At 38.3% G+C, this 144,179-nt stretch overlaps 3 protein-coding genes across 4 annotated transcripts; all 3 read left to right on the top strand.

The window, feature by feature from the left end:
- Positions 1–48,230: 48,230 nt before the first annotated feature.
- Positions 48,231–77,628, top strand: RGS17 (regulator of G protein signaling 17). The gene is made up of 5 exons (XM_041423890.1): positions 48,231–48,284; positions 50,962–51,107; positions 72,154–72,243; positions 74,103–74,337; positions 77,440–77,628. The coding sequence occupies exons 1-5, from the start codon at positions 48,267–48,269 to the stop codon at positions 77,626–77,628; spliced, it is 678 nt and encodes a 225-aa protein (XP_041279824.1). The 5' UTR covers positions 48,231–48,266.
- A 7,821-nt stretch (positions 77,629–85,449) lies between these two features.
- On the top strand, positions 85,450–95,032 carry MTRF1L (mitochondrial translation release factor 1 like). Of its 2 annotated transcripts, none has more exons than XM_041423970.1 (6): positions 85,450–85,543; positions 86,711–86,894; positions 90,413–90,576; positions 91,489–91,606; positions 93,404–93,540; positions 94,140–95,032. In XM_041423970.1, exons 2-6 carry the CDS (start codon positions 86,762–86,764, stop codon positions 94,353–94,355), a joined length of 768 nt encoding a protein of 255 aa, XP_041279904.1. In that variant the 5' UTR covers positions 85,450–85,543; positions 86,711–86,761; the 3' UTR covers positions 94,356–95,032. The 2 variants fall into 2 exon arrangements, with proteins under 2 accessions (XP_041279904.1, XP_041279905.1); XM_041423971.1 differs by having other exon boundaries at positions 85,476–85,543; positions 86,736–86,894.
- A 3,613-nt stretch (positions 95,033–98,645) lies between these two features.
- On the top strand, positions 98,646–102,653 carry FBXO5 (F-box protein 5). Its single transcript, XM_041423901.1, has 4 exons — positions 98,646–99,376; positions 99,659–99,749; positions 100,926–101,087; positions 102,142–102,653. Exons 1-4 carry the CDS (start codon positions 98,655–98,657, stop codon positions 102,391–102,393), a joined length of 1,227 nt encoding a protein of 408 aa, XP_041279835.1. The 5' UTR covers positions 98,646–98,654; the 3' UTR covers positions 102,394–102,653.
- The last annotated feature ends 41,526 nt before the right edge of the window (positions 102,654–144,179 follow it).

The following is a 144,179-nucleotide window of genomic DNA, read 5'->3' as shown; positions in this document are numbered from 1 at the left end:
GGTGGTTAGGAATTCTTTGTAGTATTCCTTAGTTCAATTACATTTCCAGGTGCTTTCCCTCCTCTATAGCTCTGATTATATCTTGGGAACAGTCCTTTTCGATTAGAGAGTGCCAGTTTCAAACATTCATTTTTCAAGCATAATTTGCTGTTCAGGTTCTGGTCTGTTGTCTTCTGGGCTGTGACAAAAATAGCTCTCCAAACAAAAAATCCCAAAAAGACTCTCTTTTCTCTCATCTCTTGTGTCTAAAGTATTTTATTGGGCAATATCAGCCACATGTAAGAGAGACATACCAAAAAAAGGATTGATCTTAAAAAACTTGATTTTAATACTTGCAAACAGTGACGCTATCCACAGCATGTTTATAGTTTTATCTTCTTAATTTTCAGACAAACTAGAGTTGAAAAGATATTGGTTTTCATTGTGGGGAAGAATAAACTTCTTTGATCACATGCAAATTTCCCAGAGTTTATCAATTATCTTTTATTGTAGAAAATATAGTGAAACATAATTTACCACACTATCATTCTGGATTGTGTTAAATTAAACAGTTTCTAAAGATTTACAGTAATATACCCTAGATTATATTCTACAATTTCAAAAGGGAGAGAAGGTTTTGGGTCGTTTTATTTTAGAATCTTGCAGTGATTTTTCCTGAAAAAAAAAAATAGTGTGAGTTCACATTCCTCTGTACAACGTTATTGTATCATGTTTATAGATTAGGTTCATCAAACTGCACAATATTAAACAACTGACACAATAGCAAGCTCTTTTATAAAGTGTTGTAGGCATATGTGTTAGAAAATAAAGATGGAGTCTTGCTTAAGAGAAATGACATGTGATTTCAAAACAAGGGTGACAGAAGAAGAAATAAATACAGGAAATTTTTGAGGGAGAGAGGCTAAAAATGAAATAATGAGATGATGTGGCTGTCTGGTTCTAACTTCAGAATTATTTTATCATTTTTAAATAAATAAAGACTCGTCTAAAAGTCTTTAAATAAACAAAGACTGATCCAGGGGTCTACTTAGGGAAGTGAGTTTTGACAGATCATAACAACGATATTTGAGAAACAAGCAGATATGAGAGTAACCTTATGAAACCTGTTGATTTCCAGTTTGGTGCTCAGCTCATTAAAACACAATGACAAATTTGGGTGACAAATTTACAAGTCTTCTTATAATTTGGATTGATGTTGTAATATTCAAATAGAAATGCTTTCAGTTCTGCAAGTAAGGCAAATACCTTTCTCCTTTACCCTCTAAATGAACAATAAGTTTAGGACACAAAATATTACTTTAAAAATTATGAATTAAGTCTTCAGGACTTTGTATCATTAAAAATGATACATAGCTGAAATAAAGGACTACTTATTTTTCTTGTTAGTGAGAGTGCAGTTTCCACTCTTCTATAAAGCTAGAGGTCCATAATATTGCAAGAGTAACAACGAAAACAAAAATCCAAACAAGTCCAAATGGAGCCATAAAAAAACCACTTTGCACAACCCAGCATATTTTCAAATTAATTCTTTACAAATCACTGGATTTACACCTATTCCCCATTTTTCATCTGCAAATTTCCAAAAGCATTAGGGATGATGTTGGTCCAAACCTGATGCAGTTTGCAACAGTGATACTGGGCAAGGAAAGCTTGGTAAAAGTCACTACTTATCAGCTTGGGATTGCCACAAAAAGCGACTCTGGGAAAAGAAGAAATGCAACACATCCTACATACCCTAACACCTGCAATTGAGAGAAGAAACTAAATTGGGAAAAGCAAGCTATATAAAAGCATTCAGAATTTATGCTAATTTTGGGCTGAGTGCAGCAAAACTGCACAGGCGCTGGGGATGTTTCAAAAAATTTTAAATGGTCTTTAATAGGAAAGTTTGAGAAGCACAATTCTCTGAACAGCTGCATATGTCACTTGCAGGTCAACACTATTCCATTGTTCTATGAGAAGGAAGTTGAGGTAAAAAATGTCCTGATCTCTCAGCCTTTGGATAAAGCCATTTCTTTGCAGACTAAACAGTAAATTTATTATGGAAGAAAATGCATCAGGGAGCTGTCTCTTGATTTTCAACAGAGTATTTCAGAAGTCAGGAAATTGCCACTAAGTTTACACTATCCTGCAGAAGACTTAAATTGTAAGAAAAAAAAAAAAGTTATTTTAGCAGGGATTTGACAAAAACTTCTTTGTATTGGCTCTACCACCAGTTATTCTCAGTTATTCTCAGTCAAAGCAAAAAGAAGAAAAAAGTGGGTGATGAGGAACAAAAACCAAATAAATACAGGTCAATTTTGGCCTGATAACTGCAATGAAAGCCACAGTGCTTTCACATGGTATTTCTATTCTGTGAGGGGGATTAAACTTACTGAAACTATTCTTGCTCAAGTAGGTGGAAAGCATATTTCTCTTCTACCTGTGACCTTTCACCATGTCAAATCCATGCCCATCTACAAAGTCTGTTCTTGGCTAGCTAACCTGTGGGCTGTATCTTAAGGTCAATGAAGTAATTGATTTTTAAGGACTGATGGAGTTTGCTTTCATAACTTTTATTAGAAAATTATTTTCAAATCAAAAGTATTCGCTTTTTTGTTATGCAAACTCAAAGTTGTCTGGCTAGGTCTGTAGCAAATTCATGGTTCTTGCATCATACACAAATTTTGACATGACAGTGTTTTTCAAATATTCAGACAAGTGATCAGAGACAGCCAAAAGCAATTAGTCAAGAAAATGACACAAGAAGAGCTTCAAATTTTCTTGTGGTGGTCAGACTAAATAAGCCCTTGCAGGACATTTTGAGGCTTGTTCTGATTTTATAAAAATGTTCCAATCACTTTTGTCAGTCTTTATGACAAGTTCTTAAAATGCACTACATTATCAGAAAGTATTTGTGTAAGTGCTTACAAGACAGAGGATTAAGTTAATATTTGCATTTATTATCGGCTTGAAGAGGAGATACCCCAAAAGGGTATGTTACAGAATACATGAGGCATCCTCCACAAGGACAATTTAAGGATATTTGCCTATTCTCTTTGCTACATATGCTAACATTACTTACCTAAGCCACCCTGTGGGGACTCTGTGGCTGTGTACCATGTTACTTCAGAAAAGTTTCACCTTATACAGCACAAAGATGAAAAAGCCAACACTAACCAGAGAGAGGTATCTACATGATTGTTTGTGTGCAAATTAAAACACCGTTAGAAAGATCTGACATCCTCTGAAGAGGAGGGTTAGAAGTAATCTGCTGTGTTGAATCATATAATTAGATGATTTTCCCCCACATGAAGGGCTCTGAGAGCTCAGGTAGAGCACCGTGGCCAGGCCCCCGAGAGGGAGAGCTCTGCCTCCATCTCTTGGTGATCGAGAGGAAGGGCAGCCAGAGGAGACTTTTTCATCTGGATTCTTCATTGACCCCAAAGCCAGATGAACAGATGCTTGGAGGGAGAGCACAGCTGTGCTGTGACACACAGGGAAGTACGAGTAGAAGATCATTCATGTAAACTTGTCTCCCAGGGTCTTCCCACCACTGCTGGGGGACCCACCATAAGCGCAACCAGAGGCTGTGGTGTTGATCCAAGGAAGTAGGAAGAAGGTACCTACTTTGCAGTAAGGAATCTTTTAAAATTACTATCAGATCCATTAAAACCCATATGAATTTGGCAAGATTCTCTTTGATACGCAGTCACAAAGAGGGAATCAAGAACAAAGAACTGCCTTTGCAATGGGATATGGCATTTACTGCCGAAGCCAACAAGGCTGGTAACAGAAGGACCAAATCTGAATCCTGGTTGCAGTGCTGAGGGATGCAGCTGCAGATGATAAGCACAGGAGATTTCCCACCTGCCTGGAACTGAGGCTGCCCCATGTGACTGGAGATGGTGGGAGCACACAAACCCCTGGCACCCGCCTGCGGCTGGCACCAGAGCCAGGTGGGAAAGTTGCCTCTCTGATGCCTCTCACTGGCTCTGGGCTGAGTTAAAAAACTCCTGTCAAACCTAGTGGGGATGACTGAGAGAGTGACATGCCACCCATAACACAGGAAGCTGCTCACCCTGCTCCTTTGAGTGTATAATAAAACTTCTGAGGTTGAGAGCTGTAAAACCTGCCTTACAGAGTGCTGAGGAAAGTCTCAGCCACAGATCAGACCCTCATGGCCTCACCACCAGCTGCATAGCATAGGCAGAAATATACAGGAATAAAACCACAAAAATTTCAAAATCTTCATGTTAAACAACTTTTAAAGATATACCATGACCTTTTATTTCCATAACATAAATCATTGCTATGGCATATCATGTTTTTTCTCCTTGAAAAAAAGTTCTTGGTTGTCTCAGAAACTCCAGGTGGTCACCTATATGTGCTCCCAATCCCAAGTCTTGCTGCTACCAACTTTGGAAAAGGAATTAAATGCATTTCAAAATTTAAAATTAAAATAAATGGGCTCAATGAATGGGCATAAAATTAATTTCTTCACACACTGAGCACATTGCCTGTGCTTAGAGAAGAGACACCACCCAAACTCACAAAAGATAACCAATTTTATTGCAACACATCTACCTTGTTCTATATTTAGTTACAATTCTCCACCTGAAATATTTGCCTCTTTTAAAAGGTGGGCTTATATTCACCCATACTCAGTGGTTTCAAATGCTCAGAGGTTTTAAGTCAAATTATACCATATTGAATTTCAGCAGTATAAGCTTCTATAGGCACTCTTGTGCTATGAGGGGCAGGGGATTTGGGACTTTTTAACTACTGTGATTCACATTTTGTTCTTTAGCTTTAGCTTAACTAAGATTTTCATAGAAATATGAAGTAGACCGATCAAGTAAAAAAAATTATAAAGCACAAGTCCTTGTGATTTCATTTTACTTTTAGACAAATATGTGACATTATAAACTAAGTAAAACACAAAAAAAATTACAAACTTCTACTTGAGAAAGCAATAAATGTGTTATTTTTACAAAACTTCATAAGTATGGAATTACCACTAAATCTCTATATAAGTATCATTTACTGAGAACAAGCACGTGCTCAAAGGCTTTCTTGACTCAGGATCAATTTTTAAAGCAATTATTTATTGATAAAAACCAAAGTTTTAGGGACATCACATTACAATAAACCCATGACTTATAAGGGTAGGGATGATACCATGGATGTCAACATTAAAAAGAAACATTAAAGAGTTTGTGGGTCAGCAAGCTAAATAAAAACTAGCATGTCATTGTTTAATATTGATAATTTATTGTGAATTTGTCAAGATTCATAACCTTGGGATTATCAATCACTAGAAACAGACATGTTCCAAATACTTGATGCTAAATGCCATTTCTTGAGAGATACAAGTGGAGTTTATGACTCCTAGTCTTAAAATCTTACTATTGGTCCTTTCTGTTCAGTGTTGCTTAAAGAAATGTTTTGCTGCAGAGTGCAAAGAGCAGCTGGTTACTGAAGCAAATCTCCATCTCCTGCTTCTGTGCAATGAAACATTTTAAAACTATTCACTCTAGCTGTTAAAGAAGAGGAATGAAATACATTTAGCTCTAGGAATGGCGTTAGGAATCTTTGCCTAGCTTGCAAAGAAAGAATATATTTGGTGAAATGATAAAATGGTACCACTTCACTACTGAGCTGTGATGAAGAGACCACCAGGGCAGCCCAAGCCCATATGAAGCCATCTCAAGCAGTAGAGCTATAGCTCAGTTTGGTTTAGTAGCAGTGACATTTTTCTTCTGAGTCAACAGACTTTTGTTTTTGGTGGCTTTTGGCACATAATACCAGCCTTTGAAACACTGATTGCTCAGCCAAAGTTAACAGAAACAGCTGCAAAACAAGATGCCATTATCTCTGGGTCTTGCTCTGAGTAAGCTACAAGAGCACTGCCATCTGTAAAGAGCAGTTCTTTAATAAGGGGACTTCTGAAGCTTTTGTTTCTGCATACAAACAAGCCAAATTATAAATGTCACTTGGGGAAATCTGAAAGTGGACTGTCAGAGACAGACTCTGTGTTTGCTCAATTTGCTGCTACTGAAAATAAGTATCTCCCTACTACTGGGATGCTGTAGCTCTAATCACATTTACAAGGGAGCTTTCCACCCAAAGAACCAACTGAAGATGATAATTTCTTCAACTCATTTGCTTTGGGACAAAGAAGAGTTAGGGTGGTAGTTGGTGGTTGTTTGGTTTTTTTTCTTTTTTGTGGTTTTATGTACAGCAGCATAGAAAGGTCTATTTAATTCTTTAAATGCATCTTAATAGTGTCAAGTAGCTTTAGACAGTCTGATAGTTACAAAAAAAACTCCACAGCTGAAAAAGGACCATGGTATTGCACAGACATAACTAATAAGGATTCAAGATTCACTTTTTTGCATGAAGTAGACCATAAATACACATAAATACATCTCTGTAACTCCAGGACATTTTTTCTGACCCATTTCCCAGCTGATACTACAAATATAAGTCTTATACAAATATAAGTGTTTAAGCTGCTACAGTACTGCTGCTTACAGAGAAAAAGATATGTATATGATCTGTGCTTCAAGCACATTTTAAATATTTCATTTTGTATCACACTGAAGTCATGCTGGGACCACAAAAAAAGATCATGGCTTTATGATCAATGTTAGGCATTCAAATATTGAGTTGTTTTAATATTAGCCTTTGATTTCTTTTATGTTGAAGATATGCAGATACTATTAACTGACAGTCATCTTGAAGAGTTCACAACCATGAGAAGTTTTAAATGCCTGGATTTCTACAGGTAAAATATGAAGTTGACTGAAATGATATAGTCAACTAACAATAGTGTAGATTTAATGCTGGAAAATAAGGAACCTAGCTTTGTGCCCATTAAATTCAATAGGAATTTTACAGACATTTAACCTCACAATGTTGAAGTAAAATGATTTAATTAGATTTATTTGGACTCTTTGTTCCAGAAGATTTTCTCAAGTACATGTTATAGATTTTCACATGTTCTTTTATAATACATTTCTCCATTTATTTCCCTTTTCTCAAAAGACAGTGAAAATTCTTTGGAAAAACAATATTAAATGGTAATAAGGAAACCATTTGGATTAAGAAATGCAAAGAAGCATGGAACAAAACCCATAAACCAGGGAGCGAGGATTGAAAGGCCTGGAAGAAAAAGTCATTGAGAGCAATTGCAGGACTCTAAAATAGGCACAAGGATTAGGCAGTGGCCAGAACAGAGCAGCTAAAGCTTTTGAAAGGAAGTGGGTTTATAAACAGGAGTTCAAGCAACAACAAGGAATGGCTTCAGTGCAGGAAACTACAGTAAATAGGAATGGCTGGGCTTGTTCAGAGCTGTGGGAAACATTAAGAGAGTAATAAAAAGCAGAAGTCTTTCATTCATCTAAACATTTTAAGCATAGCATTTTCAAACTTGTAGAATTTTATATTTTTCTGATCTATGGATAAAATTATTTTCCTTCAATCCTACCCATTACTCCATTTCTCATTACTGCCTCCCTTTTAAGTTGAACATTTCAGTCTAGATGCTAAATCTGTAGGAGAAGACACTTGCTTTGATTGGTTTCATAGTTTTTTTCAGAGTGGAGATGTCTTCCTAATATTAAGCAGGTATGAAGACTCACATTCTTTACTGTGAAGCTTCAATATATGAGTTTAAAGTTAAACAGCTCTTTAGATTATTTCCTAAATATGGAGGTTTTTCCTGATTGAGGCCTTAGAATAGCAGTGGTGGTCTTTAAAGCTGTGGAAAGATAGTCAAGAAAGACTGTAACCATTGCAGTTAACTAATAAAAACACTGTTAATGCTTCAGAGATACATTTTATCCTTTACAATACTCTTTTGAGTGCTGTTTCTAGTGATAGAGAATATAACTTAGATTTCTATAAAGACTACCAAATTGCCATGCCACTAACCTTCGGTAATCAGACTGAGTCGTGGCTTCAAGTTGAAGGACTTTTTCTCCACAAGGATCAAGATCAGAAGAAAAGAGAAGTCATGGTTTTATGGGGAGAGACTTTCAGGGAGATTAACACTGACTTTAGTCCTTTTGAGATTCAGAATCTGAAGCTTCTATCCCAGAAGACAAAAAGTAAGCCAGACAACCATGGCTGCTACTGTCATTTTTTTAAATTAGTTGTGTTTTGAGTAAAGATTCCCGAGAGCCAAGCTTGTTCTGATGTGCCTATGCTCTTACAGCTTTCATGGAAGCTAGCCCTTCTGGGCTGCTTTCAATCCTTTTCATTTCAGCCCTACTAACATAAGTGTGATTTTGGCTTCAGATTTTGTAGCACTCCGCTTTGGGCTCTAGATGAGATACAAAGGTGTGTTGACGGCTTTTGCAAAGAGAATTGGTACACATGGATGGCAAGCCACAGAACCACCTTAATGCAGCCTTGTGCCTTTTGTACCACCTTGCCAGATTGTTTTAGTGAAGTGGTAAATGTAGTAATGCATCCTCTCATGAGTTATTAACATTCTTGTATTCACGGCATGGTTTGACAGGATCCAGATGCCAGGTATGTATTTTTCCAGTGCTGTTACCTGGAGGCGTAAAAAAAAATCTGGAGAAATCTGAAATCTAGAAAATCTAGAAATCTGGAGGCTCCAGATTTTTAAGGTGCAGAAGGAGAGCTAAACAACATTCTCTATTGAGCCAAAATTTGGAAACTGGAGTTTGGAAAGATGGGACAAACTAACTGGCAAAACCTGTCAGGATTCAGGATTCACTATTCACAGTCAGATTTTCAGAGCATCCTGATCTTGATTCTCATGATTGACACCGACAGATCCATGCAGATCCACTCTGGTTCTTTATTCAGAATCTGTGCTTCAGGTGCCCACCATCAAAAAGTTACTTGGCCACTAAATCCCCGCCTCTCCCTTAGCTTCAGAGGAGAATGAAGTGTCAGAGAGTGGTTTACGGACTTTTAAATCTATTTCGACACACCGATGTGGGGGCCGAAGTGAAAACAAAACCGCAGCCCAGCACTCCAGCGCTGCACTGCTGAGCACGGCGGCGTGGCCACACGCTGCCAGCCCACGAGCGGGGATGCTGCCTGCGGACTGCCCCCGTCCCTGCCTGCCGGGGAAGCGTCCCTGCGACCTGCGGTGGCGCCCGGCCGAGCAGCCCGGGGCGGGCGAGCCCTCTCTCCCTCCCTCTCTCTCTCCCTCTCTCTCGCTCTCTCTCGCTGCCCCCCTCCCTCCCTTCCTCTCTCCCTGCCTGCCCGCCTGCCTGCCGCCGCCTCCCTCCCTCTCTCTCCCCGCCGGCTGGGTGCTGAAGTTGGGCGGATGGCAGCTAACCAGCTGCGCTAGGGGACGAGCAGCACCAGCCCTTCCCGGGATCGCTCAGCGCCAACTGCACGCAGCCGGGCGGGGGTGGGTAAGGCGCTCCGCGCTTATTTCAGCCTGAACCGTGACAAACGGCACCAAAATGTCTGCTTTATAGTGATGCGAAGGGTGTGTGTGTGGGGAAAACCACACCGACCAAAGGGAGGGATGCTGGGGGGAAGAGGAAAAGGAAGGAGGGAGACCAGAGAGAGGATGGATGGATGGATGGATGGATGGATGGATGGATGGATGGATGGCGGGCGGTAGAGTGCAGCAGAAAATGTATTCACCGGGGTGACAGGGTGTGTGTAAGCGTGCCTCTGTGTGTGTGTGTAACAACGGGCGGCTTCACTTTGGCGCCGAGGTTGCAAGGTGGAGTGTGTGTGTGTGTGTGTGTGTGTGTGTGTCCTGCCCGCGATGCACAAAGGGGTGGGGAGAGGTGTCGCCGGGCTCTACTCGCGCCCCCCATCTCCGCGACCCCCCGGTTTGTGTTGGGGATGCCGCGGGGCACTCGCCGGGCGATGCTGCCCAGCCCGGGCAGGGGAGGGATTGGGCCGCCCCCGGGGAAGCCGGGGACACGGGCTGGCGGTGTGACAGCTGCCAGATCGGAGGCGAGGCAGCGCTCCTCCTGTCTTTCCTCTTGACCTTCCCCTGCCTGTAACGTGGGTCTGCTTCGCGCTAGGAGAGGTGGTGTAATTTGTATCATATTATTGTTGTTGTTGTTATTTCAATCCGAGGAGCCCGCGGAAGGTGAGGGTGAACAAGCGAGACGTTGCTCTAGGATCAGGAGTTGCTTTCCCATCCCTCTCTCCCTCTGCCCCCTTTCTCGGCTGCCCCCCCTGGCCGGGCCGGACCGGGGCCGGGGAACCCCCGCGGGCAGCACCCAGCCTCCGGGCGGCACCCAGCCTCCCCCGCCCGCCGTACCCTGCGGCACCGCCATCCCTCTGCCCCGGCCTCCTTCCCGCCCCTCCCCGGGAAATGTCGGCGGGAGGCGGGCGGTGGGAGCAGGTGGCGGGGCGCGGCCGGCGGGCAGGGATGCTCCCGGTGCGCCGTGCCCGGCTCCGAGCAGCGCGGGACGGCGGCGCGGGAGCGGGGCTTCCCTGCGCCGCCGCCGGGGAAACACCCCGCGCTCGGTGCGGCGGGGATGCGGTGCCGCTGCCCGACACCCGCCGTGTCTGCTCCTGCGGGGCTGCGCCTCTCCTCGGGATGAAACCGCCCGCAATTGAGGATGCCGAGATTGCCTCGCTTGCTCGGCTGCCAGCCCAACATTCATCTCTATCTCTTCTTGTTGATGTAGAAGGAAACCTTACTGGTGCTGTCAGGCTTAGAAACAGCAGGGGTGAAATTTATGGTTTTCGGTATTCGGTTTCTTCGTTTCTGTATGTGGATTTTCACCGTGTGTCATAGGTTTGCAGCCAGATGCAAAATGGATGAAATCTGAAATACACTTCTAGGTAAATATAAGTAAGTTACCTATTGGCTGGCAATACTATTATGGGTAATAGGTGAAAAATAGCTTCCTACAAATGTAATATACATGCATTACAAATGTTGTGAGTTCTATAAAGGAAGTTGATTCTTTTTCACATCAGTTGATGCTGGTGTCATCATCCTTACAGAAATCACTGGGAGATTTACCTGTGGCACAAGCCATTTAGGCAAACAAACTATTTAACATTTATAGAAAAACAGTGCTGCACACTGTTATCACTGTTATCAAATACATATTTTTATTCTAGCTCATACCCAGAAAAAGCAAAGTCCTATTACAAAATGAGCCCCACCCCATTAAGTTTATGGCCTGAAACGCAAATGCTATGATACACTCAAGTGCTTGCCTCCCTGAAATAACGTGAGCATTAAAGCATTTAAATGCCTTTCTCCATCAAGGCCTTAGATCCTTTTAAGTAGCCAAAATAAGAACATAATTTAATTAAAAGAATACGATCAATTAAATTGCTATAGTGAGTTGAACTTCTAGTCCAATATCCTGGCTCTGACTACAGTCATTAGCAGATGCTGAAGGAGAAAAACGTAAGAAACAGGACTGGCATACAGGGATCTTTTCCTGACATATCCTTTCAAGTTTCAGCAACACACAGAACATGGATTTCTTAAACTGGAGTTTGCTCTCAGACCATCATATATAATAAACTTTGAGTTTTCCTACTCCTTTTTAAAAAATCTGTTTATGCTTTATTCTGAACCCCGTTCTGTGGCAAGCAGCATCACAATTTAATTATGATTTGTGTGAAAAAGTACTTCCTTTTGTTTGCTATGAACCTGCTGCCTGGTATTTTCACTCAGTGCTTCTTAACTTTCCTATGTGACAAGGAGCACATGTTGTGTCTGTAAGGTGCCAGGAGTGTCCTCTGAAACCAGAGCAGGTACAGCACTGGCAGGTCAGGTCCCTTCATTTTACCTATCACCAAGGTGAGAGGCCTGCCCAGGAGTGGAAAGCTGTGTCAGCCCTCGATCTTTATCTTGAAATCTACAGATAATAATAGTTATTCTTCTTCTTGTTATGCAACGTGGACACTTATGCACAAAGAATTGCCCTGAACCCTTGAACTTGTTTCAAGAAGGCTACTGAAAAGCTGTCTGTTCAAAAACACTCCCTGCACTATTGATTTGAATTGAAATGTGACTGACAGCTTTGTGAAAAATTCCCTAACCTGATGCAGTTTTCTACTTACTCTGAAAAGAAGATGAAATATTTTATTCTTAACTGCAATCCTTATTTTTTTAACAACTATATTAAATACAAATTGCAAGCTATATGTCAAGGCACATATACATTTATATATATATATATATATATATATATACACATTAACTCTGTACATTTGAAGTAGCATAATTTTCTGATTGTTCTGTGTAATGTTCATTGTAAGGATGTGCGTGTATCAACATGCACAGTTTCAAAAGGAAAGTCTAAATGTGCCATAAAATGTAGCTGATTTGTAAGGAGCTATAACACAAATTCTTCTTCAGACGAATACTCCTGAGTTCAGTCCTGCTTGAGGAGGTATTGATCAGATCAACATTGCAGAATACTTCCCTGATCTCAGTGGTAGCCCCTCTTTGATTTTGTTATAAGAATAATAAAGGAATAAGCAACCAGAGAACTACAAAAGCACAACCCAGACTCAAAGACACAGAAGTTCTCACAGTTTTAATTTGGCAGCAGACACAGCTTGCAGCAACACAATCCACAGCAGAACGTGATGAAGTAGAGGAGGGTAGAAACCCATAAGGTGTGAAACTCTTCACAAAAAATGAAATGCTAGCAACCTCAGATGTGTTAATCCCCATCTCCCAAAAGGCTAAAAGAAGGAGAGGGTGAGTGGTATTGTTATGAGGACAGGATAGGAGGAATGTCAGCCAGTCTCAGACATGATTTTTCACTTACAAGTGGTGTGTATGTGTCTGTGTGTGTATATGTAGTAAAACATATATTATAGATATATTTGTAGATCTATATAGATATAAATATAGATATATGGTATATACACTTTTGTTCCCTAAAAATACATTATCCTAAATAAATGTTACAGTGCTAGTACTTTTAAATAGCACTGGCTTACTTGTATGCTTCACATGCACGCCTTTAAGTGTGAGCACATGGAGATTCTCAGGAATACACCAGAAGTGCACAAAGTGAAACAGTATTAGCTCTTACAGAGATGTTTATCACTGTTCCATTAGCTCCCTCCTGATCATGGCTTCATGATGTCAGGGATTTATTTTGCACTCGTACCAAGATTTCAGCTTTTACAGTGAAAAAAAATATATCCCTACCATACTAGTAGTGCTTATTCTGTGAATACAGGATGAGTTTTCTAAGAACATAATATTCATGTGCTAATTGGCTTGAGCTAAAATTCATTAAAAACGAAATCCTTCACAAAACTTAGCTTTTCTGTTGACATACCCTTTTGCTCTAAGTAGTTTTTGTAATGAAATAATGCAATCAAACTTTCCATACCATTAATTAATTAAAAGCTTGTGCATAGGGTATAAAAACAATATATTAAGTCGTAATTAAGTTTATCTCTTCGTGGTTATAGCTATTGGCTATGGCTGTAAGTAGAGTTGTGTGAATAGCTTTGCTGCTGATTCCTCCAAAAAAGCCCAGCACTTCAGCTTGGCACTTCTGCAGGTCTTGGCTGCAGAGGGTCTGAGGAAGTGAGCTGCATGCGTCTCTCTCTGATTCTCTGGAAAGTTAACCATTTCAGAGTGGTCTCTTCTAGAGATTTTGTGTCTCTACTTGAAGTCGAGTGTTTGGTCTCAAAAGGTTTTCCTTGGCATGGCTGCTGTCTCTAGCATGCACAGAGGAAGCAGCCAAGCAGTGTGACTGTGGCAGGGCCACTGGGAAATGCTTAAAGCACACAAACAGATGAACTGGGGGTCTGCTCTGCTCCTCCTACCCAGCCACCACCTAATCTGTGCCTCGACCAAACCAACATAAGGGCTCGATTCCCTAGTGTGCTTTCTCTGATTTGCACTGCTTCAGTGATACAAAATAGATGTAAAGTCAATTTAAATTACTTGTGTGCTTTGAAAAATTTGTGTTGTTCTGGTATATTAATGAATCTGGACTTAAATAAGAGGATTTTAATCAATATAAAGTTGATTCTATCATAGCATCATAAAAATTTTGAATCATAGCTTTGTCTACATTCTTTGCTTATAAAATATAAATGAAATGCATCTTAACTTCCATACAATAGAAATTTTCATGCATTATTTACTTTGTAAGCAAATAGCAGCAAGTTCTTAGAAATCAGTAAATGTCTAACTAGAATGTATGTGGGAAATTACAGGTAGGAAGATAGAGCAGAAATAAAATTTAATAAAATCTTAAATCCAGCAGCCAAGCATTAAAAACATGCACACACCTTAAACACTGCTTCTTTGCTGCACAATCTTTCTCCAAACAAAACCAAGATACATCTAGCCTAGGTTCTTCAGTGAGAAAGGGGTAGATTGTACAATGAGCCATTAACACTGCTACCAAAGCAGCTTCATTTAAAGTAGTTTGGCTGCTCTCTCCAGTGATGCAAGCTCTATGCTTGCTGAAATATGAGACCACAAGCTGAACCACTGTATGTAGCCCATCTCTGTACATACAGACTAGCAGAGAGAATGTCACAGTAGCACTGCCTTTAAAGGACACAGCCACTCTGTGTCAGATCCCTAATTAATTGATTATGCCACCTTGCTAAGCAAGACTCCAGGTTTTTTTTTTTTTTTTTTTTTTTTTTTTTTAAGGAGGCTGAATATGGTTTGGGCAGTTTTGCTGTATTATGTTTTGCTGTTCTATGGTATGTTGTAACAATGTCTTCATTTATCAGCAGCTCATGTAAGTTAAAGTAAAATAATCCTGTGAGAGAAAGCAATTAAATCCCAGGAAGCATGGATGAAGGGTGTCATGGCATCCTTAGCACAGCACTTTTATACCTGCTTCCAAGACCAAGTTGGACACGGCTTTGAGCAACCTGGCAGGGGGGGTGGAACTAGGTGATATTTAAGGTCTGTTCCAACCCAAACCACTCAGTGATTCTGTGGTTCTCTGATAGTGTAGTTCAGACAGCTTTCAAGAGAGAGACTTCAGAACACTGAGCACCCTTAGAGGCAGCGTGTCCTAGGCACATCACAGCTGTGGCAAGGAGCTGCAGGAAGCCCTGACATTTCTCACAGTGCCACTGCCTGATTAGCATCACTGTATATATGCTGCTCTCATAGAAGCTTCAATTAGAGGGAAGTCACAGAATGTCTGGGCTGGAAGGGCCCCTACATATATTTTAGTTGCAATTCCCCTTGTCATGTACTGGGATACCTTCCACTAGACTGAGTTGTTCAAAAGCCCATCCAGCCTGACCTTGAACACTTGCAAGGATGGGGCATCCCCAGATTCTTGGGGCAACTTGTTCCCGTGCCTCACTGGCCTCATAGTGAAGAAATTAGTAAATTTTTAATACTGTTGTTACTGTTTATGGTTTTCTTAACGGGCACAACCTTCTGAAGTAAAGAATTTCTTATCCAGTCTGCCTTATTTTGACAATACTGCAGACAGCACATGCTCTCTGATATTCACATTGCACCAGACCTTTGGGTAGTGTAGATTCTGCTCTCAATGATTTGCATCATATGAAAATTGAGAACAGTGAATAATAACTTCCTGTACAAGAGCTTCACAAGTAGCCTTGATTTAATAAATGTAGGTGGGAAGTGTCATCCTAATTACTCAGTGTCCAAAAGGTACTTTTATTTCCAAGTCTTATTATCTTCCGAAATTACTAAGTCCTAAAATATTAATCAGATGCTTCATAGCTTTCAAGATGGATTTGGGAAGAGTGAGATGTAAAAGTTATTTTTTTATCATTCATGTAGAATGGTTTAAAAATATATCTACTGTATTGTAATGCAGTTGTCTTATAATGGTCTGATACCCTAATGGACACAGTTTGATATATCTGATAACCTGGTAACTGGAATCCCATGTGTAGAATTTTTTTCACTGTTATATCTATTACATTTGTCCAAGTATTTTTATAAACACTTACTGACCCTCACAATTAAAAAACCCCAGATGATAATAAACAGAATCTCACAGTATGGTAAGCATTGTGCCGACCATAATAGACAAGGCTGCTTTCAAATTTTTGGTTATTTGATATGTAAAATTAGGTCACAGAGCAACAACAAAAGAAATAAGTACTCGTGTGGTGAGAATCTTGAAAGGATAGAGGGAATACCTATAAGCAGAAAATGCAGCTACTTCATAAACTATGAAGTTATGAAGGCAGCAGCTTTGAGCTGATAGCTGATGTAGGACTGGGCACTGGTCAGTGATTCAGAACGCAGAAATCTGACTGTTTATTGGATTTGTCCTCAGCTCTCTCTGCAGAAGGACCATCATATCCAGCACCTGTGTCAAAGCCTATGCCTACACTGCTAATTGCAGTCTAGGATAGAGATAGCTGACAAAGTTCAGACCCTTGAAAAATCTAGTTAAAGCAGAACTAACAAGAAAGTTACCTTATTTTACCTCTATTATCTGTACGTCATCTTGCATCCTGCAGTACAGGCTACTCAGAAACTGAGAAATATACTCCTAATTTTTTTCCATTTTTAACCTAAATGCCTCCTGAAGACATTTACCACCAAATATATTCCATATTCCTTCAACCATTGTTTTAGCTCTTCTTAACCTGCTTCTTGGATCAGTTGATCCAAGAAAATCACAGCTGTTTCAATAGCAGCCAGTGCTAAAATACAGCAGTAACACATTCATGTGGCTGTCCAGTATTCTGGCTTTATGTAGCCAAGGCAGCACAAATCCTGTGGGTGCAGGATTGCACTGAGCACTTCTTTTAGTTGCCAAGACTCTCAGCTTTTATTAAGAGTCCCAGATTTTTTCTCTGCAAACTAAGAGAAGCCTGAGCTTTTGTACCAGAACTTGATTGTCTATGTACTGAGTTGTTAGGATGGTCCCAGACCTGACTGGAGAGTTTCCAAATTCCAGGGATCATTCCCAATAAAATGCTAATATGAGACTGTCCTGTTATGCAGAGCAGGTCACCCTAATTGTACGAATGAAAGTAAATTGGCCATTTAGCCTCAGGGCCAGAGAACAAGCCCAGGAACTGCTTCTTTACAGCACAGGCCCATCACATCTCTTCAGGAAGGCCTCTGCCTCTGGCCTGCATTCTTCTCAGGAATATGGTATTAACCAAAGGAACTGGTGTTTGCTGGGATTTTTGAGCTTATGTTGGTCCCTTGATATTCACCTACCACAAACAAGAACACTGCAGATTTTTATAGTTCCTTCTCTTTTGTTCACAACAGAGGGGTACGTTGTCAGGTTGTATAACTGATCACATGCTTGAAGGATCCAGTTAGTTACACACCTGCTTAATAGTTATTCCCCATGTTTAATTTCAGATCGAGATTTATCAGCTTTTAATACTTTTAATGTTTATCATGTTGACTTTTACCACGTTTATTCTAGAATCACAATTTTGTGTTCACTAACAGAAGTCAATATATTTATATTGACAATACCAACAATTTGGAAATCTGATATATAAAATATGAATAGAACCATCTCATACCCATCTCAAATGTATGTGGTTTTAAAAATTGCATTTAACATAACTCATATTGAATGGCTTTAACTATACTGAGTTCACTCAAATCCTCCATGTGTTTATTGCTATTAATATTCTATCAAACCTGTGGGAAAAGGAGGTTATGATTTATGTTCAATATTAATTTTTTCACACATAACAGGAGAGAGAATTGTTTGAACATATTTTTAAAGAAAGTGTAAAATTTAGGAGAGGTGAGTTGCTCATATCTGTATATGCATGAGGTAGTAGGAAAGTTATATATCTTGTATGACCTTATTTCTGCTGAATATTTTTCTTGGTCAAACATATAATGCTGTGGCAAATACAGGGTCCTGGTTTCATACAATGTGACATTTCAGGAACTTTTAAGAAAATAGTTTTAAGAAAGATGAAAATAATAAAAGAGGAGGTGACTACTCATCATCATCTTATTCTGAGAATCTAGCAATTTAGCAAGCACTAAGAATAAATAGAATAAATAAAAATTAGGAAAAGACTATTCCTGTCCTTCCAGATTTTGGCAATTTAGACCTAATAAGTGCTTTTTAATCATTCCATCATGCTGTCTTTTCTACAAGCTCACCTTTCAAACAACCACTAAATTACCTTTGCATGCTAAGACAGCAGCACTGCTTTTCACAGAATAGAAATGCAGATACATATCAATTAAGAAATTAGAGGATCACACAGTAAAATGGTGGCAGATGCAGAAATTAAACATACAGGGCAAAATTCTTGTTGATTTCAAGAGTTAAAATCTAACTTCAGTTAAAATCTAACTTCCAGCTTCCTTATTAGCCAAGTAATGCTCATATAAAAACATCAGAGAGAGCTTAAGATCCAGAAAATCTTCAAATCCAGAGAGTTTCCAGGAAAAAATTGGGAATTTGCAGCTGAAGGAGAAGTTAGTCTTTCTGATCAATTATTCTTACTCATTTGAAGATGACCAGGGTAAAACTTCTCCAATTTGATCCTTTGAATATGTAATCTGAATATCAACAAAAAAAAATACTAATTAGGGCCATGTTAGAAAAAGAAATGCTCAGTAAGCAAAGCACTGTGAAAGCATGAAGACTTTGGATGGTTGAGCAATGTAAACCTGCATTTAAAAAATGAAAAATAGAGAATGGAACCATATGACAAGTAGCATGGGATACCTTCTGCATATAAGTATCCCATAACTTTCAGGTCATCAGTTCTTTAAAAAGATATGGGATTTTGGGGATCCATTATCTGCTACCTCTAGATCTGTCATCCACATAAAATGACTTAACTCCAGTGTAGTCAACTCAGTCATGCTCATAACAGGTAACACCTGTCCTAGCTTTTCCAAATTATGCATTTTAAAAAAATTATGCACATTTCCTTCAGCTTGATTGTTTTCATGACATTAGTTCGTGTAATATCACAGCTATAGCACAATAAAATATTTTTACAGGTAACAAAAGGGAGTGGACTAATTAGCAATGCATACCTAATTCTAATAATGAAGGCAGCATACGATTTCTAAGCCCAAATTACTCTGAATTTTAACAACATTTCAATCTTGGACACAATCACAACTAGGGGAGATTATTTACTCAGTCCATATCAAAATATACTTTATGTATGCTTGTGTATATTCATTTGTAATTTAGCCTCAGAAACTTTTAATTTTTTAATTAATTGCCTTCTGGTTATCACTGTGAGAGGACACACCCATGGGCTGTGGCATGACCTACCACCAATCAGCTTCTCCAGTAAATTTCCCGTGAAGTAAGCTGATGGCCCAAGTAAATGAAATTTAGTTTATTTTTTAAAGAAAATAAGTAAGTTACTGTATGTCCCTTGAAAGATGGGGGAGAGGTCTCCTTGAATTCAAGAAAGTATGGTCTGAAAGAGCTTTAATGTAAGACTAAATTTATCAGAAAGTGTAATTTATTGCAGATCCAGGTACAGAGGGGAGACAGTTCTTAGGAATTTTAAGACTCCAAATAATTGAATTGCTATTAATGTTCAAGACATTTTTCCATTAAATTGAGTGGACCTCTATGGCAGAAACTATTCTTACACGTAATGCTAATCATCATTCACATTTTAAACATAGGATTGTAAGGCTCTGCTTAGGCTCTTAAGTAAAATTTTTCTGATGGGCAGTGAGATCATACACAAGGGGTCTGAATGCTAGAGACACCTTGATTTTGACTGCTTAATATTTGGTGAGGTACTAGCTGGAATAACCTAAAGACAGTATTTTATGTTTTAAAACTAAGCTGGGTACTATTCATAAAGCAGACTGGCTTTTCTTTTCTTTTCTTTTTTTTTTTTTTTTTTTTTTTTTTTTTTTTTTTTTTTTTTTTTTTTTTTTTTTTTGTTGGCTTGTTTCTACATCAAACCCTGAGCTATTTAGGTGAGATATTGTTTAAAATTGTGCTACCATCCTGTCCTCTGAGGTAGAGAGTGTGTCCAGCAGGGTGCCAAGGAAATCAGCTTCTGTTGGACCAGGCAGGCAGTGCCTGGGTTAGCACTCTGGGTTAGGCTGCTGTTCAGTAGCATGGCTGATTCCAGCAGGTGCCATAGTAGCAACTTTAGGAACCCTGGAAAATAGGAAAGTATGCTGAGGGAAAAACCCTAGCTAATTTAATCCCAAGCTCTGTCTGTTTACATCAACCAGTTCTTTTTCTTTTCTTCTCCTGACCAAGTTGATATTAAGAGCAGGAAGTGTTTTTTGTTTTGTTTTGTTGTTGGTTTGGGTTTGTGGGGTTTTTTTGGGGGGAGGAGAGGAGAGAAGGTTTTTTGGGTTTTCTTATTTCCTTTGGTTTGGTGGGTGTTTTTTGTTTCATTGGGTTTTTTTCTTACATCTATTCTTACCCAGAGGCTGTTCCAGATCTCCTGTTGAAACCTTTTTCTCATTTCCAGCCACATTCACTCAAAGACTGCTTATTCTTCATTTGCTCTTGTGCAATGATCCATATTGAATTTTTTTTCCTCCCTTCCATTTGTTCACCTGACACATTCATATCCCTCCCCTTTAAACATTTGTCCCAGAAACTCTCTTTAGATCCAACGGACATGAAAAACTGAAGGGAACACTCAGAATGCAGAATCCATATCTTGTGAAACAAGGGGGCTCAAATGTCCTGGCCACAGCTCTCCTCCCAGTCACAAAACCCCTCTTCCAGCCTTTTCCCTTCATAATTCATCTGTGGAGCTCCCTGGAGTAGGAAGACAATAAAGCCTGTGTGACTGCTCCGTGAGCATTCTCTCCTAATTATGTGAAGGGGATCCCTTGATAAGGAATATTCAAGGTGCAGCTCACACCTGAAGAAATCTTAGAAGTGTGCTGCTTGAATTTCAGTGCTGTGTGACCCAGTATGATCCTCACTGTGGATAGTGGCAGCAAAACACATAAGGTGGTGTGTATAAGAAGAGATTCGCCTACATACCTGCATAAACTGTAGGGAAACCTAAAGGGTCTTTTTTTTTTTTTTTTTTTTTTTAAATACAAAATAGCTTCTATATTAACATAATTTCTCTTCTCAGACAAAGTGACTTCTTCAGGAAACTCTTCTGTATTTTACTTTAAAGTGCTTCTCAATCTTGGTATCCTATGGAACTAGATAAAGATGTAAAATTTTAGTGTAGACATGTACTAGTCTAGAAGAGAAGGGTTCCAGCAATAGCAACTGTGTTGCAAAAGGTTCACTTACTTGAGATTGCACAGGACAAACAAAAATGTCACCATTTTGATTTGTTGTGCATGACTCACCTTCTAAAGAAAAGTTAGATCACAAGAGAAAATTAAGCATTTGTCAAGGAAATGAAGAATCCGGGCCACTTAGATGAATTGGTGATTGTGGATGATTGTTCTCAGGCTTCAGTTCTGTTATGTTGATCCACTTGCGGACTTGAATGGAAACTGATCATTCTTCTTTATAAGGGTTTCAGAGTCATATCTAAAAAGTTATTTTTAGAGCCAAGGAGAGGTTGAAATGACAATAACCACACACTGTGGTTATTTATTCCACTTGTTAACATCCTACCTGTTACTATGCACTAACACTATCTCAGGACAGGCACTTAACTAGAAAAAAAAATTGGCTGCACCCAAGCCTTTGGTGGCTGAATAAGGATCAAACATTTAATGTGATCAGCAGGCAGCTGTGCCTCCCACACTGTCCCACAATTATAAAGTTCAGTTTACTTTTTCTATTTAAAAAATAATTTCAATGTTCAAACAAAACTTAAACCATTCAGCAAAATGTCTATATTTGGCTTTCAGACTCAGATTTTGAATGCCTGGTCACTGCTTCCGAGTGATGTATAATGGAAATGCTGTTAGGTATAATGCTGAAATGTATAATGGTCAGTGCTGTTAGCACATTGAAAACATTTCCATCCACATCTCTTTCTTGAGATGTTGCATGGATGAAATACCAGCAGGCAATGAGTGTCACATATATTATCTGTGTGTTCCCTGACCAGAAGGACCAGCTACTCCAAGGTTGTAGGTATGCATATGCTATTTATTAAAGGCAATATGAAGCTCAGAGACTCCAAACAAGCATGTTGGGACAACACTGAGATGGCCTGGCTGCCAAAAATGAGCCCTTATCTTTTGGTGTCCAGTGGATGGTCCTCCATCAGGCACTGCACATCCCACCCAAGTTCTTGAGCCTCCCTGGTCCTGCTGCTGTTGTGATGTCGCACACAGGCACGAGTAATCTTGTCATCTTGTTCCCCAGAGAGCAAAGGGTTCCTCAGCACATGCTTATTCTTGCTAGGACTCTAATCTGCAACTCCCCAAAAAGAAAATTTCACAATACTGTTGGCAAGGATATCTAACCTGTCATAGCAGGTATGTCGTACCGTCATCCAGAAGTCATGGGTCATAGCACAGTTATGGCAATAAGGCTGTAACTTAAAGTGAAGCCAGAGAAAGGAACTTCCAGGAGTTTTGAGACATTTAGATTGACTCTGAGAAACACTTAAAAATGTTCTCCATTAAAGTATCAGAATACTTGCCTACAGGTCTGGCAAGTATCAGCGAAGAAACATGTTAGTCCAAATCAGTAATTGTAGGGCAAAATTCCTTCCTATATTTCCCCCCAATGAAACAATGAACACAGGCATTCACCCCAGCAGAAAAATCTATAAAGTCTTACTTTGTGACCAGACATGCAGGTGGTTCAATTTAATTCTCACTAATTCTTTCCACAAAGCTCAAAAAAATTCCCTGAAGGAAGAAGTGCTTGAGTCAGCTCCACAGAGAACAGAAGTTTATCCTATTCACTAACTGGAATGAATCTTCTATTGAGATGCTAAGTGGTGTTTCATTGCTTTCCATACAGCCTTTCCATAAGATCTAAAGAACTTTTTATGTCACATTTATATTCATTGTGAGATTTTTGCCCCTGGCTCTCCAGCTGTTTCCTTGCTTACATCCTGAGGCAAGAAGTGCTGAACTTGGGGAGCAGGAAGACTGAATTATTGACAGGGACAGACAATTTCAGAGTGTGTAGACCTCAGAATTGGTTATCCAGATGTTCTTGGTGAAGGGACGAATCTCAAGAGCGGAAGTAATAACCAGCACGAACTGAGAGCATACAGAGAAGTTGAAAAGAACCTTTAAAATCTGAAGGGGCAAGAAACAGGCATAACAGACAGTGAGACTGAAATCTCAGTAGAAAGCAGTGGAGGGTACTGAATATAACATGGATCTGGATGCTAGTTAGTGAGGAAAGAAGGAAATTAGTAAAGAACAGGTGAATTAAAAGGCTACAGTGATGAAGTCTGGAAGTATGGAATAGCTGAAAAATAAATGTATTTGAGTCACTTTTTAAAATATAAGCCAATTTCTAATAGCTTTTGATTATTAGACAATGTTTGTAGCATTTGAGGAATTCAGTCTTATAAGAATTTTGTTCAGCAGGACTATTAAGAAAGACATTACAGAAGTCCTGCCTTAAAAAATAGTGTTAAAAATTAAAATAATTCCTTTATATGCAATAAATAATGGCATATGGGCAACAACAACAAAAAACCCACACTAAACCCAGGGGGTTTTTTTCCTATTTGCACCTAGAATTTGCTCCTGAAACACTCAAAACTGTGTGCTGTTCAACTAAATTTCCTTGATCTAGAGACAACAGGAGATAAGAGCTAACAATTAGATGATGCTTCTATTCCTGCTCCTTGTTTCTGATCCTACACCATGGTTTAGCTTCTGGCTAAACAAGAGCAGATGATCTTGAAAAGAAAAGAGATCAGCTTTCCCAACGCTGTGTGTTCATTGGATCTGGAGATCTGCACGTGAGGAGGAAAGAAGGCAGACAATTTTTGATGGCAAGGAAAGGTCACACTATTTGCTGCATGTGGCAAATCTACTGGAGGCCTTTCTTACCTGCAGCACATTTTGAAATACAAGACTATGGTCCTAATGAGGAAGGTACTAATCCTTGTGGTCAACCACAAGTCTCCAAAATATTTTACTGCTGTTACAGATAATTTGAAATTTCATTGTATCCTGATCAGTACCCTCAGCATTAAAAAATTTTGTCTTTTTTAAAAAAAGAGGCAATTTTCTACTATCCCAAGTTTCCCTAAAATTATTTTCAGCAATTCTGTTTATGGAAGATGCATAAATATTAGAGTAGCGTACTTATTGGTACAACTGGTGTCCTCTGGTAAACAGAAAGTGACCATTTCAGTAATACCATAAATATACATTCAGGGATCAAATCTAAGAACTCCATAATGCAGAAGATACAGGCATTTCTAATAACCATCTTCTTGAGGAAAACGCTGGGCTTAGATGAGAATTTAAAAATGACGTTAACATTTTTTCTTAATTTAAACATTTTCTATAGCTCCTTCTTCCATGCAGCCTTCCAGGGTGAGGTATTTGTGCACAGGTGGAACTGGCCTAGCGTAGACATGGACAAGGAGGAATTTATCTTCTTTACTGGGATAACAGTAGCTGCTGTATGCACCTCCACCCCAAAGTGCTATATATACTAGGCACCCAAACCAGGACTTAGTTGGCTTTCAGTCCTCTAAGAGGACTCTGAGTTGTTAAGAACACACAATGTCCCATTCCCCTCCCACCCTTAGGTACCCAAATTTCCCCAGTTAAGTGCATTGAGTGCCTATTACTCATGCTTGAAACTACATCCTGCTAACTAGGTCACAACCAGCTCTCAGCAGGACGTGCTGTCTGCCAGAGATCTCAGAGGAGCTTGGTCCAGAAGGCACACTGAGTGTGCTTCTTATTTTCTAAAAGAGCTGAACTCATCACAAAACATTAGACACAAATGAACTGTCAGTCCAAAACACAGCCAGAAAAGGAGGCTGGTCAGACGTAAGGTTTGGGGTTATTTCATCCTTGCTGCCCTCACCAAAACTCTTGCCATTTTATTAATTTTTCTTTCATAAAATAAAGAGGGTCAGGTTCAGCCAGGATGTGCTACACCTGGATTTATCCAATGTGAAGCTGAGGGAATTCAAACCTTCCCCTCTCCACCACAAAAAAGTCTGCCCTAATTGCCAGTTTTGAAAATATTCAAAGGCAGAAACAGTCTCCACTGTTACCACTGACACTGTGCTGCTTTGCAAAAGAACCTACCCACAAGCCCATCAAACAATTATAGAGAAATTAGCCAAGGAGACAGCAGAGCATCCACCACTACAGTGTTCACTGAGGAGCAGGAACACCTTGATTTCTGCCTAAGTGCTAAAGAGTGTGGGTGCCACATTATTTAATCTTTGCAATATTGAATAAAAGCAAGAAAGCACATCCACCATCTCATTTTCCAAAGCATGTTTCTAGTCCATTTTGGTTTTTTCAAGGAATGACTCAGGGTGCTCAATCTAGGTGAGCGCCATGCTGCAAATCTCAGTCATTCTGCAGTCCAGGCTGGGTTTCTCCATCCTGGGAAGGGACAAGGGCAAAGCACTCTCTTGCTCACCAATCCTTCACTCCTAGTTGTGCAGCATTTTATGCCAGTCTAAGCCAGACCTGCTGTCCCTCTCTCCCTTCCACATACAAGTGACTGCAGTGGATCAATTCAGACAGTTAATCCTCCTGACAGCTAATGATTGCTTCTAGAGTTAGTTTTCTGCCACAAAACCTACTTGATTTGCGTTACCACGTGGTAGAAACACATCAACCAGAAAGCAGGAGTTGAAGGACTGATGTCTTGAACTGAATTTGACCAAAGTTGCCAAGGAGCTTCATGCTTGGGATGCTGCTTTTCAGAATTCATTCTGAGGTGTCTCATGATGTCGAGGTATTGCAGATGTCCAGGTACTTTACACAAGGCTGTTCTCTTTACGAGAGGGAAAAAAATGCAAATCCAACAAAAGACCTAGGGAAATATACACACACACATGCACACACACCCCTCCAAACCCCACAAAACCCACTCTAAAAGCAAATGGCTCATAGCCTCTCTGGACCCAGAGCTGTCTGGTCTGAGTGGGAACAGCTTTAGGGAACCCAGAACTCTGCACAGTGCACACTAGAAGCAGAAGGAGCATTACACTGTCTTTCTTATTTCCTCTTCTTGGAAAAAGTTTGCATGTAAACTGATTTTTTTTTCTTCTATTTATTGGGTTCCAGTTATAACTTTCATGATTATGCTTGTGTTTAATATTTTTTATCTTACAAAAAATATGATCATATGCAATAGGACTAACTTGCAATAAATAACTGAATCAAAAGCTAAAAAAAAGTGTTCAACTTACCAAATAAATAGAAAAATATAATTAGGGCGCACACTAAAACCAGCACAGGTGTCTACATGCGACAAAGACTAAACCTACAGTAAATGTTGTTTAGAACAGACAGCCTGCCAAGTTCTCTTCAAAGAACTGGACATTCTAAAAGGTGTTTATCCTTGCATAGGAGTTTGGCAGCTCTGTGATTATCCTACACCTGTTATCCCATAGCTTCTTTCTCTTTTCTGTTTATTTGTTATGCTATAATCAAGTCGCCTTAAACTTTACCTAGGTGAAAACACTCACCAAACCTGGATGCTGGGTGAACTGGAGGCAGACCTTTTCTAAGCATTTCATCTAACACAGCTTTTGGTCAGGGCAAAGAAGAACTCTTCTGGGAGTTGTGTCAGACAATTTTGAAATTGTTTCTTTCTGTGAAAAAATACCTTTTTTTTTATAATCTTTCAAGTGCCATGAGAACATGAAAGAAAACTGTAAGGAAATCACTTCCTAGGGTCAAGACCCCTGTTGATGCAAGTAGTGTGTGGATGGATTTAGAAAACTCCATTTAGCATTTCTGAATTATCTGTCAGTCCTTGGTTCCAGAGACCCATGAAAGAGAAAAGAGAATTTTCCCCTACTCCATAAAGTTATCAATATGACAGGTGTCATATGTGGGAGATAAAAGCTTTTGTTTAAAAGTTATTGTAGGACTGAAACAAATAATGAACATAAGTTTTGGTAATTCCAGACAGGGCTCCCTTAATACAGACAGGTACCTCCCACACAGTGGCTTAGAGAAATGCTAACAGTAAATTTATACAAGCTAAAGTTTTTCTCTTGCCATTTACATTTATTTTGTATCTGTCATTATCAGCTTGTCCAAGTGCCTCAGAATCTTAAAGGTCTTCTGCTTGAGTCCAAGCTCAAATTTTTGACTATCTAATCAAAAAGAAAATCTCCTTTCTCTTCATCATCAGTCACTGATTCTTCCATCTTTAGAAAGCAAGGTTCATGATGAGCAGAAAAGATACTTACACCTGCATCTCTTGCATCCCCCGTTAGCTTTGTACCTGCTAACAGCTACGTCCCCTTTGATGCAACCTACACACAAGGGAGAAGTCTAGAGCCACTCCCTTCAAACCTGGAAATTTTTTTAAATAATATACAAGTTTCCTGAAAAGGAAAAATTAAATTTTGTGAGAAAACCAACTCCTATTGAAAGAAGTAGCTTACCAAAAGACAATAAGCAGCAATTTAGTCAGGTTTCCTAAATTCTAGGATAGTCCTCAGCTACTGGATCATCTTTCCTCTCCAGTTTGTTGACTATCTCTGGTCAATGTGCTGTGGGCACAAGTGTTACTTCCTTTGTTAGCTGTCTATTAAAGTTGTGAATGGCCAGCTGTTCTAGAAAGTTTGATACTTATGTTCTTTAGGGGAATCTGAACACTTGCTCTTAAAATGCCTCTGGCTTATCGACTGAGGCACTGCCAGATGTGAAGGGTTGCACAGTCTGAGAAAGTGTTCGCATCTCCATAAACAGATTTTCTAGTTAGTTAATACAAACATACTCAATGCTGTTCAATAATTTTCTTCCTTGAAGTATTGTCATGCTTATACACTGAAAAATTTTAGGATATGAGAGAGCAGCGAAGAGGAACACTGAAAGACAAATCAAATAAAGAATGGCGTGGTCTGTTACGGGAATGTAACAGCAGAGAACACTGATAAAACCAAAGTGCAATAAGTGAGTTTTTATGCTAAATTAAACTTTAATTAGAAGGATTGTACCAGGAGCTCAGAACTTTTTTCTTCAGTTAAAAAGCATACAAGCATCTTTGTGTGAGTCTAAGAAGCAGACTGACCAATTTTTTGAAGGTTCTCATGAAAGTGACACAAATGGACAGAAATGTGAATAAATAAATAAATGGGGAAGCAATATTTCTATCCATTGCTACAATAACTTAGATGGAAAAGAACACACCATTAAAAGAGAAAGTGTGATAAAAGCATATCACTAGACCACTAAGTTTGCCTTGCACTTTGTTGTAAAAGCTAGGGATCATCAGTCTGAGTGTTCTGAAAGCTTCTCCATTCATCAGGACTCAAAAAAAGCAGTTCCTACATTTTGTTATGAGTCAAACCAGCAAAATGTTTTTAATGGGCTTTCAGGCTTGATTTTGGAATTGTCATAGTGTCACTTATGGTAAAACTAGAAGAAATAATAGCATCTGTCTTGCATATAGCCATCTCAACCCCATTACACCATAGCAATGCCATTAGAAGCAAACTGGTTTTCCTGTCTTCTCTGCCTATTAAATTATCTTCCAAAGTGATAGCATTCTTGCCGGGAAAATTTGCTAAGCATGTCTAAAGAATGATTAACTCTTTATATATTACTTCAATTTCTCCATCTATTGCAGTTTCTGATTTCCTTTCATTTATGACTTGAACATCACATCTAAAAAGTAATTTGTTGCCCCCATTTGATAAAAAAATACCCTCTGTATCTGAAGGAAACTAGTGTTCAGCTTGCATCTAGGTTAGTATAAGATAGTTGGGAGATTATGGATTAGCAACTCCAAATTTAAAGAAATTTTCAAGAAACTGTGGTATGTGAAGTATGTTGTTGGACTTGGGGTTGGGGTTTTGGTGTTAGGATTTATTTTAAGCACCATCCTTCAACCTTTCCCAAAGGAAACATACTGAAGTAACCCATGTAAACTGCAAGTGTGCCCACAGGGTAACTAATGTCAGCTGTCACTGAAGAAAATGTTCAAGTGTGCAATGGTGTAGACCATTTAGCATGAGATGGAAAACTCTGAATCTCATCCATATCATTTTGGGGACCAAATATGACATGGTGCTGAAGAAAAAGTATTGTTCCCTTGAATTAAGTATTGCTCTCTGCAGCTCATCCTTCATAAACTCACTTGAGCTGGTGGACTTTGATAGCTAAACGACCAGAAAGGCACAGCTTCAGCAGGACACCAGACTGAGATTGTTCCTGAAATCTGAGGTCAGTCTGTTGTAAGTACATGGCTGCTGAACCTCACGGGCTCAAATCAGTTTCCTGACATGGTAAAGCATAAACCATCTTTCCTTTTTTTTTTTTTTTTTCTTTTTTTTTTTTTTTTTTTTTTTTTCCAAATGGCTGTGAGCTGTTCACTAGAGCCTCACTGTAGATATCTCTGTGACTGAAGCATAAGCACTCACTGGATAACAAGGAAGGATAGAGAACAGAGAAAGTGACCTGAAAAAACTGATTCAGCTGGCAGAACTGCTTTTGTGAAGGACAACAAGGGCAGCACCTGCAAACCCCTGCATCATGGCATATTTCATTCTCTTGAGCAAGAGTGGGGAGTAAAATGTCCTCTGCACTTGACTGCAGTAAGTAAAAAATCTGAGTTCTATACCATTCCCTCATTCTTCATAGGAGTAAAAGAATCCATTCTGGTTTAGGAACTTTGTCCCTCATTCCTCTGATCATAAAAAAGAGAAGAAAAGAGGGAAAAAAACACCCTAACTAAAAAAATTTTAGTTGTATCCACTATGAAATATATTCAATTCTATCTGGGAAACTTTGGGTCATTCAAGAAAACCTTGTGTTCTGAATACATACTTGGTGATTTACTGCATACCTCTGCAAAACATCCAACTAAAACCTTATGCACTTGCTTTCATGTTTAGATGGACTGTTACAGAAAACTAAAACTCCCCTTCCTTTTAGGGTTAGTTGGGAACCTGGTGTGTGTCTTGTGTGTTTGGAATCTGATGGAGATTCTATGCAAATGCATAAAGCTGTTTTCTTACCAAAGTGTGTCTTTGCAATAGCTAAGATGGAGTTAATTCAGAAATACATCTGGGCAGCTTTATTGGGTCACTGGTTTAAATTATTATTCTTTGATCTACCCTACAGCTGCTCTTTAAATTATGCTTCTTCTCTAGCAGCTCGTGTAAAGCTTTTGCTCACTGTTCACTTTCTTGTTTTAAAATAGCAGTTTCTATAGCTTTTCCAGTTTATGAGTAAAGGGATGGTAAATGGTGCCTAATAATTTCTAGATGTATTTATGATTCAGCAACAGTAGAAAACAGCTATGCAAATAACAAATACCTGCTTTGTGAAAGAAATACCAGCGTGATTTCATAATCTTTGAACCAGAACTTTTCAGACACCAGTCACTTTTAATCATTCAGTTTTGCATCCCTGATCCATTCAGTTGCCCAGCGACAAAACTTTTCACCCAGTTTAAGTGCTGAGGTGCAGTCAGGACTTGAAAATATCTTGTCATAACATGCAGTAAATGTGATTGTAGTCATTCTATTGCTTTGTGCATGAAGAGGAGTAATTTTTGTTATCACATATAAGATTTCTTTTTGCTCAGGTTTACCACAAACATCAGATATTATAATTATTAGAATATATCAGTATTACTATATTTCTCTGCATACTTCTTGGCTATTTGACACTACCTGACCGTGTGAAACGCTAGCTTTTCCTATCCATTATGCCCAAAGTGTCCCATCCCTCTGGATCAATCATCTGCTTGTCTACAAGTGCACTCAAAAGGAATTGAGCTAATTAGCAGAGGTAGCCTAGATGTCTGTAACAGAAGAGATTGCATTGTCAAAAAAGTTCTAAATACTGTCCTTTATTTTTTTCTCATTGTGAGATACTCAGAATAACCAATTAACTTCTAGCTGCCATTATTTGCCTTTGTACATACTACTGCCGTTCAAGTATAATTGTTTTATTAAGTGGAAAAGCTTTGGTAATCTAAAACCTTTCACTAGTATTCATTCTAAGCTAAATACTAAGCTTGCTATAGGGGAACACTTTTCTCCTGTAAAATAACCAGGTATACCCAACTGAATCAGTAGCAATCAGTTGATTAGAGACAAAATTAAAGGCATTTATTTACATAATAAAAAGCAAGCAAATATGGTTTGAATACAAGAAGAGTTCTTGATGTATTCACTAAGTATTGGTTTGGCTTTTTTTTTGTTAGTCAAGAATTTATGAGTTCTATAGCTTGAACTCTGTTTTCTCCTCTGAATTGTTCACCCATTTTCAGCTATACTGCAGCCATTTTTACCATTCACGTGGAAGCACTCAGGATGTTTTCAGCACAACTGCTTGAAAACAATAAATTGGATTCCAGGGGAGAGTGAAACTTTTGAATATAGAAAATTAGTGGTTTATAGGCAAGTAGGAAGTGGATATTATCATAAACATTTTGTATTCTACTTTCACTTGCTGGCATCTCTAAGAATGTGTTGACACAGAGTCCTGAACAATTTCAGTTTAGAGCCAGAAAGATTTAGTGTGTCACATGAGCATATTAATATTTTCAAAACTGTTTCTGCCCTGAATAGTGAAAAAAAGTCTTAAACATAAACATTCTTCATGCATGGATTTAGTTGGACTTATTAAAATAAGGTTTTGTTATTCCTTTACTTCAATTCACAATATAAATGGATTAATTTTGAACCAAAAAATTCTTTAAATTAAAAACTGCTCTGTCGCCCTGATTTTGTAAGACTTTGTTAAGCCTTCTGATGTTTGCATTCTTTCAACAAACTTTCTCACACACAGTTCTGTAAATAACCTATGTTTTGCATTCTTTCATGGAGGTGGAGAGAATTGATGGACCCTTGGTCTGTCCAGTGGCATTGGAGAGGTGGCACTATCCACTGTCACCTTTGGAAAACTATAAATGTTGGAGTCAGAAAATAAAGATTCTTCTTTTTTGTTCCCCTCGAGAACAGCAGTGTCTGTGTCATCATTTCGTGCCTTATCACAACACTGCTCTTTATTGATACAAAACAAAACTAACTAAACCATTTCAATTAGATATTTTGGCAACTTCCAAACTTGCTATAAAAGATTTTTTTAAGACAACACCTGTAAAAATCAATTCCTTCAGCAGTCAGATTTGATTTTGACAATTGTAGTTTTTTCCAATAAATATTTAATTGAAAAATTCCTGACCATACCTCTGCTAGATTGATATGGGGGTTGGCTAGAAGTTGGCACTGTGCAAAACAAATATGATAGTTGTGTAACTCAAGGAAGAGAAAGAAACTGGGAATTGAGGACATAAAAATTAAGGTGATGTCATCTCAGGCAACTTCTTTCCCAGAAAAATCTCATAGTGAACAGAAAGCATTACTGATTTTATTCACTGTGACTGCAAGGGGAAGTAGCATGGCCGAACTGGGATTGTTTAATGCCCTGGCTGCTTCCCTGCCCTGGAAAGCATCTGCACACCTCTGCATGACATAGTATATCATGCACAGTGACATATATAACATGCACCTCTACATGACATATATAATATGCACAGTGCCAGTAGTTCAAAGTTGAAATTTCACAGGAAACTGTTGTCATCAGTATCTATTTTTGATGAAAAAAAATATTGGAATCTAGATTTTCCTTTACTCCGTGGCATAGCCTTTGTGACAGTGATGCCCAACAAAAAAAGTTTATGTTCTGCTAATTGCAGAGCTACAGAAAACTCTGTACATGAACAGAGCTGCAGAGCTTCCTGCTCTTGAAACACCTTAATATAATAATTACCTTGGCAATTACAAAATAGCCCTGCTTATAAAGGACAACACACCCCCCACACCCCCCCCCATTTTTAGGCTGAATTTTCAAGGAAAAAAATGGGTTGTTCTTGGCTGCTGTTGCACCTCCCACCAGATTTATCACTGCTGCCTGAGCAGAGGCGGTGCTAAGGGGCCCTGCCACAGACAGCAGTGGCACTTGCAGCAGCAGTTGTACCTGTGGAGGTGGGAAAAGTGCAATCATAAGAACAGTATCAAAAGAGTTGGGTACATGTAGGATGAGTTGGAATTCCTAGGAAGAGGAAATGAGATGCTGGAGAGATTTCAAAACTTTTTATTCTTCCAAATCAAATCCTCCTTTTTTCTTCTTCTTCTTTGTTCTTCTAGAGTACAGCAGGAGAATAGTGATTACAGTCTCCCTGTGCAATTCCATCTTTCTAGCCACAGACATTTGGGGAGCAGATATAATTAATCTTTTTCTTGTGCACTTAAGAATGCCTTGGGATATTCTCCAAGTCTCATCTTCAGCAGACACCTTTGTTCCTCAGGGGGAATTTATTCACTGCCACAAATCACTCACTTCGAACATCCTAATCGATATGTTTCAAGAGAGTTTGAATAAATTATGCTGGGAATCTCTGGTGAATAATTCTTCATCTAAAAGAAAACAAACTCTCCTTGAGAAGGTGTGCATCACGTGTAATTCCAGAGGAGAACTGAAAAAAATGACAGAGATACCCGCATACCTGGTTCACTACAGCAGCTACTCTTCAGTGTAAATTTTAGGCAACAATAAAACAAAAATATAGAAGATACTCAGGGTTTTAGTATAATGGCAGAGGTTGTTCTTTCAACCATAACATCAAAAGTAGTCTCATTTGCATAGGCCTTGCTGACTTTACAGCCCTGGATGTACCAAGAGTATAACAGATCACTTTCTCAGCCTCAATAGGTAATGAAACAAAGTCTGCAGTCTTGAGCTGCTGAGTGAGAAGTAGGTGGAGACAGAGACAGAATCATTAGAAGTGCCAAAGTGGCATTCCTGATTAGTGCAAGAACACCCAGGCTCAGCACACCTCTGCAAAGGACTCCTACAATAGACTCAACAGAGTAGTTGCATTTACCACTAAAAAAGAAGATCAGAATTTGGTCTTTTGTTACTAAAATGTCAATTCATTAATACAAATAATAGTTTCAATACAGGCAATTAAAATAATGAGTGATGAGAATAGGAAAGGACCCACTCCAGAAGAAAATATTCTTCTGGATTAATTTGAATTTGAAAAGAACACTAAGCTGATAGAAGTGACAATGGACTTTTTGAGCATGTTTTCTGGCTCTATAACATAAATTAACTTGCACAAAAACTAGAATTTCAATCCAACAGTAATCTGCCTTACTTAAATATTTGTGTTCATTTCAGATGATTGAAATAACTCTGCAGAGCTTCTGACCTTTAATTGTAACAACTCCAAAGTATTTCAGGCATTACTTGCAGAATAGCACCTTTCCATTGCACCAAGATCTTCTCTATCTGCTGTTTCCTACAAGGCACTTCCAGTAATGGGAGTTCAGTGATACATTGTGGGGTTTAGGCAGTGAGGGAAAAGTAGAACATCAGTGGAGATAAATCTAGCAAATGCTCCCAGCATTTGGGAAATTGATAAATCATGGCATCAGTGGCAGAAGCAGTCTAATGTTGAACTGAACAACAGTGGGGGAGAATTCCCCCTTTCAGAAACTTAGAACATTACCAGCAAAATCCTTCCAACTCTACCACACCACCATAAACTTTTAGTGTTGCAAAAATTCTGTTTTCCAGCAGTCATAGGGAAACTTTGATTTGTCCTTGGCAGAACAATATTAGATGTTGTAATTTTCAGCAAGACACAACTGTTGGCTTCTGCAGAATCTTTTGTATTTTTTTAACTACATAACTGAAATACCTCTCAAAAAATTTGCCTAATATCTGCTAGGAGCAGCAACACTTAATTTGAGTCTTTTTTTTTTCTGGGAAAAATGTGCAGTCATAGTTGTGAATATTATTGAGTAATTGACAAGTGTTTCAGGAGAGAGTGGGTTATTTTGTAGTTTTGTTTATGGATAAATAGATCACAAGTAAGATACCTCGTGAGTTCACAAGAATCTGAGCAAGAGTGTCCAGCAACAGCATCTGAATAATTTTTCATAAGCCACTTTTTGGTTCAGCTATTTAGCTTTCCTGTCAGAGCACATGCCACTGATGGAGTACACAACTTCCAGGTTCTCATCATTTTCATTAACTAGATTCAGATTATCTGTAATGATTAGTCAACTTGAAAAGAACTGCCTGCAACCTGGTTTTAACACTTCCTGCTTGTGACTGAAAGTTTGACATGGAAGGGGAAGATGGCAGATGCATTTACATAAAAATAAGAAAAAAAAATCTCCCTCCTGTTGTCAGGTTCCTGCCTCCTGCAGTAAGAATTGCTCGTGGAGTTGTCTCAACCTGTTCTGGGGACCTTATTCCTGCAGTTCCCTCTGTGGAACAGCATCCTTCTGTGGACTGGAAGCAGGGATGGAGCCACAGGTTGGGTTTGGAAGAGGGAGGACACGGATGGACCTTGCAAGGGATGGTGACCTCAGCCAGGCACCAGTCCAGACATGATGAAACAGTAATGGAAACTGTCACCCCAGCCTTAGAGGAAGAAAGGAGCAGGTCATCCTCCACTGAGAGCTGGAAGTCTGGAAATGGGAAAGGCCAATAGAGAAGTTTTAGATATTCTTTTATTTTGACAGGAGTCAGTGCTATTTGAAAAGGAAGGTGGGCAGGAGCATTGTGTTTCCAAAAGTAGATGGTACCAAAATATCTGCTGAGTTTTGTTATTTTCAACAACTCAAGTAGAAGTGGCTACTGACCTGTAGTATGCTCAAACCAGGAGCAGTGCACAAAAAGGAGCCCCAGAAACAGTAAGTTTTATAGCAAGATATTACATGCAAGTAAAAATGGAGTTAAGGACTGGTTTAGATTTCAAAGGTAATTTGGGGAAGGTGAATTTAGATACAAAACCCCACTAGGACTGTAATTTGAGACAAATCTCTTGGCTTACTGAAAGACCTGTAATTGACTCTTATCAATATGTTCAATAGGCAAAGGAGGGGAATCTGCCTGAAGTGTTGAATGTTAAACAGGACTTTGACTTCTGGATGCCATTCTACTTCAATTCTATTTCTAAATTTATGTCCTTATTCTCCACAATGTCAAAGTCCACCATGGGCAACACCCCGCAAACAACATAAGTACGCCTGGTCAATGGGGAAAAACTGAAGGAACTGTGTTGGATTTTCCCCTTAGGATGACTCCACAAATTTTAGGAAATATGATGAGCAGAAGAATGCTTTGTTTCAGTCCAAGACAGCCCTGAAATAAAAGATGAATGGATTATTAACTGCAGCTATATGGAGCACTCAGTTATCCAACGTTGAATGCTGATGCACTGTTAGTGCTGACAGAATTTCAGAGGGAAAATCATTAGACAGTAACAAGCAAGCAGAAACAGAGTTGTCCAGGTGACTTTTCCCCCACAAGAGGACATCTAGATAACAAACAGAAGAGGAACTAAAACCTGCAGTATTGCTGGGGGAAGTATTCCTGTTAGGGCTTATATCTGTTATATCTGTTATATCTGTTACATCTTTTCTTTTGGTCTGTGAGCTGCTCTCCCTTCAGAAGAGGCTTCGGGTGGCCTCCAGTGGAATGGTGGTCCATAGACCTCTGCTCCCACATGCTCTGTGGGTGTCACATGTGCCTGCCATATCAGCCTCATTTCTTCCACATCTGTGAACTCCTCTCTACAGAACAGGGCAATTTTTCTCCATCAGTTGTCTCCAAGCATAACCAAGTAGTTCCACTGGGATTTTTTTGTTCTCCTTGTCTGTAATGTGGAATGAAGCCACTCTAAGAGATGTGTATTAGAGCTAGCAAGGACTGGCAGAGGGGCATTAGGCATTCTGACCTGTGTCAAGTGTCCTGGGAAGAAATGCTCAGTTTTGATGCTTCAGTTGTGCATTAACTGAATGTACTAAAACTTTGCAAGAGGAATGACTCAAATATAAAACATAACAGGGAAGAACAATTTCATTTGAGAGCTCTTGAAACAAAGCAGTGGTCTCTTTATTGAGAAGTATTGTGTTTAATGTCCCTCTCTGAAGCCTCTGTTCTTGTCATTGCAGTTAGTTGCACACCGTTCAGATATCAACAAGGAAAGACATAAAGTAGACCTCTGAGGCTGCACAATTGTGTTAAATATTCATCTTTTGTCTCAAAGGATAAGGATTTATTTAGCTGTAGCAAATGTAATGTTTTTTGCCTACCATGTCAGAGGAATCTCTGCTTCACATCATGAAACCTTAGAAACCACTACTATGAAACAGCCTTATGTATAACACTTAAAACACAGATAGCTTTGCAGTAAATAAAATTAATTTCATGCAGTTTTCTGTATTTTATGGAGGTTTTTTTGGGTTCTTTTTCTAAAACCTTTTATACCTAAAGTTTTTAGAGTATCTTCAGAGGTGTCACCATCTTCAGAATGACAGCCTTGTCTTCACTTTACTTCAAATTAGAGAATTTTTAAGAATTGATTCAGTTCAAAAAGTACTACAATATGGATCTTTTTGAAAGTCCTCTCATACAGAACATATTGTATTTTTCATAAGAGGAAAGATATGTCTTGGTCCATAACAAGCTCTGCTTGCTACAGTGCCCTAATTTCCAGTTTGCTCACTCAACAAAAGCTTCATTATTCTTTTATTGTAAAGGGGTTTAGAGGAAAATATACTAGAAATTGCTATGGTAGATTTTAAAGCAACTGATTCCATATTGCATATAAATATAGAATATACTCTACCTTTTGACTCAAAAGAATCAGCTGAGGCAAATTAAAACAGTACATAAGAATTTTGACCTGAAATGAGAGCTAGATCAGGCCCTTCAGACAGAAAACTTTAAATTTTTATGTCTTATGTGACTAAAAAAAATATGCATAAAGAAACATTTTTTCTAATTTTTGCCTTTTTTAAAAAGAGACTTAGGTAGTTTCTAATATTAAGCTTCCTCCTTAGCCTGCTACAAAGCTTGGTAGTAGCTTCAACCATCTTTTCTAGTTTTATTTCATAGCTTGTTTCTCCTCCCCAAAGCACATGATGAAACTGCACAATTGACAAGATTGAATCTAGCCTAAATACTCCTGACACAGGGAAATAAAACCACATAGGGGTCTAGCTCTGCTAAACTTTCTACCTGGGCTCGGAAGCGAGCACTATTCTCCTTCCACAACCTTTTCCAGCAACAGCCTTCCTTTTTTGCCACCATGACTGAAGGTGGCTCCTGGATCAGGGTTGTGGATGGAAAAACCAGAAAGGCTATCAGAGCTCAAAGCTCTTCACCATTCATCTTGTTTCTGACTTTTCCTCTTGGTTTCCCAGCAGATGATCCTTGCTGTGTCTGCCTTTCTCTCTCCACTAATTTCTTGTATGTCATTCAATTTCAACCAAATGACAGGTCACACTTTCAAAGACAATTTCAAAGGCAGAAGATTAAGCCAAGTGCCTGGAAAAAATCAAACAACCAAGTAAAGAAGAGAGGTCCTACTGAAGGTTTTGTGGAGCGAATCACAGCTGGGTATCTGGGAGAGGACAAATTGTGGGAAAGGTGGAGTTGCAGATGGCTGGATGGGTCACATCTGCCATGCCCATGGTACTTTTTAATCCACTCAATGCTGTGCATAAATATGCAGTCAACAGGCTTCTCCAGTTCTCTTAAATTAAAACATTACCTTGTCCTTTTAACATTATAGTCATAAGTTTTCTAAAATTCAACAAAATCCCCCTACCTAAGTATATTTCACTTCCCAGAGGATATATTTCTCTTTTTGCAAAGCTCAGTATTTTTTTTTCTTGTTCTTTACATTATAAAATATTGGATAAAAGGATGCCTCTGAATGTCCCTCATGGAATCTGGAACAAGGACTTGAGTCTCTACTGCCAGTGAGCAGAGTTTTTATGGAAGGAGGGATGCCAGACCAGACATTCACATCAAGATTCACTCAGTCACGTGACAGCAGTGTTTCAAGAGATCTCAACTGCTGATCTTCAAAAATCTATTTCTTTAAGTTAAGTCAATTCACTTTATCTCATTGCATACTCTGGTGGAAGAGCTACTTTAATGCCTTGCTGTGCAGGAACACAGGCAGTGATTGCAGTCTGTGCTAATGCTCAGCATAAGAGCAGAGTGCCTGTAAATGTATGGATATGACTATAGAAGTGAAACTTTCATACAAAATTTACATGTTTCTAGAGATTTTGAAGGTTTTAGGTTTTCACAGCATGTTCTCAGTCCCTTGCAGTTTAGCAGATTTTTTTTTTTTTACATTGGTATAATAGAAAAATAATGAAAAATCATGAACTTCATATTATGTAAGAATAGTTTTAAGTTCCGGCCTTTAAACTTTATAAAAACAAAGTGTTAAAAGTAGATCTTTTATGTAAGACTCTTTTGTAATTCACTTATAAGTGGTATTCAGAAGATTTTCTGTGTTTGGATGTATTTTGCTCTTTTCTGGCCATCAAGTAATTTGTAATTCTTTTTCTCTTCTTAAGCTTTTAAAAAATGCAGTAGCACCACAGCCTTCCCCAGGCATATATTGCTTCAAGAACATCATAGAAAGAAAAGAGGGGAAAAAAAATTCTAGAATTTCACTTACTATTGTTGTTTGTCCTCCAAATTAAAATATCCTTTCTGAGAAGGAAAAATGATGGATTCTTTCTATCAAAATTTTTATTTAGCATTTGTAGAAATTATAGAAAAAATAACTCACATACTTGGTAGGGTAAAAAAAAAAAAAAAGAGAGAGGGAAAAAAAAAAAAAAAAGAGAGAGGGAAAAAAAAAAAAAAAAGAGAGAGGGAAAAAAAAAAAAAAAAGAGAGAGGGAAAAAAAAAAAAAAAAGAGAGAGAGAAAAAAAAAAATAAAAGCTCCTATATTGTTTTTTTAATATTAAGTTTTCCATACAGCAATAACTGTCACATTCTGCAGGAAGACATAATTTTTCATTACTGTTGGTGCATATGAAAATACATGCACAGCTTGCTATAAAAAATTTGTTTACTGGGATGGTTGGCATTTTATATTTTCAAACTGACATTAAATAATGACCGTGGTAAGAGAAAAGAGAGGAGAAGAAATAATTGCTTTTGTTTCTTTCTCTGAACCTCCATACATCCCCTCCGACACACAACATGCTAAACAGTTTTCCACAGTAGTAGTTTCAGAACATCTTAAGCTCTCTGCCTCAGTGTGTTACTTTGGAAATTTCTGGGAACTGAGAGACACCACTTAGCCTGTCAGGTATTCTGTGTATAATTTAGAATTTATGTCTTTTTACTTCACACTTGCAGCACAGCTCTGTGTTTAGGGCAGGGAGGCCGTGCTCCAAGTGTTCACCGGTGAGGGGCTCTGGAGAAATCCATTCTTCCAGGCACGCTAACAAACAAGACACTGGTGGGGATTCAGGCAGCTGAGGCAGGTGCTCAAGTGATGAGGTGCACAAAGGAGGCTGCAGCTTTCTGCACAGAAATCCTTCCAGCCAGAGAAGGGATAAAACGAGGACAAGAGAAAGGAAACTTGGTTTCTCTCACTGAAAAGACAGTAAGTTCTCAAATGCTCTTATAATGGCAAGGGGATTTAACCTGGAAGTCTGAGTTTGTTTTTTTCTCCACAAATCTGTTTTTATTTTCTGTGCTGCCTAGTGAGTTGTAGTGAGTCTTGCTGCAGCAGCATTAGACAGACATCTGCCTGCTGTATTGCTCTGCAGGTTATCAGTTTCACAGCAGAGCTGGCAGACACCTTAGCCAGGTAAAGAACATGACCTCAGAGGAGGGATGGAGGCCATGGAAAAGACCTGAGCTAGGACACTGGTACAAGCCAGGAGGAGGCAGATGGTCCCATGAAAGCCACTCTGCTGTTGGCTGAGTGCATCCTGTACCACTGCCCTGGGTTGTTGCAGGTGAGTACAAATCAAAGCTTGAAGAGCACAGTGTCGTAATTTTTTAAAAACCTGTGGTGGTTTTTTTCTACTGACAGAGACCCTTAGATGCAAACAGCTTCTCAGGGCCAAGACTGGTGGCTTCCACCACACAGAGAAGTGTTTGGCTTGGGGCATAGCTTGTCTTTTCCATGAGATCTAGGCAGAATTTTTTTTTATATTTGACCACATAAATGTTGTTGCTGAAATGTTTACTTTGTTAACATATAAATATAGTTGAAGACACACAGGAGCTGAAAGCTGTGTGCCTGTTCTTCTATATATTAAAAAAGCCTCCTATTATAAGTCTGCTTTTTCAAGCCATACAGTTTGTGTTGTCTCAGACATCCACTCTAATTTCTAGCTCCAAAATTGTTCTAACCCAGTAATTAATCAGGTAAATTCATGGTTTTTTCTTCCATCTTTATTTTTTCATTGTCTTCCCATTTTCCTACTGTACTCAGCTGCCCTTTTTATTTCATGCCAGTTTTTCCTGGTAAGTTGCAGAATGGCAGAAAGATATAAAAAAGCCTGTGATAACTTCTCCTGACTGTCCCGTGCTGGTGGCTGGGATCATTCTCCGAGTTCTCTCTGCACTGGTGAAGCCCCAGCCATGTCTCAAAACCAGCTGTAAGGGACACAGATCCTGGGGAAGGGAGAGCACCAATCAGAGTATGTAACAAAGCCTTGGGGACCTCTGTCCACAGTGCTCTCTCCAGCACATCCACACATCCATGAACCATTCTGCTACTAAAGAAAAGAGCCACATTGCTTTTATAAGTGGGAAACCCTCATGTGTGACAGATCATGAAGGACATGATGCTTAGTATCAGTAGATGGAGAAATGAGTGTTGCTATATGCAACATGCAGGTAAACAAAACAGCATTAAACACAGAACAAGCAAGTACAGTGAAAGATTCAGACAGTAGAAATACAGGATTTCAGACAAAAAAAAAAAAAAACCTTCTCCAAGCATGGTGACAGTATCTGGTTTTAATACCATGTGCCAGCATGGTGGAAAAGAGCACATCCTTTGCAGAGAGTAGAACTGGTCTTTTCTCACTTCCTCAGACCAGCAAGCATCAGCATTGTCTATAAAAGCACAAGCACCAGGAGCTTGCTATGAGTTTAACACAAGTAGCACAGCTTGTGGGAGAGAAGTGGAGATTCATTACAGGTGGGGATGCACCAGCCTGGCCACTCTCTGCCAAGGGCAAATATTTCCTTAGTTCTATGGTCATGAAGTTCATAAAAACTGTAACATGAGCAGAACATGCACCTAGACAAGCCTATCTGAGTGTAGTGCTTGTGTTCACCTTCTCCCACTGTTCCAAGCCATCAGAAAGACTTTAAGGCTGTTTCATGCCACTTTCTTCTCCTCTCTCTCTCTGTTATACCCTATTAACCAAATACCTTCTCTACACCAAACTACTCTCTTAATTATATTTATACTTATTATTGTATTTTATTTTTTTTTCTTTTGAGGGTGGCAGAGGAAAGGAGGGCTGGAACACAGAGATCATGTCAGAAGATATCTCAGAAGTCAGTCAGTGTAACTAAAATCAGCATGACTACCAAATACGGAGTTATTTCAAAAATTCTATAGTCAGGAAGCCTTTTTGAAGCTCCTTCTGTTCAAATTTGAGACTTTCATTTTGAAAAGGAAATTGAAAAAATAAAGGTTCTTTGAAGTAGAGGATGCAAGTCTTCATCTTACAGTGAAAATGTGGATTCTGTCATTTCAGAGACTAGAACCATGTCCAATGTGCTTTCAGAAAAGCTCATCTCACATTAAAACAGTTTTCCTAATCCTTTCCTTTGTCTTTCAGCCCTTAGTAGCACGTGCACCATAAACAAAATTTATGTGCACTTATTTGATTAAAAGCTGCCGTTTCTGCAGATGAAAATTTTCCAGAATGGTCTTATCTGCAGAAAAAGTAGTTCACCAAAAATAAAGCTTGTTTGACACTTGGATTGCACCTGCAAATCTGTTTAGCCTATGTTGGCTACAAATTCTTTTGCTATGGCTATGACTTTTTTCTTAAATTTCTGCAGAAATTTTTGCAGAATCTTTGCAGTTCACATAACCCCCAAATGACAGCTGGCTTTTTATACAGAGAAAAAGCTTTGAGCACAAGAAAACTTATTTAGAAATTACAATGCTAATGCATAAAATAAAGCTCTCTGGGTTCTTAAGTGTCTTCTTAGTGTTCTCTTTATGAGGAACGTCAGAGACTTTAACAAAACTCTTATTTTCAGCCATATGTCAAGGTCTGTATTTCCCCTCTGTAAGGAAATTATCTTCTCAGCTTTCTAAAGTGTATTGGCTTTATGTGTGTAAGTCAGTGGAAGCCATGCTAGCTGTAATGAATAGGAATATAGATGCCATGTAAACAGGATTCTTAGATGGTTTTCAAACACAAATATGAATAAAAACAATGCACTTAAAATAAAATAAATAAAAGGTTTCCTGATGAGTTTTATATTTTGCTTTTTATAAAATGTTCCCAAAGACTGTAAAGTGCTTTTAATCATAACTTTAGTGCAGCTTCTTAAAAACCACATGCAGCCATCTCAAACTTTTCAATAATGCATTACTGTCAGGTTTAATGTCTTGTTGCTGAACAGTAATGTCTGATTCAGAAGCACAAATGCATATTTACTTGATGATGCAAAGATTTTAGCAAGGCTTCTTCAGGATACCAAGTTCCTATAACATAATAAAAATAAATCTCAGACATCCTTTATGAGTACAGAAGGTATCTGGGAAAGTCATAAAAAGAATATTACTGTAAAAAAGACAAGGAATTCATAATGTTCAGCCAAATTGCACAGTTTCAATTTAAATGAATATTTGTATATGAGTGTTCTACCCTAAATAAAACATTTAATGTCTGAACACTTTTTGCCAGTTTTCCACTAGATTTTATTTTCTTTTTATCCTATCTTATAATGGATAGAATGTCCACTTTATGACCTTCTCAGGGTTTGCTGCAAAAGACTTTAGAAAGGGTCCTACATCTCCAGGTCAGAAGACCTGACAGGAGAAAGATGCCTGTATGGCAGTAGTGGGTCCTGTGTCTTGAAATTTTTTTTGTTGAGCTTCAGTAACTAATAGAAGAGGAAGATATTTTGCTGTAAACATTCAAGTCCTCAGTTCTTGAAAAGCAAAAGTCAGTAGGTGCAATAACCTGTTCTCTGAGCCAACAGGTGTTCAAAAACTATGATGTCAAAAGTTCAAGATAACTCAATTGCACTTCTTCTGGTAGATTTCTTCTTCTCCATCCATTACTTTGTATGAATTTATTTGTTAAGTACTGAATGACTTTCAGGATTTATTAAATATAGGGAATGTACCCATGTCAAGGTTACTCCTGTGCAGAGTGAGTGCTATGAATGCCATTGCTGTATGATGGCTGTTAAGTGGTCAGCAGCACCCAAAAGGGTGCCTGTGGTACTGCTGTCTTGATGTTGCTGCTCACTCAGCATTGCAAAGGGAGTATGGAATTTTTTTTGTAGCTCAGAGACATCTGGTAAAATCTTGTGGTCTGTCTTCATTTAGCCTGTGGTACCTTTAAAACACTCCTCCAGATGAATGAAGACAGCATAAATAAAAAATCAATGTTGTGTTAGGGCTGTCTTTGCATTGCAAGTGCAGCGCATGCATCAGTGATATTATTTAACTGACAGCTGTATCCAGACTGTGTCTCATGGTTCTGTTACTCTAGGATGCCTGTTCTTAAAAAGCCCTATGGATTTAAAACAGATAGAATATCACACTGCATTTAAAAAAAAATAACACATCACAGATCGTTAGATGTGTCACATTGTAGCATTCTCTGAGGGTTTTTGCTTAGTGTTTCCAGTTAAAAAGTGTTCTATATGTTAAAAATTGACTAACTACTAAAAAAAAAAAGTGACTATTTGAAAAAAAAGAAAGCAAGCAACAGTATTTCAAGGTTATCTATGTCTTACTCTCCTGCTTACTATTTTAGGAAACTAAAACCCAGGCAACTAATCAAAATCTTGTAAAGGCCAACTAATTATCCCCAAATAACTCATTAAAAAGATTCAAGAAAGTGTTAATGTAACTCTGTTCTAATAAACATTGAGATTTTCCAAATATATAGAATATATTCTAAAATGGTGGTTTGAAGTCTTGAATCCACAGGATACAAAGCTTTCCTCAGTGTACATTTTGGTTCTTACAGTGAAGCCTGGATGGGGTCTTAAATGGACATTGTCTACCATAATACCTAGGTTTTAAAGGTTCAAAATCCCTAAACTTAAAGACAATCCTTGTTAGGAATCAAGTGAATGCCAGTAAAGACAGTGAAAACAAGTATGGTTAAGAGATTGATAGAGTCACATCTCGGTTTGAAATAAACTGGTATAAGGTACGAATTTATATAAACTACACAGTTGAGGTTTTGGCCCTTTATTTTCAAAGTCAAAAGAAGAAAAGCAATGCGGGAGAACTGATGTGATAGATCACAAAAAAAGAGATATTTTAAGGGCTAAGTTTCTTGCCTGCAGAGTAAATCACCCTCTATATCCTTAAGTCATTGTCTGCACCTTTCTTTTGCAAGGTGATCTTTCTTACCTATTGCAAAGTTTGAAAAAGGACAGATTGCTCTGGCTGATTCTGCACCAATTCTGTCCCGAAATCTTAGCCATTATGTGTCCTACCTGCAACAAAAGACAAAATGCCACTTCTTTGCTGTATAAAATGGTATGTGTTTATCCTCATCCTTATACGATCTCTCTTTCAAAATAGCTGTTAGATAATGGTTCCAGAAGATAGGATAGAAAATCTTCTCAACCCCCTGTGGAGTTACAAGATTTTTCTCTGATTTCATAGCATAGGGAATGCCTTCACAATGCAAAGAGGGGGACAGAAAATATTGCAGGGGGGTCATGTGCAAGGGAAGGCTCCAAAACAAGCAAAGAGGGCCAGATGGGACAGTGCCAAAAGTTCAGAAATTTGCAGTACTGCAATGACAGTCTTTTGAGGAAAGGGAGGAAAAAAAGAAAAAAAAGATCTCATCATCAGAAGAGACGCATCAAATTAAATGATTTAAATGGTGCAGCCTGTGTTTTTTGCTGTGTCCAATACCTTGGGAATCTCTGGGGAAAACACTTTAAAACCTATCTAAAAATTAGCACAAATCCTACAGGAGGTTGAGAGTCAGGGAAGTGCAACAATTGAGAAATTGCCTTATTTTCATTTTGTAGAGGTACTCTGTGGAATTTGAAGGGACTGTAGTCTGTATTCAATTGGGCTTCCCAGGTATAAATGCAATAAACCAAATAATTCTTCCATCAGTTATTTCTTTTGAGCAGTCTTCCCAAGACAGTGCTCTACACACAAGGGGTTTTCTGTAATAATTACTCCTGGGAACCCAGTGGAATTAAGTGGTAATTACACTATCTAAACACAGAAATAGATCCTTGTGCCATTGGTTCCAGAACTAATAGGCTACCTTACTTCAAATTTCTAAGGTTTTTTTAGTATTCATAATCTTCCAGCACTGCAAGATTGAAGGGCTGCACAGACTTCCTTACTCTGCAGCTTGTAATAGCTACCTGTCTCATAACTGGTATAATAAACTGTTGCTGTACCCTTGGGTTCCTTTCCTCAGCTACAGAGTAGGGCCAGCAGATATTATGCAGAATGAAATCCTCCATGATTATGGGGTTGCTCAAAGGGCCATAATACCAACCCACCCCCAAGAGAATGAGTCAGTCCAGCCAGCTCGAATACTGTTCCTATTTCCTACCAGTACAAACAGAAATCGTAACACAGTTAGTAAACCGTGACACCAAATGGAGGCAAAGAGCCAGATGCAAAACCAGCAGAAGAAATTGATACCTGTGATGGTCTGAGAGATCATATGTAGTGTACCAAGGAGAAAAACCGTTCCGTTGGACAAAAGGCCCACCTTTACCACCTGGTACTTTTGCCAAGCTAGAGGGTCTCAGGAAGAGTGAAAATGGTGAAAAAGCTAAAAGGCAAACTGACATCTTGGAGACAGTGTGTATTATTTGTAATATTATCCTAGAAGATTGACTCAGAATCAGTTCACAACATTCTAGTCCTTCATAATTATGTACTAACTTTCACACTTCAAAAAATTGTTCAGTTCATCGGAGTAAGTTGCTGAATCAAAGATTCTAAATTTCTTTTTATGCCTTGGACCAAGACACCAAAAATAAACTCTCTGTCTGCTCAGTCTCTAAATATAGCCAAGAATTAAGATATTCCTGCTTCTGCATCCTAAATAATCTAATGGAATCAATTACTGTTTTGCGTAGATGACATCTGGTATTTGCAAATAAAACATGAAACATGAAATCCAACTAAAATAAGCATGAAACTAAAGTTTCCAGCCATCCAACTACATCCTCAGTAAATGTAATAGCTGTGCTTCACAGGGTGGGGTTTTCAAATTATAAATTTCAGCTTAAAGCTCTCTGAGAGAAAGTAACACAAACAGAAGAACAAGGCTGAAGACTTTGACTTCAGCCACTGGTTGAGGCGGTGAAAACTTCATTTATTCACTGAGAACACTGTCCCATTGCCTGGAGTTTCAACCTCATGTTTTATTGAGCAGAACACCAGTCATGCCAAGCAAAATCACTTTCTTTGTGCCATGAAACACAGCAAGGTTCAGAGTGAACACCCATGTCAGCTGTGGAAAGGAGAGAATCTGAAATGGATTAAACACACCTTTCTCCCACTGTGGAAGTAAAATCTTTCCCCATTATATTTGGCAGCTAAGGACAATCCCACTACATAATGCCCATGTTTACAACCCATTTCAAAATGTATCCTGTTGTAGCACTTCACTGGCATTGCAATTAATGCTTTATTCTGCTAGAGCCAGAATCTACTTGGATGTACATATGGGATTTGGGGCTGTTGCTCACTCTTTCATCCTCTCTTCCTTCCTTTACTGTGAGAGAAGTGAGGCAGTGGAAAAAGTTGCCGAGAGAAGTTGTGGGTGCCATCCATCCCTGGCAGTGTTCAAAACTATGTTGGATGGGACACTGAGCAACCTGGCCTAGTAGAAGGTGTCCCTGTCCATGGCAGGGAGATTGGAACCAGATGATCTTTCAGGTCTCTTCCAACCCATTCTTTGATTCTGACTCTATGATTCTTTTCTTTCTTTCATTTATCTGTTTCTTTTTATCTTTCAAATACAGCCTAAATAGATAAATATAACTTTACCTGCAATCAAGGACTGCCCTCTTCCTTCATCAAATAATGCATGGCCAGAAAGGGGATGGGTTATGTGCCTCTCCATACTCCAGAACTGTCATAACATAGCAAAGCAAGAAGTTCTGCTCAAAAGACTGGCTAGACTGGCTCTGAGCAACCTTGGAGGAAGCCATTTCTCCTGAAATGCTCTACAGTGGAGAGCCTTCTGTGTCCTGCCAAACTTGCAAACCTCTGAACCAGTTGGCCATGGTAGTTCATACTAAAAGATGAATGCTGGAGACTTTTCAGTGGTTGAGGTTGCTGGTCAGGATGAAAGGTGTGAACCACTCCTGTGAAACCTCACTTCTGACTGTTCCTCTCTGCCATGCCTTGTGTGTTGGCAACTGCAGCTGCAGATTTTACCTTTCTGCAGCTGCATTAAAAAAAATCCCACCCATTTCACCATCACTTGCTGACTGTGAGCAGGAATGGAGGAAAGTGGTCCCCACATTGTTTTTGCCTGCCTGATGTTCAGTGTTCTCCCCTGCTCTGTCCAAGTGCTCACATCTTCCTGAGGTAAAAGAGAAAGTCGCTTGAAGCAAGTTAAACCTATTTTTTTTTCTTTTCCCTCTAGATTAAATTTTAATCATGCCTACTCTTTTATCAAATTCACCAGGTCCCTGTACAAATGCTGCTTCCAGCACAGAGAAGGGGGACAGCTCAGGTGAGGGAATGAGTGACTGTGACCTGTGCAGGAGAAAAGAGAGAGGGATATTTATTTTAGTGGCAGCAGCATCTTGTGGTGTGGTAAAGTTTTTGTGAAACTACAGCAAAGTCACCAATAGTCATTATCATGTCTGAATGGATAACCTTCATCCTGTTCCCTTTATTTATACTGCCACATATTCTAGCCATAGTACATTTACATATATATATATATATATATATATATATATATATATATATATATAGCTAAAATGGTGAAAAAATGCTTGACTTCACGTACACAGGCGGAATGAATGGGATTACAGTCCAACAAATCCCTAAATATTGATAACTTACTGGTTTCTGAAACTAATAAATTTTTGTTAGGGTGTTTTTGTTGTACAAATATTTCTAGAATCACTATCTTACTTAAAAGAAACAAACATTCCATTTGAAAATATCTGGCTTTAATTCCTTTAACCACAGTCATTGCATTTGCTGAAAAAAATACCAATTCACAGCATGACAGAGCTATCTATGAAATAATTTAAATGCATCATGCACAGTCAGCAGAAGTTCTGCATTATAATTTGGAGAAAAAGACTTCATACTGTCACTTACTCTCTGAGCTACATATTATGCTTCAGCAATTTCCCTTCCTTCCTGTCTATTGAAAAAATATTGGCAGTTATCCAGTTACAACATAGCATCCCTTTCTAACCCCAGATGTTTGCATTTGACATGAAAAAAAAAAGGTGTGGGGTTTTTGTGCATGTGGTTTTAATTGTCAAGAGCAGCTATAAACCATAAGCCATATCAATGGCATAAGCAGGTGCAACTACCAGTGATAGTTAAATGGTTCTTCATTGTTTGATTTGACCAAACACGACAGAAATTACTTGATTCTACTCAATGACAGCATGCATGGAAAAGGTAGCTATGCAAGAAGCCAAAATAACCACCAATCTTGAGTTTTAGAGCATGGGTTTGAGTTCTGAAGCTTAGTGTCCTTGCTGTGTGTGGTTGTGTGTAAGCTGTCTGGAAGGACACTATTGCAGAATAAAAACCTCTGGAGTTTTAGCTTTAGAGTTTCATGTGAATGATGACTCTCACAGGTGCTGCTTGAGTGCATGTAGAAGTGGCATGTCTCTTATTTGTGTGTACATGGTGTGCCCAAGTGGCAAATCAATCAGATTTTGCCTTTCTCCAGCCCTCCTGGTTGTAGCAGGATGCCCAGGGAGTGTGGAGCACAGGGCATGCTGCTCACACCAGGCCATCTCTACCCACTTCTGTTTTAAACCAAGCTCCTCCCCACAGTAATCTGTTAGTACTTTTGCAAAGGCAAAAGTACCAAATTTTACTCTAATTTATATGTTTGTACTAGCCATTACTCTGGGAAACTTAAAGTTGTTGTAGAAAGATGTGAGCCATTAGAAGGATCCTGACATCTAAGCCTTCCTAAATAATGTAACTTATTAGTAAATGTTTAACTTCTTTTGAAGACTAGGTAATGCATGGTATACTACTTCCAGCTGCATGTTTTAAGTCACTGGGAGGAAAAAAATCTTGGCTAATAAAATCTAGGAAAAACTGGCAATGAGCAAAGAAGATCTGTGACCAGAAAATAGTCTCAAAGGTGGAAAAGTATTTTATAAATATGTATTTATTATTCATTTTATATGTGATTAATAACTCTTAAGTAGCAAGCCTCTCAGTTATGACTGTTATAGAAAAATCTTGGCCCTTACCAGACAGCTGCCCTTGATATAATATCACTTACATCAATTTCATTGGTCCAGCATGGACTAAAGAAGTCAAAAACTAAAAATATCAGTTTCCAACTCGTGTTGAAGGTGAATAACCATCCTGCTGTATTTTTAGCTGTATATTTAGCACAATGGAAACAGCTGTGATAGTCCTGTGGTAAGGAACAAGGCAGTCTCTCCCAAGTGCTACAAAAGCTGTATGGCTTGCTGTTAAAAACACTGATAATAAACAGCTCTTTGACTCCAGCCTAAGCAGTAAGAATGGGTGTGATTCAGCAGCACAGGAGCATCAGTGTGTCACTGAGATGTGCTCTTCTGGAAACTGCTTTTAACACAGAGGAACTACTCCTTGGCTGGCTCAGTTGACGGTCACGTGCTTTTGTTGCCATGTGCTGGGAGAAGCAGTTGCACCAGGCGTTGCTGTAGAAATGTGAATGCAATTTATGACAGCCTGTAGTAATTCTGTACATCTCTTATGTCTGTGTTCTTATAGCCACTTGGGCACTGAAGTAGCTGAAATGAGAAAGAGGCAGCAGTCACAAAATGAAGGAACATCAGCTGTGTCTCAAGCACCTGGAAACCAAAGGCCCAACAACACATGTTGCTTTTGTTGGTGCTGTTGCTGCAGCTGTTCATGGTATGTCCTGTAGTATATTTACTTCCATATCCACCACAGGTAAACAATGAGAATGGAAAGCACTGGGAACATGTTAACTTCTGGGAGAGGAGACACAATTTAACTTTTCACTTTAAAATTTGATTTAAATATTCCCTGATTTGGTTGGACATCTTGTGATGGGGAAGAGGAAATAATAGTAAATTCAAGCTATATTTATCCTACTTAAGCCATAACTAAATGAGAACATTTCAGTTGTAAAACTTGTATTTGTGAGTGAGAGACTCAATAATGAATATTGTATAGCTTGCATTCAAAACATTTTTTTTCCTGCTTGTGCTTTTGATAGTGCAGTTTTCTGCATTCAGGAGAATAAAAGGGAGATGGTCATAAATGTGAATATGTGGTGTCCTGTTATATTACTAATATAACAGGTAATATAAGTAATAATAAAAATTCTGTAAATCTGAAAGCATGAGCCTTAAATTCCACTTTTAAATGGAGTGGCATAATTTTAGCAGCTGTTTGTCCCTTCCTCAACCAAGTGTTCTCTTGTAAAGTCAAATTTAAAGTCAGTTTCAAACATAGCTTTAAATTCTCAGTGTCTTGAGATGTATCAGATCTTTATTTCTTATTTTTATGAACACGGTATTGAAATATAAGGTAAATGACATGCAGTACTGTTCAGAGCCTGTGCATCGTATTAACCAGACAGTTCAGGTTTTTTGAAGTCACCATTCCTCTGTGTATCTGTGTTATTTTCACTTCAATCACCCATCTGGCACCAGTCTAAAACCTGAGGCTATTTACTTCAGTATATTTAAAAATACATGCCAGTATATATGCACTAGGGATAGGTTTTTTTCCAAGATACTGCCACATCCTGGAGGTAGTGGTGGGGTGGGCCTGCCTTGGCTGTTATTTCCAGTTTCACCTGAAGGCAGAGTGTATTTGGAGCAAGGATGAGCCAGAGCTCGTGTTTCACCAAGTAATTTTGTGATATGTTCAATCCATATTGAGAAACAGGTGGAAGTGTATTAAACAGGAAGTAAAGAAAGGGTGTTTTGTCACTTTTCTTTCTGCTCTGGGACAAGGGCACAATATCAGCTATGCTTTTACAGTCCAGAGATTCATTTACTTCAGTATCCTGTTTCAGGAAGTGACTTTTATCAGATACCACAAGATAAGGATAAAACAAGTAGATATGCACCTCCTCAAACTACGCACAGTAAAACACTTCACAACTACTGTCAATCTGCAACTTAGGGATTTCCTGGCCCAGAGTTCCTTTTTGTATTGTTCATAGACCTTGGTGGAATTTTCTTTCCTTATTTTGGCAAACCATTTTCTGAAGTAACATCCTAAACTCATCTAAGGTTTTGGCACCCAGGGTTTCCTCTAGCAATAAATTCTGCAATGGGCCTGTGTACTCTCGTTTATTTGTGTTAACCTACTAGAAATTAATTTCATTTGATGCTTCCTTGTTCTTATGTGAAGAACAGTGACTAATCGTTCCCAGGATGGTCAAGATTTTACAGAGCTCTCTCATATCTCCCTTCACCTGTTTTGTCTTCCACAGTCTTCTCTATTTTAATCTCTGTGATACAGAAACTGACCCAGACCATGATTTATCCTTATCTATCCTATTTACTCACCTACCTTGTGTCTCTCTATGAACCTTTCTTATTCTACTATTTCCTGTCTGAGACGTGTGACTAGATCTGTTTTGTTGAGACATGGGTGCACCATGTTTTGTGTTTGCTGCTGAGTTTTGTTACTAATTCCTAGCACTCTGCTTATTTTTAACAGCCCCAGAGATGATGTTTTCATGGAATTATCCATCCTGAATACAACATCTCTTTCCTGAATGAAAATAAAGCCCATCATTGTGCATGTACAGCTAGGGTTGGTTTTTACCTTGCATGCTAGAATATCAATAATATTCATATAATATCAATGATATTCATATAATATCAATAGTGTTCATATAATATCAATAGTATTAAATAAAATATCCATCTGATTTATAAAACTTAATGACCACTGATTTCATTTTTTAAGCATGTTGCAACTCAAGAAACCTTAAATTTGAAAATGATACTCTAGTTTGAAGCTGTTGTGACCCTTGGAGTGCCTCCAGTCCTTAGAAGGCAATACCATTATCTATGTAAACAGCTTATGCACATTAAACTTAAATTAGAGTAATTATTGATTTAAAACATAGGCTGAACTTTCAGCTGCTCTATTAATTGTTTTTACTGTCTTTCAGGGTTTTTCAGGGATTGAGGTTGGGATTTTTCTTTGCAAAGTAGATTAGACAGAGCATGGAGAAGTCCTGTTAGCTAGTTTTCAAGATTAAGTCAAATAAGTGATCAAAGGAACAGTTACATCACTCATGTTTGCTAAAATCAAAAAGACAGAAAAGGTGATGTAATAAGTATTTTCTAGCTTTAACTTCTAAGATCCTGTAATAGAAATTCCATTAGAGGAAAGATGCAACAAAATGCAGTATGAAATGTTTCAGAATCTCAGTTAAAATTAAGTAACTGATTGTGATGCCAAATTTAATAATAACTTTTAAAAAGTAACTAACTTTATTATTCTCTCATATATAGGGGATTCTAGCTAATTAATTCTCTAGGGTAGTTCTCTGTAATAGAAAAGCCTCATCAACAGTTGTAACAGGTTCTCTGGACCTAATGTAATGACATGCTTTCCCTAGTTCCACAGGTCTCTGTATTTGAGTAACATTAATTTCTCAAGAGATACCTGTCTGGAAGTGTTGGTGGAGTCATTAACGGGGAAGACAATGTTCTATCAAGATTAGAATTTTCTTCAGTTTTTCCACCTATATGTGACTGTTGATAGCTCTTACATCACCAACCGCTTATTGCTTCAACTTCTTCACTATTCACAGAAGTGGGAGGAGTATGTGCAGATTTTGTTAAAAACTGTTCCCTTCTTACTGCTCAAAGAACTAGTTCAGTAGTTCCTACATCCAAATAAATAATGAGAATTCTGAAAATATCTTTTGTGAATCATGTGGTACTTTTTTTCTTCTGTTCTACCCCATGTTAAAATCAGAATAGGCATTAAGTCTTCTGTTTGCACAACAGCATAGGCAAATATTCACACCTTTGTTTGGGGAAATAGTATCTTGCCTGATAGACACTTGTCAAGAGCAAAAAATCAGAGAAATTATTTGGTACATCTTATTAAAACCCTCTTTTAAATTATTTTTCTCTAATATATCTTTCTTAAAGATAACAACTATTTGAAGGACTTCTCTACTGCTATGGGATAATCCTTGTAGGTAGCTCAGCCCTAGGCAGATGCTTAATCACTCTTCAGCAGCAGGACAAAGAGAATCAGAAAAGCGAAAGTGACAAAAATCTTCCATTGAGATAAAGAGTTTAATTGATAAAGCAAAGCTGTGTGCACAAGTAAAGCAAAACAAAAAAATGCATTCACAGCTTCCCATCAGTTCAGCCATGTCGTGGAAAGCCATGGTCCATCACGTTACAGTGACTTGAGGAAACAGATGCTACAACTTTCAACATCCATCCTTTCTTTTTCTTCCACAGCTTTTATTGCTGATCCAAATGTCATATGGTATGGAATATCCCTTTGGTCAGTTGTGGTCAGCTGTCCCAGCTGTGTCTCCTTACAGCTTCTTATGCACCCCCAGCCAGGGACAAGCCCACTGTCAAGGCAATGTGAGAAGCAGAGAAATCCTTGATGCAGTTCAGTGACTGCTCAGCAGCAGCTATAACACTAATGTGTTATCAACACTGCTTTGGTCAAAAATCCAAAACATAGCAATATAAGGATCCCTATGAAGAAAATTACCTCCATCCCAGCCACTCGGGACATCTATTGGCACTGATAATCATCAGGACAGTAAATTGCCCAGTTTACAGGGACAAAGCAAGACTTATTACCAAGGTTTGCTCAGATAAAAAAAGAATGGAGATTAACAGGACTATTAAAATGGCTATTTTACTTGAATAGGTATGCTCATGACATTGCCCCCACTAGTTTAAGCTCTGGACTTGTTTCTGAGTACAAGCAGTGAAGGAAACACTCGTTTTTCTCAGTGGAAAAAATAAAGCATTTCTGAAGCTCCCAACAGGAAATGCCTGGCCCCTTACAGCAGAAGCAGATGATACATCCCTGTGAATACCTTTTATAGACCTTCCTCTCTTCACAGACCAGACATAGACCTTAGGCACTCATTTCAGGAAGGCTGCCTAATTAAAGTAGCTAACAGAAAAGTACCAGTCACGTATCTATTGTCCTGGACTGAATCACCCCATGTCTTAAGCTTCTGCAAAGCTTCATTTCAATAGAGGACAGAAGAATGTGCTTCTATATGAGGCATCATTTCAATGACTTGGGCAACCTGAGACTTGCAAAATTTGCAGTAAGTCTTCTAACATGACATTCCATAATTTCGTCAATTACACTTTCTCCAGAGAGTCACCCATTTAGTACTTAGAGCTGTGACTTTATAGTTTTGAGCTCAGTTTGACAAGGTTAGAGGAGTAAGCCTGCTATTTCACCTCCCCAACCTCATTTAGAAATCCATTACTCCAGCTTCTTGAGCAGACACGAAACTAGTTGTTTTCTTTCAAGCACTTGTAAATTACATTCTTCAAAAAAACTCTTCAGGCACTAGCACAGGGAGTTTGGCTTTTCTGCCAGTTTTACTTTGCTTTCTCCTTTGTCTCCTACCCAGAGCAGGAGTCATATCTTTTTATTCCCTCTTTCATAAGGTGCTCGGTGAATTTGAAAACTGTGGGACACTGATGCCCAATAATCTGTCTCCTTTTACTGTACACAGAAGGCTGAGAAGGGGTCTGACATCTACCCCACAAAAGACCTTAGCAGTATGGCAGTCTGGGTGATGTGAAAAGGCTTCCAGGGAATAAGTGAAGAAGATCACTTAGCTTCACCTGTAGCTCAATTGAAGTGAGTGAGCTGAAATGCCTTTACTCAAAAATGTAACCATTAAAACTGCTGAAGACTTGTGGAATAGAGTTTCCCACACACAAGAGATCCCAGGGAAGATAGGGTATTTGCCATCTTGGCAGTAAACAAGAGTTGCTCTTGGCAAGAAGCCTCTCTCCTCAGTTCTTATATCTTGCCTATGACTGCTGTGAGTTACTCTGAAATTTCTGCTTGATGATGTTGTTACACAAATATTATTCTTTATTAAAGGGAACATTTTCCTTGCAAGAGTTTCACAGTTTACTTGGGCGTACAATAAAATATTTCTGTCACTTGTGCCATGAATATGAAATGGCAGACACAGTTCTAAGAACAATTTAAAATTGCATTAATATTGGTTGTCTATGGGGTTCAGTGTTATCCTCCTAATAAACAGTGTGCTCTAAATGAAAAAAAAAATAAAAAAACCCACTTTTTTTCTTTTTTTTCTTTTTACACTTCCCACCTCTATAGTACTGTGAGAAGAATAACACTTTCCTGGCATATTCAATCTTAGTTTGTTATCAAAAAATTGTGTCAAGGCTTTGCATGAGTCCATACAAGATTATTTCTGGGGGCTACAGACATGGCTGCTTTACTTCATTTAACTGTGGTAGAAAGTTTGAAGGACAGAGAAGCAAAGAAATCATGGAAACAAAAAAAATTTAATGCAATACATTATAGTCACATGTTCATAAGTATGTTGAAAACAAGACCCATGTCCTATTTCCCATGCCTGTCTACAGCAGAACTTTTAGACCAGGAGCAGACTAGAGGTGGACTGGTACAAAAAAGTCACCCAGGCTCCAGGATTTTGCAAAGCTTCTGGCAAGAAAAGAAAATCTTTATCTTTGAAACAAAAGCACTGATTTTGAAAAATGTATTTTGTTTTTTAATTTTGCTTTTAATTCTTCTTTTCCTCCCTGAACACATAGGACAACACATCTGAAACTCAATTCTTTGTGTTTTACCTTTTCAAAACATCACATCTGTAAAAAGTGAATATGGAATATGGAAAAGTGCATCAGGAATATTTTTACTCTAGTGCAGAATACAGAAGTGCAGGTTACTGTACTCTATTTTACTGAAATAGAAGGTAATATTTTTAAAAATATTTAATGGGAAAAGATGTTCCAATTTGAGCCTTTTTATACTTTAAAATATCACAGAACACAGTTACATTTTTACCACTTGCTATTGCAGAGGTCAAAGATGAAAACATTCCATCTCTTTCCTGGAGAATAATTTATTCTGAGGGAGAGAAGGCTTAAGAACTTGTGCTTTGTACAACTATGGGACAATATCATCTGATTATCAGAGTGCAATGGGCAGTACTGGTGCTTTCTTAGGAAAGTTGCCCCAGTTCTTTGATGGGTAGTATTTAAAGCTGGATAAAACCCATTATCTGTCTTGTCACACAAGCTACTGAACAGGATATTAATGAAAATCAGTCTTAAATCATCTTGTCTTTAAATCTACATATCCTCAGTGCTGAACCCATGAGAGAAAGCTGGCAGACATTCCTGTTGTTGATGGAATGCACCATGGGGTGAGTGTGGACTGAGGATTAAAATATCTAGTCCTCAGAATTGGGCCTCTCAAGGTGCCTTGAGATACCTAAAATAAAAGTATTAAATCCTCAGCATTTGTAAAAATAATCAGAATACACACTAAAAATAAATAGCTTGTCAAGTTGGTTTTTTCCATACTTCTGTAAGTTAGCAGTGCTTATTAAATACTATCCAAGTAAAGCACTTCTTTTCCCTTTAAAGCAAAAGAAAATTATGATCTCTAAACTAAAAACAAAAAAAAATCAGAGCAGGGAAGCATGTCTTCCTAATAAGTATGAAATTTAATAAGATCTTTCTCCTTTGCAATTAAGACAGGGGAAATGATTTTGCTGGAAATTTATGGAAGTTTAGGTCCTCAGGGCAGGCTGGAGACAGGTGGCTCTGTGCATGCTTGTTTACACAACTCTCCTAAGGCAACACAGCCTGACTTGCCAACCTCTGGGCTTGCACCCTTCTGTTACACTGGTCCAGATTGTCAGTGTTAGCCTAATAATTCCTGGAAGCCTGCTCTCTCCTTGAGCCAGACAAATTTACCTCATATGGGATTCAATACGCAGCTTATCTCTCCAGAGCTGGCAAGTAAAGGCAGGTTTGACCACTTCTTGCACCTCCCTGTGAAGCAGATGCGAAATGCTGCCTTTTCAAAAGAGGGGGGGCACACTTCTCTGGCACAAGGTGTAAAGGCAGGTAGGCTCACAGATATGATAACTGCTCCTAACTACTACTACTCTATAATTTTTCTTGCATCTGCTTCTAGAGAGTAAGATGTGAATGCAGGAAAACAAGATGTTATTAGCAAACCAAAAGAATTTTAGAAATAACATTAACAGAAAACAAAAAAATGAATGTGAAAACAACTAAAGGAAGCTCAAAGTTAACCTGTTCAATATCATGAGAACCTGCCTTGGTCACTATGGAGCCCTCTTCTGAATCAATCAAGTATATCTCACCATCCCGCATAAAAAAGCAGCTAAAAAATCCCTTAATTTAAGCTAATGCACCAGCTTTTGTCTTCTTCCTTTCTCTTTCTCAGCCTCTTGCCATCTACCTCCAAATTTCTGTTGGAGCACAAGCTTTTGCACAGCCTTGGAGTAGGGGCAAGGAGAGTGAGCCACCAGCTCCCATAGCAGAAAGGGGTTTCCACAGGAAATTTGCCAAGAAGTAGATTTGATGCAGGCCATTGCTTTCTGGGACATGTAAAGTAAATTAAAATCATGTCCTTCTCTGGGAGAAAGCTGTAAGCTACACACTGTATTTACTTTGGCAAGTGGTGCAAAGGGGTAATCACTAGGGCGCTGCCAGTCTACCATGAAATCATGGTGGAAGTACAAAGATACACAAGACACTACGCAGACATTCAGCATGTATAAATAAGTCTGAATTAGTTTCCAACCAAGAACCCTGGTTTGAAAAAACATTTAATATTGTAAACTAAGTCCATGAAAACTGATAATTGTTTCTATTTTCAAAGGTATGAGGAAAACTTGTTTCTCCTCATAATAAAATAAAAATAGAAGGCTAATGCAAAGAGTGGAGCAACAGCTTCTTCTGCAGCTGGTCTGTTAACTTTCATCACAAGCCAGTGGTAGAATCCTTATTAACATCAAAATCAGCCCTGGGCTTTCTGTGCCAAGCTTTCCTAGTATCAGGATTTTATTTTTAATAATTTAAACTTTGAAAGTTCATTTCATTTTGAGGAACAGATGGATGCTCATGTGTTTACTGATATTTTTCCCCATCTGTGATAACACAAGCAGGTTAGAAAATGAGTAGACTGTAAACATAATAGACTAGCAAATTTTAAATAAATGTTTCTGAAAATTCACAAATAAAATGCAGATTCCTTTGTGTGTAGTACTACTAAGATACAAACCCCTGATCGGTCTAACTGCAGAAAATAGTCCTATTTCAAGCAAACATTTCTGTAAAGAAAATTACAGTGAAAAAAAATCAGAACTGCAGTTCTTCTAAATTGAAGAATAAATACATACTGAGAGGGGATTTGGGATTACACAAGGCTCATTCTGATTCAGTGGTGCAAAAAATACCAACAGCAGCTCCTTAGAAGGAGAGAGCAGACTAAATCTAGTTAACTTTAGAACACGATCTTGATTCTGTCCTGGCACTGCACACAAGAGTGTATTCAGGGACAACTGCTCTTGAGGAGACTGGAGGGAGAGAAAGCAGTGGCAGAATTACTTCCACTGGTGAAAAGCAGCTTGATGCCTCCTCTGAGGCTGTTTAAGAGATGGATTGCTTCAGAGTATCAGTGTCTTGGCTTTCCCTCACCCCTCATACCTGTTTCCCACCTGCCTGCACCAAAATGCTGTTCATCTTGGTGCCTGTGGAACACTGGCTGGAGGAAGATCTGTAATGTCATGACAGATTTTCTGTCACCAGAGCACAGCTTGACTGTTGCTGTGGAGAAAATAAAAAAAAACATAAGGAGTGCTGAGAATGCCTGAGTCCAGCTTATGCTGTGAATTACAGATATTAGGAGTTTGGAACCTTTGATATCTCCCCTAAGAGGGTTTGGGCTACTTTTGGTTTTCTTACGACAAATTTACAATTAGATATTTACTCAAAGATGCATTAACTCAGAAGTCCATGGAAAACCACATAAACAGAGAAGCACGTGAAAGGTCACAATGGGTCTGAGATCAAAATATCACCTGAAGTAAGGCATGTTGATAGATGGTGACATTTTAAATGTGTTAGAGTTCCCTTGCAGACCCTCTGAACTTTATTCATTGTGAAATATAAACTTTAATATTAATATTCAACATGCAAAAACGATAACAAAACACCCTTATCCAACTTAAACGCACCGATAGTGTCTATACCACTAGGTAAATTAAGCAGAGCCAGGGTCTAATAGGCTACAGTCAGCCTGTACAGTAAATTGTTAGCAAGTGTTAAATTCCTGGCAGAGATTTTGCCAGTGCCAAAGTGCATTCCCAGCCAATGGCCTGTGGTAGAAACCCTGATTTGGGTATGGGCTTTAGTGGACTGGGGCTATGTGGTGCCAATCAACCTCAGGACTCTCGCAGAACATTTTATCTGCAAGAATAAATGCAGCCTATAGTTCCAAATCAAAAAGGAAAAAAATTAGGCTGCTAAAATCTGTCAGCAGCAGAATTTCCATCTTGCATAGGTTTATTTTTTAACTGTGCATAATTCCAAATCTGTTTAAAATGCCAGTTAAAACAGGAATAAATGTCTAGTGCTTTAAAGAGAAAAAATTAGAATATTTCACGGAAATGAGTCTGAACCCCTAGTAGGAAGCACTTATTAGATGGAGATCCTCTCACTAGAAAAGTGGGTCAGACATTCATTATGTGAGTCAGAAAGGCAAAGGAGATATGAGTCTTGTCTAGTCACCCTTAATAATTCCACAGCACATGTATTTGTCTAGATGGCAGCTCTGGTTCTTCTGAAATACCTGGTTGAAGGCTGGATACTGGCAAATGCTGAGCACCCATTGAGAAGGAATGGGTAATTTCAGTTTTTGTTGACATCCATGCTGAAAGTGCTTCCCAGATGAGGGCCTTGTCTTACAAAATTTGGAAACCAGCACCAACAAAACAGATGCCTGTAATATACACAGACTGGCATGAAGGATCTCAATGCTGTTTGTTATCTGGAAGAATGTAAAGTGAATCTCCCATCTTACTTGACTGTGATGTCAATAAGCATCAACTAGTTTAGTCCAGGCTAATTTCGCAAAATATGGTGTTCATAAACATCATAGTAGGAACTATCCTTTGACATTTCCTAAAGCTCTCTTTCACTGGATTACTTTGCAACACCTTATGAAAAGAAAAATGTGAATTTAGTATGAATGTTTCCAGACATCCTTTTCCATGTGGAAACTACATCTAAATCTGTGGAATCTATCTATATTACCAAAGTAGTGACCCTATTCAAGCTCAATTCTTTACTGTTGCTCCTACTTTAATATCTGAAAACCAAGAATAATAAAGAAAAAGCCACTACAAAAACTGAGATTAGGTTCATTTATCAGAATTAGTTGAGACCATTAAGTTTGCTTGCTAGTGATTTGGAGAATTTCTATCCATCCAGCTACCCTTTGAAGGGATACAATTTGCATTTCTTTGAACAGTACAGAACTGTCACTTTTAATTGTCTCAAATATATGAAGGAATTGCTTGCAAAATAGTTGTAGCCTGGAGTAAGGATGCTGCAGATTGTCTAGTAATTAAATGTATCCATCATGCAAGATGGAATATGAATGGTAATGTTATTTTGAAAGAAGGAATGAAGCTGACAGGCAGATTAGCAATCTGTTGGGTGACCTGACAAGAGAAATACATCCTTGAGTTGAATATTGCCTAAAGCAGAAACCATCTCTAAACTAATGGAAGAAAGCTAGAGTAACTCCTCTAGAAATCATTGGTAAGCAAACTTTGGCAAGCCTTGGGTTTCTTACCTGTACAAAAATTGCATCCCACATATGAGAATCAAAATCTCAAAAAAATATCCTAGAAAGGACTAGCAGTTTAACAAAAGTTGTAAATACTTCTGTTGTGATTATCATTATGTAAAAGTAATATAATCTCCTTAAGGTAAAATCCAGTAGAAAGTATATTTTCTTATAAATTCTTCTTTCAGAAGAACAAAACATTGTAAGTAAAAAAGAGTTTAGGAAAGTCAGATTGCTTTGAATCACTAGTTCTTTCCTCTCTTGCACAGTTACAAATTTGGCTCTGTGTTAGTCTGAGGGAAATATTGTCCTTTATTTCAGAAGTTCAAGTACAGTGCACATTGGTAGTTTCCATCTGCCTTTGAGCTCCTGCTGAGCTGCAATATCTGCAGGTAGGAAGATTAAATAAGTCACACAAGAGCAGAGGAAGAAAACAACACATTCAGCAAGGCTGTCCATTAAAAGGGCCAGTCTTCTTTCACATAACATTTAACCTGCTTTGACCTTGAGAACAGTTCTCTCCTTCAGTCTGAAGTCATCCTGAAATGTAAATATAATTGGGGTTTTTTTCAGTAGCCCCCTAGAATATTCCTCAGTTGGAGTGTCTTTTAAAATATGTTGTTTGGGGCACTACTGGCCATGCCAGCATTATATCCAGTTCTGGGCCTTTCAATGCCAGAGCCCTGGAGATTCCAGCAAAAGGCCTCTAAAATGATTAAAGGACTGGAGCTCCTCTCCTGTGAGGAAGGGCTGAGAGACCTGACATAGTTCCACCCGGAGAAGAGAAGGCTCAGAAGGATCTTATCAATATGTATAAACACTTGAAGTGAGTGAACAAAGAAGATGGAGCCAGAGTATTTTCAGTGGTGCCCAGTGACAGGACACCAGAGGCAAGGAAAACAAGCTGTAACACAGGAGATTCTCTCTCAGCATCAGGAAACGCTGAACTCAGTGCACTGAACTCAGTTTTAAGACTGAAATACAGATCTTAATTTTTTGCAAAATATTTCTGAGCATCTTTCTGAGTATTTTAGGAGAATATCCCTTTTATCAAGGGCTTTCCAGGAAGTTAGTTCTTCCATTACCAATACACTTCTGAACATTTTGTAAAAGACAGAAGAATCAATATGAAATTACATCAAATATCATATTGCAATTCTACAAGACTTTGCTTTCAAATTTTTCATGGGGTCCAAAAGAAAAATGTGGTTTGGACAAATTTGACAATTTGTCTGCCAAACACACTAATTTCAACTTGGATGGAAAATACAGATGGAAAATATAACTCGTGGCTTTATAACGAGACTGTTAATCTGCCTGTCCCTTAAGAAGAGAAAAGGTTACCAAATTTTATGTCTATTGCATTTTAAAATATTAAATATACAGGAAAGGGAAGAGAGTGAAACACTGCAGATTTGCTAAAACCTTTTAAGTACTTGCTTCACAGAGCACATCCCTCTATGACTTACTTTAGTTTAGCACTCACATTTCAGTAAGGATGATCTACCTTCACTGTGCCATGTGGCATGCAATTTAAAAACCTTATAGATTGATCTTACATAAACTCCATCTTGGCCAAGACTTTCCATTAACAAAGGGATGATTATACTCTTAAGCAGTAGATAATTTATTTGGGTTCAATTCTGCTTCTACTCAAGCTGAGGAACAGCACAACATAATACTATCAGGACAGAGATGAACATCTTAACTGACTAGACCTTAACAGCCTGAGATACTCCAGATATCTTAAACTGTGATTTACACCAATCTCCTTTTTTTTTTATGGTTTATAGTTAAATCTATATTGACTTTTGACCAATTAAGCTGAATGCTGCACAGTATTAAGAAAGCACAGCAATTGAAAACCAGTAAGAAATCAAACCCACTCTCCCCCACATTCAAAGCATCGCAGAAAGATACAATCTCAAATGAATGGAGAAGTTTCTTATTTTCATGGAAAAGTTACAGCTCTCAGCAAAGATGATCTGGCCTTATCATAAACCTTTGAAAAAAAGAATTCACAAAACTTAGTCCAGGTTTGCACAAGGAAGAAAGGTAGGATCCTATTCATCTGTAGTATTTCCTTCTAAACTCTTAATATCTCATAGGGCTAAAAGCTATTCCTTCACACAGAAAAGTTGAAATAGCACCGAAATAGCAGCACTAAAGAACAAACACAGGAGAATAAGCAATGATTCTTTCAGTCACCTTGGATTGCTGCTACAGCATTGGTGTCAGAAATAAGACAGTGAATGAGCCAAGATACCCATCTGTAGGCAGAAGGGGTTTTGACTACATCTCTGTTCCTAGGTCCACACACTCCACAGCTATACTGCCAATGCTACTCTTCTAGAAATCTCAATACTATTTTAGGGAAACAAGGATACTTCAAATATAAGAGACAAATGCATTTTTTTTTGCTGTGCTTTGAGATTTCAATGCTGTAAGGCATTGTTCTTCACACTTCTCTCCATAGCTCTTAGTATAAACATGATTCTGAGTGAAAAATGGAGATGCTGTTTGCAGCACTCTGAGAGATGAGGCTTTAACAAACACACCATGTATCATGAAGTTAAGAGTTATAGCTGCTGGATTTCTTGATGAGCTGTTTTCTTAATAGAAAATCACTTGTCTCATAATCAGAAAGCCTACTGGAAAAGAAATCTGCTGTGAGAGAATATAATTTTTCTAAAGAGCTTCTTAAAGTTAAGCACAATATTTCATTTAAATCTATTATTTTGCTACATTAACTAGATTTACTCACAAAGGAGTAGTAAGAATAACACTATCTAACAATGAATAAAACCAAGACAACTGATTATTTCATTTTAAAATGTAATGATAATTATTTTTAGAAATATCAAAAGCAGTCATGAAATGTCATTAAACTTTTCCACAAACACTATTTGTTAGAAACCCAGTTCAGAATTAAATTAATTTTAACTGTCAAATCTATGCAAAACACAAACTCAGTTCTATTCAGCGGCATTCTCCATAAAACCCTGGTGGGAAGGGCCTGTGAAACAGCTTCTGCATCCATCCTGGGTAGGAAAAATCAGACCAGAATTTTAGACCTTGTGCTTCTGCTTGGCCCACAGGATTTATGGTATGCAGAAATGTGCATATGGGAGCCAGAAGTCTGCCTGCATTTAATATTACTGGATCCTGAGCAGAGGATCCTAAGCTTTTTCATGGAAATCACATTCATGGCACATAGAAGTGCCCAACCCTCTGTGCCAGTATCCAGACTATTTCTCAGCTGTGTGCTCTTTAAATGGAGATGAGAAAAGGGGAAAACTATGAACTACAACACTACACACACTACATCATAAATGGAATCAAGGCGGAAAATACAACGAAGAAAAATTGGAAAAGAAAAAATTGTAGGCTTTCTAGCCATTGGAAGAGACAAAGCATTGGAAGAGACAAACTACTTTCTTTGTTTTATCTTAATTCTTCTGACATATAAGAAAAAAACCCAGGCCAGTTATTACTGCAGCTCTTGTAGTTAAAGGCTAAAACAATGAGACTACACTGTAAGCTGGGAGGTTTGTGGCTCCACATTCCTCACCTGATGCTTTGAAATTTTAGCTGTAATACAAAATCTCTACCATGGTTAACTTGCAAATACTTGCATTATTAAAAAATAAAAAGTGTTTGGGGTTTTAGCTACATGAGGTAAGACTCACAGCAGCAGACGTCAAGTTTATAAATTCAACTTTAAAAAAACCACTTTTTTCTTTCTGCTCTAAAACAGCTGAGTCCAAGTTGGAGTCTATGCTTATTTGTTTTTTTCTTTTAAAAACAATTTGAATCATAGATGCCTCTTGCACCATCTTACCACCTAAGGCAAATGTAACTCTGGCACTCAAATGACTCAGCACCACAGGTACCTGGACTTCTTGAAAGGAGTTTATAGTTTCAGTGGACACTGCCAAGTGGGCTGATTATAGCCTTATGGTAATTGTTGGCCTTGCCCCAACAGACTGCTTTCCTATGTCAGTCTGTTAAACACAATCTCATCATTTAGTTTTAAGCGCAAGACAAGTAATTTTTTACTCAGAGTACAATGTAGCTATTTTTCATTAAATTTCTAACTTGTTTTCAATATAAAATTTTACATCCTACATTTCTCTATTGAATTCAGCAAAGAGCTGTAAATCGTTATCTTGTTAAAGAGCTGAGATTGACACTAATGACAAAAAAGCCTTCACATTTTTTTGATCTGTTTCTTATTTGTAAAAAAAATTATTACTTTCTGCTGACTGAGTTAATACCATATTCTGATCAGTTCGAGTAAATGATTCCATAGGCTTTTGATCACCATTTCCCTTCCAAGTCTCTCACAGACTACCAAGGAAGACATATGAGAATAACAAGTTTACTACACATCACTTGTGTTCATCTTGCAGACCTCCAGGCATCCATGTAATCCTCCACTCTCAAATTCATTAATTGCCACAAATTTGGCTGACATTTTGAACATACTGGTGTTATTGGAAGAGTTGTAGAGCTTTAATCTTTCTTGCTGTTCTTATAAGGACATAAAATCAGGGTCAGATAAGAGATGGAACCCCTTTCTCTCTAATACAGCCAGGAACTTGAAGGATATACTGCAAGTTTACCTGAGCCCATGAAAATGTCTGGTACCAGGCATCACCTCTTCATAAAAATAGTGATTCTAGGTCTAGTTTTTCTGAGAATAATCTCTCTGGATATTATTTACTTACTGTAACAAAAAAGTTAATTCATTCCTTAACTTTAATAGAAGCAAGTTTTTTACCCTTTACCTCAGCTTAAAAAAAAGTTATCATTGGATAATTTTGTTCAGGTAACATTTCATACTCATCCTATTTTCATGACATTAAAAGGGAGATAGAAGACAGTAATTTGAAATTAACATAGCTGTATTGTTCTTTATGAATGGATCACAATAAAATTGAAGTTATTTTTAATTATTATTGCTTTGCAATGTGTAGCAAAATCATAATTCTCTGTGCATAGGCAAACACAGTCTTGACTAATGTTCAGTGACACGAAGCTTAAATTCCAGGTGTCAGAAAAAAACAAGGTGACAAAATGATTTTGAGTCATAAGTTAAATCAGATTTCATAAAAGAAATTAAAGTATCCCAGTATAGTTGTCTTTTCCATTATCACACAGCATATAGGATATTGGGACCACACCAATCTCTGACATCTAACAGAGCATGCTTCACCATGTAGAAGTGTGCTTTAAATACAATTGTGTGAATTGATTTTTCAGTGACTAACTGCTGAACCACAGTGTTGAAGACAGTTTGATCAGATCAAACTACAATAAAAAAATTTAAAATATACTAGCATACAGGTTTTTTGCATCTGAAATAAAACCAGGAAAAAAAATATTTGTTCAGGTAGCATGTTTTAAGCTAAACACTTGTAATAAAAGGAAAGGAATCAGAGACCAGGGAGATCAGCAGGAGCACACCCATTTTGAATTGAAGAATGAAGGTGTTTACCCAGCTGGCAAAAGACTGAGACAAAGATGGACACCAACACTAAGAGTTTTCAAAACCACCTTCCCTTCATTTCAGGAAAATGCACATCTGTTCTTGTTTTCATGTGCAGTAATTTGTTTGTTTAAAGGCTTTTCCTCTTCCAATCAGAAAAGATATTTCCTATCTGAATCTATTTGGTAAATTTGGTAAATTGTGTTTTTCAAGACTTTTGGGGAATGGTCATTTCACTTCATCTACCACTGTAATTACCTTCAGTGTTAGACATAATCACAAAATATTGTGATGATATACTGCATATGAGGCACATAACAGAGAAAATACCTGAATAGTACCTGATCAGCCATGCATGGGCAGAACATTAATCTTGGCACGTCTCACAATGGCATGGTTTTCTTGCCATAGTGAAAAAGTAATTTCATTGATACACCAGATTTAGGCTACTGGTACATGAGAACGTGACTTTTGGGGACCACTTAAATACCATTTACTTACTGGATATACAGAGAATGAAAGATCAGGTCCAAACTTTAAGTTACCTTCAGTTCTTAAAGGCAGTAGAAGTAAAGTGCAGCAGTAGGGATGAAACTTATGAAAAGGCTAAAACCATCAGCTGGAAACATCCCTCAATATCAGTGAGATGTTTGCTCTTAAATTAGTTAAACTGTTGATGATTCTGTGCAATTAACTTGGCTTTTTTATCTTCTCATGCAATAGGGTTCTTCAATACTGATTTAGCTACACAATTACTCAACAGAAGAATTACTTAATTGCTTAACTTGAATATTAACAGCCAAATAATAGCAGCTAAATAAATAAAGATCAGTTTTCTAAATCCCAGCAGTACCTCCAAAAACACAGCAGCTCAAAACCTGGACACACTTACCCTTATTTGTGGTCATTTGTTCAATATGTATGCTTCTTCAAGTAGTCCCTGATCATTAACTTTTTTACTTATAAAGCATGTGAAGTTGCAAAATATAAATACCTTCACTCCAAGCAGAAATTATTCGTAATAATACTGTTGCAGTAGTTCAAGAAACTTACTGGTTTTGTAGCAGTCAGGAACCCAAGATATATTTGAAAGGTACATGCAGCTCAGGCCATGGAAGTATTTTTTACCATACTCTCCAGAGCAATAAAATCAGCATAGAAGTGGGCAGAACAAACCTTCCATACAAACAGAGAACAAACTTACACTAGTGCTTTCCATTTAAACTCTGCCTTTAGACACCCCAAACTCTCCCTTTTTAAGGCGTTAGTAGTTTTGTTGTGCTTTTATCGTGAGTAATTTGCATCTCTAAATTTTAAAGATATCTGATGGTATGTATTCCAACTAATAAATAATATCAAAGATGTTAATAACACCGAAGACATTAGTTTGCATCAGATGTCTCTCTAGTGCACGTCCCTTTCATTTAACTACTTTTTGGTAAGGTGTATCAGCAATTTCCTTTTCTTAAATCCTTAACTAAGATAATTTTGTCAATGTTTAGCGTGTTACTTTTAGTCTTTTAGTATTACACTATACAGCAAAATCCTTCTGACACAAACAGGTAGCTTCAATGATGGATTAATGTATCAAGGACATCAGCTCCAGGTATGCAGAACACCTTTGCTGCTGCAGACTGCTTGAATTCCATAGAGAAACGTGAACAGATAGAGTGTTTCTAGATGAATATACCATCATAGGAAAGAGCAGTGCAGTGTTGTCATTTCCAATTAAAAGGTAGTAATCTCTTATTGTGATCAGTTACTTAAAAGATGCTTTCAAGATAACTTTGCAGTCAAAAATGCTTAAATATTTCATTCTTTTTCTAAGGGATCATGAACCAGTTCCTTGAGTGAAAACGAACATACCTGATTTGAGTGTACTTGAGTATAAAAATGATGGTTTCATTCAAAGGAAAAACATATCAAAAGTAACATATCTGATGGAACTCTAGCCTGGACAGATATAGATAAATAAAAGTTGAAATTTAGTGCTAGTTGTGTCACAGGAAACATAATGCAGAAATTTAGGCCAAGATGCATTACAAAAGTATCACAGTTTTAAATGCAATACCCAAACATGTTCCAACCCACTGTGAGGCCTCAGTCTTTGGAGTGTTCTCTGTTTGCCAGCCCTGACTAACTTCAGATATTAAACTCCAGTTATGAATGGTGAGATGAAGGAATCAGGGCCAAGTGTGTACTGTGCATTGTCACTAGGGTATACATATCATAAAACTGCATACTATGTTCCAGGCCCACAATCTGAACTTTTTATTGTTTGTTTTGTTTTTTGGGGGGTTTTTTAAAGAAAATAAAAGTTCATACTGTCTATTAGTTATTCCTTTGATAAACAAATATTGCAATGAAGTCAACATGGCCTTCTTGCTCCTATTCCTATTTCTCTTTTCCACCACTCACTACTTCACTATCATTGTTTCCCCTTCATCAACCTACGATGGTTTGCCCAAGTCTAGCAGAGATTTTGCATGAGCAAAGCAAACAGTATTTGATCCCAGACAACAAATTAAATTAGTAGTGTATACTGACTGCTCTCAGATGAGTCACTTTCTACTTCCAGTAAGACTCTGCATCCAAACCTTGAATGTCTAGTGCCTGACAAGTAAATTATCTCAGCACAGCTTAGTTGCTACTCATGTGATGGAGGAAGGAAAACAGGCAACTTCATTTTCTTTTAGGCAGACTCAAATGAACACCCTATTGCATTCGCAACGTACACAAGCTATTTCCTCCCTCTGTGGTGTTATTCTTCCATGGAACCAAAGGACACCCTGCTCTCTGCACCCAGCAGAGAAGACAAATGCTGCTCTACCTATGGACTGCAAAGGAGGGAAGGAGGAAGGGAGGGAGAGAGAGCTTTGTGCCTTCTCTGCTTCTCCCTCACTCCAACTTTGTGCTCTGGCCAGATGCAAGGTGACTCTAAGCAGTTACATGTGTGGACTTAAAGATTACAAGAGAAAGAAAGTGGATGGTCCCTTTTTATTTCTCCTTCTGTATATGGAACTCCTTTCTGTCTTTCCTGGGTGCTCCCTCTGTAGACTGATGAACAACAGGTCAGAGGAGGCAGAAAGGCTTTTTACCTGCCAACCCCAGAGTTCAGGATGTGTTGTTTCTCCTGCAGCAGTTGATGACACCCTAACAACCTTAGCAGCACTGGAGCTGCATTCCTACGCTGTAACAGGGGAAGCAGGACCAAGGGCCTGAACTAAGGTCTTGGCAGGTAAGTGAAGGAGCAACCAGTATCAAAGAGCTTCGTTTGCAAGTGTACGTCTCTGTAATGTTCAAGTCTTAATATGTGCTCTGCTTTACCTGGGAGCTTAAACTTCCAGTTTTCAGAAAAGTATTTGAGAATACCTATTAGCTCTGCCAAATGCTTGAAAAATGTTGAAGAAACTCATAAATGCAGAAAACCTGTAAAGGAAGACTATTTGTGCTAAAGATGTCTCAGAGCTGGGATTTCTTCTTAGAGCTAAGCAGGAGTTATTTAGATTAGTGGGGGAGGGAGAAGCTTTGTGCTACAAACATATTTTTGTAGCAACACTTAGAGTGACTGAGACCATCACTGTATGGTGAATACTTAATATTCAAAATATGAGCTCTCGAGATTGGAAGGGGATTTTTTTGCTTGGCTGCTTGTTTTCTTTCAACCGAACACATAGGGAACACCTGATGAAATGAAATTTTCATCTCCTTACTACATTCCACTTCTTAAGCTTAATTATCAGAACCAGGTTTTCCACATGAATATCAATATGACTGAAAACATACTTTATTTCAGTAGTTGTCAGGAATTGTGGGTTTGCTGGCAGTACCATATTCCACATGATTCACAGAGTACACACACAGAGGAAGTCTTTACCACTATAGCAAATCTGATTAAATAGATATTTGCAAAAAAATAAGTGATTCTAGTTAGTGGGTCTAAAAAGAAGCAAAAAACCATTAAAAACATCCTTGCATAAAGGAAGCCTTTCTTTCCCTTGCTTGTGGTAATATGAGGGTAATGGATGCCTTTCTGCTCAGACGCCAGTATGTTTTACTTTTTGGAATGGAAAACAAATTTAGGTCAGAAGAGGAAATCATAAGGAGCTGCCACATGCTAAGTTCTATATCTGAGCCATCTCCTGCCACTCTATCTTGGAGAGAGAAAAGGGAACATTCATAAAGCTTGAAAAACTATCCAGAACTGGTGGGGCATCAAAGCCCCATCAATATCCAGTTCAGACATTCAACTTCCCCATATTCATACTGTTGCTAGTATTCTCAGTTAACTAAGTGAAATCACTCCAAAAGTGACCTCTAAGTATTTGCCCATCTTTCAGTGGATAAACTGTGAGCTTCTAAAACACTGCATGTCCTAATAGCAACTGTAAATTAATATTCATCATAGTTCATGGGAAAAGTCATTATAAAAACTTTTTTCCAAAATTTTAGACACTAGAGTTAAAAATGATACCCTATATAGGTCTATATCTTTTAAAAGTTTGCATTACTATAGTCATTGTTTTAAATTAACTTTCTCTAGACAAAATAAAGTGTTGTACTACATTGCAGCCTCACTGTTAGGAATGAAGATAGAGGAGACAATGCAGGAAGGCCAACACATACGACCAAACTGGAGAGTATCCAGGTCATAGAAGAATGGTAAGTTGGTCAAACTGTTATCTAATAAGTGTTTTGTCTTTGACTAATATCAAGAATTGTCTTGGGTTTAAATCTTTGGGAATGTCCTTTTAATTATTTTTCCTCCAAAAAATTCTACACAAAAGGAAGCAAAATCTGTCCTGACAATGAAATGACAACAGAGACGTTCACAAGTCAGGCTTATTTACAGTTTCTTAGTTGTAGGGAAGAACCACGGGGAGAAATGGAAGGTGCATAGATGGTTCCGTATGTAGGTCTCTATAAGGAGCCTCTGCTGCCTGTGAGAGCACTTTTTCCTGTCTCTCCAGACAAGAAGAAAAAATAATAGTCACAAGTGTACTTAATGACCAGATTTTTAACATGGCTACCTTTCATAAAGCATCTTGAACTATGGTTTCACTTGAATTAAAAAAAAAAAACAAAACACATACCTTACAATGTAGGTTGAACACACAAAGTCTGAGCTTCTACTTCTGTCTAAAGCTTGGGCCCATGTTTATTGTGCAGGGAAAAATTGTAATCTGTCAGGGGTCATGAGTTCTCTAATCCCATAAGAAGGAAATTCAAACTTTAAAGGACATATATGATGACAAAAACAACCCAAACAACTCATTGCCCTTATTGCTAAGCATTGTCTTTTATGAGAAGACAATATGGTAAATTTCTACAAAATACAATAGTGAAGAGCTTCCCAACAGACAATAAGGAAGCCCAGGTTGTTTGTCAGCCCCGTTCAGTTCAGCAGGTTCTTTGCACTCTCCTCAGTGGAGAGTGCAAAGTGCTGAGAGGACTGTTCACCTTAAAATCTGTGTTTAAACTTTTTCATTCAGTTTACAATCACTTTACAGTTAAACAATTTGTGATTTATCACAACTACCTTCCCATCATCCAGTCTGCCTTGCGTACAGAGTAGGAGTTGATAAATTGACTTGAACAGAAATTATACAGACAAATGTCACCTATTGTGTATCATAACAACACAGACACTAATGACAACAGCTAGTAAAGCTCTTGTGTTGGATCAGGAAGGAGAGGGTGAGTGCGCAAAATTAAGTTTGAAACTATATTAAATTGTTGTAAAGTAATCTGGAGAATTACTTTCTTAAGCTATTCATGGGTACATTAATGGATTAGTGACGCCAGTAAGTCTTCTGATCACTTACCCAGTGCATCCACTGGTAAAAGCCACAAATAGTTTCCTTCAGGAAATGGAAATAAGGACTTTTCCCCATTTCTTCTCTTTCCTGTTTTGCCAGCAAAATCCATCACATCTCATGCCAAAAGATCATAATTCAGGTCAATAGCATGAAACAGAGGGAAGCTTAGCAACCCTTACATACAAGCACAGAGAAATATGCTAATTTAAAATCTCTCTGAATTACTACTTTGTTTAGCCTCATTAGTATGCTTTTGGCTGCCAAGAGCTTTTTGTTTTTCTTTTTCTTCCTAAACCAAATCATGTACAGTCACCATCAGAGGCAGGCAGGGACATCAGGTGTCATCTAAACTCTTCATGAAAGAATCTGTTTCCAGCTTCCTGGAATCTTCTTTAACTGCAGAGGTAGGAATTCGGTGCTGTTGTAGGATTTTGTCTTTGAGCCACATGGCTAAGAACACCAGCAGAAAACTCAGAAAAAGTCAGGTGCATGTCTTATAACATTAAACACATTTAGTGGGCTATTGGGATAATGAATGCACAAGTGAAGAGCAAACAAAATTCCTCTGTTATTGCTGAAGCCTTGTTGCTTCCATTTTTCACTTTGGACTAAAGTGCAGTTGAAAGGAGAATTTTTGGATGAATGTATGAAAACATTATTACAAAAATAGAAGCATATTTGTAATGATATTTTCTTTTGCAGCCAAAACCCTACTGCAGATGAAATTTTGTCTTGGGCTCAGAATTTTGACAAGATGATGAAAACACCAGCTGGGAGGAACCTTTTCAGAGAGTTTCTTAGAACGGAGTATAGTGAAGAGAACCTGCTTTTCTGGCTTGCATGTGAAGATCTAAAGAAGGAACAGAACAAGAAAGTCATTGAAGAAAAAGCAAGACTTATATATGAAGATTACATTTCTATACTATCACCAAAAGAGGTAAAGCTGTAAATGTTACATTTGCATTATTCTGTTATCCCACAGCAGAAATGTTATGCACTGGACTCCCTGGTGAGGCTCTGAACACCTGCCAGATGAAAGTCTTAGTATGAACATTAAATCAGGAAAGGAATGGACAGTAGCAGTAGAGATGCAGGCACTGGGCCATTTAGCATTACCAGCCACAGTTCATCCGAGTTCTCTATAGGGCTCAAGAAACTCCAGTAAGAGAAAGTTGAGAAATAGCTTTGCCTCTTTAGTAATGCTACATGTCTGACAGAGAGAGGAAATAAGTAATGCAAATGGATTCCTGGAGAAAAAGCACCAAACTTAAGCAATTTATATCAGAATCTTTACAGATTTATCCACTGCTACAATTGTCTGGCAGCGGATAAATCTGAATTTCCGCTGGTTATTTCTATGTGAGAGTCCAAGAATGAAGCTGACATATTTTATCTAATAAAATGTAAAATATCTAGGGAATAAGATTTTATTCAACCCTTTAACTGAAATAGACAAATTTTGAAATTATTTTCACCTGTAGTAAAGAAAAAGCATCCCTATCAAACCATTTTTTGTAATACAAAGAGATACATAAATATATAAGCACTATAGAGGAGTTTTTCTTAGGCCACATCATGTACATTTATCTTCTTTGCCTTATCTTTGTGCATTGCATTTGAATTTTTATTCAATGGCATTATGCTAATTTATGGTCACTGTGGAACTTCCTTCCTACATTTTACTTTTGCACTACATTCAGTAATAATTTGCAACTTCATTGACATGAATGAAGCCAAAAGTGAATTATAGCTCCATTATCTTCCCTTGTGCCATAGTATCTACTTTTGCTTTGGAGTGAAATACAATTGCCAATACAGCAAGCTAATAATAAGTTTTTCTTCTAATACTATATTTTTACCAGACAGGTATGTGATGAATGTTCAATTGTCTTTTTAAGCTAAGACCAATCAACATTTGAAATTCAGACACTAACAAAGCATTTTTTGACTTAGAGTTTAACAAAGCTGCTCACAAATTTGGTGCACTGGATGCATACAGATCTCATCAATCCAGTTGCCCCTGCCCATACTGGAAATCTTAGGAGGCAAAAAAGAACTGTTTGCAATGCATTAGAACAGCATGGGAACTGAAAAATTATTGTTCATCCAGGCATCCCTTTCCAGATGTTATCTTTTGGCATAAGAGCTAATATATTTAGCATGACTGGTACAGTAAAGAAGTTATTGAGGCAGAAGGTCTTAGTGTTCTAAACAGATACTTTGTATTCATCTGCTTAGCAAGAAAATACCTTTAGTAATTCCAACTAGTTTTGCCATCTGGCTTTAGTGAGTCACTGAAAAAATACAATGCAAATTAACAGTTCCATAATTAATTTTGTTTTTTGCATTCTCTGAGAACAATTAACTTTTATTATGCTCAGTGGCTCAAAACCCCACTATACTGCCAAATTTGAGGGGTTTTTTATCCCAGCTATTATGTTTGATGTTGAAGAGCCAATTAGCTGCACAAACTGTTTTTGTGGATATAAATGTGTGTGCCTGGGTGTCAGGGGGAAAATTGCTTAAATCTCAGTGTCCTTTTCTGTCCTGTAGAAATGCAGTGGTCTGGGCCTGAAATCTATTCAAGCACATTCTGAATACACATGGCTGCAAAACTACCATAGTACTGTACTCCTGCCCACACTCACTGACTGAGCAGCACCACTGGTCTCTCATAGCTGTGCCTTGTGACTAATAGACAAGTGAGGGCAAATATTAGAGGAGAAAGCTTGTCTGCTCTGTCAGTAGCATACTCCAGTCTGCCAACAAACCAACAATGCCTACAGCTGGTACTGAAGATAGAATGCAAAATGTATATTTACTTCTCAGTGCTGTACCATACTATGCTACACCACACCAGCATTTTTCAAATACTTTGCTTCACCATGTATGAAAGCAAAGACTCACACATCCAAACATATTCTGAGTTTTCATCTTGGTTATCATCCTTCATGTATCAAGGTATCTTAATACATGGAGATTTCCAGGATTAAAGTCAATCCTCCAGACAGTATGAATATCTTTGTACAGTTGCAGAGCAGTAAGGTCAGATTGCAACTTGGTGTAAATCACAGAGTCTTAACTGATCTCTTCTTGGCATTTATCTACTCAGGATTTTAGCCCTTTTATTCTTAGCTGAGTAAACCCTTGCTGGTCCCAGTGGGCCTTGCTGCTACTGCCATTTCATTTAATCCAGAATGCATTAATTTACTAGGTTTTATAGCATTTTGTGGATAAACTGTACATTTGCTCAAATTTCTAAAGGATATTCTAAAATTATCTGGGCATTCATCCCAAGCATAATATGTCTTTTTCTGCCTGCCTAGGCACAGGAGTTCATCACAAATGGTAAGTAAATGAGAAGCTAAAACTGAAACTTGCTAACAAGTTCAATACGGATATACGATCTCCTGAAAGTCTGAATTACCAGATGTTAAAAGAGTCCTGACAAGAAGAAAAAAACCTGAAATAGTTAATAATAATGGGGAAATTAACACAATAAAAATGACAAAATTTTGGGTAATTTGTAAGGAACAAATGTAGTGTCTGAAAAAGAAACAGAAAAAAAAATCTCTAGGGCAGCCAGATAAGAATGATGAACAGAAATCCTCAAAAAGTGTAACCACAAATGCTCAGGTAAAAAAAAAAAAAAAAAAAAAACCCACAAAAAAACCTTCAGCTCTCTGAACTAGGGTAATTCAACATTCATTTCAGAGAAACATTTTTAAATGCATACAAATTATTTTTAAGGTAAAACAATATATTTTGGAAAACTGCAGTTGCAGTGCACTTAATCTTCTATACAGTGCATTTCATTGTACAGATCTTAAGATGGATGCAAAGACCAAGTGAAAACTGAAATAGAGTTGATGGTCCCAGTGCATTACCCAGTAATTGTGTGATGGTTCTGAAAGAAGCACAGAGCATTACTTGAATAACTGAAAAACTCAGCATGTTCAGTGGAGCCCTGAGAAATAAAGAGACATATTACAACTTTTCCAATGTTATTGTTTCAATATTCTGTGCTCATCTTCTTCAGGTTAGTCTTGATTCCCGGGTGAGAGAAGTGATCAACAGAAACTTGTTGGATCCCAGTCCTCACATGTATGAAGATGCCCAGCTCCAGATATACACCTTGATGCACAGAGACTCTTTTCCAAGGTTTTTGAACTCTCAGATTTATAAGTCTCTTGTTGAAAGTATTACAGGCTCTACTTCTGAAACTTAATTTTCAAACAAATACCTTGATTTTTTTTTTTTTGGGTGGGTGGGATGGAAGAAAATTAGTTTAATAACATCTGGAGCTGGGTTCCTGGAGAACTACAGTTTAGCACTACTCAGGCTACTGTGAAGAAAAAAAAATACATATTATGGTCTCTGTCTACATTTTTACCAAGGTCCTCCTTGCTCAAGAAATACATATTATGGTCTCTGTCTACATTTTTACCAAGGTCCTCCTTGCTCAGAGGAGATGAGTGGTGTGTGGGGGGATCAATGGATTTGCCAAAATACATTTGTTTCACACTCCTTTCACCCTACTGCAGTCAAGATTGCAAGGATGTATTTGTAGTTTTATGAACAGTCTCCTTGTGTAACCTCACACTGCATGTGCAAGGTAAAACTGCTTCACTTACCACTTAGTTGTTGCAATATTTAATCCAATAACATAAATTATAGCTGTATTTAAAAACTTTTTTTTTGTGCAATACAGTCCTATGGTACATAGAAACAATTACAGCAAACCAGAAAGAGGCTTGCATTTTTTAACATCACTAACTAAAAAGCCAATTTTTAAGGTGTAGCATTACTCTACATGCTCTACTGAGTACAATACACTGACTTTTTGAAGCCAATATTTCTGTACAGAGAAAAAGAGCTATTTATCACTGTTTATTTAAAATAAATCAAACGGAGGATTCCTCTGGTTGTTCACTGCCAAAACTGTGGCATTTTCATTACAGAGTTTGCAATGTCAAAGAAAAAGAAAAATAAAAGGAGAAGAAAAAAAAAGCACAAATCACTTAAAGGGATCCATTTCTGGGTGACACAATCTATGCGCTGATATTGTTTAATTGTTAAAAGAACAAAGATTTTCAATGTACATTTCAGATGTCAGATACTGTAATTGATTTATTAAAGACTGGCTATCCAGTTCTAACACTGTTGTATAATGTTATGTACTTCAGAAAAAAAAAAAAAAGAAACAAGAAACAACACAAAAAGCTTGATTATTTAGTTTTTTGAATAAAGAAATTTAATAAAAGATTGCCTACATGTAGCATTTTAGAGCATTTTAGAACATTTTGATGAACTGCATCTGTTCTGTAAGATACTTTTTTTGAAAGCTAAATCCGGTAAAAAATGTTTTTAAATGAAGTAACGTTTTACGAGGTGGAGGGTTAAAGAAGACTTATCTTAGCTTCTAGCCTCATTGATTTTGAACAACTCCTTGAAAACAAGGGGTTTGGAGAGTAATATTAAACCAAACTTCAAGGGCTTCTAAACCCACAGATCTTACCCAAGCAAAATGCCTACAGAAACACAATGGGTATCTTTCCTGGGTAAAGATTCCTGTACTGAGCCCTTAATCACAGCTAAGGCAGCACAGTACTCCCATCACTAGGCTGCCATGGTGTTTTTAATAGGTGTTTGCTTGGCCTTTTTATCAAAGAATGTCCAGTTTCAGGACACATTTTGATGTTTAAAGAGACAGTGACTTGGAACTTAAAAAAACCCCATCTTCATACCTACCATACACAAGCAAAATGAGTGTTAGCATCCCTCATAAACTGCTAAAGACATACCAAGAAATTGCTCTGAATACTTGTTAAATATATATATATATATATGTTTGTGCGTGTATATATATATATATATATATTTAATACTGATAACCATATTAAGACTTAAGAGGCAAGGTTCTTCTCACTTACGTAGGACTAAACATGGCACGAGCCCATGGCTTTTGACTGGCCTGGAAGGTCTGGCAGTTGTGTCCTCGAGTGGAATCTGGCCTGAACACAGTTGGCTCCAACCTCTCAGTTACTTCCTGCGGGCAGCCTCCGGTGCCGGCTTTGGCGGGAGCTGCTGCTGCCGAGGCAGGTCTGCTGTGACACCGTAACTGGGAGGATGCAGGTCTTAGTTTATCTTCTGGGGCTTATTTTTTTCCCTTTGTTTTACTACCTCTCATTTTCTTAATTTATTGAACATGCTTCAGATAGCAGGTTTGGGGAATTTTTTAGTCATTATTTTTACTTGAAACCTGTGTGCTTTTTTTGGATATATATATGAACAATTTGACAAACTGTTTCTTAAACTCATTTGGTTTTGTAATTTATATAGAATTCAGGAGATGATTAAAAGGGCTATTCTCTATTCCCTATGCAAATATTTTAACTGTTGTAGTGTTTGACAAAATGGGATCTAAAACAAAAATCTGCAAAGTGGAAAAACAGATCTGTTTACAGTGGCATTGCTGACTATCCTACCATATTCAGCACTTTTAAATATTGTTATTTATGAAAATGTAGTTTAAAATGCAAGACAAAATATTTATAAATGTTTCTTTTAATAAATACCTGTTTTGTCTGAAAGTGCTACCGTGTTATGACAACTTTATTCATGTTGGTTAGCTACTTACCATTATGAATAAAATGTTCAATTATTATACTGATAGAATACGAGCTATGATGTTTACAAATCCTGAGGGGGGAAAATTCAGTGAGAAAAGACTGCCTCCTTCTACTGTGAAATGCTGTTAGGAAAAAAATAATTTTTCTTGCTTTTTTCTTAATTGGAATTTAACTATGGTCCTACATATGTCTAGTATCATTTGACTAGTTATATTTACTTGGTACTAAACATATACAGCATCATATATGTATATATTTACATGGTGTAATTTCAAGTTGTTGGTGTTTGAGGCACAACATATTTAGTGCACACATCTAACCAATGTGTAAGAGACAAAACTGCATGCATAAGTCCTGACAAATGTAGACTTGAATATTCTTAATGTTACTATTTGATGGTGACCTGCTAGTCATAAGCTATCTTTATAAGATATTTCACACAGGTAGACCTTCTTGTCAACACAGACAAGTCATCCTTTCAAGACAGGTTTAAAGCTAGATGTGCAGGCCCTAAAATATTACCTTGATTTCTAGCATAAGATTCCAAAATCTGTATTTGGAAACTGTGACATAGTTTTGAAAAATATTACACCAATCTTCAGTGTAATACTGCAATGAAATCACGTTGAAAAGTTTATTGTCTAAAATCCTCTGTTGGGAAGGATTTAAAAATTGAACATAGCATATAAAGTTTCTTTCTTGAGAGCAAATGCTCTCATTAAAACATTTAAGATACATTTCATTTATCGGTTTGGGTTTCTCAAATTTTTTTATGACAAAAATGGATGTGGTCCAAATGGACAATAAGTAACATGATCTCATTGCCTATCATACAGTTCTTTGAACACAAACTGTAAAAAAGTCAAGCTATTAAACTGATTTATTGTGCATGCAGTGTACAATACACTTGAAAAACTGCCTAAATACACTTATTCTATAGCTTGGAATAAAATAACTATGTATTTAACTTGTATTTCAGTTTTTCATGAGAATGTGTATAGCAAGTGCACTATAGAAAGTGAGCTATGTTTTTTGTCACTTTTGCCTGGTGTTTTAAATTTCTGTTAAATAGAACCTAATGCCAAAGAGCCAAAAATAAGCAGAATACTTCTGTACCCTCCTGTCCTTTAGGTTGAAAAGAAAGTCAATCTATACTGTGTTACACGTGTGTTCAACTTAGCTGTTTACAGCCAGCTTTCACACAACTGAGCTTAAAGTAGTTTGGGATACCCAGAATGAAGCAAAACTCACAGACAGTATCATGAGCATTCAGATTGACCTGAAGGCACATGTGATGTGAAGGAGACTCGAGGTTTGATGGAAAAAAGACAGGCTGGTGACAGAGGTGTCTGGGCTGCAGGTTAAACAGCTATGTCACAGTACCATGGAAATAGCACGTCCAGGTCCACAGCCAGTCCATAACTCACTTGAGTAGCTGTGGAGTCCACATAGTTCATTTGCAGGACAGCAGAAAGTGGACACAAACCAGACTTCAGCTAGCAATAGTTACTTTTTAAATTAAAAGCATGCTGAAGTGCTGCTAGGCTGTGGTCTAAACCAAGCAAATAAAGGAGACCTACAGTCTAGCTTCAACAGCCAGGGTTTAAGATGTCATCTCATCCTAAACTTGATTCCCTAGGCAGCAAATTCAGTTACAATGAGGCAATATCTAAAACCAGTCAGGGGTTTTTTTCAGTAAGAACAGCTTGCTGGACTGACCATGCTGTGAGCCCTTAGGAACCCACAAATTCCATATGCAAGAAGTGGTTGCAAAAGCCATTTAACAGAAGTATTCCATAAGACCAATTCAAAAGCAATCAAAGCTGATCAAGAAAGTCTCTAACTTCAGCAACTCTCTGCACCACAAGGAGTAAATTCTGTATTTCCACAATATCTTCGATCCTGCTTCTGGCATTGTTGGTCCAGTCAACAGAGCCTGAGCCTTTATCAAATCCAACAAAGCACAAAGCTAAGGTTGCACATAGGCAGATAGCTGCAATGTCTCCTCCAAGACATTGAATCACGTCTAACTACCAACTTCCAAACAGGGTTTTTCTCAGGCTATCATGCTGTTATTTTTTAAGAGACCCAAGAATAGCACTCTAGCACATCCTGAGACTCGAACACAATGACAAAAGTTCCATCCCATTTACCAATACACTTGAGTACATTTGCAGTGACAAAGCATCATCCCTGTTTGAACATGTTCTGAATACTTCTGCCAGCAGTACAAGTGATGTTGATGGGATGAAAGAACAAAGCAATAATAGTGCCAAAATCAGTTAGACAAAGACTTGACAGAAACAGTGGTTACATATTATTTTATACCAAAAGCCTGATTTTGCCCCTTCCTTTATCCATGAACTCACCCTGTGGAAGTCCACCCTTCTCATTTAAAACAGGGACATCATTCAGGTGATTCAAAGGCTGACCATCAGTCACTGACTCAGATTACTTTTTTGTTTTTTTTCTCAAAAGCTTTATCTTAAATTACCCCTTACTCTAAGTTTCCTGAGTTTTCCATAGGTCTCTTCACAAGCTGGGCCTACACAGCAGTTAGCCACTCATTCATTGTTAGAGAACATCAAAATATTTTGTGTGTTAAACCATAAATTGGATAGTTTTTCCTTTATGTTTCTGCAAGAAGACTTCAAGGAGCTTCATAGGCAGGCAGTAGTGGGTGCAAAGGAAGCTTTTGGTGGGTGAGATTTCATAAGTGATGGCCTGGGATTTTCAACAGTGCCAGACAACTCACACAGACTGTACGTTCTCCACAAAGACCTTCCAGTGTGACTTTTACTTATAAATTATTGCTACACTCTGTTTTGCCAATACACCTTCTCCAAAGTTGCATGCTTAAAATTACAGGAAAACATTTTTATCTAACCATTAATTTTAATGTTTAGTATTCCAAATAGCAAATTCTCACACTAGCCTTTGGATTTCCATCATACAACAAACACTTCCATGTTTTCTTTTCTGACTACCAAAACTACTTAGGTTTTCAAGAATTACTCTTGTTTTTATCATTAAAATAACAATTGACTAATGTTTCATAAGGAAGTAGCTGTTATTCCAAGATTGTAATTTAGCTGTAAAATGTGATTGCCTGGTTCTGGTAAGACATGAACAAGGACAGAAGGAAGGGAAGGACACAACCCTGACTCCTCAAATTATTGTAATACAAAATACTGCCTAATAAAAAATTATGGATAGCTGCACATTTTTATATTAAAATATATTCTTGAAACTGCTTTGAGTTTAGCCAAAATCTCATTAATGGTGTTATCTAAAACAAGGTAATATGCACTCGGTCGGCATTTCAGGAGGGATTTGCCCAGATCATCCCACAAGATTAAGTTCCTACTTGAAACTTACATGTAAAACACTGTACTCGGATCTGTATTGTGTAAATGGGTTGTCTTTCAGTCTCACTGCTAATCTCTGATTGAAGGCACTTTGAATTGCCCTTTTTGGTTCCTCTGACGACTCATTTCTTTTCCTCTAAATGCTTAATTCTGCGCCTGCTTTCAGTACGGGGACTTTCTTCCACAATATTTGCACGGTCCTCCCCAGTGTACTTTAATTTTGAAGATTTCTTCTGGAGGGAGAAGGATAACCCAGATATCCAAAGCCCCAGCTCACACTCCTCACCAACCTCACTTTTATCTATGCAGACTTTAAACCACCCCGGTCGATAACTCAGTACCCCCGAGGCTCTTGCTCAGAAGTCCTGCTATAGGCTTGGGGTACTGAGGATTTGGTGGGGTTTGAGGCTTTTTTTTTTTTTTTTTTTTTTTTTTTTGGTTCAGGCTGACTTACACCCCCCTCCGGGTCCTGCAGAGGGCGCTCAGGGCGTCCGGCCAGGCCATGAGGCGGCGCCCCGCCCCGTCAGCGCTGGCCAATCAGAGCCCGCCAGCCCGCCCCACCGCGGGACAGCACGAGCCGAGGGAAGCCGAACACGTTCGGCCATTTCCGCCACCGGAGACCCGATGATTTCCGACTGCGCCCAAAGCCAGCGCCGAGCCTCTTCGGCAACTTCCGGAAACCCGGAAGGGAGGCTGCCAAGCGCGTTCGGGCGTCTCCGGAAGGGCAGTGACGCCCGGGCGACAGGAGGGCGGCCGCGCTCCAGCCCCGGCCAGACATGCGGCTGCTCTCGCGGGCCCTCCGCGCGGCCCAAGGCTACCGAGCCGCCGCGCTGCCGCCTCGGAGCCTCCGGGCAGCGCCGGTGGGATGGCCGCTGGCGGCGGCGGCTGCGCGCGCGAGGGGCGCGCCCCGGCGGCGGGAGGGCGGCGCGCGTGTCCCCGGGCGGGGGCGTGACGGCGACACGCGCGCGTGGCAGCGGGGGAGCACGGGGCGCCCCCCTCGGGCCTTCCGGAGGCAAAGACACTGCCCGAGCAGAGGTCGCGAGTACAGGAGGGGGGGAAAGTACTTCCGCCGGCGTGGGAAGCGCTGATACTGGAACCTGTTTCATATAAAACAAAGACAGCTAATCGGGGATGGAAAACTTCTGAAGTTTTGAAGGAGCTTTTTTTTTTTAATCCATTTTTCCCTTGCCGCCAAGGCAGCCCAGTCCGCCTGCCTGTCTCCGTTTTGGCAGTCGTAGAAGTCAGCACCTGAATCTGCTGTCTCCACACCGTGATTTGTCTTTGTTGTGTGTCAGTAGCTGCAACTTTTAGTGCTGCCAAATAATGGGATTATTTTTTTACTAGTAATCAAACTGCGTTTTGATAGCGTTTAGAAATCTAAAATGTAGAAATGGACTACTTTAGCATCAGTAAACATTCTTTAGATGATTAAGTAGTATTCAGATTTTTGCATACAGTGATAGGGGTTTAGTCCTTTTAACAAGGTGTGCCAGTTTTGGAGCCGCTGTGCTCTTTAAATCCTTTATGTTTTTGCCACACTGAAATACAGAAAATAGTTCTTTAGAGCCGCAGAATGGCTTTTGTGGGAAGGACCTTTGGATATCACCCAGTCCACCCTCCTGCTCAAGCAGGGTCACCCACAAGTTGCTCAGGGTTTCACCCAGTTAGGTTTTGAGTATCTCCAGGGATGGAAATTCACAACCAATCTGTGCAACCTGTGCTATTGTTTGACCACTGGCACAGTAATTTTTTTTTTTACGGTTGGCTTGAATTTTAGTTTTGGATGTTTTAGCAGAAATTCTTTTATTTCAGATTTTTCTCATGTCTTATACCTGCACAGGATTAGAAAACACTTAATATGTACTTAGAATCTTCTTTATAGACCATATTAGTAATTTGATTTTCTAACAGGTTTAGGGATAGGGAGGGGTTATGTGGTAATATGGTTTTGGTTTGGGGTTTTTTTTGGTAAAGTAAGTTCTTCATGTGGTTATTTTTTTAAAAGGTTTTCTTAGAATGGCACTGATATACATCTGAAGATTAACCAGGCTCATATATTTCAGATGAGAATGAAGATTTCCGGAAGCTTGCAGAAACAGAAATTGCTTCCTGTGAAGAAGAGATAGTTGAACTGAAACAACAGGTTAGATCCCCTTATAGAGCCCCTGTTTCCTTGCCATTCTTAAATTAACAAGGCCAAATTGGCTCCTTGGGAGTGTTGGAACTAGGTGATATTTAAGGCCCCTTCCAACCCAAACCGTTCTATGATTCTCATCAAGATGTATGTGATAAGTTCTTCTTCCACCCCACTGTGCTAGTTATAGCCCCCAAATAATGTCTGTTAGCTAAGGAAAATAAAAAATCAAGTGCTATAAAGACATCCTGTAAGCAAGTGCCTGTTTGTACCTGAAAATGTTTCAATCAAAGTATCTTTTTAAATGGGTGCTATAGTTTCTCTTGTCTGAGTGTATCTTTATGGATGTCCAACTCTTTAGCCTTTGGAAACATTAAACTTGCATAGTGTCACTTACCGGTGGGTTTGAAAAAATGTAATACTGTGTAACTACTTTAGGCTGCTACTTTATATAAATTTTACAGAGTATCTTTGCTATTTAACCAAAAAAAAAATCCTTAGGTAAACAATTAAGTTTCAACTTAATATTATTATGGAAACTGCTATGGTCGTATTCTTCGTTCCTCCAACAACAACACAACAGTCGCTTTATTTACAGAAATATTTTTGTAAATATTTATGATTCTGCCAAAAGAAGTTGTCATCTGTGGAAATAAAGGAAAGAAACATCACCCAATGCTAGTAAAGGATGAGGATTTAAAAGCATTTGCAAAATTTTGATCATTTTTTGGTTTATGTTTCTTCTGCAAATCAGGCTCTTTTTTTTTTTTTAAATAAATGAACAGATAATACATTTATGTTGTTGTTGAAGGACTGTGCTCCTGAACATCCTTCTTAGCTCTGCAGTTGAGATATAATTAAAGGGGAATCCGTGTTGCAAGAACAGGCATGTATCCTGTGGTTTATCCTCGCAGTGCTCCTGATGGATTAAAATCTTCTCTGAAGTTTTGTGGCTCTCAGGAGAGGCCCGTGTAGCTCCTGTGACCCTGAACAGACACAGGGAGCCTTCCTGCAATGCAGCACCACCCTTGCACACCTTTGCCTGGCTGAAGCCTGTCCTCAGGGCAGGAGAACACAGCCTGGATCAGTTACAGACGTGTCTGCCGTTTTACACTGACTCAGGTGTGGGTAGCAGTGTCAGAGAGGAGTCTTAGCTGGGTGCTTTTGTATTCACAGATAGTGTTGCTTTTGATTCCTTCAGAAGAAACAGATGAGAGTGATCTTGTCATGGAAGTAACTGCTGGAGTTGGAGGGCAGGAAGCCATGCTGTTCACCTCGGAGATATTTGATATGTATCAACGATATGCTGCTTATAAACAGTGGAAATTTGAAATATTAGAATACTTTCCCAGTGAACTAGGTTAGTAATGAAAAAACTGTAACTTCCTAATTCAAGTTGAAACACTCATTCATATGATATATTAATTTCCAAAGTAAAGGAAACTGATTTGCACTATCTTAATTTTAGAAGTGGAATATTGTTTGAATGTCTGAGTACAGTGCTCTTCAGCTTCTGTATTTGGGCATGAAACTCCATTTCAGAAAAACTATTAAAATACAAAAGTGCTACAAAGAAAATTCGTCTTTCAGTAATTTCATTTCTACATTTTGAAATTATTGAAAGACAAGTGCTTGGCAGAAGGAAATTTGGAAAATGATACAGATATGTTGGTTTAGCTTTTTTTTTTAATAAAGATTATGTAAACTTTGTTTGGCTATAGTGTTCTACTTAGTTATCTAATGTTTTATTATTTACAGATTAGGTTGGTGGAAGATTGAAAAAATCTGGTTTTTATTATGAATCTATTGGCATAGAGGAATCATTTTATTAAAACAATTCTTGAAGTTTAATCTAAAACATTTTAAATTTATTTGTAATAGTATCTCATCTATATTATAAGGGAATGGAATATTTGGATGTAGCTCATCTGTAACAGTTGTTAAAATCTTTATCAGAATTTGATTTTCAAAAGTGTTACATTTTTAAACTGTTTTAAAAATCTTTCTTTAGAGTTGTTAGCAAGTATCTTATTTCAAGTTCATGAACATGAACTCAGGCTCCCCTCTAGAGTGGCTTACTCCCCTCTAGAGTGACTGCTAATGATTCAATTAATATACTTTAAAAAATTTATGACACTTGAATTTCTTATTTTCTTTTGCCTAGATTTGTTAATATTAATAAACTTCTTGTATTGTTAAGAGCTCATGTGCCAAGTAAACTGTTTATACAGCTTACATGGCGGTAGGGATAAGCAGCTTCATATTAGAGTACATCTTGTTGCTGAAAGCACAAAGTCATGTTCATCCCCACTTATGGCCAAGCAAACACTTTGCCAGGGGCTGAACCAGTTCAGCCTTCAAAGCCAACAGAAATCTGCTTTGTTTTGTTTTGTTTTTTAAGTAAATGGAATAAACATTGTACATATTAGATGGGTGTAAACAGAAAAGAGGAAGGGTCTGGGTCTTTTTTTTTTTCCCCCACATACTATAGGGAAAGGCGAGTTGCCTTTCCATTGATGCAAGACTTGGATTGGGTGAACCCCAGCAGTCTCATACACTTCACCTTCAGAGCACAGTTTCAGTCAGCTTAAGCAAAGCCTGTCTCATCTTCCAGCAAGCTGTGTGTTTTTTCTTTCTCAGCTCTAGCAGTTTTGAGACCACTGTGCGAATTGGCTGAGTCTACTGACTTGGCTGAAAATTCCTTGTTATGGAATAGTTGTAAGTCAGGTCTGACTCAGCTTACAGTCCTATGATTAGAAAAAAGAGAGAGTTGGGCTTGGCTACCCTTTTGGTGAAAGCTCAGTTCTTGGACAAGGAGCCCACACCCTCAGAGGCCTCATTAATGCCTTAAATGGGAAATTGAACTAATATGTTAATGTAACATAAGTCTATCCATATTTTCTCTTTGAAAGGGAAGGTTTTTTAAATGGTTATATGTTTATTTTAAAGTCTGTTTTGCTAAAAGTTTGTTTATGCACCTTAATTAACATTTAGGATGTAAATCTTGGGTAAAATAAAGGCAGTCCTAGATTTTGTCAGCCTCTTGCAGGTTATTTTTTGATTTTGTGTAACCACATATTATCAAAACAGATGCTGGAGATAAATTGGAAGGTAGGGGCACTCTACCTGGCATGGCCAATGAAATGGATATTTGAACCCTCAGGTTCAAAGTGTCTGTGCTGTGCTGAGTAAGAGTGGATGAGGGTGATGCTAGGCTATTACATCCTACCCACATTCCATTTTTATTGATCACATGAGCAAAAGCAAGGTCCTACGTTAAAATATTAAACTCCCTTGTTTCAGGGAATTTGAATTTGAAATCTGAAGGTGAGCATGTGTGAACCAGGTGTATGTTAAATAAAGCTGCAATAAAATACAGGTTACAGTCCACTCTTCAATGACTATTGACTTACCCCCTGGGATGCCACTGTGCTAAAACAGCATGTTGAAGATTCAGCACACATGTTGAAGCACAAACTCACATGTCATTATTTATTCACTGCTTCTCACCCTGTAGTGGCAGGCAGAGACACAGATGTGGGACTTTTCCCTGATCTAAGATGCCACATAAAAAATGAGCACAAACTCATACCCTTGTTCTGAGTAGATCAGATATTGGGACATTTTATATGAAAGAGACAAACACATAGTTATCAAGTGTTAACTACATTTAACAAGCCTACAACTTGTCTGCCAGCGTAAAAGGTCTGTCAGAATTTCATTAGATTTGGCTGCAGTTCTTAATAAACCTGTGTTGGTGGTAATCAGTTTGAAGCAGTATGGCCTAAATATCTGTCATGTGAACCAGTTTCTTGGTTGTCTTATTCTAAGCACTATAGGCACACATCCCACTACAAATTTTAAAAGCAGAAGGATAAAAATTATGTGAAATTGAAAGCCAAACTGCCTTTTCCTGTCTTTCACAAATATGACTGTAAAACAATATATATTTTACTAAAGTTATGAGTGAACAAACATGTCCATGGAAGTGAACAACCTGGCCTGTATTCTGGCAGATGACTTCTTCCTGCTCCACAGGGCAATTTCAGATTCCATGTTGTCTTCATTTTACTTTTTTAAATAGCTGTTGTCTTGTTCCTATGGTTGAGTTCCTTAGTCTGAAAGATAGCTTAAACCAGTGTTTCTGAGAAGTGTGTGCCTCTTCTTTTCCTCAGCTGTGGTTTCATATTGCAAGGCTTGAAGAGCAATACTCTTTCAAGGCCACCTGTGTCTTGAGTCATTCCCTTGGCACACCATCCACTGTGCTGAGAGTGGGATTTGGGAATTGAGCTGCATTAAAAACAAAAATAGGTGAAATATATTAATTTATAATACATTATATATGGGTAAAATATATTCATTAATTTATATATAAATGATACGTTCATTTATAGTGCCATCACTTCTCTGATCCTTCATTTATACTGTGAACAAGGAAGATCAAGAATGTCATAAAGTAGTAGAGCAACAAACTCTGTCCCAAAGCCATGATTGCTATGGGCTTGACTTTCAAGTTCCAAGCTGTTCAATGCTTGTAGGATGTTCCTGTCAAGTGTTTTGATGGAGGTATTGGTAAGAAGTGCAGGAACCTGTGTTCTGTTTGGTCCACAAAAAAATTATATAGGTGTATATAAAATGTATTACAAATGTATAGAAAAAATTAACAAAAGAGAATCTGACAGTCCTTTCCTTTTTGAACTAGTGTGTGAGTAAATATGTAGTTTTAAGATTGTTCTTGCATTTTTGGCATAATTTTGCCCAAGTGTTTAAATGGTAAGTTTCTCATTTTAAGAAATGCCAGTGGTGTGTAAATACACTGTTTGAAGTATAACAGCATAGTTCTTCAAGGTTTACAAAAGTTTTTCTTCTCTGTTTAAGGTGGCCTAAGACATGCAGTAGCCAGTATCGCAGGTGTTGAGGCTTACAAATACATGAAGTTTGAAGGAGGAGTGCATCGTGTTCAGCGGGTGCCAAAGACAGAAAAACAAGGACGCATTCACACCAGCACAATGACTGTTGCAATATTACCCCAACCCACTGAGGTAATATTTATCTTTCAGTATAACAGAATTTACCAGGAGCAATGTTTGATACAAAGTGTTTTCTGCCTCTCTTGGTATTCTCACATAATGAATTTTTTAATCTTAATTTTAAATTGGGTCATATTTGTTTTTTTGTTTTTTTATTACAGGGATGGAATAAAGAATTTCTATCTTTTCTCATAATCCTAATTTCAGTACTATTTCACTTTAACTATATGTTGAAAATTCACTGTGATGGTCTTGCATGTTTTGTGGAAAACTGCATTTTCTGCAAAGTAACAAAAGACTGAGTCATTTTACCAGGCTCATAGATTACTTCTTTTATCACTTCCTCTTTCCCATTTTTGTAGTGTCCTCACTTGCATATTTTAAAATGTATGGTAATTCAGTTTGGCTATATTTGCTTTCTTAAAAGCAGTGGGCTAAGAAAGCTTTGTTTTGATTTTAGTTTCATATTGATGTAGCAGATTGACAAAGATGTTACTCCTTCCTGAACTTCCTTGAAATTGTCTTGTTCCTTCCTCACAGAGACTATTGCTCCACTCCAGAGCCAAAAAAAGGAATGTCTTCCATTTCATTTAAAAACCATCTAATCAAGCTCAAATATTGGTTAACTCCGCTGGAAGAGAATGCAGAGCTCTCAGAAGAGAGGAAAATTAGTGCTAAGCAATGGTTATGCATTAAGTTACTATTTGGCTGATTTCTGGGGTACCATCATGATACGTTCCAGTCTGATTACTAAGATTTCTTAATGTGTTTATGAGAGGATTTGAATTAGTACCCATAAGCATTCAGAAGTTTGATCTTGCATGAATGTGCCTTCTAAAGTAAACCTACTGTGCATATTTGGTATCTGTCTAGAAAGAAACAACATAAAATACTTTTTTTCTCTTCTTCTGTCTCCCATGACAGATGAGGCTGCAAATTAGTCCAAAAGATCTACGGATAGAAACAAAGCGAGCTAGTGGAGCTGGAGGCCAGCACGTCAATACCACAGATAGTGCTGTGCGGATAGTTCACATTCCAACAGGTGCTGCTTCATCCTTTCCTTAGTACAAGATCTGCATTCCAAAACTGCTGTCAGAATTTCTTTTGAAACAATGGTTTAATTTTCGAACCTGGGCAACAGTAGAGCAGAGGTTTAATGTAGTTTCATGTCTATTCATACTAGTCTAAATGCATCATCTTGTGCCCACTCCAGTTTTTAGCAGTGAAGACTACTGGCTTCACTAGTTAAGCTATAATTTTGCTATTAAACATGACACTCTAAAAGCAGTCAGATAATTTTTTATGAAAAAAATATATTTAAGCTTTCAGATAATGAAAATTACACCGAAAAATGGAGTAGGTTGCTATCTAATGATCTGAATTTTCTTGACTAGTCTCCAAAAGAGAGATTGTGCTATTTTTGTATTAAAACATTACTTTTAATTGCAGAGTCTACTCAGACTGCCAGAGTCTACTCAGAATGCCAGCTCCCATTCGTCTGCTGGCTCCCTTCCCATAGATGACACACATAATTAAGAGGCCCATCCCTCTGGCTCAGGTTAGGAAACATATCAGGGATAAGATACACCCTCAAACACTACCTGATTTTAGCTGTTATATGGGGGCTTTTTATTGCCATTCCTAAGCCTTTTACTTCCCTTTGAGCAAATCACAACAGCCTTCTTGACTTTCATTGCATTTTAACTTTTCCTCTTCTCTACCACAAACATACATCAGGCTTTACACGGTTTCAGGGTAATCCCAAGCCCTCTTCATGTATCCAGATTTTTGCCACGCATTTCTTTGTACCTGTTTAAACATCAATCCATTCTGCCCTTGCTGTATCACTCCAGTAAAGCAGAAGGCTAGCAGTAGAGAGGTTAAAATTCTGTTCACTATATGATGACAAAAAGATTCCCCAGATTAAAAATGTTTTGCATTGTCTGTATGTTTGGATAAAATCACATCAAGCTAAAACCAGCAACTGATCTTAGTTTTTGCTGATAGCAGTTATTAGGGTGTGTTATAGAAGTCTTAAATTGCAAATTTTTTGCACTTATACAGAGTTAGTGGGGGAGTTCATACCTCACATTAGCTCCTGACTTTTTCCTCTTCCACCTTTCCCTTTTTCATTTCTCTGATCTCTCTTCCCTTAAAATTGTCCTGCTTCTTCTATTTCTCTCATTCTAAATCTTTTTATAAACCTTCACTGTGATCCAAAATGTTGTTTGTAAATAAGTCTTTCAGAAAGTAATACTATGTAATCTTATAAAATCATCATGTAATATTACCAGAGCTACTTGGTAAGTCCAGATAACAACTTAGCTCGTACTATATTTCTTCTTCCTGATCCTTTCTGGGGCTTTTCATTTCTTACCTTTAATTGTATGTTTTGGGATGAGAAAACACACCCTTCTATTATTTTAAATAAAATAGTTCCCACTTTTTTATATTCTGACCATATGCTAAGCACTCACTATCTTACGTATTTTAGTGTTCCTTAAATCCTGCATTTCCTGGAACTGTGGCCAAAATTTACAATGAAGCTGTCTTTTATAACTCAGATCACATCACATATCTTTTATTTCATTATTCATCTGTTGTCCAGGTGAAATAAATTTCCACTGAATTAAATTTGTTTTATGGCTTAAAGCACCTGTACAACTCAGCCTACACGTCTCTCCCAAAATGTATCATTACTCATTAATAAACCTGGACTTCTACATTCCCAGTCCAAATGTAAGAGCCTAATATAACATATAAAAAATCTTCCAGAAATTGCTGAGCTCTTTTAGTATGTGTTAATCTTAAATGCTAAATGTCACGATATTTTTGACAGGGATTGTGTCTGAATGTCAGCAAGAAAGATCCCAAATTAGAAACAAAGAGAAGGCTATGCGAATGCTATGTGCTAAACTATACAACGCCAAACTAGAAGAAGAAACCAAAAAGAGAAACTATGCTCGAAAGATTCAAGTAAGTTTCATTTTGTTGTGATCTAATTCTGTGCAAACATATGTCTTGAGGGTAACACCTTTGTTGAACAGCAAGTAATAAATGGAAATATAGAGCAGCAGGAGCCCAGGAAAGACTTATATGAGGCAAAAAAAGTCATAGAATCACAGAATGGTTTGGGTTGGCAGGGACCTTAAAAATAATCCAGCTCCAACCCTCCTACCATGGGAAGGGATGCCTTCCACTAGGCCACTCTGGAGAACAAAATTTGTGGAGTTCCCAAGCTCTCTGAACAACAGCATTACATTTTACTGCAGCAATAAAAGCCATATATTAGCCAGACTTAAAATTTCAGTAGTAGGTAAATCCTAGAGATCCAGTGAAACAAACTGGATTGCAGCATGAAGAACCAGAATAGTATTAGAAAAAGATGCAGTAAAATTTTTCTTTTACGTGTTTGAGAACAATTACTGCAGCTGTAGAAGTGATCTGAGTACTATGTAACTATAACAAATTTTGTGTAGTCATGTGAGGAAGAGAAACCTTTTGCTTTATATGCCTAATCAATATTTTGCTATTTTTTTTAAGATGATCATAAACTGATTCTTCTTGTTCTACAGGTTGGGACTAAAGGAAGATCAGAGAAGATCAGAACATACAACTTTCCACAGGACCGGATTACAGACCACAGAATAAGCAGATCGGTGCATCATGTTGAGTCTTTCATGCTAGGGGAAGAAATGCTAGACAAAATGATACAAACTGTGAGAGAATATGCTGATTATGAATCTCTAATGGAAATTATTTCAGAAAATGAAAAAAATAATTCCTCCTGAACATTGTTCTTTCTCAGGCCATTGGAACAGACGTAAACTTTGGTCTGCAAAGAAGCTTCTCAGAGCACCACCCAGAAAATGGAACTTCTTTTCAGATCATGAAAAACATCCCAACTTGTTTCTTTGTGAATATTAAACAGTTTTCTTACCTGCTGAGTAAAAGACTTTATTATCTTCATATGACATTTCTGCAGTAGTCCTTTTGAAAAGTTTATTTGACTGCACCAGAAGTAACAGCAGTTTTTAACTTCTACTGGGAACTGATACACCCCTCTCAAAAGGTATGCATGAATTAAAAAAGGAGTTATTTCTAGTTCCATTTTCATTTAACTATGGCTTAACTATTTCACAATAGTATGAAATAGCTTACGTGGGAGAGCAAAAAAATCCTATTTTGTTTGGGTGATTGGAAAAAAGTGATAAATAAATGATCCCAGTCTGTCTATCCAAATATTTATTAGTCACTTACATGTGTTATAGGAACAGGAGTCAAAGTATATCTCTGTCATGTTTTCAAGGCCTTCTGGCCCTTATTTATAAATGCAAAACAAGTTTAGGAATATCCCTTGTTCAAGGAAAAAAAGCCATGGAAGCCAATGTGATGAATCATAAGAATTGGTTTTGCAACAAATGTTTCTGTTCTTGAATCAAAAATAAAAGTAATTGTTACAATATTGTTCAAATGATATTTTAGTATCCAGTTGACTTCAGTGTCTCCTTTATGGTTTTAATTGAATGTCCAAGTTATTGACCTTCTAAAAGCTATGCACTATGACCAGCACTTACTCATTTTGCCTGTTTATTTAACAGCATTTTACAACATTTGATACCTGTATCTTTTTTTTTTTTTTCCTAGTAAACACTGCATGGTAACTATGATTAAGTACCAAGTCTTTTAATTTAAGATGCATTCATTAACTTCAGATGAAGGAATGTCTGTGTGCATAAGATGAGGCATACGTATTTCCTTTTGATGAGCATGAGTCCTAGATCTGTATTTACTAGCAGTTTTATAACTCCAAACTGGCACATAAAAAAACTAAAAAGAAACATTGACTCAATTTTTTGTGTAAAATAATTAGATACCTATTGGAGCAGAAACTAGGACTGAAGTCTTCATCCTTACCAGATCAGTATGGTAAATGGAACACTGGAGAGCACTTGTGACAGTCCTACAGATGTGACTTAAAGCCAGGCCTTCTTATGCCAAGTGATGGATGGAGTTTGCTGTTCAGCTTCATATTCTTCCAAACAAATAAGGGCCATTGATCAGGTCTGCAGACTGGACTTCTGCATGAAACTTAGACACTTGTTTTGGTCTTTGTCACCCTAGACCTTCCCTGATCATCCAGCTTGTAGCCTGTCTGGCCAGATCCTGCCTTCCTATTCTCTTCTGGCTCTTGGACAAACACTAAACGTGTTGTTGCCTTGCAATTGACCAGGCTCTGATCAGTGTGAGAAAAAACAGACATCGTGTGTCTCTGGCGGGAGGCTGACAGAGGTATTGCAAACCTAGTGTCTGACAGTGCTGTACATAGGGGGACTTCAGTGTCATTGGCCTGTCACATCAAGCTTTACTGTGTAAAGACTTGGAAGTCCCCCTCTCTGTATTAATTTTAATGCAAGGGATGTTGTCTCTGCAAGTGCAACCTCCTTGAGCTGTGAGCAGATTGCCTTTCCAGCAGTGGTGGGGATCCCTGCACTGGTGTCCAGTCAGCCTAGCTCCCAGTGGTGCTCCTGCTCACTCTGCAACCACTGCTAGCGTTGGTCATATGAAATAAGTACAATTCTTTTATGGGGAGTAGCCCAGATCCACTGCCAGACTTGAATCACAGAATGGGTCACGTTGGCAGGGACAACAGTGGGTCATGCAGTCCAACATCCCTCCTTAAGCCTGGTCATCCTAGAGCACATGGCACAAGATTGCATCCGGGCAGTTCTTGAACATCCCCAGTGTGGGAAAGAATCCTTTCCCGGCAGAGGAGCTTTGCACATTCGGTGATGTGAAGATCCCAGACGCGTCCATTTAAACAAGCAGACGCAGATGTAGCTGGGCGCCAGGCTGCGCTTAGGCGCGTGTCGGTGCCGGGACGCGGCAGCCGCGGGTTCCTGCGGGACGGAGAGCGGTGCGGGGCCGGAGGGCGGGAGGAAGGGGCGGGCGGGAGCGGCCGGCGCGCGGGAGCCGCGGCCGCGCCACTCGCGTCCCTCCCTGGCGGCCGAGGAGGGAAAGCGAGGGGCGGGCCCGGCCCCGCCCGCCGCGACGCGGATTGGCCCCCGCAGCCTGCCCGCCGCCCATTGGCCGCCTACGGCGCCCCGGCGCCTCGCCATTGGCTGGCGCGGTTTTGGACACCAAATTTAAAGTTTTTAAAAAGCGCCCGGCGCGAGCGGGACTCACTCACTGCCCGCGGCGGCGCTGGCGCGGCCCTGCAGGTGAGCCCGGGGCGGGCGGCGAGCTCCGCCGGGAGCCGATCGGGGGCTGCGGGGCTCCACGGCCAGGGCGCCGCTCTCGGGCCGGCTCGGGGGCAGCGGGGCTCCGCGGTCAGGGCTCTTTGGCTGGGGTGGCGGGAGCTGCTGGCGTGCGTGGCGGCGGGACCGTGCGGATGCTAGGGCGCTGTAGTGGGACCAGACGGACTGGGGACGGGGATTCCTGGCGGCCGCCCGCTTTCACTGCCTTCCTTGCCTAGCCCCGCAGCTATCCCGCCGGCGGGACGGCATGGGATGGGACGGTGGCGCGTTGGCGGCCAGGGAGCGCCCCGATCCCGCCAACGCGCCGCGTGCGGGGTGGTCCCGGCTGCTCTCCGCACTGGCGGGGCCGGGGTCGGCCGGGATGCGGATCGCAGCTCGGCTCCCGCCGGCGGGCAGCAGCGGGCGGGGAAGCGCCGCGCCGCTCTGTCTCCCGCCCGCCGGCCACGCCGTCGGAAGGGCATCCCCCCGGCGCTCCTGCCCGTCCCGCCACCACCGTTTTAGGGGGAGTCTTCCATTGTGGGGGAAATCCTCCACTGCGGGAAGTCCCCGAAGGCGCGGGGTGAAGTTCCCGGGGCCATGGGGCACGGCAGAGCCGGGACCCGGTCTACCTGCCCCGACCCGGGCCATCTTGAGCGCTGGGCGGGAGAAGCCTGGCAGTGCCGCGGGGCCCCGCGGCTGAGCCCTCTCCTCCGGGGATCGGGGCAGGCCATGGTGCACCGAAACGTGATTTGGGAACATTTTTCAAATCATCAGGATTTCAGTCCAAAAGCTTCTCTGGCCCTTCGCAGGGAAGGGGGGAAGGGGAGGAGGAGGCATAGGAAGGGCTTGCATTTCTTCCCCCAACTCACACGATACAAAGCCATAATCCTATTTGCTCCCTTCTCTCACCAAACGTAGGTACAAAGAGAGAACTTTTTCTCTAAGTCGTTCATGAAACACATTTTTCTCGTGCTTCTTTACAAAACGGATGGAAGCGCTTAAATCCTTTAAAATGCTTATTAAATCGGGGATCTTCCATTTCTTATGCATTGCAAAGGATGTTGAAATTTATTTTCCCTTTAGATTTAACTGGGGAGAGATGACCTCCTTCTCCCCTTCAGCTCTCGCCCATCCCCCCGCAATTGTTAATATAGATAGCACCACATTTCGCGGGGGAAGGGAATGGAACAGGGCAAGAAAAGCTCAATTCTCCTATGATACCTATCGATCTCCCACCCTCTTCAAATCATGCTTAAGCCTTTATTTCACCTACCATTATTTAAGTATGACTGCTTTCCTTTGTATTCTACTCACACATGTGAGCACTCAAGCCTTTCCTGTGCCCCCAGCTTCCTCCCTTCTCAAAAATGCCAGATATCTGGCTGCAGCAGCAGCGTTGCTTCTGGTCTTGGATGCAAACTTCAGGCTTCTCTGGCCTGCACAGGCCTGCGGTCACTCATGGGCCCTCTGCCATTGGTGTCCCTTGCAGGGACCTCAAGTGTCTTGACTATGTTGCTACCTTTATGGTAGGAAGTGGAAGCACTGGTGTGTCTCATCTATGCTGGTGAAATGGTGACCAAGTAAATCACTCAGTCAATTTTCTTTCCCTAGTTATATGCAGCATAAGACTAGTTTTTGGGAAGATCTTACATAGATTTCATCAGTGGCTGTTCTAATCCTTAGTTCCATTAGTTGTATTTTAGATGTTTTAGAGGGTGAGTCAGATAAAAGCATAAAATTCATAATGCAGAAGGCAATCATGGTAGAGTCTTTATAAGAGAAAAACTTTGTGATCTCGTTTATGCTGTGTTTTCATACTGCCCTTGTTGTTTCTTGCAGAATACAAAGAACAAAATGAAATCAAACCTTAACCGCTCTTGCAAAATGAAACATGATTTTGATTGCGCATCTCTTCGTGCTGGGTTTGCACCATTGAAATGTGCTCTGGAGAAAACAAGACTGGAAAAATCCTGCCCCTTGAATTATGAGGAAGGCTTTTGTAAAAGCTGTGCAGAAGAACATCAGAAAATACTCCTCAGTGACTCATACCATGCAGCCACCAGAAACCTAGGTCTTGAAGATGGAGAAAGACCCATACATAACAAAGAAAACAGCCAAGTAACCCAGAGACTTGATGAAGGTATCTGTGAAATGGAGGCAATGGAAAGCAGTAAACTTAATGAGGACAGTGGTTATTCCTCTATGTTAAGTACTCACTATGCTGATGCAATAGAACATGAGGATAGTTTACCTTTGGCTGGGAACCTCTGTGGTACACCAAAGCATTGTCTCATGAAGAACCAAAAACAAGAACAGTTTTCAAAGAAGACACTGTTGCCCGTAATCCATTATGAAGAAGTAATTTGCTCAACTTTGAAAAAAAGTGGCAAAAGAAATCTCAAGTCTTGGGCTGCTGTAGATAGAATTGTTTCTAGGGGAAAATTTGAACTTTGTAACTTAATTGGAAGGAAAATGGGGCTAGATAGAATAGACATTCTCGCTGAACTCTTCCAAAAGGACCTGAAGCATGTATTAGCAAACATTTTAAGGCATCTCAGCGAGATGGATTTAGTAAAGTAAGTATATTGATGTAATTGTATTTCACTGAGAAAGGAAAAAACCTAATCAGATGCCTTAATGGTTTAGATACGGGGCTTTTGTGACATTTACTCAATGTTTAGTATTATGTGTTATGTAAGCTGTGATACATATGGAGAATGTGTCTTTTCCCTAAAAGGCAAATTAAAGACTACAACTGTAAACATATTCTCTGTTTACATAAAAGAAAAAGGTTATTCTTGCTATTTAATAAATCCCTTTCCTAGGAGGCAACTGATGTGTTTGTATTGTTGTTGCAGTTTTGCCAAAGTCAGCACAACATGGCAGAAGATTCTACAAGAAGATAAATGGATTTTCCAAATGTATAGCAGAGCTGTGAAAAACCTTTCTGTAAGTTTCTGCACTGAACCGTCAGTGTTTTTCTGCTATTTTTGCAGAACATTTTCTGCTGTTTCAGGTCTCCTCCTACACTTAAGAGATCACAGATAAGTTTTCTAGATTGAAAACTGTCACTGGAGTGTATAAGTTCATCCTGTTAGGCTGCCTTGTCTCAAGCATTGCTAGTTACATCAAGGACTTTGGGGAACCCAAGGAAGCTGACTGAGAAGGTGACCCAAGGACAGATGTAGATGTTTTAAGAGTTCCACAAGTCCTGTGTTACAGAGAAAGGCAGGAAGGAAAGAGGCTTTTCTTCACTGGGCAAGCCCTAGAGTCTCCCAGCAGGGACTTCCTTGCTTCAGCATTCCCACTGATCCAGAAGGGAGGAAGACTGAGATAAATCACTCAGGTGGCTCTGTGGATCAGGGTCTCTGTAGCCATAATCTCTGAAGCCCACCATGCCTGCTATGGAAAACTGAAAAGCTTTTTCCACTATGAGATATTCCTAATGCCTCTGTCCTGTGAAATAAAAATACTTGATCCATCCACACTAGACTAGAGTTTTATCAAGTCAGGACTCTTAAAACACAAACAGTGTTTTTCCTTCTTGAGAGATGGAGAGACAGAACAAACAAAGGCTTAGGATCTGCCACAGGATAAGGTTGTTAACCAGTTTAAATTTTTTGAAGTATTTTACAGTGCTGTTGGAGGGAAATATTTGTACTGAATATTCATTTCATAAAGTTTGATTTCTTCCATACTATTGTATGCTTTTTTTGTTCAATTTGAACTGGAAACTTGGAAAATTGGTGGGCGGAGTTTATTTTTCACAAAGAAAGCCTCAAGCATTCCTGTTCATAAAGAATTGGAAGTACTGATTTTAATTTTTAAAAATTATGATGAATAGGTTACATGCTCTGCCTAAATATCTGTGTTAATATGAAAATAGGATTATATAATAGAAGATGGCTGGTTTTTGTCCAGGAGCTAGGGAGCTGTTCTGTGCATTTACAACAGCGGCAACTGTGAAAGTTATGGTAAAATCAGTAGCACTCCTTGGTGTGATGTTTTATTATTGGAAACCAGGAGGAAGAATCTAAAATTACTTAATGACTTCTATTACACAAAAAAATCTGTATCAATTAAGTTCTTGTCCCAAATTTAAGTCTTTGTTCTTCTTTTCATTAGAATGTCACTAAGGCACCAGAGCATGCTGCAACAAGAGAGTATGTTCTCTACAGAGTGTCCTTAGCTTCCATTCAGAAAGCAACCCCACCAAAACACTTGAACAAAAAAAGCACCAGATCCAAAGCATCTAGGAATCACAGCAGGCTCACAGAGTTTTCTGAGGTAAGTGGTGATTTCCACTGATCTTTCATTTCTCTTATGTTGTCTGGCAAACAATCACCTTGTAAAGCTTATTTTTGAAAGTAGCATCTCCACTTTAAAGTGTTTGTAATTCTTATTAATATGGCAGCCAGTTTTTTTTTTTGTATGCCTATTTTAAGACAATGTCAGAAGCTAAGTGGAGAGAATATTGACATACGGGATGTCCTACGTCTTTTTTTTTTCCTTCTTAAGAATTTCACTTAGTGAAATTTTGTTTTCTCAGATATGAAGGAATTTAGTAATTTCCTACTATTTTCTATGGGTTTATAGTGAATCACATATTTTCCAGATAAGCCATGTCACAAAACCTGTCAACTTTGCTTCAAAACTGACAGACAATTAGGAAAAAAACCAGAAAAATACCAAAGACTTCATAGTTCTTAGTATTGATTTTTTTTAAAAATTAGCAATGTGTATTTCTTTTAATCATTCTGTGGGGTATTTTGTGAACCTGGCATTAAAATTACTTTAACTACTTATTTATAGTGTGTCACACATTTGTCAACAACTGCCAGCAACCTGTTTCCCCTTCATCTTGTTATTTTTCTTAAGCTGTTTTTTTTTTTACCCTCATACTCACAATGTAGACCTACACCTATATCTTGTAAGACTTTTGAAAATGCTTATTGAAAGTTATTGCTTGTTAGTAAGCAAAAGATTTTCCTAACTAGAAAAAGGTTTTATGCTCAAGTCTTATTCTGCAAATTGATGCAATAAGAGAAAAAGATGAAAGGTCACTGGAAAGTATAATCAAGATACTATACTATTATTATATATGACTTTGTAGCATTAGGAATATCGAAGTACAACTGTTCAGTAGAAGTCTTAAAATTCAATTCCTGATATATGCATCTGTACACAACTACATCACCATCCAAGAATTAGGCTAAGCGTTTAGTTTGTCTCCTTACGTTAGGAGAAGTTATGTTTTGTGGCACTAAGATAATATCATTAAGTGTTTGGAGAGTGTATTTACCTTCTACTCACGATTTTCTGTGTGTGCTTTTTCCAACAGGCTGCCAGGAACTTGAAAAACACTGAAAGCCTTAAAGCCTGCCATCGCTGTGGCTCACCTGCCAAGTATGACTCCTACCTCCAAAGAGCTATATGCAATCGTGAAAGTTGTGGCTTTGACTTTTGCACCAAGTGCATGTGCAGCTACCACAGCTCCAGTGACTGTGTGAGCAGCAAACCAGTGAAACACAACTCTGCACCAGGGCCACTTCCAGGGACTAAGAAAAGCAAACAGAATCTAAAGAGATTGTGATCCATCCCCCCCAGTACAAATTGGCAAATGTCCCATACAAGTTTTTTTTAGTCATTCTCAAAGAGATTGCTTTCTGCTATTCCATATTCATAAAAATGGTTAATTCTCTTATTCCTCTGTACTATTTAATCACCCTGCTCAGAAAGGTTTTAAAAGCATTTCTAGTGCTGTTGAGTGAGGTGAGTGAAGCCCATTTTAATGTGAAAATATGAGGGAGACTAGATTTTATGGCTTTTCAAAGCTTTGCCTTTGATTTTAAAGTGTGGACATTAATAATACTATTTTCTCAGATGGCTTCTCTTATGTGAAGCTGAAATTGCTCTTCATTACTTCTTTCATTTCTTGAACCTTTTCTCAGTTCAAAAAAAAAGTACTGTATGTTGGCTGTACTGCTAAAAAATACTTTGACTTTTTTTTTAATTCACAAGCTAATTTTAATATTTGTATATATTTGTAAATATTATTCATATTTGTCTTGTAAATGTGAAAATAAATGATTATTCTCAACAACTTGGTTGGTAAGTCTGGCCTTCCTATTTATCATCCTAAGTGCTTCTCATGCTCTTTTTGAAGAGCATGAGAAGCACTTGTTTTCTTGTATGTTCTTCTTTAAATTGTTGATTCAACAAAGAGCAAGTCCTCCTGGGTTTGTGTAAAGCAGTGTATTGAATCCATTGTCATGCTGTATTCCTGCATCTTACCTAAAGGCTCTTACCAGTAATTGCCTGTAGTGTCAATAGAGCTAGCACTTCCTTTCATTTCAATGGAAATTCTTCTTTTGGCTGGATTTATGCTGCTGTTGCCAAACTATCTCACTGGCAGCAAAATATTCCCCATCCCACAGTACAGGAAGGCAAGCTTTCAAGAAATAAACTAATAATTTTGTGGAATTATTTGGGGTGTTTTTTCCCCCTTTGGTAAGTAAATAACAGATTAGGAGCGCTTCACTGTAGTCCTGCTTCTTGAACTATAGTGCATGTAATGACAGGGACAAGTGAGAATGGCTGCAAAGTTAGGAGAAAGTGGGTTTAGATTAGATATTGGGAAAAAATTCTTTACTATGAGGGTGGTGAGACACTGAAACATGTTTCCTAGAGAAACTGGATGCCCGACTGGAAGTATTTATGGAGCTCTGAACAACCTGGTCTAATGAAAGGTGTCCCTGTCTGCAGCAGGGGAGTTGGAACTAGATGATCTTTAAGGTCCCTTCCAACCCACACCATCCTGTGAATCTGTAATCCTATTATAATTTATTCTGGTATCTAGACGGTACCATCTTGATGCATATAAAACCACAGCAAGTCTTAGGCTAAGCACAGATAGATAAGAAATCTTACAAGCAAAATTTGCTAAAATTTTCATCTGTGTCCACTGAAATTCCTGTGCCCTGAAGAGTGCAGATAATGTGATCTGAACAGGAATGCTATTTCCTGTTGTGTTTTCAAGAAAGCTGGCACAGACATTCACTCTTAGATTGGTGTTGCACTGTAGGATATAACTTGAATTAAAATTGTGTTTTCAAACTGTGATAAATCAAGTTTAACTTCTCATATTTTTGAGCTTTCTAAAGGAACAATGCACTTTCTAGTAGGCCTAGCAATGCGTACACTGAGTAAAGAACAGCTGCTCTTTTTCTTTCTTTTTTTTTCTTTTATTTTTAGCTGTAGAAATTTATCTGTTCATGAACAATTTTAAGGAAAAATTCCTTGTTACCTCCAGATAAGAGAGAAGAAATGGACATGTTTCACTAATTTCTGAGTGGTAAGGAGCAACTAACTTATACCTGAAACCTTGTTGGAAAGGTCAAATTATTTGACTTAATGAAGCTTTGGCCAAGCTGTAATGGATCTGCTGCGGCTATTTTCACTTGCCCAACCATTTTTGATTTATATGATCCTCAGATCCTTGCTTACCAGATTTAGTTTTAATCAGAATAGACAGTCAAGATTACAGCCTTCAACAGGTGAGTGGTGTCTTCTTAAGGACCTTGATCTGTTATCAACACGATTTTCTTATGCATAGGATGTGTTAGGGTGGCACAGCTATTTCTTTACCATAATCTTGCCCAGCACTTCAAACCTTGCCCAATAACACTGAGCATGGAGCCTGAATAAAACCATGCATCTTACTGAAAGTCGCAGGATGTTTGGTCTCCTCCTAAATAGTTTCAGTGAATGGTGAGCTGCAGAAAAAGAAGGTGGACAATCAGTCCCCACCCAGGCATGCTAGCAGTACTGCTGAGGGAGAAAGCAGGTCCTCAGAGAGTGAGGATGATGGGTGTTACTAGTAGTAGGTGCCCCAAGGAGTGCTGAGGAGAGTGATTTGTGTGCCGAAGGTGTGAAAGTCCTAGATGCAGATTGTTGTGAATGCCTCTGCTGGGCTATCTTGGACCTGCCTTTGATATGCAATCGGTGTGAGTCATACCAGGGCAAGAGCACGGCGATGCCATATGGAGATCAGTACTCCTCAGGTACTGCATCTGTTGTCAAGAAGCACTTTCAAACTCAGCAGTTGGCAGCCCCAGTGACTTTGCAGGAATGCGATAAGCTGCTTACCCACACTGCATACGCCTTTCAGATCTACAGAGGGTGATAAATACCTGCAGGCTGCCAGAGTCTCCTGGTGCAAGGACAGATTTCTTCCAGTTACTTACTTATCTGTAGCAGTGGCTCTGCATGGTGAGGAAGGGTGGGACGTTCCTCTGCTGTGCAAATTCCTGTGTCTAGCAGCTGTTTCCCCCAGCTTGAACAGCTGTGAAGACAGATTATTCCTTCATACTAATGCTAGCTGGGAGACAGACAAAGCTAGGCACTTAGGTCTTTCTGAAATCAATATTTAGTATCTGCATTTTACAGATCTTCTTTCTTGCACATATCATATTGTCCTGAAAAACCCGAGGAGCTGCTCAAGATGCTTGCACCTTTCTTCAAGTCATTAAAGGCAATTTCAGCCCTCTCATCACAGCAAGGAGAGAAGCTGAAGTGCCTGATTGTGATGATCGTCACTTGGATAAACAGGGACAAGTTTGGATGCACTTATCAGTTTAATATATCCTCCAGCAGAAGCCTTTGTTCTCTGAGGACTGTGGGACATGTAAGAATCAAAACGAGAAAAAACAACCCTCAAGTCTGCAGCTACTGACACCTTAGCCCAGCTGATCACCTCAGAGCCTGATTTCTAAAGAGTGGCAAAACTGCAACATATGCCAGATATGTTCTCCCTAGACAAAGTTTCACTGAAAGGAAGCAAAATTTTAGCGTGTTTAATGTTTTCGTTTTTGGTATTTTTTTTTTTTTTTAAGTGTATAATTCATAATTGTGTCAGTGACCACTCTCAAAAATTCTGTATATTCAGTCCTAAAATATAAAGTCTGCCCTGACTTAGAGACTTCAAAAAGAAGGAATCTGGATTAAGATTATAAATAAGAATTTTTTTCCCACCTCCCAAAGCCAAGGACTTTCTTTTTGAGGAAAATATGCTGTAGTATAGAGATTTTTTAAAATGAAATCTGTTCTGGAAAGGAAAAACCACGAGATGGTGCTCTTGACTCACTCACTGAGTGAAGTTGGGTTCATTGAGTTCCTTTTGCTGTGTTCACAGAGTGTATTCCCTTCTCCTCTAATAACTGTCGCTGTAGATGTAGTTACTACAGTCATGGGGAATCACATTAAATCTGCGACCAGAAGAACAAAACCCAAACATTGAATTCCATTACTGATTATAACATTTGTTTCAAACATATTTGTGTAGGATATGTACACATTTGCTAAACTTAAAAATACACAGGAGCCTTTCATAAAAGCTTTGTTGTGCTGCAAAATGCAGATGCCTTCTTCAAGGAGCAATTAACTGCCCCAAACACGATTTTTCCTTTGCCCACCGTGTGCCCTCATGGTGACAACTGGAGAGCAAAGTCACCACTCCCAAGCAGTGGGGGCAATATGTCCTATGAAGCCATCGGTGCAGGTCTGGAGGAAGCAGCAAACAGAGCTTTGCCTGGGATTGGATGTAGTGTTCCTGACCGATGGAGGTATGCTGAACAACTCAACAGCCCAACAGCTTTGCTGCCACCTTGGTGTGTCTTCTGGCAGGAGCTAATGGTGCCAACTTGCAAAATATCTGACAGTCACAGCATGCATTCGTCCCTTCTTGTAGAGTGCCTCCACTGTGCTTAGGAGGGGCTGGCATCTGGAGCTGAAATGCCATTACCTGAATGCAAGGATGGAGCAGGACATTACTGTGATAGGGGCTGGATTTTTGAAGACACTTGCCATGATGAAAAGATCTCCATTCTAATATATTTGAAATATGGAGCAAAAGATGAGTTACAGAGATGGACAACTCCCGGATTTTTGTCTTTACCTAAGGAGGTACAAATTGTCAGGGACACTCACTTTTAGTATAACCTTGTCAGAATGGTATCTCCTCTGAAAATAAAGGTCAAAACATAGTGCTGATGTTCCCAACACAAAATAAAAGCAGCAGGCAGAAAGAGTTGCAGGACTTAAATGATAGAACAGACGTTGTAGTGGCCACTGAGATGGTTCAGCAGCAGCTGAGGTTTTGTCCCTTGAGGTTTTATATTGTTCTGCTTTTTGCATTCAGAGCTGCCCTCAGAGTACCTCAGTCCAGCATTCAAACCAGCCCTCTGCAGCCCTCGCCAGCTGCAGTGTCAGGGCCACGGCCTGAAGAGCAGCCCTGAGGATGTCATCTGGCCATGCAAGTGCATGACTGGGAAGAGGGAGGGAACCCCCTACTGCCCTATTTCCCACCTCATAAGTGCTGGAATAGCTTTTGGGATGTGCCAGTAGTACTGTTGCCCTTGGCTGGTGTAAATGTGCCAGGCCCAGGCTGGAAAACAAAGGTCTCTGGACATTTGATGTTTCCTTGTAGCCAGACCAAGGCAGTAATGGTTCATGCTGGTTAAACAGCCTCTCTGGCTCCATCAGGCCCTCGAGTCAGACTCACATGGAAAGGTTCGGGGTGTCTCCAACCCAGAATATTTGCTGTGGGCCTGTGACGGCCGGGTAGCCCCCGGCTACTGTGCAGAGGGACTGGGCTCGGGAAGCACTCCCGCGTGTTTCAGCAGGAGACACAGCTCTTCCTGGGCTAACGCAGGGCAGCTACAGCTCCACACCAGGGACTTGGGGTGGGCACAGCTGTAGTGGCCACTGCCTCCCAAAACTCCCCTCTGCTTTCCGTCCGTGCCAGCTCAGCGGCCGGCAGAGAGCGCAGTGTCCCTGCTCAGCAGGGATGAAAGATGCTCCCAGAGGCTCCACTGGAGCCGGCTGATGCATGAATCATAAGGCAAACATATGACACGAGAGCTCTGAGACTTACCTCTTGTGTTTAGTGTCATTTTCTGGGGGTCTACCTTGGCTCAGTTAATTACATTGTACAACAGATTTTTGTTAGTCATATGTAGATCTAATTTTCAAGATTGTCCCTCGGTACCAAATTAGCAGAGAAAACATCAACTGCAATTTGCTTACAAACATACTTTAAACACCAGCTGCTTGTAAAAATGCATATGATGTTTTTAAATTAAAAAGCTCTGTGTTGCCTTAAAAATACTTGCCACAGGGAGCATAACATTTACTCTCTGCAACATGTTTACTTAGGTACTCAACAATAAAAAAATCTGTGTGTCAGTAGGAAATCCAGAAAGTTTGAATTGCTTCATGTCCGTTTCTTTTTTTGTGGCACATCATGGTTGTGTAAAAAATTGTGATGCTAGACTGTAGTAGTAAGAGCCCTCTGAAGCAGGGTAAAGAAACATGTAAGCTGTCATATGTTTAAGATAAATAAAGCAGTAGGAATACCACAGGACTTCCAATCTCACTGTATACACGTTAGCACTGGTTTTTGGCAAAATAAGCAGTTCATATTTGTTCTGACCTCCTCACTTCTGTTAAATAGCAGTTATATACTCTCAGTATTTGTACTTTATATACACATGTAAAATATATAGAATAAGATGTCTCAATGTCTTACACCACTACCACAGTCCCAGTACTCTTCCATGAATTAATTAACCATGTAGTAGATAACAAGTACACTTTTTAGTATTTATATTTATACTCTCAGCATGCTAATACTCATAGAGTTATTCTCTTGTCAGTTGATAATCTTCACTCCTGAAGGCTGACTTAAAAAGATTAAAACAACTCTTTTACTGCTTAACATAGCAGAAAAAAAGACATATTCTTTCCTTGGATTTATGATCAAGAGCAAGATTTTCACTGTTCATTCTGAACCCTTTATCCTCATTATACCAATGTTTTCACAGTTTCTCATGTAGATGGCAATTCAATATACTGCATTAGGTTTACATGTCAGTCTCAAATATTTTTAAAATTCTTTCAGATTTCCTATCCATACACATTGACACTGAAGCAAATTAAATGCCTTCTTTGTACTTGCTTTACTGCATATAAATGTCTTAAATTCTGGTGACACCAAAACCACCAGAATCACCAGTACCAAAATAAAAGGTACTGGATGTGCATGTCTTAGTAAGATTTGTATTTTGTATTACATGGTGCTCAAGCAAGCAATGAAACTTCTGGGAATGTGAGGGGTTGTCTACAAAAGAAAGAGTAGTTCATTAATGTTTAAAATTTGGTTACTTTATACATGAAATTATATATATATATATATATATATATATATATATATATATATATATATATACAGTTATAGAGATATAAAAGAGATTGTATGAAATGATAAAAAACCAGACTCGGCTCATTTAAGGCCAAGTGAAGATCAAAGGTAGCAAATATCTTTATTTTTCTTTCTCATATGAAATTCACCTTTTGAAGCAACTTCTTAGTGCAGATAAATGGTGTAGGCTTGCACAGTCCTCCTAAGTCTACATCACATAACTACATCTACATCACTGTTTATGCAGTTGATAAAACCAGAAATTTATTCTCCTGTATAGAACCAGGATAAATATTTATGGCTGCTGAAATAGTTGTCTTTCCAAGTGAAAACACGTGCGACTTGACCAGTGGCTTAATCTTCCAAAGTTTAACAGATATTAATTATGGAGAGGATGGTAGAGGGTAAATATTGCTTTTCCTTTACTATCTTTCCTGAATAAATTAAGTATATGATTTAATATGGGCTTACAAGGACTATAAGCTAAAAAAGAAAAGCCATCAGCTAAATTACTATTTATTTCTGTTCCTTTGATCTTAAATTAGTAGGTTCTCTTTCAGAGAAATCATTAAATATAACTGTAAAGTTCAAAAATATTTCTGAATATTTTCATTGCCATATGAACAGAAATACTTTCTTATGAACCAACTAAATTTTTATTCATGGAATAAGGTTCTCCTATTCCAGAGTTATCTATGTACTTAATTCCAGTTTACAGAAAATTTATTAAATTTCAAAACAAAATACGTTACACATAGAAATTAGATAGTCTCTTTAAACTATTGTAATAGCACTTAGTTGCAAGTAGGGACATTATACAATGCATTTTTTTTAAGTATTGAGTTTAGTTCTAATTTGCAGAATTTTACACTTATATTTTTGGCCCATTTTCGAGATGTAAAGTGTGTTTATTAAAGCTTTTGTCTTAATTTATTACCTTATTAAAATATATGAAGAACATGAAGTATAACTGCAGGTATATATTTTTATCTGATAAGTTGCATTTTGAATGGGATTTTAGCCTCTTCTTTTGCTTTTTCATTACCTCAGATCCTTTCAGAGAAAGGGAAGGAGAAATATTATGCCAGCTCCATTCAATATGTCTTTCACTTTATTAGTATTTAGCAGAAATTTTCTTAATAACTATGCTGAAAATACATCATTTTTATAAATTTGTGAACATCATGAGAGTATGAAAAATAAAATATGTATGCCGAGTCTTTGTTTCTACTGAAAAACAAACTAGAAATAATGTGATTTGGCTTTCAGTTTTTAATCCAGCTTCCTAGGGTTATTGGGGAAATACATGGTTATTATTTATTACACAGCTTAGAATAGTTGGGGAAATATTTAATCCAGTATGATAAGAGGTATTTGCTTTAAAAAATCAGATCTTAAACTGGTGCGTAGGTGAGAATGCTCCCTTTCAGGCAACCACAAGTATCACAGTTTGCTGGTAGTGAGCCGTACACCTGGTGGAAAAATTTTGAAGGATTAGAAATTAAAAGACAGCAAATATTTTGGCTAGCATCTCCAAGGCCTGTTCAAAGGAAGAAAGAACTTCATTTTAAAAATTAACATGGAGGGAAATGTGATCCAAAAGGTTTCTCCTTTAGCTTGCACTTAAGGGCATGAAAGGAGCTCAATAAAGGATTGTGATACACAGCCTACAGGCAAGAAATTGATCCATAAATCTTTGTAAATTAAGCCAGTATTTGTGTTACTGAGAAATGGATTTCATCTGCTGGTGAACTCAGAACACTCAAAGGCACGGTATATCATCTGTAGGAGTTTGGTTGAGAGATGCTGCTATATTGTATTAGAAGCTGCTACAAAATTGCCACAAAAAACCCCACTGTATGCATTTTCAATGTCGTTCTACTCTTGGTGTGCTTTGTAGGTAATACATGTTAACTCTGAGGAGGATGAAAAAGCATCATGATAATTTTTGTATCAAACCTCAGTTAGCATGACTTAAATTCAGAGTAGTTAGTAGCATGTAGGTTTTTTTTATTTATGCTAAAATTTAAACACCATGGAAAGTACAGGGAATATATAATTTAGGAGATCTGAGAGATCATAGAATTTAGTTCAGAGAGTACAGGACATCTCTATAACAAAACTTTATTGTCTTCTTTGTATATGCTGTGTAATTTCAAATTTGTTGATTTAAAAGGTTGTGCAATTTTAAAATAGTTGTCTGCTTAATATTTCTTGATTTTCATCATCTTGTTCTTGCAATGCTGATGAAAAATTTCAATACTTTTCAGAATATTTTACTATATTTCAAGCTAAGACTTTCTGAGTCATTAGACTCAAACTTTCACAAGGTCATCTTACACAATGATCACTGAGGAAAAACTCCAAAAGAAAACACTTATTTCCAATATCAGAACAAAAAATCAGTAAACCTTTCTGCATCCCAGAGAATTCAGAAATGGAGCAAAAGCTGCCATCTTGAAGTTTGGTATTTGTTACTTGGAGTCCACCAGTGTAATGTCCGCATTGTGAACATAGAACATGGTATGACTTGAAGGGAACCTGAGTCTCCTTAATTAGTAAGTGCTTGTCCAAGTGATTTTTTTGCATAGAAAACTAGCCCTCAGATATCTGTTTTGCCTTCAGTATGAGTATGTAATGATGGTGTGCCTGCAGAGCCTTTCTCTTTTTATTATTCCAGACTTGTGAATTCTCTGCCTATGCTCTTAACAAGTAGGTAGCATGACAGGTCCTATCCAAGACCAGACATGCAACTGAGTTAGCACCATCCTGAATGCAGGCTGGGGAGTCCAGGATTGCCCCTCAGCTTTGCTCTTTACACTGGTATGACATGGACATGGGTATCACATGCACCCCATTTCTGTTGTGTCCCATCATTCACACATGCAGGTACTACATACACAACTTCTGCTCTCAGCTTACAGCACTCTACCATGCAAAGCTCACAGCAGGAACACTGAAAATCATTTACTGTTATTTTAACCAAAGACAGGGTTGTAGAAGACTTGGTTCTTCTCTCGGAGAGAATAATGTTCAGAGCAAACAAAAGTTGAGTTTTTAAATAAAATTTTAAGTACTTTTGTACTCCCCATTTCTGGTCAGCCAGAAGCAGGTGGGAACAGGCTGGCAGGGAGTGGTGCTGTTTTCCAGCACTGTATAAACATTCCCACAGAAGTGCTTCACTGCTTGGGCCACTTCCTTCCTAGGAGCATGGGAAGTGCAACCACCCACCTTCACACCACTGATGTCGTGGTATCCATCCCATCTCCTGAAGCAGCTGGAGACTACCCCTTTTAATTTGAAAATACCTGATATGGATAACATCTTAAAAAACAAAACAAAACAACCCCCAAACAGTCAGTGCTTTAATATCAGAACAGGGAAGACAGAACCATCTTCTTACCTGCTTTCTGAGTGGACGTAAAACAAGCAGGTGAAAGCGCATATAATCCTTGATCTTTGCTGGGGCAAAGATACAAACTTGCAGAAATCATTACACTAATGAAGTGATGCTTTTCTTTCCTGCTACAAGGTTGGCTATAAAAAGTGTAGGAGCTCATGCCATCAGTGCCACCCTACATCCTTGGTACTAAACCATTTCAAGTTTGTTATCATGTTAATCTTTCTGTGATGTCAACAACCATACCAGTACCCACACATTGCTCCAAAGTAAGAGTCCTCTACAAAAAAGGAGGAAGGCAAAGGTCACAAAATAAAGTGTGTACCAAAGATTTTTTTCTTTCATTAGATATTTGTCATGCATAATGCTTTTGAGTCCTATTTTGCCATGAACTAAAGCGCAGCAATCCTACATTGTTGATTGTCATTAATTTCCAAAAGTAATGTCAGAAAAATATCAGAGTTCAACATAATATAATTTAATTTATCTGTTTATTGATGCATTTATGAGTGTTGCTTAGAACACACATATTTCTTGAATTACTACCTTGTTTATAGGCAATGCTGTTTAGTTTTAAATTCTACTTTGCTGAAGTTATTTCTAATTCTTTCAGTTCCTAGTGCTTCCTATCTTATTAAGAATGTAAAGCCATGTCTCTGTATACAGACTTGCAGGCACGATGAGGTGGATTCAAAGTTAATGAATCTTCCTCTTAATTTTAACCCCTGAGTATGACCATGACCTTCTCCTCCTACATTGTTGAATTATAATGAGGTTGGGGGTGGTTTAATCTATTGATCCTGTTGTCCATGACAGCCCTGCTATATTATTAATTGCAGACACAGACTACATGTGCATACTTATCCCTTACTTCAAGAAGAGATACTTTGCAATCTTTATGTAACAGAGCCATGATCAGCATCTAATTATCCCAGCCCAGATTTTCTAACTAGAGTATGTTCTTAATTTGTTGTGGAATGCTAGTCGCCATAACTGCAATATATACTACACTACAAGGCATTCATAACATAGCTGAATTTTAGGCATCAATTGTATGATGAGTATTTTACAGAGGTTTAAGAACCAAGAACCACTGCTGAGTGTAATAACAGGCCCAGGACTCAATCTTAGTCCTGGTTTTCAAGATGCACTTTATTTAAAGGCTATCCAGTGGTGTTCAGAATAATTTTTTTCTGCTTTGCAATATGAGTGAGTTTAGAGCATACCCACAGCTACAAGCTGGCAAAAGAAAGTGTTCAGAAATGTTTACAGTAACTGAGGCTAACTAATACAGAACAGCCCATGCCTGTGTTAGTGAATCCCCAGTGCCTCCAAAAGAGGCTGGCTATGTGCATGTGACCTCTTTGTGGCAATGTCCATTCAGTGTCAACTTTGGAACAGTACCCAGTAATTATTTGGGAAAAAGTTACTTGGTACATGCTAATAGCACGGTTCTAGCACTAGAAGACAGTATTGCTATGCCCGGGTAGCTCCTCAGGCAACTTACAATTTGCTTGCATAAAGACAGCCACAGTGAACCAGCTAAGCTGCTGTAACGCAATCAGCTGAGGTTTTAGAATACAGAATAATCTTTACTGAAACTACATAGTTTAAAAAGTGATTGAAATTTGCCCCACATTCTTAATTATTTATGGCAGTGAGATAATTTGTTGGCTAGCAATCAGTTCACATTCAGATTTTTAACCAAGGGGATAAAGTTTAGAAAAATCTCTGGAAGATAAGCAGATCAACGGAGAAAATACAGGTTGGAGCGTTAAGATATCTCCTGACTGTCTGTGTCACACTACCTCATCTTATTCCTGTTTCCAGTGACTGAATCCTGTTTAAGAGAGAAGTAAAAATGCACTGGTGTTGTAAGAAATATGCACAGTTTCTGTTGTTTCCTAAAGGATAGTACACCAGATAGATAGATGATAGATAGATAGATAGATAGATAGATAGATAGATAGATAGTTATAGATGGACTGTAGGAACTTAAAAACCAGTTATAGTGAATAAATTACCAGGCATGTATAGATCTGATCCCCTCTTAGGAAAGATGCAGATCTCTAACAGTGCCATGGAAGAAAAGTGCAAGAATGATACACACCCTCAGATAGCTGAGCTGAATTGAAGGGGTTCTGTTCTGTTTCACCCTGGGCACATAGAAAGGATGCATTTTGTCCTGTCCTGGAAGGAGTAAACAGGGAGATAAAGAGGGTTGTGTATGACGATAGAAGGGCAGGAAGAAAAAGACTTCCAATCCTGAGCAATGTTAAGGAAATGGAAAAAAAGCCTTTTTTTTTTTTTTTTCTGAAATTTCTGCTGCAAGTTAGGAAGAAGAGGTAGCTAAGAGCTGAAAGTATGGCTTAACTTCCTGACCTTCTTGCACTAGCTATGCCTGAGTATAACCTGCAATATTCAGCAAGTTAAGATTTTGGCTGGTAATACCCAGACTCTGCATGTGAAAACAGCACATAGATTCCATGTCAGCCAAAGATTCCCAGGGATTTACCTCTCAGATGAAGCCTGTAATTTATGTTTGGTGAGACAGATATTTCAGCTGTTCTAAATCAAAACACCTACATGATTCACGGCATATGAGGCTCTAGTCCAAATTGTGTATAGAGAATTTCTGTTATACTGTAAGGATTATGGGGCTATTTTTTCTTTCAAATTCTGTGAGCATAATTTTGGAATAACTGCAGTGAATGTAAAAGTTCTTCTTCATTGAATGAGAAGTGAATTAGCTCCAAAATGTGTGTTGCAAATATATAAATGGCAGATCATGTTGTGTTGTCATTGTCAAGTTTAAACCCCAGCAGGCATATATTTAGGTTCATTGATAATTGTGTTAAATTGAGCACATAATCATGTTAAGTACACTATAAATTTGTGGCTAAACCACAATAAATTTAGTAAATTCTTTCTTTTTAGCACTCTTCCAGAGGAAAAAACACTGATTTTTCAATTCAGTTAATGCTGCTAAAATACTGAGAATAAGAGACAAACAAGCTTTTTCCAAGCAGAAAAGCAAAGCAAGAAAACTATGCAATACTCTTGAAAATCTGCTGAGAGTTTATAGTTTTGAACAATTCAGCAAGGAGTTGTCAGATCTGTGAAAGGTTTTTATGAGATGTTTCCTTAATAACAATGTTAAGAACTTGCTCCCCTGTGAAGTATCTTTCCCAGCCATTGCACTGCCAACAGCTACTGTTTCTCTCTGTACAAGGAGAAAAAATTTCTAGAGTGGCACAGTCCAGCTGAATATTTACAGCTAAATTAATCTAAAATTGATTTAGACTTCAGGATACTTCTGCCTGGCCTTCAATCCCTCCTCAAAGGGGTGGTTATTCAAGTAATGCAGGTAGTCCTAGAGATACATCCAAAGATCTGCCAGCACAGCAAGGCAAGAGAAAAAGTCTCTGTCGCTGTGGGAGAGCAGGTGAAAAGGGGAGCAGGTGTTGTCCTGCACCTCCATGTGCTCTACATTTAGATTTGTTTCTGGAGCAAGCCAGCCCAGAGACACATCCCTCATCTGGAATACAGCTTCAGTGCTGACAGATTCCAGGCTACTGCCTAAAATGTAATTATCTCTGATATGTATAACTGAAAGTCTGGAAGAAGACACTTTGAATGCTGCTTTCCAAGATGCTTGTGAAGTGCTGGCATGAGAAATTGGACTCAATAAAATAAGAGGGGAAGGCTAAAATAGAAGTGATAGACATTTATTAGCCATTTGTGGAAAGTGTTGGTCATCATGCATGCTAAGTGGTGATAATGATGTGCTGTGTTTGTGTGGTGACTCAGAGCTGACTCCAGAAGGCTGCAGCAGCTGCTGTGCTTCCAGCCATCCTCTTCCCCACTGCTATGGGGAACTGTGCTAGTGGAGAAGCAGTGGCTTTGCCCATTCTGCCCAACATAGAAGCCTGGAGGCTGGGGAGGAAAAGCTGGCAGGCTGTCACGACTGTCTTCTTTTTGTATACCCCTTTTGCTCTCATGGCAGTAACTCCCTCCAGTGACTGGAGGAACAAAGGCAGCTGAGACATTTCTACAGGAGGTTGACATTGCTATATGGGTCTCACCTGGAAGCACATGCAAGGAGTGGCTACCCTTCCTTTACCTGTGACTCAACAGCTGGTGATTTGACTGGGTCACCCACCCTTCTGCCATAAGCAAGACATGAAGCTCTAAGTAGCCTTAGGGGTTCAGGGCATGCAGAGAGATTTGGTGCCCCAGAATTTTCTTAGATGCTGTTATTCACTGTAAGGTGGGGTCTGCTTTAAATATGATAGGCAGCTCTTTCAAAACAGCTGGAGGTGGAGAGGAAGGTGGAGGAGTACAGGATGAGCTTCTTTCTTCTACCAGAGAGAGGGAGTGGGGAGGTGCATGACACTGAATCATATCTACACTCTTTTGTACTGAGAAATAGACTGAGGATAGGCTCTGCTACTGACACAGGCCTTTAGCCAGCCTATGGATGTTCAGAGCCCATGAAACCATCTCGGGTGACTTACTGCCATTAGGAGCCTCTCATGAAGCACTTCTTGCTAGGTATATCTGTGCTTTTTCTTTGCTTATTTCAGGTTTAGGAATTGAGGCCAGAGAAGAGAAACTGCACTTTAATAGGCCTGAGGTATACAGGGCTGTTTCACAGCTTTGGCACATGGCACCTCAGTATTGCAGAGTCTCCAGAGCAGGGCTTTTTCCACTCTTCTCCTCAAACCTTTTTGATTTGGAAATTTTCTATCCTTCATATTTAGCTTTTGTAGAAATAGTTACAAACCAACACAACATTGTACTTAACTTTGCTAAGTGGCTGCTGGAGGTGCCTACCAGCTTACTTCTGTCTTCATCTTCCCTCCCCAACCTGATCCCACGCTTTGCTGCAGTTGCTGCTGCAGGAGCTGGGGGAGGATATTAACATCCTCCTGTAAGTTGTTTTTGATGGCAAAACTGATGCATTGTTTAAAGGAGAGCTGGCTGAGGTCAATCACCAAGCCACGTCTGATCAAGGGTGTTGTGCTCATATTTTGTTACATGTTGATAAGTAGTTTTTGGCCTTTGGAAGGACACACTTTGGAAGGAAGATTTTCTGTTGACAGCATTTAGCACTAGGCTGAAGTTTTCATTATCATCATCTCATCTCAGGGAAGTCTTTACATTTACTAAGCTAATTATTTAACATAAGAATCTTCATGAGTAAAATCCCAAACAATCCCAATGAATAAAATCCCAAAGCAAACTTCTTTTTTATTGTGGTCTAATGTAACCTCATAGACCAAAAATGATCTGTCAGAGGGGAGTGCTGCAGTAACTAGCTAGGGTATAATGACAAATTAACTCAAAATACATGTGAATTGTGTAGTGATATTCTGAGAAAACATCTCTTACTTCAACCCTTGGATGCTGCCTATTAAACTTCTCTAATTGTCTAAAAGCTTAGGATGCTTGATTCTCTTCCAAGGCCTAACCCAAGGGATGCAGCAAGGGAGCAGAATGGATCAGCATGGCTCCAAATGGTGCTCTGGTTGATGTGGACATAGATAGCCTAAGGGGCTGTAGAGTCAAGAGGACACATTGCATTACTGAAATCACAACAGACATTTTACCTGATGAGCTCTGCACTGGAAGGAATGACATAATTAATGCCACCCAGATACTTCACTTCCTAGGCCTTGCATGTACAATTATCTTTCTCACTGCATTCCTTTCACTTGCTTTACTGACCTCTGCTTAGTTTTCCTAAGAAAAGTTTTATTCATTACATACATCAAAATTTCAAGTAGACAGTTTTTGTGGAGGGAGATGAAGGTTAGAGAAAGCTTGTTTATATCTTTATTACAAGGGAACTAGAATGCTGCATTTGTGAATACAGAAAAGTCATCCAATTATTTAAAATCAAACAGCTTTTTGTTCAAGGTGAGAAAATATAATTTCTCTATTTTTTTTTCACAGTAATATTCTGCAGACTTCAGTGGAATTATTCTAGTTTATGGTTACCTAAAATTGGAAAGAACAAGACGTCCCTTTTTAATTCTTCATTCTTTCTTTTCTAGTACTTGATTCTCACACTGTTTTTCAGTGTGTACTGAGGATGAAGATCTGTTGTGGTGTGTAACAAATTCTGTGCAACCTCTGCTGTTTGTCTGAAAGCTTGCTGAATACAGCTCTGCAATGTCAAATGTCTTTGATTTGATTTGGACTGGACCAGATGTCAACAAATTGGAATTTAATGTTGTTGAGACAGAGGACAATGTAGGAAGCATAAAGGGTTTCATTACAAATTACAATTAAAGAAGACATTCAGATGCAGTTGTGCAATTTTTATATACCACAACTTAGAGCAGTTGGGAAAAAAAAAGAAATCCTGCTTTTCTCTCATTCCTTATGAAGAAGTGAATGGGAATTTAGGACTTTTATCATAAAGTATGGTCATGGTGGGTTTTTTTTGTTTTCATCATAATTTTTATTTTTAAAATAAAAATTTGTTGTATATAAGGTGACAGTCTTCTTTAGACCTTTTAAATTATACATGATTTGTTTATTTGGTAGAATATTAGACAGGAACTCAACAAAAGGCCAGTGTTAAAGAGTAAAAACCAACCTTTATTATAGTTTCAGACTGATCTGCAGTATTATGCATAAAGCTGGCAATGATCTTTGCTTGCTTCATGCTGCCAGCAGCAAATATACAAACAATGGTATTTTACATGCAGAGGTGATTGCAAAGCAAGTTCTAAAAGTCAGAAATGCACAGAATTTAACTGTTTAGACTGACTGTGTGAGCATTTGCCAGATAATGATTGCCTGTTCCTTAACTATGTAGTAGAAAACACAGAAGAACAATGGAGAGGGAGAACTTCCACTGCAACATGGCATCTACCTCTCCAGGAGAAAGCTCCTTTTCTCCAGGTTGTCTGTGGTGGAACAAAGGTTTCTTTTTCTAGTTCTGACTCACCTGTAGTACATCTACCTGAAACCTCAGAGACACTTTTCTTCTGCCCACCAGATGTGCCCTCACATTTTCTTTAAGAGACCAGGCGGTCTGGCTTTCAGGAAAATGGTTGTAATGGGAGTGGTATTGACTGGTAAATCTCAGGAAATTTGAAGGAATCAGGAAGGGACTGGGACCAGTTTTCTTCTATCCTGAACAGCCACGTCCTCTTCCTGTTGCAGGCAGTGTGGTGGGAATGGAGAAAGAAAAGTCTCCAAGGAATGGTTTCATATGCAACTCTATAAATATTCCCAGAGGAAGTTTTTGTTGGTTTTAATTTGATTTTCTTGGCTTTGTTTCTTTGGGGGGTGGCGGGTGGGGGGGATGGGTGTTGGGTTGGGTTTGGTTTTTTGTTTTTTTGTTTGTTTGGTTCTGGTTTTGGTTTTTGTTTTCTTTATTTCTGCAAAGCTGTTTATACTTCAAATTGCATTAGTTCTGCACTCTGTGTTAGATGCCTAAGGTTCTACGTCTATTTTTGCTGAATTTAGACCTGGACCTTTCTGGAGCCTAACCTTAAAAAAATCATATATTCTGATTTTCTATGTTGCACCCCATTGATGTTGAGGGAGGTTATAAGAAATACTGCTCCTTGGTTTGTGGAGATCTCCATGGAGATACTTCCTCATATGTCTTCAAGAAAATTATTTTACTGGAAGAACACTTAACTCTTCACATTTTTCTTTCAGATGACTTAAAAAAGACATTGGCCAATTATAATTTTGAGATTTGTGCACCTTCTAATTGTAATTAAATGTTGCAAAGATGTTGATAAATTCTTTAAAATCTTTGTCAAGAACAAGGATATCTAAAAGTGGTTTTCATCAAATTTTTATGTGAAGTAAAGGATAAGTAAGATTAGTTCATATGTGCAAATCTTCCTGATTTCCTTAAAATGCTCATTTACAAAGAGTAGTTTTTTTTTCTACAGACATTATGTCTTGTTCTTCTGTTTTCTAGAAATACAAATCTGGCCTGAGAATGGTCTTAAAAGTTGACTAGAATAGTAATAACACCTATTAAATGTTCTACTGGTCTGGTAGAATCCAGTGTAGATGGATTTCATATCAGACGTAAGTGTTAAAATCCACATTTTTGAGATTAAACCTCTTGAAGTGTATGACTTTATTCCGTGAGTGATCCTGAACCTAAGAGCTGCAGTGCTTGATTTTGCAAGAAATAACAGTTCTTCTGATGAGCCACAGCTAATTTTCTTCCTCCTCATTTTTTTGTTATTAATATAACCAAAATGTCTATCTTGATGTAACTAATTTTATAGACAATTTTGAAATTATTTAAAGCATATTCTCTCAGTACCAAGGTACAATTTTTCTTGGCAATTAAAACCAAAGCTTGAATTCTGTCTTTCAGACTCCCTTTTTTTTTTCTTTACTATCCTTTATCACATCCCCAATGTTTTAGAGTAAAATAAAAAGTGTTTTATTATTGTTATGATTATTATGATTATTATTTATCTCAAGTACATAGAGTAGCAAGCAGGACAGAAAATACTAGGAAGATAATGCAAGTAGAGACAGAAATCTATAAATGAGGCTTCATATATACTTCAGAAGAGTGAATGAGTAAGAAATATCATTTGAAAGGAAGAACACATGACAATGGAATCTGTTGCTACAATTTAATGTTATTCCTTCTCATGATTGAAGCAAAGGACAGATTATTCCCTACTTTTTTGCAAGGGTCTCGCAAGTCTGCTCCACTTTATCGATGCCAGGATGATTCTGCTGCTTTAGTAAAAGCAAAATATTGGTAATCATGTTAGCTGTTATCTTTTCTACTCTTCAGCTTCTTTTCTGAGAATGCATAGAATCACAAGATAAATTCATCAGGAAGGGACATTGAGGTGTGGGTGTTCAGCCCGACCTCCTGCTCAAGGCAGGGTCAGCTGTGTGCTCACCAGGTTGCTCAGTCTTATCTCTGCCCATTATATCTCACCCTCCTGATGCAAAGAGCCTTACTCCATCTTCTCACTTATTTTCCCAGAGGTGTAGCGGAGTTGCAGAAAAGAACCCCAGAAAGGAAAGGAACCACCTCTGCTGCAGGCTGAACCAGCCTTGCTTTCTCAGTTTGTCCTCACAGGGTGAGTGCTCCAATCCCTCACCAACTTGGTGGTCCTCCACTAACTCCACCCCAGTTTATTTATGTTTTCCCTGTATTGGGAAGAACAAAATTGAATGCAGTACTGTAGAAACATTACAAGGAATGCTGTGTAAAGCATCCATCTCTTCTAGTCACACAGCCAAGAATATTGTTGTTCCTCTTTGCTGCCATGGCACACTGCTGGCTCCTGCTCACTCTGTGTCTGCCAACACACCTTATGTCTTGCCAGCAGTGCTGCTCTCCTCAGTCAAGCCCAACTGGCATAACTGAAAGGAGCTCTTCCTTCCCGGATGAAGGACCTTGTATTTGTCCTGTTGCCTCCATCTTTAGTTCGTGCTCAATGTCAGGGTGTTTAGAAAACACACTTGCATGACTCAGAAAAAAATCCTCACCGTAAATGCAGAGTCTGGGTAGAAATATTCTATAAGGAACAAAAGCCTATCACAGAGTTTAGAGAAAGACAAGAATATCTTCAGTGAGCTGAAAGTTATCATTCAATTAGTAGACCAAATTTTTCTCTTTCAGTTATCTTTCTCAGAACAAAATCTATGGGCCCGTCAATATATTCAAAGAAAAAAAATTAATCTTAGAAACATAGAATGACATAATATGCTGAGTTGGAAGGGACTTGCACAGTACAGTTCTCAACTGAGATAATTTTTTTGTTCTGTGATTTATTTAAGAACGTTATGCTAATACTTCCCGGGTCACAGACCACTGCATTGGGTTATGCACACCCCAAATCTGAGGATTGTCTGCAATCGCATCCAAGAAATCAGATCTTGCCAAAAACCCAGGACAAACCCACATGAGCATCATTCCTTCTGTTGTAGAGTCATCACTGACTCTCTAGAAGAAGAGAATGTTGCTTGAACACCCCACAGCAGCCACTCAGTATCTGAAGGGGGGCTTCAGGGAAGCTGAAGAAGGACACTTCATCAGGAATGGTGGCAGTAGGCCAATGGGGAATGGCTTAAAACTGAAAACTAGCAGGTTTAGATTAGATGTTAGGAAGGAATTCTTTACTATGAAGGTGGTAAGGCACTGGAACAGGCTGCTCAGAGAAGTTGTGGATGCCTCAACCCCAGATGTGTCAAGGCCAGGCTGGACGGGGTTTTGAGCATCCTGGTCTAGTGGAAGGTGTCCCAGTCCATGGAATGACTGTTGGAACTGGATGGTCTTTAAGATTCTTTCAGACCAAACCATTCTATGATTCTATTACTCTATGACTCCAAATTGTTGTGCAAGCCTACAATGTTTTATTGATGTGTAAATTCAGTTCTGTGGTGGATGCATGGTTTACTTAATAGCACCTTGGAATTATTCTAAGACTAGCAGGTATGTTGCGATAACATGAACTTCTCCCAGAAAATTCCTCTTTGTCCCTTTGTGTCTACAGTTCTGCTGAGGTTTGGAAGTTTAAATTTACTGAATTGTGTGGTTTGTAAATCTCTTTATACCATGCTCATCACCATGGTTGGAACATTTGTTTGATTACCAAAGCTTTATTGTGTTTCACCAGTGTATGATAGGGAGAAAATAAGCTATTTCTTATCATCCAAGCTTTAATCTTCAAACAGAATGCTAAAACAAGCTATCTGCCTGTTGCCCATCATCTCAAGCCATGAGTACTATATAATGGTACTTCAGCTCTCACACCTTTGTGCAGTGTAATTATAATTATATTATGGAACCCACACAAATGCATTCTAACCTGCTCAAGACAACAAAAGCTTTAATCTTCAGTTATTACTAGGAAATAATAATAAGAGCTTGTTGCCTTCACGTTTCTTCTGCAGAGTACATTGGATCATTCCAGTATGAAATTAATCTCTTGAAAAAGATAAATGACTTTTTACTTTCTATTTAAAACATGTTCTTCCTTTTCTATTCATAAACATCTGATTTTGAAGAGTTATTATTTTGTAGAATGACCGAAAGGCTTGAATGTTTTCAAATAGCTGCCTTTTACACAGACTTGTTGGATTAAAGGTGCTTTCACTGGCCTTCTTTGAGCAAGAAATTGGAGAATTTGAGCTCCCTTCTTACCTAAGCAACTATGTGGCTAGCCTGCACATCCTTGTAGGAGATATCATTGTATTTTCAGCTTCAAGAGATACAATAAATCTTTGCTATAGTACAGGAACAATTTTGATTATGAAATCTCAAGATCAGCTCATTGTTAAATTTTAAATTCCTGAAGTCTTCAAGTGTCTTTCAAAACCTCCAGAAAATATTGGAAAATGTTTGAAAGCAGAGATAAGAAAAATTAATCCTAGGAGCTGCAATTTCTTTTTTGACTTGATGTTTTCAAAACTATAACTTCGGCTTTAGAAGTCATTTCTTCTGACTAATAAAAAGCTTGAGTATGTAGGAATACAAACCTTCAGACTTGTTTGTTTGTAGAATATTTGACTTTTCATTTGTTTCATGTGGGTTTTTTCCACCCAGAATGAGGTGATTATGGAAAAAGCCCAACACCCTGACATATTTTTTTTTATCCTGTTTTTAATCAGAAATATAATCATTAACAGTTCCAAAAGCTAAGGCGCTAAGTGAGAACTGCTTCTGCTCTTATTCTGGAAGTTACAGAAATCCAAAAGCTATTACTATCAAGATTTTCCTGTTAATAAAAATGGCTTTATGAAAAGAAAAATGATTTCTAGTCTCTGTGGCTAGCTTCTGTGAAAAAACAGATTTTTAAATTTTGATTTAAAATGCAAGAGAAAGATAAAACATTAATATTTAATGTTAGTGGGTTAAATCTGTGCTAACCTTAATAGGGAGTGCCCTGTAAGTTCAAATGTTATTATAACAAAAAGTAAAGAAATTTTTTCGTTATTTGTCTTCCCTCTTTCATCTTACCTCATTTCTCCCCCAACTAGGAGACAAATTAGCATTCTGAATACTGATAGGTATAGCAGTTCATAAAGAAAATGCTTTCCTACAAGAATTTTCCACAGTCTTTTTTTCTTATTTTCTTCACATATCGTATAGTTTCTTTAGCATATTCCTATTAATCCTTAAAAATTAGCATTGATTTTATAATTTTAAAACATGTTTAACAGCTATGTATTTTCTATTGGTCTATTGTGCCAAAAAATATGTCAGGAAGGAAATTAAAAACACTAAAACCTATGCTGGACGTGCCATAGAAGTTGGGAAAATCATATCCAAATTTTTGTAAAACAGAGCTGGTCACTGAAGTATAACCTGTTCCGTGGTTTCAGAGGAGGTTGCAATAGCATGACTTCAACATATGTTATACATATGGCAAGAGGAATCAGGCAGCATTTTACAGTTCCATGCTTACAATAAACACTAGGAGTTCAAGTCATTTGCGTGGACCCAAGTGTTAGTTCCACTTACGAGATTCTAGGATATCTCACCCAGGGTCTTGAGGAGACCCAAGTCCTTCTCTTGCAGCAGTTGGAGGGATGTGAGGATGTACAAGGCCAAGCCCAATGGTACTACCTGCCTCTCTGGGCGTAACTGCATGCGCCTGTGCTGGCTCTCAGCCTATTCCCTGCAGGCTGTTCTCTCTCACCATATGCCAGGTGTGCATGGAGCTGACAGATCCATGGGAAATACATGTAATTCTGTAGCAGCAGTTAGGAAGCAAGTGAAGTATGGTAGAGTCTCTGAAAAGGCACTAAATTACCAAATCTGAACAGCTGGATCCTGCCTCAATGTGCAGACAAATAAAACCTACTCATTAATTCAAACTGTTCTTTAATGGGGGGAAAAAAAAAGTGTATTCTCATTGATTATGCCTCTGCCTTAACTTAAGACTGCCATAAACTAATTTTGTTTCTGAGAATCCAGAGGATTTTTGACAATGACTTTATGCAATGTGGAATTAAAAATTAACAACAGCAGAAATTCACCTGGTTTGTTTCCATGTCCCCTAAGCAGACACACCTGCACCTAAATTCCTCCTGATGGACATTTATTCTAAAACTTCAAATGACAAAAATGCCATGGGATATCTATTCTATTAAAAAGCTAAATTTCTCCTGCTACAATTTAAAACATTACTTATTATTATATTATTCAGAGCAAATTTAAGACAAACAAAAAACACCAGAACCTTTTTTTCATTTTTTCTTTGAAACAATACTCTAAATATTTGAAAATCTTTCTTACTAAATGACATCTTCCAGATGTTTTATTTTCTTCATCTGGTCACATCTTTCAGTGAAGCAAACCATACACTGCACAAAAGCTTTTTCTTCCCTGATACACTATCCTACTAAAAAAAGACCTTTGTGATGGTGATGGTGAGCATTGAATCAGAGATCATCTACATTTGAGGAACATGCTCTTTCTCTGCCTTTGTTTTTGAGGAGCACTCACTAAGATTAAATTCTGAGACCTTCAAATTTTTCACAGCAGTAACTTGTAATGAGTTGTGCCAGGCTTGTATGAGGCCATTTTTTCCTCAGGTAATAATGATGCAGTATGTGTTTTCAAGTTTATGCCTTGCCTGTGATTTAACAAAGACTAGAAGTTTTTTTTGTTTGAAACTGTTAGTCGTGAAGGTGCCCTAAGTTTTAGTGCAGTTGGTGGGGGGGGGGGGGGGGGGGGGGGGGGCAGCAGACTGACACACAAGACCCTTCTAAATGCTAAGTATGTACCCAGCAATTTACTGGGTTTGACCTGACCCTCTTCAGTGTACATAAAAGTTAACTAACTTGCCTATACTGCTGTTGGACAAAAAATAAATTAGGCATTTAATAAAAATATCTTCCTAATTAAATAAAGAACTACCAATGCACCACTTCAGAAATGCATGGCAGCAGGAGAGCTTGGAAGTCAAACGCTAATGCATTTTATCATATCCTGCAGAAAGTTCTTCTCTTTGAGCTTCCCTGGTGGCAGGCATAAGAACTTTGGCATATAGCTTCATCTGGACAGAGACTGGGTCAGACACTCAGTAATGGAAAGAGCTTCCCTGGCTGAGGGAATTGTTCAAGCAGCCAACTGCCTGCTGTTCCATGCCCAAACCTGAGGAAACCATTTTGAGGAAGTTTACAGAAACCTTTCGAAGTTATTATTTTTCCTCCATTCTTTCTTACTTTTTCAGTCTCTGGAGCTTAACATAGAGAGTAGAAGACCAGAAGAGTAGAATGTCACTACAGGACTAATTGGGGGGATCTTGGCTGCAGGGGTATGTCTGTCACTGCTTTTAAAGCAATCAGATTTTGTCATGACTAAACATGATGGATTTGGGAATACAGCATCACTTTAACAGCTAAAGTGTAGTTAGTGATCAGATGAAGTACTGAATTAATTTGGTGAGCCTGGAATATATAAATCACAAGGAAAATAGACACTTAAAAATAGTTTGTCAAATTATAGATGAAGATCAGATGAAAGAAATAAAAAATAGAAACAGAACAGCCTTTGGGACGTCAGTGGGATCCATCAAAGTCTAATCATTATACAGCTCTGGCATTTAGCTTCAGTGTAGGGGGTCCCCCAAGCACTTCTGGTTGGTGGCTTGCTGAGTAAATGTCAGTTTAATGCTGTTTTCCTGTTTTCTTAGAAAACTCCTGTAGGGTCTCTCATCAGCTAACCAGTTAGATTATGTCCCCAATGCCTCTAGTCAAGCATAAATGTTAGTTCTAAAAGTAGCTGCTTTCTTACCTTGTTTCTATTTCACTCAGTGACATCAGGTTTTTAGCCATCAAACGTCCAGCTATTTTTGAACAATGAGCTAGTGGTGGCTTTGATGCTTCTTGCAAGCCACATTCCTGGGTGCATGTCACTGAATTTAACATGCACACCATTATGACAGCCAAAATTATTACATATAGATGAAGTAGCTCAGTGAACACACAGGAGACAGGTTGAGTTCTGCTTTTTTGTCATAGGCACCAACAAATAGAAAAGCTTGTGACTGTTCTTGTGTTACATATGGTATGGGGAGAGAGACTCTTGTCACTTTTCTATTTGCAGAGTACGTGTTTGATCGTGATTGCACGCTACATCTCTTCATTTAAACATGCTTCACACAAAACAGGGAGAAAACATTTTTGTTAGCATTAGAAAAGTATTTAGAAAAGTGTCATCACCAAATAATGAGAGTAATGCAGTCCATTACTCTGTTCTAAACCCTGCAAGCATCCACAGAAACTTACAGTGCCATACAAACAACATAATCCCTGCATCAGCAGGACATCGCAGTCTACAAGCATACTGAGCAGGCACAGTATAGTGACCTTTCTTTGTATATCTGTTTCATGGACCCTTATGTATTATATGAAAAAATACGTATAGAAGAATCAATGGCATTAGAGATGGGCAAAACCAGGGGAATGGGCTCATTTACTGACCTTCTGTTATAATTCTAATTTAATTTGGGGTCAGAGTGGGAACTTTTTCATGCGACTGAGCAGTCTTTTCTGACAGAGAGCACTAAGAGTGGAGAGAGTTTCAGTAATGCTGCCAGACCTGTTAGTTTACAGCCTAACCTCTTTCATGGGTTTTTTTTTTTTAAGAAGTCCCTTTCTAAGGCAAGGCACAGGCATGGCCATGCTTTGACTGATCTGACTTCTCTGCATAGCTCCCTGTCAGGCACTGTGAAAGGCTGGACTGTAAACCTTGGGACTGCGTCCGTCTGTGAGTCACGGTGGGAGCAAAAGCTCTGCATTTACACAAATACCAGGTTAGGAGTTTTTGTTTTCATAGGACTTCAGCTTACAGAGTTCTGCTAGTAGTGAGCAGAAGCTAAGGTGAAATTGCCATAAAATCTCTCCGTTTGCCAAAGAGTGAATCTGTGATAAAGAAACAAAGCAGCTGTGTTTAAATTTGCAGTCTGATATCTCACCTGCAGAAATTATTTTCTTAGCGGAAGGGAGTAAATTTTTAAAAGATGAGAAAGCATCATTACTTTGAATAACTTTGATTTAGTTACAGTCAGATTCTTATAGTGTTTTTATGCTGGGTTTTTGCACATAAAATATAAATGAATGCAGCTATTAAGATTCTGCCTTTTTACTGCATCATAACATGCTGCTATTTTTAAATGATCATCCCTTAATGTATCACATGCTTCATTTTCATTAAATAAACATTTGAAATGTGTAAAAGTAATATTCATTAGTATTTTTAAAATATAAACTAACGGACATATCTTTCTATGAATACATGATATTTTATTTGCTGTTTCACAGAAAGAATTAGTTATATTAAAATAAGGGGTTTTTATCTCTTTTTTTTTTCTTCTTCTCTTTTAATCTTCCATATATGTTAAAGCAATTCAAACACACTTAATATTTGTCCCGTTCTCTCTGTTTCTTCTTGGCTCTAGGACTCCAGCTCTAAAGAGCTGAGAAGTTACAACCATCTATACAAGCTATACTTGACACCACACTGCACTGCATATTCCATTTACAGCTTTGCCCATTTTCCATCCTCTACATTTTTTTTTTTTTTAATTTATGGTACCAGAATCCATTAAACCCAGGCTTCTTTCTTCCATTGTCTTGGCTGTGGGCCAGATCCCAGTGTAGTTGCTGGAAAGGCAGTGGCCAACGGGCAATGCTTATCAAATGCCTTTCACAAAGAATCACAGAATTCAGTGACTGAATGGCTGACATGGGAAGGGATCTGTTTCGATTGTCCAGTACAAGCCCCTGCTCAAGCAGGGTCACCTACACCGAATTGCCCAGGGCTGTGTACAACCAGGATTCAAATATCCTCAATGATAGAGTCTCCACAACCTCCCTGGACATCACATGGAAAGGTGGAAGTAGTCTCATTTTGCCTCTACTCTTTTTAAAAGCGGGGCTTATCCCTTCTGCTTTGGGAAGTTCTGGAGCAGATTTGAGACGCAGTGTGTGAATTAGGGGAATTCTAGTGAAATATTAGTTGTAGTGGGATGTGGCTCAGCAGGGAGGAGCAGGTCTTTACTCAGTACATCCATCTGTTTACTTCCCTAGCATGGGATGAAAGCTCCTGGGACACACACCAGGTCTCTAGTGATGTTGCTGTCATTGAAAAGCAGAGATTTGTAAAGAGAAGTGGAAAATCCCAACAGCAGCCTCTGCTGAGTCTTTGTTCAAAAATATTTAATAGGTGCTTCTAGTACCTTCATGGACAAAGACTGAAAAAGGCACAAAGACAGGATCTCCTAGAAAAGTTGAAAAAAATAAGGCAGTGTACCTGTAGTCTATCAGAGACACAGATAAAAAATATGCTTGATTTCCATTTACTTGAAAAACTAAAATTTTTCCAACTATTGTAGTTGGTCAAATGGTGAAGAAATATAATGTAAACAGTTTAAAGCAAGTCCTTTAATGAAAAAAAGAATCAGAAGTTACAAATGTTCTGATTTATTTTGTCCTTTCCATAGTACCATTTTTGCCAGGCTTTTGGGAAGCTTAATTATTGAGCAAAAAAAAAAAAAAAAAAAAAAAGCAATTACTATATTTAACAGTGGATTAAATCTGAGACTGAATTTTGGCTACTTCTGAATAATTATTCGATCTGATACATATGTGTATTTTCATGTACTCTTCTGCCAATACACCTATATAAAGTACCATGATGTCCTAAAATAATAAGAAGATAATTCTGTGATCACATCTGGCAGGGAGTTAAAAACCCAGTCGTAGTCTGGTCTTCACAGATTGCTTACAAGGAATTTGCTAGAGTAGCAGCTAACAAAGCAATGGACCATCATGGGGACTAGGAAAGATTCAGTTCACAAGCTGTCCATTGAAGAAACAGAGAATGCATTCTTCAGTGTTAAGGGTGGTTTGGAGTAACAAAACTTTGTTGATTAGAAACTAAACATGATGAGAATGTTTTTTATAGCCATAGATATGGTAGATTTTTGTATAAGCCAATAGTAACCTGAGGAAAAAGGAATTGCAGTAGACAGTGATTATGGCTTGTGCGTGAAAGGAAAACACTTGGGTACACTCTGTGTGTACATATGACCAATAACTTACTTCCTTTGGATTCCCTCTAAGTTCTCTGCACAATGTTTTCAAGGACAGCAGGTATTACTCTGAGTAGACCACTAGTGTTTTTTGGTTTGGGTTTGGTTTGGTTTGATTTTGGTTCTTGACTTAACCCTATAATTGTACCATCATCTTTTTCCTCTTCAAATTTACTTCCATTGTGTTTATGAGACTTGAAACTCATATCTTTTTTTTTTTTTTCCATTTCTGGGGGCAGAGAGACACTTACCTAAATCTCTTTGAAATGAGAAGAGAGACTCTCTATGGAAGAGTGACTGGGAATTAGACTAGGAGATTAGAAGCCCTGGGGTCTAAGATTACTTATTTTCTAATTTTTACTAGGCTTTGAGTCACTTATCTATATTCTAATTTTTCTATCAAGTGAATATTTATTCCATTAACTATTAAAACAAATACACTTTCTCCTATCAGGGCAATGGTTATAATAAAAGAGCCATGACTACTTCTTATGGCCATTTTCCTTTGCATAATTGTAATTACTTTGTGCAAGTGAATACATAGTAATGAAAATCCCTCATATTTTGTGCTATTGAAATCTAGAAAAAACAAGAAATTCACAAACAAACAGTTGTTTCTGACCCCACTCAAAATATTTACAAAATACTATTTATGGAAATATTTAAAAGTCTGAAAAAAACTAATTTTTCCCTTTCATAGAAACATTTTTTAAATTACTTTGTTTTGAAAGCTGGTGTATTCCCACAAAAATAAGGACGATTCTGCATGGAACACCTATGATGTAGAAATCATTTATTCTTGCTATTAGGAAAACCTTTGTAGATCTGTGTAGCTTTCCTGCTGTTAACCCCCTTGAGCTCTTCTCTTGTATATTGATTGCTGACTGATGAGCACACTGCTTCTCATGCTCCTGAGCAAATCTAAATCTTAATTTTTATTTCTTCAGCTAGGTGTTTCTCAGAAATGTTTCCGTATGCCTTGTTATGGTTTGTTGGAGGTTTTTAAAGTTAATTGACTAGATTTGATGCTTTTACCTTCCCTTTTTTTTACAGATTCAATATTGACATTGAGAGAGATTCAAATCCCAGAAGTTGTCGTGAAGTTGTGTTTAGAACAGGTATGTCCTGCATGTTCATTGCAATTCTTACCTTAACCAATGTGGTTAAGGTTAGTTGTGATGCCCAGTTACTACTTGATGCCCATGATCTACTTCTGGTTTATGTTTTTACATTGTCTCTGTAATTTTTAAAAAGTCTTTCAGGCTTCTCAGTGTTAAAGAAATCAAATATGAAAACAGACACAAGAAATTATAGAAGTTAAGATTCGTGTTCAGCACTAGTCTCTGAAATTGAGGAAACAGGAAATAAGGGAGGAAACTTCTTAACAGTAATTCCTGCTCTGTTTTCCATAGTCAATAATCTGCTAGTGTGTCTTGACAAACCTCCCCAGGAAAGTGGTCACAGCACCAAGCCTGACAGAGTCCAAGAAGTTTGGTGTGATTCATGTGGTATCCTGTGCCGATCCAGGAGCTGGACTCGATGACCCTGATGAGTCCCTTCCAACATATGATATGCCTATCATATAGGCATATTCTATGACTATATGATTCCAAGGCTAAACTATAAATCTATATAAAATATCCATTGCTCAACACCTCAGGACTCTACAATGGTTCCTACTGCAAAGGGAAATAAAGCAGAGTTGCATGCTTGTGCAGATTTGTTGAATTGATTTTTATTTCCATGCACAGATCCCAAGTGGCCCTGCCATGAATCTGCAACACTTAATTTGACTGCAGAAATCAGCCAGCTGTATCAAATGTCTGGTCTGGGTCAATCTTAAATCAAGACTGAATATTCAGCAAGCAGTGAAATCCACTGTAGTAAGAAAGAGATACTTTCTCTGCATATAAACATGGTTTCTCTGAAGTAACTAAGTACTAAATGTCTGTTCTATTTTTGCAGCATTCATTCTTTGAGAAAAATGGGCAAATTTAATTTAGCTGTATTAATTTCATTATATTTTTAATCTTTTTACTTCAAAGGGAGGCATATGAAAAACAAACTTACACATGTTAGTAAGCTTGATTATTCAGTTAATACTTCTGTTCATGACCAATTTTGAAATACAGTATTAAATTTACAAAGCACAGACAAAGATACTGACTTTTTTTTTTTTTATTTTTATACTTTAAAGAGAATATTTGCTCATAACACAGACATTAATGATCAGGACAGAGTGATGGTAACAACACAGTGGTTTTTTGATTATTTGAGTATTTTGATTTTTCTGTCGTTTGTTTAAGAAAACCATCTCACTTTATCTTCTGTTGTTTCACCTATAACTAGAGCATCTTTCAATTTACTTCATTTAAAAGTTAGAGAGTTAATTTGAGCTGTTCATTTAGTTAATGTTTAAGCTATACATCTAACAAACCCTCTTTAACAAAAAAGAAAGTTAGATTGCTTGAGGACCAAGTTCATATAATAATGGAATCAAAGTCAAGTAGGATAAGTCTTTTTTCAGTGTGCATGTGTCTCTTCATTGACAACAGTCAATTGGCTTATCTTAGCACTTAATTTTATGTGGCTAAAATTAGGAAAGAAAGGCCCTCTCTAAGATTCTGTCCATCATCTGGGATTTTGGATGCTATCCCTGACTACTTTACATCTTAAATTCTTCCCCCTCTCTCATTTCTGGGGCACTCTTCCTCTTCCCTGCTTTGTAGGGTTCCATCTTAACCTCTCTGCTATTTTTCATGCAGCTGAAGGACAAGACTGCAGGTTTTAGTATTAGCCATAAAGAAATCCAATAATACCTCAAATAATAGATCTCAAAATCTAAGTTTACCTGATTTCTGAAATTGGAAGCTCTAAAATGTTTCTCCAGAAAATGTTCAGTAGCATAACCTTGTCTCCTGTTTCAAATAAACTCTTCTAGAGGGTATGTTTTGCTCACATTTGTACTTAAAAAGTAAGTTATCTGGTGATTTCTTCAGTTGCTAAAAGTGAACACTTAGTTAAAATGAGGTAAAGGAATATATATTAAAATTTATCATACACTGTATCATATGAGTAATGCTTCAGTTGAGATTGATTTTATTATGCTGTGATGAATAACAGTGATCTATTTTAGTTATGTATTTCTACTCAACTCTATGTAGTTGTCATTCACCTTATGTATTTTTTCTGTGTTCTTTTCTTTTCTTTTCTTTTCTTTTCTTTTCTTTTCTTTTCTTTTCTTTTCTTTTCTTTTCTTTTCTTTTCTTTCTTTTCTCTATATTTTGATTCATTTCTTTCATAAACATGCAGAGAGCCTTTAGGGTGAAATTTGATGAAAATTAGGAATGATAGTAAAGGTCCTTCTTCCTTTCTAACTTTCACTAAGGTAAAGAAGTTATAAAAACTTACAGAGGGAGAAAGAAGAGAAAGTGAAAAGCCTCATTTTCCCCATTACTGAGATCAATCTTGGTTAGAAGTGCTTTGTACAAAGCTGGTAAAAGTTACATAAATATTTTCTTGCCTTTGGGAGCCACCTCTGTCAAGACAAGCAGGTACTCTACATCTGGCTGTCTCTTTTCTTGTTTTTATTTGTCACTGCTCACACCGAAACTGGACAGTACAATGTTGCTCATGTTTTCTCTGAACCCCTGTGTACATGGTCTGCTCATGCTGCTTACAGGGACCGCTGGAGCTGATGAGAGCATTTATCTGCAAGAGAGGGCAGCCAGCTTTCTGGTAAGGCTGCTGACAGAAGGAATTGATTTCATAATTAGAGCTAAATGGCACCTCCCTGGCAACAGACACGTTGAGTCACATCTGCTATGCATGTACCTCTAGGCTGTTCTCTTGGAAACTGTCCTGTATGGGATCTGCCTGCCTCTCAAAACCAGGAACAAAAATGACCTTTTGAACAGTTCATTTCAGCCAGGTTTTCCAGCTACTGAGTGTTTACAGCTCCTATTGCGCCTCTTATTTTTCACAGCTTCCAGATATCCTGTTTTAAGGTAGGTGTCTTCACTGCATCCCCTAGGCTGAATGGGATGCCATAAACCACTATAAACTCCACAAAGTAAATAAATTTGCAACAAGAACCTGACACAGCTTCCTATACAGCTTTGAGATTAACTAGAAATAAGTGATTTCCCCAAACTTTTTGAAACAGTATTCTGTGATCAAAATACTCCTTGAACAAGGTAAGGCAATAGCTGCTTTCAAAATGTAATGAATACAGGCACATAAAAAAGGTAGAAATTACCCAGCCAACAAGATTGAAATAGCAATTAGCTAAGGAGAATCCTACGAGCTGACCCAAACAGGCAAATTTACCTTCACATATGTCTCCTACATGAAAGGTGAAATCACAGAAATTTTGTCACTTACCATGATTCCTCCTCTACACAGGAGGTAATTAATCATCCTCTTGCCCTTTATTAGGTAGATGGAGTTGTGATTGAAATTATGCACTCATTAGAGTAATCAGACCTCAAAAAACACTTGACTTAACAAATTACATAGATCAGTACATAGCTTCACTTTTCAGTAACAAAATGACACATGGCATAAGAAGTTGCACAGTAATTAGGACCTGTATTTTCTTTCCCTTCACTCAGTAATTCCACTTTTTGTCTTTTCTCTGTTTTCTTCATGTAATGAAGGTTCTCTGATCTTCCTGAAGAAATCTGTCAAATTGTTTCATATTCAGCTTTTGAAAAAAATGTCAAATTATTTTTCCCACTGTTTATTATAGTGATACCAAAGGAAAAGAAAAAAAGCCAAACACCAAAAGACATAGCCCTCCAGAAATTTTAGTGATGAGCAATAACAAGTGACTTCATTTATTAAAAGGTAGATTCCAAGTGGTGCGGGAAATTATTTGATGGTTTTAAACGGCAGTGCAGAATTTCCTGTTATTCATGTATTATTTCCTCTCTCCTTCAAATGTAATATTAGTTAAATGATAGCTTGTTTTTTCATTATGTTCCGGAAATATGATTCAACATTTCTGCAATGTTTCTTGTAAATGGAAGTAACTATACTTCTAGAAATTATAATGTTTGATATTAATCCCTGTAGATAGCATTTCACTTGGAAAAGTAAACACAAATGTAACTGGAGAATACTTCCAGCTGATTAGACAAAATGTGAAATCAAAAGTGCTTCCAAATTCAGTGCTATGATTGCTTCAACAGAGAACTGAGAATAAAGAAAAATAATTTTCTGTGAAAGAAACCAAGAGCTCATTTTGATGGTAAGTACAACACAATCCCTAGCATATTATTCAATTTTTTGTTGAGATCAATCATCTGTTTACAAAATCATACCTTTGAAATAGTATTTAGATATTGAAAGATTAAAAAATCTAATTTTGCCTAGTAAACCTCACTGTTCAAAATATATTCTTTAGTTCTGCTTTGACTTTGATAATCTCAGAATAGGTCCAGTGAAAACAAGTTGCTCAAGGCTCCATTCAGCTGAGTCTGGTCTGAATATCTTCAAGCCAATTCTGAGCTTATCCAAGGACAAAGAATCCACAGCTTCACTAGGCAACCTGTTCTAGAGCTTGATCATGCCCAAAGCCTCATGATGTCTGAAGCTTCTTCAAAATATTTTGAAATTATTCTATTAACAGCTATTTCAGATTACTTGAGAAGTATTTTTTACACACAGAATAATTGTGAGCAATATCCAATGCTATAGAGGATTTTTCAGAGATCAGAGTAGAAATCTTTTTCATTCCTAATTCTTAGGATACCACTGTTCCATGAATAGCAAAGGGATAATAGTGTTATAAAAATCCTTAATGACAAAATTTATTTTTGAAAAGAATAGACTGAGCTAAACATATTTTCCTTGAGAGTCATCATGAACCTCATATATCTTAATATAAAATTACTTTGGTGTGGATTTTCAATGCATTTATGCTGCCTTCCCAGGATTGATTAAAATCACTCCCATTGCATATATAAATATATCTCTGTAAAATAATCAATGACCAGGACCCTATTAGGCATTATAAATGGAAAACCTTTTTCTTCATAACACATATATGGTTTCGTGAAGCAAAACTGAGACCTTTCGTAAAGGGTCAAGAACTTGGAAAGATGAAGAAAAGAACAGGGTTGGAACTACTGAATTGAATTAAACTTCTTAAATTTTTCTGGATATAAAAATTATCTTCCAATCATTAGGGATGCTATATACCTACAAATCAAGGCAAGATCCGGACACAGAATGTTTCCTTTATATTTTTCTCCTCACTGTCTTTTTCCACAAAAAAAAAAAAAAAAAAAAAAAAAAAAAGGAAGCATATAAATGCCACTCAGACAGACAGTGCTGCTTAATCTAGAGCTTGTTCCTGAGGGAAAGAAGGCATACATAAAATTTATATTTTGAGAGGCAGGGGAGAGATTGGAAATTATGGACCAGTTATCTTAACTTCAGTTTATGCAATAATAGCAATATGAAAGGATACATTTCGGTAAACACCCCAAAAATGGAGTGAGAATGGGTACCAACAATGTAAATTTGACAAGAACATATCATAACGTCTGAATTTCCTTCTCTGTTGATAGGAATTTCTGAATATGCAGAACAGTATATATTGTATATCTTGACCTTACCACTGTCTTTTGTTTTGTGTGACATTTTCACAAAACGGAGAAGATCTTCATGAAATTTCTATGAGGCAGATACATGTTTATGAAACAGTGTTTAGTAGTTATTAATGGTCCTTTGTTTTCTAGCATTACGTATTGAGCAGTGTTCTGCAGAGATCAGTCTTGTGCCCGGTTCTTATCAATGTTCTCATTAGTGACTTGAGTCATTGAGTACGTAGTCAATGATTAAATAGTGTGGTGTTCTTATTAAATTTCCAATGACATCAAGCTGTGAGGGTCTGTAAACATATATGAGGACAGACTTAAAAAGATCTTGAAAAATTAGGAAAATCTTTTAAATAAATTGGATGCAATTCAGTAACAAGAAATGCAGAACACTAAATTTAAATGATCAAAAATTTCAAGATAAGTCATAATACTTGAAACAGTAATTTTGCAGATTAGAATCTGAGGCAGACTGAGTTGACTTTTTCCTTAACATTAGATATCAAAATGTTCCAGACATCCATGTCTGATGTATTTATTTTATTATCCCTTTAGACATTGGGAAGAAATACCTTTTCATGGAACCTTACTTGTTCTAAAAATCTGTTTAGGATTCCTTAGAAATGTATATCTGCCTCCAATGATTATCAAAGAAGCCCAGGACAGAAGCTCAGATATAGATGTCCATACTGAAAAAGAAAATAACATATTAAGTGTTAGAGACATATCATTTTCTATTAAACTAAATGAGAAAAACCTTCTTTATTTGAAGCAATTATAAAGGATTCAAAGTGAGTTAAAGAACAGGAAGTCCAATATGTAGGTTTACCAGACATAACGAGGGAGCACCATTGGTTCCTACAATTCATTAGCCAGCTTCTCTTTGCCTACTCCCTGTCAAAATCATATCAAAATCACACCAAAATCTTACTATTCAGGAAAAAAGTATTTGAAGTGCAGATGTTCAAAACATTGAGTCAACAAGTCAAACAATGCAACATTGATGCCACATCTCTGAAGTCTGGCCCAATACACCAAAGCACTTCATACTTTTCTATCTAGATCTTATGGCTGGCTGCTAGAAATCACCAGTTACTCAGGTCCCTTGAGTCATGCAAGTGTCCATCCTGACTACTGGCTTTGGCAAAATTTCTTGAAAGGCCTATCCAAATACTGTAAATAAGCAGCAAGACCCCAGCTGCTTGAACAGATGCAGCCCAGATTTTATTTAAAATGGGTTCAGTTCTTGTTCTGATCTGCAGAATTATTTCAATAACCGTCCACCAAGACCTAATGGGTTATCACAATGAAAAAGAGCTAGTGATGGTTGTATGCTAAATACTTTTGCATGTTATTCACAAGTACTAACCAGGTATTTGTGAAAAACCTGCTGCTGAAAGATATGGAAGACCTTCCTTTCTAGTGTTAGGATTTTGGGGTCACTGACATTGGCTTATGGACCACGAATTCATAAACTGACAAACCTAAATGTAGAAAACCTGGGAATAGCTGATAAAGCACTGAGAGTCTCTAGCTACCCATTATACACAACCAGGCTGATTTCAGTTGACTGAAAATGCTTTTCTTTTTCTGCTGAAGAGCTTTGTGGGAAGAATGTGACAGCCACTTCTGGCTCCCAGCAGGTAGATTTTTTTAACACAATGTCAAAGAAATTTTTTTGGAACTTAGAGAAATCTTTATATAGAGTCCCAGGACTCACAGTATTGGGTAGAACCCAGAAGACCCAGTGACAGTTTGTTTCTCACAGAAGTTTCAGTCTTCACTCTTTCATCGAGAATAAAATTGGGAATGTGTTATGCTACAACTGAAATTCCCTCATCTTCCATGTTTCTTTCCACAATATTAGAGGAGTTAGACAGAATCCGTCAGCAGGAGTTTGCATATACTATTTAGTCCTAGCAATAAATTGTTTTAAAAAAGAAAATGAAGACTTAACCAAAATGAACAGTAAAAGCAGCAAAACTCACAGGATTTCTTTCTGTAATCTGTTAGTATTTTGCTTGTGAGGATTTGAGCTTGCACTAAGCAGTCATATGGACCATATAAGTCAAGTCTGATACCTGCTGTCACTGTCTGCGTCAATCAAGTGACAGTGTTATTTCCATCAAATTTATTAGAGTTGTGTGTCCCTGGACACTGGCTCTGAGAGCTGAACAGCCAGCAGCCTAAACCAGGAGAAGTTCAGTGACATTTGGATGAGAATGATTCAGTGCTTGTTTCTTATTGAGGAAGGGGATAGGAACAAATAGGTTTACGCATGCAAGGAGCTCTGTGCTCAAGGTCTGTAAACAATGAGAGTCACTATTTCATAAGTGTTCTGTGACACTTTTGTTATGAAGTGGAGAGCACAAGGTTGTCCATAAATCAATAGACATAGATGAGGGGTAAATGTGTTGTGACCAGCAACAAGCAGAAAGGCAAGCCCCTTGTGCCCTGTCACAGCCAAAGCAGGTCTTGGCTTGCCACTGTGAGACTGGTTTCCTCCTTTTGTCCTCCCTCTTCCTCATGTCCTAACACTTCTGGGACCTGGTCCCTGTCACCTTGGATGTCTTTTCTGCACTCTTCAGTTGCAGTTCTCTTGCTTGTTGTGTCCCCTCAGCCCACGGCTAAGTACTGCTAAGTACCCTTCTGCTCAGACTTTTCTTGATGGACTTGTTTTCTTCCCTAGAGTAAATTTTCACCTGCTAACTCTCACTCATTCTCAGTTTCTTGGAAATAGTTTGTTAAAGATTTAGAGCATGATAAAGTGGTGGAAGCATGGATTTTGCTGACCTCAGTAAGGATTGCTGTGAGAGTTTTGGCAAATGATCTCTGTAAACTATAAAAATCCTTTGAAAATAAGTATATAAACTGCCTGTGGAATACATCTTGACAGATGTCTTTTCAATTCAAAGAAAATTTTTGGTTTTGATATCATCAAGCTGTTCTATTCTAAGTTTGACTTTTTATGCCCACAAGCCCAAATAAAAATCAGAATTGCTTTCCAGAAGGAAAAGGGAAAGTATTTTATGTAAGGAGTTCAATGCCAAAAAGTGTATTGGCATGAACACCTGGGCAGCTAACTTGGTGATAAAATTTGAGGTCGCAAAAACTAAAGAAAACACAACACTAGCAAAAAAGCATGAGAAATACCCATAGAGGTGGATAAATCTTCACTGTCACTGCCTCAAAATGGTAATTTACTGCATTGTTATCTGAGGAAAGCTGTCTAGATCATGGAAGTTCTTATGCTTATGGGAGATTCTCAGAATGGGACATAAGCAAGCTCTTAATCTGCCCAGGTTATATCCTCACATCCTGAAAGGATATAAAATCAGCAATAGTCTGTTTTGCTATGTATTTTCCTCTTTGGAAGTATTTGCATTTGTGTATAAACAACAGTGTCTGTAGAGCACTTCTCTAACTGTCCTTTGCAGTGAAAAACATATTTAAAAACTTCCTTTGTATCTGACTGATATTGTCACTACTTTGTAATTACACCCATACTGAGAAGCCTGACTGCCCAATTTCTGTGTGCAGCCCTTATTTTCTTATTGTCCCAAGGTGACTTTTTGATGCTTGTATCCCCAATCAAGAGGTTCCATTGTTTAATATTATTAATTTTTTCATGTTTTTGAGTACTTTGCTTGTTAAATAAACAGTTTTTTCCACTTGTCTCAGAGGAGGTTTATGCCTCCTGAACTAGTGGGGGGAGGGGCAGCTTGAATTTTCTTTCTAGAGGGACCCCATTCGGAGGTTTCCTCCCAAATTTGCCCTAAACCAGGACACTTATGCATCTCCAGCCTTATGCGTCCATCTCTCAGTGGAAAATGATTTTGTACAACCTTAGGTCTCAGTACTATAAGTAAAATGTACTGTGATTCCTCAGTGAGGATCCTCTGATTCCTCAGCCATTTATTCTGGCATAACATTCTCTAGTGTTTTGTACAGATACAGCATAAATATACCCTCAGAAGAGAACCGTTATAGCTCAGGCCCTTGATCTATGATCTTCATTATGCAGTCCACCCTCTAATTCACTTGAGGACTTCCTTGATGTTAATTAGCATAATACTTCATTTTGTTAGCTGAATACACAGTGTATTTCCTATCATGAAACAGAGGCATATACATGAAGCAAGTTTTCTGTGGAAAAAACCTTATTTAAATAAGAATATGAACTTGCAAACCAAAGGCTAAGTTAAAATTAGGTCTGTTTCTCTCTGGGAGCAAGTATCTTGCTGATGAGAGTATACAAGAATCTCACTTTTGTTGGAATTTCAATAAGTAATAAGATGAGAAAATTTTTAGTGTCCAACACTTAAACACACATTCCAGACTCTGGAAAATCATCCTCAACATCAAAACGTGTTTTTTCAAGGGTTCTAAAATATGGCTCTTTGATAAAGGAACAAATATTTATTCCAATGTTAGGAGCCTTAATGGATGGCACTTGATTAATGGAGTAAAACCACCCAGCTTCTTATAGACCTGAAAGGATTCTTCCTTGACATAGTCCTTCATAAAATACGACAAAGCTGTAAATAAGATACGGACCTCTTATCTTTGTTAATCTAATTGTTAAACTATTACATTAAGAAATAGCCTAATTTTTTATCACCAGAACTTTCAGAATGACCCTAAATATATAACACTGCTAGACTGCATGACCATACTGTATTTACAGTGTTCACACTTCCAGTATGATGGTTGACAGATTTTTTATACTTTCAGTCTTAATATGAAAATACATATTGCACTCACATTGGAAAAAAGAAATATTGAGATATATTTGCATCTTTTGTAAGAGACATAATGAAAGCTCATGTTTTATTATATATTTTATATGTCCTAAGATAGGTTAGTTTATAGAAGATATGCTATAATTATTTTCTTTCCCAAAATGGGTCCCCTTCCTTGAAACTTGTGGCTGTTGGCAACTGACTGGCAGTGATTTTAAGCTGTTATTACAAAAAAATCAGCTGCTATCATAAGTGATAGTTCAGCATACTAAGTGCTTCTTTGAACTTCTAGTTCTGATTTCTCAGTACATTAATTTTACATAGCAATGCGTGGGGTATTCTGGTATGCACTGATAAACTTGCCCACCTTTGTGAGTTAGGACTGAGGAATGCCACCCTCCATCCCTGAGCTGCTCCCTGCTTCTTGACATACTTTTTAAGAAATGTATCTGAGTTCAGTTGTAACATGGACACATTTTTCAATATAAAGATGTAGTCATTCAGACATGGACTAGCTATTTCACTGAAAAAAATTCATCTTAGAAACATTGAATAGCCACATTATCATGTCAGGCTTTCTTTCCTCACAGTGAATTACAAAACAAAGAGGTCTGAGATATATCAAAACTTTGCATTGGATTAAATGTTGTTACAGGAAACAAAAAACTCAGTTTTCTGTCAACTTGTCATTGTCTTATTTTTTTCCCTACCTCATTCACTTAGCAGCCCTTGTGCACTTGTCTCTTTCCGCTGTGAATTACGTCAGACAGCACGTTGGTGCTCACTGAGATGCTGGGCAGAGGTCTCTGAGGGAATGCTGCTCCCGCCTCCAACTGACAGGAGGAAAAGAAGCTCTGCATCACAACACTGCTGTACCCCAAGACAGAGAAAAAAAACCCCAAGCATTTTTTAATAGCCATGAACAGATGATATGAATGATTTTTCAGGCGTCTCTCCTATTAGCTTGTGGGTCAGATGTGAAGTGGCTTTTTCTTTGTTTTATTCTGCACACAGCACAGCGGCTCTGTAGACAGCAAGCATTTTCTTTGGAAAGATTTTAAGCAGTGCAGCCAGAAGCTTGTCATCTATCTTTAATACTACAAGGATATGACATTAATCAATTTCCAGTAAATCTCTGTTTCATGTCTGAGCATGCAGGTTTTATTCTTCCTGGTAGTTGTTCTAATTGCCCTGCTAAATGCAGCAAAGCTGTACCTCTGGGAGCAGTAACACTCCAACACTATCTCCACAGCTCTGAAATCAGTCAGTAGTAGAACATACTAACTTCAGATGGCCAGATACTAGTTTTCTCAGTGATTTTATTCTGCCTTCTTATGGAAATCAGGTATATGTGAAAACACTGTTTCACTGGCATTCAGCCCTGCTCTTTTCCAAGTAACTTCTAAATATATTTTTGGGCATTTTCAGCTTGACAATGTCATACTTGACAATGCCTAGGTAACTCAAAGCTATTCAATTCCTTTGACTTTTGTGAAAATAGATGAATGTAAATCAATTTTATCCCTTCAGTCTGACTTCTTAGCTGCAAAGAAAGAGAGACCCTAAAGCCAGACAGTAACTCATACAAGACAACTAGTCAATCTCCACCATAGCAAATTTTGCTGGTGCCCTTCCAGCAGATCATGTATGGACAGAAAATTCAGGAGGCTGTGGGTGTTTTCAGAGAGCCGTGACTAGAAATGGAAAAGTTTCAGTGATGGCTGCAAAAATCTGAAAAATCTGCAAAATCTGAAAAATTTTAGAATACAAAGAAAATTGAATGTGCTTGTGAAAAAACAAGGCTAGTGCTTGAACACGTAGAGAAATTCCAGGAACACGGTAGAGACTTAAGGCTAATCCCTTACTCCAGTGGAAGACATGCAACACATTAGTATATTGGAAGAAGAGCACATGGACCAGAGGAGGCACCTACATCCCTAGATTAACTGCTTTATTGGTCCTTACAAAAATATAAATACCTGCTTTTATTTACTGCAGTGTAAAAGATTTGAAACAACTCCAAGAAGGTACTTTGCAAAATTCAGTATGAGTGATTTTTATCTTCAGCTATGGAAATTTGTGCCATTTCTTATAGATCAGAATTTTCCCAAGCTGAAAAATCAAATGCATTTTCTTTTGCTCTTGTAGCATCCTGGAAGTGAAGGTTGGAATTTTTTTTTCTGTGTTCTGTCAGAAAAAATAACAAATTTAGCTCCTAGAGCTATATGAGCATATCACTGCTAAATTAATCTGCACTCATGTTGCTTTCCATCGCTTCTGTTAGTATATTTACCTTTCAGACTGAAAA

Source organism: Onychostruthus taczanowskii, unplaced genomic scaffold (genome assembly GCF_017590055.1).
Source record: "Onychostruthus taczanowskii isolate IOZ18803 unplaced genomic scaffold, ASM1759005v1 scaffold8, whole genome shotgun sequence".
Lineage (NCBI taxonomy): Eukaryota > Metazoa > Chordata > Aves > Passeriformes > Passeridae > Onychostruthus > Onychostruthus taczanowskii.
Note: the sequence above shows the minus strand (reverse complement) of the source record. Positions and strands in the feature narration are given on the sequence as shown.

Bases quoted from the DNA above. Each gene is read 5' to 3' on its own strand.
- RGS17 (XM_041423890.1), top strand. The intron at 51,108-72,153 runs GTATGTCCTGTA...ACTACATTGCAG, and splicing joins TGTTGCTGCAGCTGTTCATG to CCTCACTGTTAGGAATGAAG. The intron at 74,338-77,439 runs GTAAAGCTGTAA...CATCTTCTTCAG, and splicing joins CTATACTATCACCAAAAGAG to GTTAGTCTTGATTCCCGGGT.
- MTRF1L (XM_041423970.1), top strand. From the start codon at position 86,762: ATGGAAGTAACTGCTGGAGTTGGAGGGCAGGAAGCCATGCTGTTCACC. The intron at 90,577-91,488 runs GTAATATTTATC...CTCCCATGACAG, and splicing joins TATTACCCCAACCCACTGAG to ATGAGGCTGCAAATTAGTCC. The intron at 93,541-94,139 runs GTAAGTTTCATT...CTTGTTCTACAG, and splicing joins ACTATGCTCGAAAGATTCAA to GTTGGGACTAAAGGAAGATC.
- FBXO5 (XM_041423901.1), top strand. From the start codon at position 98,655: ATGAAATCAAACCTTAACCGCTCTTGCAAAATGAAACATGATTTTGAT. The intron at 99,377-99,658 runs GTAAGTATATTG...TTGTTGTTGCAG, and splicing joins AGCGAGATGGATTTAGTAAA to TTTTGCCAAAGTCAGCACAA. The intron at 99,750-100,925 runs GTAAGTTTCTGC...TCTTTTCATTAG, and splicing joins GAGCTGTGAAAAACCTTTCT to AATGTCACTAAGGCACCAGA.